General features: G+C 42.1%; 3 protein-coding genes and 1 pseudogene across 8 annotated transcripts; 1 reads left to right on the forward strand and 3 right to left on the reverse strand.

The window, feature by feature from the left end:
- Window positions 1-263: 263 nt before the first annotated feature.
- Window positions 264-38,538, forward strand: LOC147898893 (uncharacterized). Of its 3 annotated transcripts, none has more exons than XM_087379309.1 (7): window positions 264-401; window positions 656-734; window positions 856-894; window positions 974-1,205; window positions 1,291-1,458; window positions 1,616-1,732; window positions 35,887-38,538. In XM_087379309.1, exons 3-7 carry the CDS (start codon window positions 875-877, stop codon window positions 38,332-38,334), a joined length of 2,985 nt encoding a protein of 994 aa, XP_087235435.1. In that variant the 5' UTR covers window positions 264-401; window positions 656-734; window positions 856-874; the 3' UTR covers window positions 38,335-38,538. The 3 variants fall into 3 exon arrangements, with proteins under 3 accessions (XP_087235435.1, XP_087235437.1, XP_087235436.1); XM_087379311.1 differs by having other exon boundaries at window positions 296-511; window positions 656-782; XM_087379310.1 differs by having other exon boundaries at window positions 296-511.
- An 8,266-nt stretch (window positions 38,539-46,804) lies between these two features.
- On the reverse strand, window positions 46,805-48,142 carry LOC147898894 (accumulation of dyads protein 2 pseudogene; annotated as a pseudogene).
- A 4,490-nt stretch (window positions 48,143-52,632) lies between these two features.
- Window positions 52,633-56,933, reverse strand: LOC147898895 (pentatricopeptide repeat-containing protein At1g06140, mitochondrial-like). 4 transcript variants are annotated; one of them, XM_087379760.1, is made up of 4 exons: window positions 56,817-56,933; window positions 56,576-56,724; window positions 56,020-56,157; window positions 52,633-55,924 (listed from the first exon to the last, which is right to left on the reverse strand). In XM_087379760.1, exons 3-4 carry the CDS (start codon window positions 56,116-56,118, stop codon window positions 53,735-53,737), a joined length of 2,289 nt encoding a protein of 762 aa, XP_087235886.1. In that variant the 5' UTR covers window positions 56,119-56,157; window positions 56,576-56,724; window positions 56,817-56,933; the 3' UTR covers window positions 52,633-53,734. The 4 variants fall into 4 exon arrangements, with proteins under 4 accessions (XP_087235886.1, XP_087235887.1, XP_087235888.1 ...); XM_087379761.1 differs by lacking the exons at window positions 56,576-56,724; window positions 56,817-56,933 and adding an exon at window positions 56,433-56,538; XM_087379762.1 differs by lacking the exons at window positions 56,576-56,724; window positions 56,817-56,933 and having other exon boundaries at window positions 52,633-55,898; window positions 56,020-56,379.
- On the reverse strand, window positions 56,469-109,260 carry LOC147898896 (putative pentatricopeptide repeat-containing protein At1g56570). The gene is made up of 9 exons (XM_087379246.1): window positions 108,616-109,260; window positions 107,446-108,483; window positions 106,751-107,146; window positions 106,567-106,637; window positions 105,952-106,051; window positions 57,036-57,114; window positions 56,817-56,885; window positions 56,576-56,701; window positions 56,469-56,485 (listed from the first exon to the last, which is right to left on the reverse strand). Exons 1-9 carry the CDS (start codon window positions 109,258-109,260, stop codon window positions 56,469-56,471), a joined length of 2,541 nt encoding a protein of 846 aa, XP_087235372.1.
- Window positions 109,261-144,179: the final 34,919 nt, after the last annotated feature.

Genomic DNA, 144,179 nt, shown 5'->3' on the forward strand with positions numbered 1-144,179 from the left:
CCTTCTACTACTTCAGTCACTCAGAATTTCCATGCTATTTATGAACGACTAACATATTGAAACCAATTCATATTGAACAACACACATGCATGTGGATATTGCTGGACATCCAAATTCCGATGTGCAAAACTTGGCTCGGAGCCTAACGAAATTAGCTCGTTGTTATACTCCCCTTCGTGTTGTGTGCTCATCAGCATCCAACTAATCCCATGCAAAAATCCATCAAGAGCGAATTTGCCCCCAAATGAAAACTTTGTCAGCCTATTAGAACGTAGGCCAATCATAAATGTGCCAATCATAAATGTGCGGGGACGCCTTCTGCCATCCTCCCGCACTGGTCCACGTCAGACATCCCCCGAGCCATTTTCAAAATTTCACTCAGGATGTAGCTCATGCTCTTGGTAAATGCTAATGCCTGTGGCCAACCAATTGCAGCTCTTTCACCAGTTTGTTCGTTGCAATCTTTCTAAACGATTCCATTACTGAGCCCTGACAGTGGAGCCTTGGAATGGTTCTTATCTAGACTTAATTCGTTTTCGTTCTTCTTCCGGTCCTTTCTTGTTTCACTCTGGCAGCTTGTGCGTGGGTCGACTCTTATGTACGGTTTTCTATACCAAGCCCTAAGTCGCCGTCTTGTGTTGGTTGGTTGTGACAGCCGCAAAAATTCTGACATAAAATGCAAAGTTGAATTCAACTCACTGGTGAAAGTTGTGTAATAACCAGTCCTGAAGGAGGTCGTGCTTTGATCCAGCATTCCCAATGCTCGAATTCTCACTGCTCAGGTGCAATTAGGCTTAAGTAGTGGTTTTGCTTTCCTAGAATATCAAGGAATAACACGCTACGTTATACTCGCAGTTTGCAGCTTGATTGAAGCATGGCCCAACTATTACAAAGGTACACGTGATTCATGTTCAAGTTTGCTAGGAATTGCATATATGAAGTATTAAAATGCAATCCCACTGTCTCGTAGCAGTGACAGCAGCTGTCGGCCCGACACTGGACTTATGCAAGGGTCTCAGGGTCTTTTGCAAACACTATTGGACCTTGGAGAGGCATTTTTGGCTTCAGAAATCGGTGAAGATGACCTACAAGACTTAGAAGCTAAACTTTCAGCGGCAAGAAGCAGGGATTACAACACCATTCGCGATCTTCAAAAAAAAATAGAAGAGCTCTCCGGAATGAATGCTATGGTTAGCAGATTGAAGGTACTATGAGGCAGCAGGCTTTGATGGTTGTGATGTGATAGTGATTTTTTGCGTCTGTATCACTTATTCAACACACTCTTACTAGGATGAACTAAGGGAGGAAAAGGAGAAGGCTAAAGAAGAAGCAGAAGACTTGACACAAGAAATGGCAGAGTTAAGGTACCAGTTGATGGAACGAGTAGAACAGGAGCGCGAACTGCGTGCTCATACAGAACAAGCATCACTAAGAAGAATATCAGAACTTGAGGAGCAGGTTTGAGCTCTTTGACTTATATATATTCTGGTATTGCCATTTAATACCCACATTTCCAGGACACAAGAAACTGCCTGCAGAGAGTGTTAATATGAGGCAGTTGAAGAATGAAGTAAACATCTTTACAAAATTGTGCATTTTTGCATGACTATGGCAGTTGAAGCATGCCCGGCAAAAGATAATGGCTTTACTTCACCGTAAACAGTCAGCTGAAACACATGCACACGTACATGCACAAGGATTGGGATTACAGCTTGTCCAATCAGCTTTTGAGGTGAGAAACACGATGCACATTATCTTTGCAGTCCAATCTGAGAATTACAACTCTGATAGACGATTATTCCATATTGGGTTAGGAGGGTGTCTTGTGCCTCCATTGCTATTTAGTGTCCACTCTGATACATGATTATTCCATTTTTACTTTAGGAATGTGTCGTGTGCCTCCATTGCTATACAGCAACTATGATCATGCTCTTTTGCTTTTCATTCCTATTTGCATCAGAGAACTCAAAAGCATAAATACAGTTGCTGCCTCATACTGTCCAGGGATCAGAAACAAAACAGGAAAAAATGCAAAGTTAAATGTGTTTACTGAGATTTGTTGTGGCCCAACTGTGCGCAATCTACAATGGGCTTGGTATAGAAGTTCAACCAGATGAGGCATGTATGGGGTTCTTGAGTGCTAGCCTTTTTCACGGCTGAGTCTGCCCTTCCCATCGGAGTGCCGTCAGAAACTCCGTAGGAAGTCCTTTGTATAAATGGATGCTCAAGTACATGTGGGTCTGTAGATTTGTATGTGTGAGAGCATATGTTTATACTAGGGTCTACACCCACTTTGGGTGCTGATGACGGCTAGTTGGTTCTCAACCTAATGAGTGACTATCATGAGATTGACACTGCACTATGTGTTGTGTTTTTAGAGAATGAGTTTGGGCATGTTCCTGGATTCATCTAAGATATATGTACAGGTCTAACAAGAGGATTATCCTTCGATTATTTCACACAATGTAACAATGTGCCTCATAGGAAAATTAGCAGATGAGAATATAAGAGGTAATTTCCATCGCTTTTAAGAAAAAATTGGCAACTTCTGATTAAGCGTTTAAAAAGAGATACAATTCAGCTGTCCACTGTGCAAACACCCCCTTGTACAGGGATCCCGGCTCACTAGTGGCCTATAAGAACCCATGAGGAGTCGTGAGGAGCCAGTTGGAGGGACTACACAACCAATGGTATCATTGATCCATGAGTGTAATGAAGGGGCAAAATTAGACTAAGCTAGTGGGGGATGAACGTAGCAATAAAGGAGATTGAGGCTGGAAGGGGAGTCCAGATAGATTGACAATAAGGAGGGCCATCAATACATTTTCTGCAAAAGGGAGAATGTGGGGTGCATATAGCCCTTCCTGAAAACCCCTCTTCATTAGCACTCTAGCTAGCGTTCTCTCTCTCATCCCCCATTCTCACTCCCTCTGTCTTCGCTTCCCGCTACTGTCTGTCTCTTTTTCCCTTCTAGTATCTCTTGGCCTTCCAGTATCCCTTCGCCTGTTCTTTTATCCTGCACGGTTCACCCAACCTATTTCCTCATGTGCGCATCTTTGCCGTATATTGTCATGTAGGCAGGCAATTGTAGTGAACTTAGAAGATTGGCTGCACATTAGGGAAAGGCTTAGATTCACAATGAGCGCTACATGTGAATACAAAGGAAGCGGTATAGGTTGCTGCTCATAACTTTGCTGTACATGTCAAGTTTGTTGTTCAACAGCCACACCTTTGTCAGAGTGGATTGGTTCTCAATTCCAAGCCATTCCATCGCTATTCCAGTCCAAGCACTTCTTAGGCTTATGAGACCCCATTATATACAGGCAGTGGTTTGGCTGTCAATTTGAGGCCATTCCATTGCTATTCCAGTCCAAGAACTTCTTCAGGCGCACGCTGCTCAATTCTATACATGCAGATGCTGTATGCAGCTCTCCCATTTTCTGGGGGTTTTGCGCCATTTATCCAGTGATTTGTCGTACTTCATCAGGTGCTGTGCATTAGCCTGTTCCAGTCCAGCCGTACAGCCCATTCACTGCTCCAGCTATACAGCCCTTTCACCGCTCCAGCTGTGTGTTATTCTGTCCATATGCTTCTTCAGTATGCCTGCAGTCCTGAAGGTTAGCTTAAGACGGTTGTAGTGAACCTAATCTATTACTCCTTTGCAAAGTTGAATTTCCTTTCCATTGAGCCATAGATTGTGATAGTCATAGGCAAAGCTGTGAGAGTGGTGCAATATGGAAGCATACATCAGAGAGGGAGAGAGAATAGACACATGAATGAGGCAATGGCAACTGTATATACAGCAGAGGAAACAACCAAAAGAGGAGTAGTAGAATGCTCCAGAAGAAGTGCCAAACAATGGAGAGGGCAGGGCTATTTATAGCCTGCCTAATAGGCTGACCCAGAAAATAGGACGACCCCAGGGGTTGATTGATGCAGCCCCCCCAATAGCAGATGCCCTCGCTTACTGCATTTGTAACACTTGCTCCGCTTCTTCTTATGCATTTATGAAAGTGCTTCACCTTCAACTAAAGTGCCACCTGGAGTGAGCCTGAGCTTTCCCTGCGAGATAAGAAGAGATTCCTCCTCTAGGAAAAGGGAGCATCAAAGTCCAATTGATATGTTGTGACCTGTCACCTTAATGCTCAGGCAACAATGTCGTAATCCGAAGGTTGGTAAGAATGATCGACGCCAATGGACTGGTAGTCAAAGCAGTACCCACAGCCAATGACTGATCATGTATAATGTTGGCCTGCATCAGAAAAGGTTGCATAGAACTCCCTTTGGGGAGCTTAAGATTGTATAGTTGTCCTTGCAAGGTGAGTCCTTGGCATAGAGGTCCTCTAGTGTAGAACAAACCTCAGATGCACTCTGTAGTGTCTAAAACCTCCTTGGTGATGGTCTTGACCAAAGCTGAACGTGCCTTTGAATCTCGATCCTTGTATTCCTTGAGTTCCACCTGAAACTTGTCCTCCCGGTTAGCATCCCAATTGATTAAACTCTTAGGACGCTCAAGCTTTGCTTCATAGCCCTAGACAAGCTGCCACAAGCCTTTATTGACAAACCATATTTTGATGTTGAGCCTCCAGTGGGCATAATTTATGCCATTGAGTTTGTCCACCTTACTCGTACACGGGGGACCCATGAAGCTATTCCAAACCTCGTACTCCTATTGATGATCGTGGTAGAAACAATAAACAGCTCACCTGGAACTAAATGATTTTGGGCAAGGCACAGGCAATGGTTTTATCCATGCGCGATGCAGGTAAGGGTAGGAGGGGCATGCACTGAAACAATACTCCGCGCCACCTTGCTCTCCACCCCTTTTCCTGTCCACGCCGTGAACCTTTGCCTGAACTCGTACCAGACAGCCTGTGAGAGCCACCTTGAAGCCCTGCTGTAGATCGCGTTTAAAGGATGCTGCAATCGCACCTCAGAAGCCCTTGGTTGCTGTCCTAGACAGCCGCCAACTAATCAAGCCACCTATAGGAGGGTAGCCAACCCTTGTACCAAGCAAAACAGCTGCCTATATGGGCTGCATCAGGTCGATCAGGCCTACAAGGGCTGAACAGCACCTCAATGCCTCTAAAACTATGCTGTAATGCCCTCAAAAAGTGCACTAGAATTCTACCCTCCCTTGGTCCCTGGACGACCTAATCATCTGATACCATGTGAGAGTAGTGCAGTGTGGAAGCATACATCAGAGAGGGAGAGAGAGTAGACACATGGATGAGGCAATGGCAATTGTATATACAGCAGAAGAAACAACCAAAAGAGGAGTATAATGCTCCAGAAGAAGTGCCAAACAATGGAGAGGGCAGGGTCAACAAATGACCGACCCCAGGTCAGTCAATTGACAGCTTGGCCGGGTCGGTTTGATTGGACCAGGGTCAAGGCCAAAAGCGGCTTGACCAGCCAGCCCTAGAGGCTGAGCCATACAGCTCCCCCAATCGCCTAGGAATAGGCCTCCAACCACAGTCCTTGTAGAAAAGAGGGGGGTAGGGGCAGATTTGGAGGAAGAGGATAGACTAGCAGAAGGGGAAGAGAGATGGGGGAAGAAGGGAGGAGAAGGGGTAGGAGAGAGAGAATGAGGTAGGAAAGAGAGGGAGAGATTGAGAGGGAGTAGGGAAGAGAGAGAGAGAGAGAGAGAGAGAGAGAGAGAGAGTAAGTGAGTGTAGGCAGGCAGAAAGGAGGAAGGGAGAGAAGATAGGATTAGATGTCACATAAAAAAAGAACATAGTAGGGGGTGGATGGAGACTTATATAGTCCCTCCACATTTTCCCCCTAAAGGACCGCTAACTTGGCCCTTTTTCCCCTTCATTACAGCCATCCCTTCCCATAGAATTTTGCCCCTCAAAATTTCACAGCATGGCTGTCCAAAAGTGCAGCAAACATTAACTACTAATCAATCTGGTAGAAGATAGGGGTGGTCTTGGACAATGCTTTGTGGCTGCCATGAATTTTCATCCTCAGGGAGTCCCCGCCACTTGATAAGATACTCTATGTAGGCCTTGTTTTGGAGTACATGGTCTCTGAAACCCATGATGCGCTCTAGAACATAAAGGATGTGGCCCTCTTCATCCATAGGTGGCAACTCTGGAAGAACATGGACATGCTGTCCAACATGTGGTTTCGGCAAAGACACATGGAAAACATCATGGATCTTGGAGGTACTGGGTAGCTCCAACTGATATGCTACGTCTCCAACCTTGCAGATGATCCTGTAAGGATGGTAATACCTATGAGCAAGCTTTGTGTTGGTATTACCTTTCAGTGAGGCATAACAGATCTTGGAGGTATTGGGTAGCTCCAACTGATATGCTACCTCTCCAACCTTACGGATGATCCTGTAAGGACCGTAATACCTATGAGCAAGCTCTCTGTTGGTATTACCTTTCAGCGAGGCATAACGGTTCTTATGGAGACGCAAATGCACATAATCTCTCTCTTTGAAAGACAAATATCTCCTGCGTTCATCCGCATATTTCTTCTGTTTGGCTTGGGCATCCTGCATATTCCTTTTTGCCAATTGTAGAAGGGCATCCATCCTCTCCAAGTCATTCCGTGCTTGCTGTTTTTTCACAGCCATGTCACCAATTGAAGAAGGCATCTTGACCTTGCATCCGTACATTGCCTCAAACGGGCTCATGCCAATGGAGAGATGCTTGGTATTGTTGTAGCAAAATTCAGCAAGTGACAACCATTTATCCCAAGACTTCTGAGTATCATGACAAAAATGCCTCAAATATTCCTCCACCCATTTGTTCACCCTTTCTGACTGTCCATCAGTCTTAGGATGGCAAGCAGTGCTAGGTGTGAGTAAAGTACCCATTGCTGTAAATATCTCCTGCCAAAAGTGACCCATAAACTTTGCATCTCTGTCACTGACCTTGCATCCGTACATTGCCTCAAACGGGCTCATGCCAATGGAGAGATGCTTGGTATTGTTGTAGCAAAATTCAGCAAGTGACAACCATTTATCCCAAGACTTCTGAGTATCATGACAAAAATGCCTCAAATATTCCTCCACCCATTTGTTCACCCTTTCTGACTGTCCATCAGTCTTAGGATGGCAAGCAGTGCTAGGTGTGAGTAAAGTACCCATTGCTGTAAATATCTCCTGCCAAAAGTGACCCATAAACTTTGCATCTCTGTCACTGACAATTTCCTGAGGGAAACCATGATGCTTAAAGACATGTTCAATGAATTGCCAAGCAACCTGTGATGCTGAATACTGGGTCTTAGTGGGTATGAAATGGGCCTATTTTGTCATTCTATCCACCACAACAAAGATGCTGTCCCATCCCCTCTTTGTAGAAGGCAATCTTGTGATGAATTCCATTGCTATGTGTGTCCATTTTCCCTCTGGAATGGGTAATGGCTGCAAGAGACCTGCGGGTAATTTGCTGTCCACTTTATTCTGTTGGCAAGGCAAGCATTCAGCCACGTATTTAACCACATCTCTCCACATGCCTTCCCAGATAAAGCTCTGCTTGATTCTTTCATAGCCATGGGAGAGGAGTGCATTTCTTGCAAAACCAATTGGCGGTATTTTGAGTCTGGCACTAAAGAAATCCTGTCTTGGCACCACAACAGCCCATTATGCAATTTGAAATCTGGATGACCCTGACAAGAAGGCTTCTGCAAATCTGAAAATATGGGAGCTGCTTTAGAATTCTGCATATACTCTCCCTGAATGCCATGAATCCACTCCTAATATATGGTAGAGATAGCAGACAAATTGCAAGCCCACATCCTGGACAAGGCATCTGCAACCACATTTTCCTCCCCTTTTCTATACTCAATGTCAAAATCATAGGATTGGACTGCAGCCAACCACCTCTTCTGCTTATATGACAAATTTGGCTTGGTGAGGAAGAATCTGAGTGTCCTATGATCTGTTTTCACATTAATTTTACTTCCGTATAGATAGTTGTGCCATTTCTTGAAAGCGTGCATGATAGCCAGCATCTCCTGATCATAAACATGGAAATTGAGTTCTTTGGCATCAAATTTCCTGCTTTCAAAGGCTATTACCCCGTGTTCCTACCTCAGAACAGCCCCCAATCCTTTGCCACTGGCATCTGCCTCCACAAAGAACGGACGCGAAAAATCAAGACATACCAAGACAGGTGCATGAGTGAGAGCGAATTTCAGGTCTTCAAAGCTGCTAACCTAGCCCAACTAACTGACCCTAAACCCAACCAACCTAACTAAACCCAACCAAAGTAACCCAACCCAACCCAACCCAACCCAACCCAACTCAACCCAACCCAAGGTTAGTCTAGCACAGGGAACCTTAGAGGCTTTGTAGGGCGGGGAGGATGTCGTGTAGGGCGGTGCAACGGGTGCGGATGGGATGATTACGCAGCGGGCACCAGGTTTTGGACGGGGGTAGCATGTAGCAGGAGCAGGACGTGGAGGTCACGAAGTGGGCAGCGGGACGGGAAGATCACGTAGGAGGCGAGGATCGATGGAAAGCAACAAGTAAACGGGCGGAACGGACGGTTCATGGCGAGGTCTTTGCTTGAGTCGATGTTGCTGCCTTGTGGCTAGGCTGTAGTCGTATGGTCGCTACCTTGTGCCAAGTTTGTTGGAGCAGCTTCAATCGTGGGCGTTGTTAATCATAGGTGTTGTGGAGCTGCCCGGTGCGTCTCCTTGTGACAGACGTTGATAAAAGAAAAGGGGGAAAACCGGAGAGCCCCTAAGCAATCTAGAATAGCTCGATGACCTTACCCACTCCTCCCAACCAAAGGAAATGCTCCCTCACTAACAAGACTTTAGATATTTTATCCAAGAGTGAATCATTTAACGGGAAAAAATAAGTGACAGGTTTCCAGATAAAAGACACTTGATTTATTCAAGAGAGGTTCTCTTCATTACAAGATTGAAACACTCCAAAGAACACTTCATGTACTTTAGGACATAACTCAAGGAATAAATATATCACACCACTTTCGAAGTACACCTTGGAATGGATGAACTGAGGCCGGGAACCAAGTAGATTAGAACACCAAGTGAGGCTCTCAAGACTAGAGCACTTACACCACTTCAGAGCAAGGTATCCGGGCACCACTACCACAAGACTCTCTCACAACAAATAATCACAAGACAGCACAGATCTTGTTGTTAATTCATGAAAATAATCCCCTAGAACATAGAGCACTCAATCCACGAATGAATCCCACTCCTACTATCAAAATTCCCAAGACGTCACTTTAGAAAAAAACAGTGAATCCTTTGCAGATTTGAAGGTACTCCAGCCTGTCAACAAGGCTGAATCAACCTATTCGATTCTAGAAACTCAGCAGCTTCACACCAACAAACGATCCTTCTCCTGACTGCCAGGAGTCATAGAACAGCAACAAGTAGATACATGATTCCAAGGCCCAAATGTCTTTTTCAACGCCGAGGTTGATACTGAATCATGGGCTGAAAACTCTGTATAAATGATGCCCACTTGATGTGCCTATCGGATATTAGTGGCTGAGTTAACAAATACTTGATACTTTGTTAATCGGTTTTGATAAGAAACTCAGCTCCCATCAAATAATGTTTCCTCATTCGTAAGGCATGCACAACAACGGTTAATTCTTTATCATATGTACTATAATTGCATTTCGTTGGTTTTAATTTTTGGCGCTCATAGGCTATAGGATGTCCATCTTGCAAGCACGGCTCCAATTCCATGTCCTCTAGCATCGGTTACAACTACAAAGGATGGTTTAGAGAAATCTGGTAGTTGCAACACAGGAGCTTGTGTGAGAGCTTCTTTCAAAGCTGCAAAAGATTTATCTTGACACTCAGTCCATAAGAAATGCTTAGCTTTTCTAAGAAGATCTGTCAATGGATGTGCAATGAATGCGAAATTCTTGACAAACTTCCTATAAAAGCTACAAAATCCCAAGAATGATCTTAATTCGTGTATGTCTCGGGGTTTAGGCCATGTGACTATGCATTCAATCTTCTTTGGATCTACTCGAATCCCATCGGCGGATACTATGTGACCCAAACACTCTTTTTGATTTTGAAAGAAATTACTCTTTTTCAGGATTTATGTACAATTGATTTTCTTTCAAGAGTGAAAAGACTAACTTTAGATGTTTCTTATGCTCCTTAATGTCTTTGCTAAACACTAGAATATCATCGAAGAATACTACCACACAATCTTGATGTTTAAGAAAGATTCGATTCATCATTCTACTGAAAGTAGCTGGAGCATTAGTTAGCCCAAAAGGCATAACTAGGAATTCATAATGTGCCGTTGGATTTCTAAAGGCAGTCTTGTATATATCCTGTTCTACCATACGAACTTGATGATAGCCAGATTTAAGATCAATCTTACTGAAGACCTGGGTCCCTTTTAATTTGTCTAAAAGATCATCAATCCTAGGGATTGGGTATTTGTTCTTTACTGTGATTTTGTTTAGTGCACAGTAGTCTATGCACATTCGATAGGTTCCATTCTTCTTTTTTCCTTTTGCTCTAGTTGGTTGACTCTATAAAGAGCCTTGCAAGGTGGAGTGTTGCCCGGTAGGATTTCTATCCTATGATCTTCAGGTCGAGAACATGGTAATCCGGGTGGTAATTCCTCTAAGAAACAATCAGAAAATTGAGAAAGATAGTTTTGGTGTGTAGGCTTAGTGTTTGGTTGAGTAGCCGTTACCATATTCACCAAAATCAAATATCTTTTCTCACGTTTCCTAATTGCTCTCTTGGCTTGTGTATGGTTGAGTAAAGGACTGATTTCAGCTTTCATAGAACTTTCAGACATATTTATTGTTTGTCCTTCTCACTCCACATCTGATGTGAGTCATAATCTATCTTAGGATTATATTGATGTCTCCATGGCATTCCTAAGATGATCTCAACTCCTTGTAAGGGTGCCACTAGAAAGTCTCGTCTATCCTTGTAAGGTTTGATTGAAATTTCAAGATTCTTGACTTCTCTAGTGCAATTATACTTTGTCTTGGTAAAAGCAGCTTTGACTTTATAGTGACACGGGAATGACTCTAGGATTAGCTTTGCTAAAGCTCTTTCCGAAATGAAATCATGTGTACTATCATCGTCATGTAGAATAACAACCTCTTTATCATTAATGAAATCTTTCATTTTCAGAAGAGCATGACAATAATACTTACCTCCACCTTCGGAGTGGCTTGGTGTCGTGTCTCTCTCTTGCTTGGCCGCTTTGTTCTCGATCATATGCACTTTTGCTGTTTGGGTCTTCTTTCTTTCAAGACATTCAGTTGCTATATGTCCCACCTTGTTGCACGTGAAACACCTTATTTCTTTCTTTGGAAAATTTTCACCGTTCGGCTTCAAAGAAGAATCTGTCTTTTGTGGAACAAAACCAAATTTAGATTTAAAGAAGGGTTTTTTATTAAACCTCCTCTTCTTATGGAAGGGTACAGGCCGTTCCAAGTCTTTCCCTTCCTTTGGGATTTTCTTTCTTCCTCTCACAATTAATTGCAAGAGAAATCATAGAGTTCAGTGAACGAGGATGAAACATGTTAATCTCGGCTCTCAATTTAGATTTTAGACTTGTCACATACTTTCTTCGTTGATCTCGCTTACTTACTTTCTCTAAGGATTGTAATTGGATCAATGCTTGCCAAAACCTATCAGTGTGTGTGGAAATCGTTTCTTTATCGAATTGTCTGAAAGTATCCCATTGTTGTCTGGCTTTTGCTTTGAAGTGTGAGGGAAGGAAATCTCTCTTGATGAGTTTTTGAAAAGACTTCGAAGATTTTGGTCTCCTTTTACTGTGCTTAGTGATGTTCCACCAAAGTGGAGCACTCTCAACTGAATGATTTGCAGAGTTATCTTTTTTAAAGAATTTCTCCCCTGAAAAGTAATCATCTAGCTGACTGGACAGTGCGTGCATCTTTCTTCCCATTGAAAATTTGAAATGAGAAAGCTTTTCTACTTATCTTACTTCCCTTATTCGAATTTTGTGCTCTGAGTGTAGCTTTGACTGTCCTGATAATAGAATCATCTTTGGAATCATCGTCGGATGAATGCCTCTTTCTTTTCTTACCATTGACTTTCTTTTCCAATCTCTCCCTATACTCACGCTCATCGGCCAAGTGTACCTGAAGTGCGTCTAACTGCTCTTGAAGCGTGGGTGGTTGTGGCTGATTTGCCATGATAATGCGATAAATACAAATAAAGCGGAGTAGAGGGAAATAAGGAAACTAAGTGTATGAGAAATAACGGATGAAAAGTGTAATTTGAGTGTATAGTAAGAAACGGATGGCGGTGATACTAAGTGTATGAAATATGAAGCAAAAGAAATCACTTATCTTGCTCTTTGATCGGACGTAGAAAGGACTAGAGTGGGAGATGTGACTAATGATGTCGCTTGAAGTCGTCTTTGTGCTCAAATGCTTTCCAATTAATTGCTCGGTGACTTTGTGATTCGAAGTTGATATGGAAATCTTCCTTCAAAATTCCCTTCTTGTGGACACTCGCTTGGGATCTTCCATCTTTCTAAGGGAGGCTTTTAGTGTTAGAAATGTCACAACCCCTCCTGTGAGCCCCCATTTTGAGGGGACAAGGGGGTAGGAGACTGTAGAGGAAAAAGGGCTGAGGGTACAGAAACCTGCGTGGAGGATTGCACCAGGCCTATACGGAGGCATCTACTGCACATCAGCAGCAACCAACAGCAGCCCAAAAGGCCCTGCATATGGGGCCTTATATAGGCCAAAGGTTGGCCCAGAAAACCGACCAGAAGGCAGCCATCTAGGCCCTTCTGGGGGTCGGTTTTAGAGATTGGAACGACTGGAAAAGTCGGCCAGTTCTAGGGGCTGACTGCCCTCCTATATGAACCCCCTCCCTCCCCACACTTTTCTCATCACCTGCACTTATAGCCTCGCACACAGGCAAGCGCGCAGAGGGAGAGAAGTGGCTCAGCACTTGACAGCATCCTTTGGCTTTTTGTACATGCTCACCCGGTGAGCTTTTGTCTGCCCACGGAGTTTTGGCTCTCTCTTTCTCCGTCTCTCTGAGTGTTGTATGAGCTAGATCGGGAGTGAGGTGTGAGTGATTCTATCCTCTATTTCCAACCTGGTATTAGAGGTAGGTTCACAGCTCTAGATCGGAGTACCTTAGTAAGTAGGCGACTCCTATCGACACTCAGGTTTGCTACGTGGTCAAGTTCTCCGCTGTAAATTCAGTTTACTGTTCTTTATTACAGCAAGGATGGAGGACAAAGATTCTACTGCCCTTCTCTTCCTTCCTCCTCCTCCAGATACCTCTCATTCACAATCCTGAACTTCAGAGAGTTAGTTAAGCTAGATGGGTCGAACTACCCGATCTGGAAGATGAAAATCCGGAGCCATCTAGTAGCCCGGAAGTTGTGGAAGCTAACAACGGGGGTGGAGGCAAAACCGGAAGACTTGCTGGACAGCAAGGGGAAGATGGTCATTCCAGTGGATGGTGAAGAGCTTGAGAATTGGGAAGACTCCGCGGGTCTTTAGAAACCCAGTATAGCTGCTTATGCTTGGGCACTGATGACGACATAAGTGTTGCTTTGCTTGCTAAGTATGTCTTCCTTTTGTTTTTCATAAAAGTTTTTGTTTGCCTCTTTTTTCTTCTCTTTCATTTTCTCTTTTATTTTCTTTGTAGATTTTTGATCTTTAGAACAACAAAAATTCTAAATTTGTATGATTGGACTTATTCTAGTCTTACAAAGGTATATATGAGAATTGGGAAGAGAGTTATGCCCACTCCCTAGCATTAATCATTGGGACCACGACAGACTCTGTTCTTCTGCACATTCAGATAGCCGAGACGTCTGTAGAGGCATGGGATATCCTGAAGGATTTGTATGAAATTGACAATACATCTCGAATTCTGTTGCTTCAATATCAATTGTACAATCTGAACATGACTAAGGTAGACAATGTGCATGACCATCTGACGAAAGTCAAGGTGGTAAGGGACTAGCTCGCGGCTGTTGGTTAGAAGGTAGATTTAAGTCAACAGGCATTGTTGATTTTACACAAGTTATCTCGAAGTTTGAAGAGTTTCGTGACTACCGTCACTGCAGGACAGAGGACCAAGTCGTCTTACCTTTCGAGGAGCTTGGGCCTTTACTATTGCAGGAAGAGGCTCGGGGAAAATTATTTACTCAATCGGGCGAGAAGGCTCTGGTGGCAAGGGACAAGCCCGGCAAGGGTAAGTTTAAAGACTCCAAGAACAAAAGCAAGACCGAAGATGCAGAGATAAAAGAGGCAGATGAAGTGCTTCTACTGTGAGAAGCTTGGTCATTCTGCTAAAGAGTGCCGCAAGAAGAAGGCGGACCTCAAGAAGGAGTCCAAGTCCAAGGAGGAGCGAATCGGAAAATGCCATGACCGGCGCTCTCTTCATCATCACTGGGTACTGCTCTGCTTATGCAGTCAGTGAAGGAGAAGAAGGTTGGTATGTGGATAGTGGAGCTTCAAAGCACATGTCCAACAAGGAGTGGTTCAAAACCATGGAAGGTACGCATCCCGATTCCAAGGTCACTGTTGGGGATAACCGGTCATGCCCTGTGAAGGGTGTCAGCAGTATTCCATTCATCACGACTGCAGGAAACGAGGAGTTGATTTCCGGTGTACTATATGTACCGAATTTGTGCAAGAACCTATTGTCAGTTAGTCAGATGGACAAGCACAATATGTCGGTCTTATTCGACAACGGCAAGGTCACTGTCACATCCAAGGCAAATGGACAGGTGGTGGCTCAAGGTGTCAAGGAGCATAGGCTATATCGGCTCAACGCTCTGTTAGTGCACGGGGACCATGGTTGATTCAGATTATGGCATGAGCGGTTTGGTCACGTCAACTATGGCACTCTTTCCGAGATGTAAAAGACAAAGATGGTGGATGGACTTCCACCGATTGCAGGCAATGATCGTGTCTGCAGGGCTTGCGTGGAAGGCAAGCAACATAGGGACAAGTTCCCACAGGAGGCCTCATCATAGACCAAGAAGCCGCTCGAGTTGGTTCACGCCGACATCTGTGGCCCAATGTCGACAAATCAATTCGCTCTGACAAAGGCCTTTCGAGGCTGCCAAACATGTTCTCGCTTCCAGAGCTGTTTCCGGGGCTACTAGGGCTGTTGCCTACTTAGTTTGCAGCTGACAAAGGCCTTTCGGGGCTGCCAAACAGGTTCTCCTGCAAATTTGCTTCTATTTGGGCTGCTCTAGGGCTACCAGATCAGGATGACTCACTTCCAGCAGGTGTTTGGAGTGCCAAACAACTACCAGGTGCAATCGCCCATCAGGATTGGACTGCTAGAGATTAGAGGAGTGCCAGAGGGAAGGCGAGTTGCTGTTTTCCACCTGTCCAGGGCTGCCCTTGCTGATTTCGCATGCCAGAGTGCTTGAGAACTGCTCCAAATAGATTCGCCTTTTTGCTTCTTGTTGTTTTATATCACGACCAAATGCTACAAGCTCCACCAAGACCTCTCTCTTGAGACGAATACAAATTGATAGGTGATGGCACACTGAATTTCCACCCAGCCATTCTCTGGTTCAGCCTGCTCGTCACAGATCTACACGTGAGAAGTACCTACATGCTGAATACCAAAGCCCACAATTCCCTAGATGGATCTAGTATGCCACATGTCTACATTTGAGGGCATCTCCTAAATGCATCATTTACCCCTCTCTTGGGATATCGTTGAAATAATTTGCCCCTTGGCACATTTAATGCATTTAGACCCCTTAGCCTTAGATCCACCTAGTCTTGTGCCATGTCACCCTCACCAAGGACCTTGACCTTAATTCCTTTTTGACCATTTACTTGAAGCCCAAACAAATATAATACAAACATTGATCCTTTTAAGGAAAACGTCGACTGACCCTTCCGAGGTCATGTTGCCTCAACTTGAGCGTAACATTCCTTCCCTCTTTAGGCATCAGCGTTCTCAATGATAAAGTTTGGAAACACTCTCCGCAACTGGTATACGGATTCCCAGGTAGCTTCTGATAGAGGTAAACCATGTGAAACCGGCCTCTAATCACTCGGAGGGCAGTGGAACTAAACCTTTAATCACTCCAGCACTTATTTACAGCTCACAAAGCATATATCACAACCATTAACCATTGCATGATCACCATTTGGCATTTACCCATTTGTTCACAAACAAAACCACTGAAAAAGGGATGGAGGCTAGAATGCCCCTACTCAACAAACATAGACAAGTGCACTCGATTGGCCCCAAACACCGTGGCGCCCCTTTCGGTATTTCTTTATATTTTACAGCGAAATGATTACAAGTTGCATCTGGGAGACCTTCCTTGCAACTGAGCATGCAGCCCCAATTCACTAAGCCTTCGTAAGGCTTTCAAGCATAGAACACCATCACATAAGTGCACTTAACCTATAGGCTCAATCCAAAGGCATTCTCTTTTCTGAGTGCAATTCCATTGGCTGTCCAGATGCAACCACATTGCACCCCAGCTGCACTCTCTTTGAGTGGTTTCCAGATGGCATTCACAAAGCTTTTCAAAGCTCCAAAATAAAATCAGCAAAGTACCCAACCAAAGAATGACTCATGTAGCACTGCCTGGGCACCTGTGAGCCAAGAAAGAGGCGGCACACGAGGCCAACCAATAGCTTATGGCAAAAAGAAATTGCAGCAGCAAAATCACAACTCACCAAGCCCTGAAAACTCGAACCAAGTCCTCAATCGCCAAGAGGACATAGTAGCCAATGCATAATTGCATTCTCAGCCAAAGAGGAGTGCAAAGGCATGAAGAAAGAGCATTTATAAGAGCCGACCAGCAAGAATTCCACTGAAAAATGCGAAAAGAAGCACTTCTGTCGTGAAGAAATGGGAGTTCTTGGGCTCAAAAGAAGTGTGCTTCAGAGAGGAATGCATTGAGAAGGTTTTGGAGAAGTTTCATCGCCGGAAAGTCCTCCAAAACTGAGAAAAACCAGTCAACCAGCGCACGGGACCACTCGAAATTGAACAGAAAGCTGTAGCTTTGCAAGGGGAGAGGCCCAGGAGGCGGTAGAAGCAAAAAGGTCCAGAAAAAGCCACTTTTGCAAATTCGACCAGCAAAAGAAGTGCTCAGCTCTGCCTGTTCTACCAAACGCACAGAGGGAAAAGCATATCACTACGAAGGGGAGGCAGAGGGGAAGCCATCGGGCCAAACGGAAGTCGAGGAATCCAAATGGGTGAGGAGTTATGAAGAAAAACGGAATTCTGCTGAAGGAGGCTGAAAAACCAGTCCAAAATCTCAACAAAGGGAGAAGATCAGAGAGAAAACCACACATGTGAAGTTTAGAAGGCCCAGGAAGGTCCAGGAATAGCAAAGGAGCATGTAGAAGGCACTAGAGCCACCTGGAACTCTAGGGGGGCCACTGAAGGTACATGGCCCTCTAGGGGGGCCCATTAAAAATGCCACATCATCATTTCCCAACAACCACTCTTTTAATTCCTTGGAATGCCTTTGGGCCTAGGGATTAATTACGCTTATGTGCTAGGCACCATGCCGCGTTTAATTACACATTATTAAGCCCATGCTTGGACTTTTAAAACCAAAGTTGTCACGGTCTTGTAGTACATTAAAGTACTTAGAATTTCACGCCCCCGTGACATACCCCTCTCTTGAAACAGCAAACCACAGTTTGCTGCCCCAAAACACAGGAGTGAGCATGAAATATAGCATAAAAGAGTATACAAGAAAGCCGCAGCTATAGTATATAGAGACAGTGAAAATATGGCTAGGAGAGGCATGCATCCATCCATATACACTGCTCAAAATCGATGTGATCCTCGGCGATCAAGAGTCAAGATGCATCAATATCATGAAGTCTCACAGCATAAATACTGTCAGCTCAGTCCTCGGGAATATCTCCATGATATTGCTTTAATAAGCTCACATGAAAGGCATTATGTATCTTCCAATGCGGAGGCAACTTCAGCTTGTAAGCTACCTCGTTTATCTTTTCAGAAACCTGGAAAGGACCATAGTAACACATGTTTAGCTTTGTGTACAACCTTTACTTGCCTTTCTTAATTTTCAGCCTTGCCTTCTGAAAACGCAGCAAAACCCAATCACCTTCTGTGAATACCAATTCCCTGCGGTGCTTATCTGCTGCTCTTTTCTGCTTGTCCTGACTTCTTTGCAAGGCATATTTGATCTTCTTGTAAGCCTCTTCAAGGCTTTCCACAAAACGATCAGCTTCGAAGATTTTCTCTTTTGTATGCAAAATGGGAGGTATCTTCCTGGCACCTTCCACTATTTCAAAAGGTGCTTTACCTGTGGATGTGTGCACCGTATTATTGTAAGCATATTCCAGTAAAGGCAAATAATGCTCCCATTTGCTTTTGTGGTCTGGGACATAGCATTTAAACATATCCAAGATGGTAGAGTTTTCTTGCTCCGATTGTCCATCAGACTGAGAGTGAAAAGATGACGAAAAATTCAGCGTAGTGCCCATATTTTCAAACAGCCCTCTCCAAAAGAGGCTGGTCATCCTCGGATCTCTATCACTGATTATGGATTCAGGCATCCCATGATACTTGAAGACATGCTGCAGAAACAATTTGGCCATTTGATTTGCTGTAATTTTCTTTCTTACTGGCACAAATTGGGCTTGTTTGCTAAACCTGCAAATTATTGTCCACAATCCATCATGTCCAGTAGGAGTATGTGGAAGATCAAACACAAAATCCATAGCTATGCTTTGCCATGGTCTATCGGGAATTGGCAAAGGGTGTAACAACCCAGGTGCCTTCTGCCTGTCAAACTTTACTTTCTGACAAACCATGCATGTTCTCACATATTCTTCCACATCTTTCCTCAAAGATGGCCAATAAAAGTATTGCTCCACTGCTGTAATTGTTGCTGTAATTCCCCTATGTTCTGCATATGGAGGAGCATGACTTTCCATTATGACTTTCTGTCGCATCTGATCAGTGACACAGAGTCGTCCATGCATCAAAATGAAACCCTCTTTCAACATATAGTGACCATACCTTTAACCATCAAAAAGCTGATCATAAATGGTTGAAAAATCAGCATCATTAACATATTGATCTTTCATCACATCTAACACATTGTTGTAAGCAATGCTCACTGCTGAAACACTGGGTTTCTTGGAGACTGCTTCAGGCTGTGGTTTCCTGGAAAGTGCATCAGCCACGACATTTTTGTTACCCGGCACATGTACAATTTGAAAATGAAACATTGAGAAGAGGTTAGCCCATCTCATGTGCTTTTCAGATAATTTTCTCTGCGTGAGAAAATATCTAAGTGACTGATGATCTGTCTGCACATAAAAATCAGCTCCAAGAAGGTAATGTTTCCATGTGGTCAAAGCATGTATCACTGCTTACATTTCCTTCTCGTATGTTTGCAAGTACAATTCAGCATTTTTGAGAACTCTACTCTCATATGCAACCACTCTGCCATCCTGCATCAAAGTGCCTCCTATGCTATTCCCACATGCATCACAAGTTACAGCAAAGGGTTTTGCAAGATCTGGCAAGATAATAACGGGTTCAGAACACAACTTTTGCTTTAGCTCTTCAAAAGCTGCATTTTCCTTTAGTCCCCACCGAAATGGTGCAGCTTTCTTTTGTAAAGCATGCAAGGGAGAAGCAATTTCTGCAAAGTACTTTATAAACCTCCGATAGTATGGACACAACCCAAGAAAGCTTCTGACTTCATGCAGATTTTTCAAAATTGGCTAACTCCTTATGGCCTCAACTTTTGCAGGATCCATCTTGACTCCATCCTTTGACACTATATGACCGAGAAAATGAATCTCATGCATAAAGAACTCACTTTTCTTGGTGTTTATTAATAGCTTGTGTCTTTTCAACTCTTGAAACACAATAGTGAGGTGTTTCTTGTGCTCCTGCACATTTCTAGAGAACACAATGATGTCATTGAAGAAAGTGCCCACAAACTTTCTGTGTGCTCTAAAAATTCTATCCATCATTCTATTGAAAGTGGCAGGTGCATTAGTCAAACCAAAAGGCATCACAAGGAACTCATATAAGCCAAATGAAGTGCGGAAGGCAGTCTTGTAGACATCTTCAGGCCGTATCCTTATCTGATGGTATCCACTTTTAAGGTCAATACGACTGAACATTGAGGAACCTTCCAACTGATCCAATATATAATCAATGCATGGAATTGGAAAACGGTTCTCAATTGTGACTTTATTCAAAGCCCTATAATCAATACACATTCTCCAACTGCCATCCTTCTTTTGCACAAGCAACACAGGGCAACAATAAGGAGAATTACTTGGGTGTATTAATTCCTTTTCCAAGAGTTCCTTCACTTGTGACATTAAGGAATGTGAGGGCTTTGTACCTGTCCTGTACTCCATTATATGTATCAAACTTGACATGAGAACCACCATCCTTAAATTCTTTATATACATTTGATATTGGCTGTCCCAAAGATGGCTGTATATTTGCAGCATTCCCTTCACTTGGCTGAACATTAGGCATGGGAGCATATGTTGTGGCTTGCATGCCTGGTTGCATTCCCACATTGTCATACATGGCTTGCTTTCTATGCCCAATTGGCGGTGAAACCAACATAGCATCAAAGATAGAATCTGTACCAAAATATTCAGGTTGTTGCCTCAAATATGGCTGAGGTGGTTGAGCCACATTTATGGACTGCACATTATTATTTTGAGGAGTAGAAGTACCCAAACCAAGGCCTTGTGCTGGCTGCTCATACTGTTGCACTGGCTGTACTTTTTGTACCTCTTTCTCAAGTGCTCTTTTGGGTGATTCCTCTCTCTTGGAAGTCACTTTTTGAGTCATTTTTGATGGCTGTCCCTCATGGGAAAGTGATGCATGAGTGTGCGGTCTGCCATGAGAAGCTGATGCATGTGTGTACTCACTCTTTCCGTACTTGTGCTTTCTTGATTTCTTCTTCTTCTTGGCATTTGTTTGCACAATCTGAGCCAAATTTTGAGCCAACTGAGTCAAAGCAGTCACTGCACTTGCAAGCTGTGCATTCAACATAGTAGCATCATCTGACTCACTGCTAGAACTAGTATCACCGTTGAGCTCAGTTGTAGCTTAATGTGTGGCCTGCTCAAAAGGCATTTGTTGTGCTCCCTGCAGCTGTACACTAGCTGGATCATTAAGGCTTTCCTGCCTTCTTCTTTGAGGAGTTGTGGAGCTCTCTTGCTCATGGGTACGCACCATGTTTATGGTTGTAATATTCAGTTGTCAAAAAGTGTAGCAAAGATATCCTTCCACCAAACTACCGAGGCCCACCTCTTGAGAAAGAGTGTGGTATCCCGGCAATGAAACCGGCCTCTAATCACTCAGAGGGCAGTGGAACTAAACCTTTAATCACTTCAGCACTTATTTACAGCTCACAAAGCATATATCACAACCATTAACCATTGCATGATCACCATTTGGGATTTACCCATTTGTTCACAAACAAAACCACTGAAAAAGGGATGGAGGCTAGAATGCCCTTGCTCAACAAACATAGACAAGTGCACCCGATTGGCCCCAAACACCGTGGCGCCCCTTTCGGTATTTCTTTATATTTCACAGTGAAATGATTACAAGTTGCATCTGGGAGACCTTCCCTGCAACTGAGCACGCAGCCCCACTAAGCCTTCGCAAGGCTTTCAAGCATAGAACACCATCACATAAGTGCACTTAACCCATAGGCTCAATCCAAAGGCATTCTCTTTTCCGAGTGCAATTCCATTGGCTGTCCAGATGCAATCACACTGCACCCCAGCTGCACTCTCTTTGAGTGGTTTCCAGATGGCATTCACAAAGCTTTTCAAAGCTCCAAAATAAAATCAGCAAAGTACCCAACCAAAGAATGACTCATGTAGCACTGCCTGGGCACCTGTGAGCCAAGAAATAGGTGGCACACGAGGCCAACCAATAGCTTATGGCAAAAAGAAATTGCAGCAGCAAAATCACAACTCACCAAGCCCTGAAAACTCGAACCAAGTCCTCAATCGCCAAGAGGACATAGTAGCCAATGCCCAATTGCATTCTCAGCCAAAGAGGAGTGCAAAGGCATGAAGAAAGAGCATTTACAAGAGCCGACCAGCAAGAATTCCACTGAAAAATGCGAAAAGAAGCACTTCTGTCGCGAAGAAATGGGAGTTCTTGGGCTCAAAAGAAGCGTGCTTTAGAGAGGAATGCATTGAGAAGGTTTTGGAGAAGTTTCATCGCCGGAAAGTCCTCCAAAACTGAGAAAAACCAGTCAACCAACGCACGGGACCACTCGAAATTGAACAGAAAGCTGTAGCTTTGCAAGGGGAGAGGCCCAGGAGGCGGTAGAAGCAAAAAGGTCCAGAAAAAGCCACTTTTGCAAATTCGACCAGCAAAAGAAGTGCTCAGCTCTGCCTGTTCTACCAAACGCATGGAGGGAAAAGCATATCACTACAAAGGGAGGCAGAGGGGAAGCGATTGGGCCAAACAGAAGTCGAGGAATCCAAATGGGTGAGGAGTTATGAAGAAAAACGGAATTCAGCTGCAGGAGGCTGAAAAACCAGTCCAAAATCTCAACAAAGGGAGAAGATCAGAGAGAAAACTACACATGTGAAGTTTAGAAGGCCCAGGAAGGTCCAGGAATGGCAAAGGAGCATGTAGAAGGCACTAGAGTCACCTGGAACTCTAGGGGGGCCACTGAAGGTACATGGCCCTCTAGGGGGGCCCATTAAAAATGCCACATCATTTCCCAACAACCACTCTTTTAATTCCTTGGAATGCCTTTGGGCCTAGGGATTAATTACGCTTATGTGCTAGGCACCATGCCGCGTTTAATTACACATTATTAAGCCCATGCTTGGACTTTTAAAACCAAAGTTGTCATGGTCTTGTAGTACATTAAAGTACTTAGAATTTCACGCCCCCGTGACACCATGCCATGCAACCAACACCGTGGATATCTTCCGATTGCGTACTTGCATTGTTCCTCGGTCCAGGATTCTTGTTGGTTTGCGTCCTGCATTATCGTCTATCTCCTGAAACAAAACAACACCCTCGATTAGTGAGTCAGGTGTATGCAAAAATTTCGTTAAACGAGAAACATGAAACACTGGGTGCACCTTACAACCCTGTGGTAATTCTAATTTATAGGCCACCTTGCCTATTCTTTTTAGAATCAACCATAGCCCACAATATCGGGGTGATAACTTAGCACACTCTCCTGCAGTCAAAGACTTAGAGTGCGAAGGAACTCAGAGAAAAACTTTTTCTTCTTCCTTAAATTCTCTAACGGATCTATTTTCATTTGCATACGCCTTAGTTCTATCCATAGCTTGGCAGATGTTAGCTCTCGTAGGTGCCTGCATCTGAACCACAATCTGAACCACAAAGTTCGCGGCACTAGGCACTTTCTGAGGTACTCCAACTGTAGTTGGATTTGCTGGTCTATAACCATAGTTCGGCTCAAACGGACTGAACCCTGTAGAGGAATGTTTTCTATCATTGTAGGCAAATTCTAAGAATGGCAACCATTTATCCCACGTATGTTGCCTCAATGAAACATATGCTCTAAGCATATCCTCTAAAATTTGGTTGATTCTTTCTGTCTGACCATCCGTTTTTGAATGATCCCCACTACTCATTTCCAACTCAGTCCTTAGTGTCTCAAATATTGCAGTCCAAAAATGACTGGTAAATTTGACATCCCTGTCTGACACTATGGATTTGGATAATCCATGCAAACGAAATATATGTTTAATAATCAAATCCGCCACTTGCAGGGCACTAATAGACTCTCTAGTTGGAATGAAGTGAGCCATCTTGGTAAGACGATCAACTACCACAAGGATAGAATCATATCCACCTTGTGTCGTAGGCAGACCTACAATAAAATCCATGGAAAAGCTCTCCTACCTACCTAGTGGTATTTCCAAAGGTTGTAAAAGTCCGGGTGGCTTCACCCGCTCTGCCTTACTTACCTAATACGAAAAACAACGTGTCACATATTCATGAATATGTTTCTTCATTTTCGGCCAAAAGAAATCTTGCTTCACGAGATCATACGTTTTCTCGACTCCTGGATGTCCTGCACATGGGCTATCATGGCATTGTTGAATGACTCTCTGCCTGAGATCATTCTTATTAGGTACTACTACCTTGCCATTTCTTTTCAGCATACCATCTCTTATGGTATATCTTGCATAGGTTTGGCCTTTTCTGGATGCCAGGTCACCCTTTTCCCTAGGTTTGAATACATGAGCCTTAGGCCAAAGGCTTTGGACGAACTCGTCCAGTTTTTGAGTTTCTCTAATCTCGGTCATTAGAGTACTTTCTAATATCATGAAACTCATATTATGCATAATGTGTGACAATGCATCAGCAACTTTATTATCCTTACCTCTTCGGTACCGAATTGTCAAGTTAAACTCCTGCATGAGTTCTGCCCACCTAGCTTGGCGGCCTCTCAAGTCTGGTTGTTTACAAAAATGTTTCAGAGTATCATGATCCATCAACATAAAACTTTGATCCATATAAATAATATCTCCATGTTTTCAAAGCATGGACAACAACATACAACTCCAATTCATGAGTTGGCCAATTTCGTTGAGAGGAAGAAAGCTTCTTGCTTTCAAAGGCTACTGGCCTTCCCTCTTGGAGGAGAACTGCTCCTACCGCAATGTCACTTGCATTGGTTTCAAGAAAAAACGGTTTCTGGGGATCAACTATTTTTAACACCGGTCCTGAGACCACAGCTTGTTTTATGGTGTTAAAACTCTCCTGTTGATTCTGTCCCCATATAAAAGATACTTTATATGAGGTCAGATCAGTCAATTGCGATACTATTTCGGAATATTCTTTGATATGCTTTCGATAAAATTGGACAAATCCCAAGAATGATCGCAAAGCAGTCAAACTCTGAGGGATTGCCCAAGTCAGTATTGCAACCACTTTCTTTGGATCCATTTCTACCCCCTTAGGAGTAATAATGAATCCTAAATATTCAAGTCTTACCATACACAGTACAGTTTTCTTTTTATTTACATAAAGACTGGCTTTTCTCAAAGTATTGAACACTATTCTTAAGTGTTCGTGATGCTCTGCAATACTTTTGCTGAACACGAGAATATTGTCAATAAAATGTACTATAAACTTCTCGATATATGGACGTAGTAAATCGTTCATAAGCATGACGAATGTAGCTGGAGCATTGGTAAGTCCAAACGGCATTACTAAAAACTCAAATGTCCAAACTTGCTTCTAAAAGCGGTTTTATGCACATCCTTGGCTCTAATATGGATCTGATGGTAGCCACATTTAAGATCTATCTTAGTGAAAATTACGGCCCCATGTAATGCATCTAGCAAATCATCGATCCGAGCCATTGGATACCTGTGCTTAATAGTGATATTATTCAATGCTTTGTAATCTATACAGAGACGAAAAGTATCATCCTTTCTTTTTTTTAATATCACTGGCAAAGCAAAAGGTGAGAAACTGGGTTGACTCTGTCCTAGCTTGAGGTATTCTTCCAATTGTCTTCGTACCTCTGCTTCTTCAGTAAAACTTAACCTATAGGGAGGTCTATTTATAGGTTCTGCCCTCGGGATTAGTTCAATCTTATGCTGAACATTCCGCTCTGGAGGTAACCCATAAGGTAACTCATCCCTAAAACAATTAGAGAACTCCTCTACTATTTGATTAGCCAGCTTGGCCATCTCTCCATTTTGGGTAACATCAGTGCTAGCTGAAGAACCATCAATCGGCTCTACCGATGCTGTACAAAGAAACAAAAACTCTTCTTGAGCTTTTTGAACTTCCATTACAGAAACCAACGGTCCTTGAGGTATATCTTTTTCATCTCGTAAGACATACAGCACATCATTCATCTTGAATTGATAAATGTGCTTTTTCCAATCTATGGCTGGATTCGTCCTAGAATACCAAGCCTTACCCAGGGCTATGTCTGCGTGCGCAAGCTTTGTTATTTCAAAATCAAGCTTCTCAGCATAGTCCTGAATTCGAGGTTCCAACTGGGTAACCCTTTGATTCCATACTTCAGTTGAACTTCCGTCCGCCATTCTGACTGTATATGCATAGTCAGATGGGCTAGTCTTTAATTTCAGCCTCTTTACAAGCTTGGAGTTAATTACATTGTGAGTTGACGCAGCGTCAAACAACACAATTACGTCATGATTAGCTACTTGTCCCTTCATCTTAATTAACTCCGTATCATTAAAGGCTGTATATCCTGTTGTTGTGGGCTTTGATAGGACATTATCAAGTGCACTGGTTACTAGCTTAGCAACAGACACATAACAAAACATGTACTGACCTTTGAGAAGATCCCTCTAGCTGAATCTGCATCTGTTCTGCTTTGGGACTTTTCTCCATTTCCACGTTGCATTCTGAGATCACCATCTCAGCCATCCGATGATCCTTGTTTCGTGGGACAATCTTTCCACTGATGAGGCTGAAGGCATCCAAAACACAAGCCTTCTCTCCTCGCTTTTTCTCTTTGCTTTGGGTTCAAAGAAGACTTCGACCAAGCCCGGGCTGCCATTGGTGTTACTTTTCTTTTCATTCCAATGGTGATACTTGGTTTAGGAGTCTCAACTGGCTTCGCCTACTTGGCTTGACCACTAGGCTGTGAGACACTCCCTTTGCTAATCCACTTCTTCTTAAACCCAGTTTTCTTCGGGTACTCATACCGAGTCCCAACCTGCACAAATCCACTTGCTCTGTTCCCTTTGGCATTCTCATAGTTCAGGGCTATGGCAATTGCTTGATCTAGCATGTTCGCATACTTAGCCCGAACTTCCATCTTGATCCGATCATTCAGTCCAAAGATAAAATATTTTACCTGGATTGACTGAGGTAGAGGTTCATAAACTTTCATTACACTTTCTTTGAACTTATCAGTGTATTCCGCCACTGATAAATTTCTCTGACGAAGGTTTCGATACTGATCCCAAGCTCGGGATGCTTCGTCAGGAGGTAAGAAGTGTTTTCTAAATTCTTTTTTAAACCCCTCCCAAGTAGTGGATGCCACTTCATCTTTCTGCTGTTTTATCCACCACCGATCCGCTGCCTCATTAAACATATGGGTGGCCTTGCGGATTTTCTTCATATCATTCATGATTTCACAAATGGCGAAGGCCTCGTCCCATTTGTGTAACCAGGTCTCTATGATATCGGAACTATGGTCAGACATCCGACCAGAATACTTTTCTGGCCTATAATTGGCAATATTAGGCACCTTAGCCCTCCTAGGCTCGACCGTATGGACACTGTTTTCAAGCTCCATTGGAGATGTATATTTCTCTTCTCGAGATGGTCTAGCAGACATACTATGAACCATTTTCCTGAGCTCGGATTGCCCTACATTTGCTTGTAACTGTTGCGCTAAAATCTGTTGCAAGGCATTCTCCAATAATGCAATTCTACTAGACAGTGTATGGCTTTCTGGGCGCGACACCTGCGGGGTTGGCCGGACTCTCGACTCTATGGGATCCACCCTAGAAGCTTCTTCTTCTACTTCCATTTAGGTTGATGGGGGGGTGTGTTGTTTTTTTTATATTTTAAACACACCTAAATTGTATTCACAATCGAAAGCCCAACTCCCAAATTTACAGCTAACGAGGCATATATTAAATTGCAACCCAAACTACTTTTCCCTATGCTAGGGAAACTCCTGCAATCTCCAAACCCTCAAATACCGAGGCAAATAAACTAGCATATACCACAATAAAACTTAAAAGGCATAGAAAGCTCCTTGGTCATTCATGCTGCATGGATAGATCAATTTGTCTCTTTCCTCGAGCTCACGCACCAACAAAGCAAAGCAATTCGATCAAGAGAGGGGTGAAATAGGAATGGATGATGTGGCTTTTTTTTTTCCCTCAAGGTCCAAAGACCTTAGATGACGTGGCCTCTACAATGCAAACGTTCAGACGGTTGCCTCACTCCCGGGATCTCCTTCACCCAATTCCACTATGAAAGGCGAATCTGAGAGCCGATCTTTGAAACCAGCAGAATTGCGAAACAAAGAAAAGCACAATGGGCTCCTAGGCCTGAACGGACTTTCCTATACGAGACCATGTCATTATCTTCGAGGGCGCATGTTTCAACGTCGCAATCAGTTTGGGGGCAACTCCGTTTGTCTTTTCATTTTCCGCTTAGTTTCACTCGTCCTACATATGTTGTGTTGGACCAAGTATCTCTTGACGAACAAAGAAGAACGAGATCGTTTGTAATTAGTCAAAAAGCCATGAGCTCGCTTCTTGCCAAAAACTTCCATTGGATGATTTCTTCATTTCCATGACTTTGCTAGCAAAGCCGAGCCCACACACGTATCGTTTCCTTGAATTACAGACTCTTGGCAATTCCCTTACACACATAGCTCGTATGCCAAATTTTTGAATCCCTTTATAATTAAAATGTCGAATGACACTCAGGTCACGCAATCATCATTCGTTTTGACGTCGATTTGGAATATTGATTGGGTACAAAAGCCAACGCGGAGTTTTGAGATGAACCCACGATCTAGCCTGACTGCTCTGATACCAAAATATCATGACCAAACGCTACAAGCTCCACCAAGACCTCTCTCTTGAGACGAATACAAATTGACAGGTGATGGCACACTGAATTTCCACCCAGCCATTCTCTGGTTCAGCCTGCTCGTCACAGATCTACACGTGAGAAGTACCTGCATGCTGAATACCAAAGCCCACAATTCCCTAGATGGATCTAGTATGCCACATGTCTACATTTGAGGGCATCTCCTAAATGCATCATTTACCCCTCTCTTGGGATATCATTGAAATAATTTGCCCCTTGGCACATTTAATGCATTTAGACCCCTTGGCCTTAGATCCACCTAGTCTTGTGCCATGTCACCCTCACCAAGGACCTTGACCTTAATTCCTTTTTGATCATTTATGTGAAGCCCAAACAAATATAATACAAACATTGATCCTTTAAAGGAAAACGTCGATTGACCCTTACGAGGTCATGTTGCCTTAACTTGAGCGTAACATTTTAGGGTTCCCAAAGCTTTCAGATCAGTCGATTGCTTCCCAAAAGCTCTCCTATTGCCTCAAAATCTTCAGATCCTATTGCCTTGTTGCATCTAGCCTTTCTGTGTGCCAGGAACAGCCAGGGTTGGCTGTTTTGCCGGTCTCTGTCTTGCTAGGACTCCCTTGAAGGGCATCAGAGCTGCCAAGACACACTTGGCTGATTTCTCTCCTGCCAGGATTCCCTTGAAGGCTATCAGAGCGCTAGGTTAGAACTATCAGCCAGAATCGAAAGAAAGGCTGCCATGGAATGTTGCACTGGTTTGGGATGCCTTTCTGAAACTGGAACTATTTGCATAGCTGGACGGAAGTACTTGTGACCGGATTATTCAGTTGGCTACTTTTGGTCGGATGCACGAGAGTGCTGTTATTGTATTTTTGATGCCTTTTGAATAAAAGATGAAGAAATATCAAAAGCCGCGCTAAGTTTAGGGCCAATCTGGTGTTTGGGGTGTCGACAGGGGCAATCTAGCTCCTAAATTGAGTGTGGAATTATTTGGTTGTTGTGGATATTTTTCTTTATGGATGAGATTATGGTATTTGTTGGTTATATTAATTCTTCACCACCCTTTGGTGTTCCCGAAGGCTGGTTTCAATACAATTGTAAATACCTAAAAGAATAAGTATAATATGAAGGGGCTAAACCCTTACTAATCCACTGGTGGTACAGAGGTTCCTTTCACTCAGCCTCGCTCTTGCATCGCGGGAAGTGCAGGCAGTGTAGACGCAGTTTCTAGATGCCCTTTCCTCTATGCTCCAGGGTGCTTTCCGCTAGATAGGACGAGTTCAGCCAGCAGCTTACCACTGCCATGGCTATGCAGGATACCGCTCTTGTCTAGATGGGACAGCAGATCACATCTGCCATTGCTATGCAGGATAAGGGTAAGCAGTCCACACCCCAGCAAGGGGACCATTTAGATAGTCAGGATGTTTTGTCTGCTCCAAGGGTTTTATGGCAGATGCCCACCGTGCCTATGAGCATCAGTCTTTTGGACCGTTGCATGTACCCCATAATGGGGATTATGTGGACTTAGATGATGCATTTTCTTTGCCACAGAGCACCTTCTTGCAGGATGTCAGGCCATCTTTTGGCTCACAGCTTTCTGCATCTATGCACGTTGAGCCGTCTCTTTTGGGCCGACCCGTTGGTGTGCATCCAGCTAGTGCTCCTTTCACCACACCAGCGAGTATGCCTGGAGCTAGCTTGGGTTTATATGGCAGCCCACACCCCTGGGAGAGAGGTCAGTCCTCTTCTCAGTCCTTTGGTATGCCATCATTTCGGAGAGATACATTTGGCAGAGAGACCCAGCCCGGAGTTCATGCACCTATCGCTTCGCCAGCTAGCACATATAGCCAGACACAGCCAGTGCATCAGATGGCAACAACTGAGGGGGTTGGTGGTGGGCAACAAGCTACTTTTGACGACATGTTGGGAGATTCTTTGTGTTCATATAAGGCCCTACGTGAGGCTAACAAACTTGAGATGCCCTTCTCCGATTATGTGAACCTCAAGCGTGATGATGCCCGCATTATGGAGGTTACACACACAAGAATTATGTAGGCGTATCAGTTGGAGCTACCCAGGACCTCCAGGATTCATAATGTTTTCCATGTGTCCTTGCTGAAGCCACATGTCGGACAACATGTCCAAGTCCTTGAGCTACCACCTATGGATGAAGAGGGCCACATACTCTATGTTTCGGAGCGCGGACAGAAACTCAGTACGAAGACTTTGTATAGAAGGATGCTCAAGTATGTGTGGGTGTGTGGATTTGTATGTGTGAGAGCATATTTTTATACTATGGTCTACACCCACTGTTGGGCGCTGATGACGTCAGTGGGTATGTCATAGTAGCTAGTCCCTGCTATGCGTGATGGAGTTTATGGTTTTCAATCTTATGAGTGACTATTGTGAGATTGAAACTGCGCTATTTTGTGTTTTTAGAGGATGAGTTTGGGAATGTTCCTGGATTCATCTAGGTATATGCTCTATGTTCCGGAGCGCTTCATGGGTTTCAGGGATCACGTACTCCGAAACAAAGTCTACACCGAGTATCTTATCAAGTGGTAGGGAGTTCCTGAGGATGAGAACTCATGGCAGCTAGAGAGCATTGTCCCGGACAACCCCTATCTCCTATCGGGCTGATTATTATTTGCTGTTTGCTGCACCTATTTAACAGCCCACATATAAAATTTTGAGGGCAAAATTCCTTGGGAAGGGATGGCTGTAATGAAGGTGGGAAATAGCAGGGAATTAGGTGGGAAAAAAGAAGGGAAATTGGTGGTAAGATAGGAGAAAGAAGGGGCAACTATATAAGTCAGCCCCTAATGATTTGTATGGTACCATTTGATGTGACATCTAATCCTATCTACTCCTCCCCTTCCTTCTTCCTACGTGCTGCCTACTCCCTCTCCCAATCTCTCTTTGTCTCTCTCTTCCTCTCTCTCTTCCCCTTCCTCTACCCTTCCCTCACCTTCTTCCCCTTTCTCTCTCTCCCTCCTACCAATTCTACCCCCTTTCTCTAATCTGCCCCTTCCCCCCCTTTCTTACACTGTTGCTGTGTCCGGACTGAACCGAGCCTATAGGTAACCCTGTAGAAGGCGTGGCAGGGGAGTTGGTGTGCTGTCACCCTACCTTGACCTCATCCACTGGAACCTTGCTGTTGGCTGACGCCTACTGCCCTGGACTGGGCTTGGAAGTGGATAAATGAATGGCCAAGGAGGCTGCCTTCTATAGGCCCCCTTGGGCCTGAAATTGACCGACTAGGCCTGCCTATGTGGCCGGATCTGACCGGACCAGACTAGTCGGATTTGTTGCAATCATTGACTGCCATTTGGCGGTCTCCCACGTGGTTGCTGACGTGGTGCATTGTCTATAGCGCTGATTGGCTGTGCTGATGTTGACTGGCTGCACTTACGTGGTTGCTGACGCAGTTGCTGACATGGTAGCCAAGCATTCCACAGGTTGTGGATGCCCATGACAGCTGCTCAATCCAATGTCGCTCTCTCGAAGGAGTCTAAGTGGCTGCCTCCAATTGAAGCCTCGACAACCAATGTGTGTCGTGTACGAGAAGAAGGGCACCTCCACACATCTCTTGGAGTGCGCTAGTTGGATAGCCAAAACCACTTGTCGAGATCCCACCATACCTCATGAAGGGGCTGGCTCCCTACAACGAGAGATGCGACCATGACCCACCCTACCTCGAAGTGACTGGTGCTGGGTTGATGGTCCAAATGGGCCTCCATGAGACTCTGTCTAGAGGACTCACACGGCCCTCTCTATAGTGCCTAGAACGGAAGGATCCTAGGGCGTGGTGCAGATACTGGATCCTCAGGGGCAACCCTGCTTGGAGAACTGGCCATACCAATGCGGGGGAGCTGAGGCTTTATAGAGTACATCCCTTCGGAGTCTATTTCTATCATCCTTGTGCTACCCCCCTCATGTGTGAGAGGGCTCTCGCTCGTACCTTTGTCTCAGGGGGAAGATGACTCCAAGCCTCCAAAGAATTGGCCAGACCACTATCCCAGTGCCCTAGTTTGATCAAACACCTAGGGATGCAAGGGTTGTGGTCATGGAGGTGGCGCAATGTTTAGCTAATCTTAGGCTCGGAGGATGATCCGTTACACTAGATCCATGGCTGGGAGGTGAGCCCACCAGCTTCCCCTTTAATGGTCTTCCTAATCTATGGTTGTTTTGTAGGTCTTGGTGTCAGAGTAGAACCTGGATTACACTTAGTCTTTTGTCTTAGCTAACCTTGCCTTGTGTGCTCATTTGAGTTGGTATCAGAGCAGAACCTGGATTATGTAGAATCACGTGGGATAGAATAGATGCATCTTGGAAGAGGAGTGAGAGCACAAGATGTAACCAAAATGTTGTTCACTATAGATTGTGAGAGAGGTGAATCTCTCTTATAGAAATGGGGAGAAGGTGGCACCTTCCCTACATCAGTGGCAATCAGCCCCTACATCAGTGGGACTGGCCTAAATCAAAGGAACCTCCCATGTGGGGGCCTTTGGCTTACATCATCACTTAGGTCACACACTAGACATATCATAGCACTTGATGTACCTCTACAACACACACACAAACACACATGTGACTCCCCTAGATACACACATGCACCATAGAGCAAGCCCTTGATCACACTTATCCCAACATACCCCCCCTCAAGGGGTTGCCTCTTGCAATGTCAAGGATACATCTAGTCTCGAAAAGCTCTTTGCCAAGTGGTTTGGTAAAGATGTCTATAACATTTTCTTTGCTATCACAATGCTGCAGTGTGATGTCACCAAGGAACACTCTTCTCTGATGAAGTGCTCTCTGACATCAATGTGCTTGGTCTCGGAGTGATATATTGGATTCTTGGCCAATGCTTGAGCCGATTGATTATCACAGTATATTGTTGTTGGCTTTGATTCATCAAAGTAATATGTTTCTGAGCCATATAGCCTCACATGCACCTATTGTGATTGTCCTATATTTTGCTTCAATTGAAGACAATGAAACAGGTGGCTGTTTGTTTGACAAGCATGATATAGCATCTTGACCAAGGAAAAATGCATATCCCTGTGTGGATCTCTGGTCTTATGATCTCCGGCATAGTCACTGTTGTCACAGTACCCATGCAACCTTGGATGACTTCCTCTGTATTCTATTCCAAACTGTCTTGTACCTCTGATGTATCTCAAGACTCTTTTGGCTGCATTTCAGTGAGATTGTTTTGGATTTGCATAAACTGTGCTAGTGAACTTACTGCATAACAAATATATGGCCGTGTGATAGTCAGATATATAAGAGATCCGATGAGCTGTCGATAGTACCTGCCATTGATGGTAGGTTTTTTTGAATTGTTTGTAAGTTTCAAACTCTGTTCCATAGGAGTTGTTGCAATGTTGCAATTTGCCATATGGAACTTCTTTAGGAGAGTGTCAACATATTTTAGCTGACTCATCAAGGTGCTGTTTGAATCTCTCCAGAACTCAATACCAAGACAATAGTGCATAAGTCCAAGATCTTTCATGTCGAACTTTGCAGATAGGTCTTGTTTCAACTTCTTAATGAAGCTATCATTGCTTCCGGTGACAATCAGATCATCTACATACAAAAGTGCAATAGTAATGTCTTCCCCTTAAAATTTGTAGTGGAGAGTATGATCTGCATTTGACTTCATGTATCCCAGATTAGCAAAATACTTGTTGATTCTACTATACTAACTTTTGGGTGCTTGCTTTAAGCTGTAGAGACTTTTCTTGAGATGGCAAACCTGATTCTCTTTCCCTTGTTTAACATAACTTGCTAGTTGTTGCATGTAGACTTCCTCGTCTAGGTAACCATTGAGAAAAGCATTCTTGACATCAAGCTGGTACACATTCCATCTGCTGAGTGTTGCGAGTGATATCAACAACCGTATGGAATCCATCTTTGCTACTAGAGCATAAGTCTCATCATAATCCTTCTATAACTAGTCTGGCTTTGTATCTTTCAATGCTTCCACTTTACTTTGTAAACCCATTTATTTGCTATGGCCTTCTTTCCTAGGTGAAGGTCGCATAATTCCCAAGTATTGTTTTTGTACAAAGCTTTCATTTCTTCATTCATAGCAGATTGCCATTCTGGCTTGTCAACCGCATCTTTGAAGTACACTGGCTCTTTTGTAGCCACCATGATGGTAGTCATAAGAGCATAGTTGGTGATTTCAACCTGAATTGCTTTGCCTTTCTGAGCATATGTCAATTTGTTTGGTGGTTTGCTTTCCCTAGTAGATCGTTTGAGTTGCTGTTGCTCTTCTCGGGTGTCTCTGGCAATTCTTGCTCTTCTTCATCAACCTTTTCTGTAGGTGACTGAGTAATCGGTGTGTTGATAGGTTTCAGCTTATCCGCCTGAGCCGCTGTGGGATTACTTAACAGCTACTTTTTGACTATACTAGGAGATACCTAGGGTACTAAATTGGAATTTGCATTAACCGATAATCCTAAGCAGATGGATGAAGTGAAGCAGCAAACAAGGTTTTACTTGAGAAGTATGTTCATGACCACCAAAATTATTCTTCTCACAGGTTGTTCAGTGTCTCGGGGTCTCTGTGAAGCTGGGCAATGTGATCTGGTTTGGCATTTATCAAAAGGGTTCTCTTGGTATCATAGAATCTGTGATGTGTGATATGGAGCTGTCAGTGTGCCGGTTGTAATGTGAGGGTATGTCAATGTTATGAGTGCACCAGATGGTCACTATTGTAGCTGAAACGTTTTGCCATGAATTGCTTCGTTACAACATTTCACTTCTTAGCTGCCTGGTCAAAGTTTTGACTTTGTTATATGTGAAGTTGTTGACAGAATAGATCAGTGGATGCTTGTATATAAACATTCTTACACATTTATTGGTAGAATGCCTTATACATTCATTTAGTAGGACTCCCAAACCAGGGCAACAAAATACATTCATTTAGTAGGACTCCCAAACCTGGTCAAAGTTTTGACTTTGTTATATGTGAAGTTGTTGACAGAATAGATCAGTGGATGCTTGTATATAAACATTCTTACACATTTATTGGTAGAATGCCTTATACATTCATTTAGTAGGACTCCCAAACCAGGGCAACAAAATACTTGATTTTTAATTTTTTTCTCTTTTGATTTAGTTTAGTTGACAATGAGGCCATTCCTAGGGCACTTGGCAATGTCAAGCTGTGGGTCTATCAACAAACTAAAAAATTTTCCCACTTGATAGTATTATCTTAGATGAGCTGTGCTCTTTAGTTATGGATTATGCCTAGTCTGCGTACTGCTATGCTTTTTTGCATGCAAGTTGCTTGTACCTTGTTGAGATTTTGTTCCTTCATTATTAAGAAGCATACGAAACAAATGTTTGCAGCAATCGGTACCTGCTTATGGTAAAGGTCTTGCCTGCCAGGACAGTTTATCTTCTCATGATATTAAGCTGCAAATTGTGCCTCAATGCTTGCTCAATGAAGATCTTAACTCCGAGCCATATACCAGCTTTTATGAAGCGAATGAAACATCAGAGGTCAGCTTAGAAGTAAATATTGTTGATGTGGAAGAGCTAGTGAAGGAAAATAAGTATTTGCAGTTACAGCTCAGTACTGTGGTTGTTGAGCGTGACATGGCTCTTGAGAAGCTGCAGTCATTATCAGATTCTCTCACCACAAGTGGTTTCTTTTCAACTACGTGTGTTAAGGACCAAGAGCGAGTATGGACTGTGCAAGCAGCAGTTGAAATTGTGGAATCTGTTACTGAGGAACTAACAAAGTTGTTAAGACTCTTGCTGAAGCATCCACTGTCCAGAAAGCCAGATTTTCTTTCATCCTTGGAGTCTCGTTTACAGTTGTGGAGTAACATTCCTCAAAAAATTCTCCCTAGCAAGGTTGTAGAAAATGGGGCCCTTCCAGAGTGGGCAGATTTGGTAGTCGATCTTGTGGGACATGCACGCAGAGAGCTACAGGCCTTACAACAGAAGGTGTTGGACCTTGAGGCTGAGGTCGAGATCAAGGATAAATCTAGAGTTGAGCTTAATACTCTAAGCAAGGAACTCGCATGCACAAAAGAGGAACGCGTTAGGGCAGAGTCTCATTTTACATGTGAAATGGGGCAAAACAAAGATATTGTGCATGCTCTAGAAGGAGAGCTACAGCAAGCACATCTGAATTTGCTTGGAACTCAAAACAGGATGAAAGAGCAAGAGGGTACCATCTGTTCACTACGTGGGCAACTACGGAAGCTTGAATTGGAGGTAGAAAGGTCAAAATCAACATGGGCATCGGAAAAGAGACAATTAGATGAAACCCTAAGGGAGCAGTGTGAAAAGTTACAGAAACAGTGGACAACGGCAAGCAAAGAAGTGGACAAATTGGAGAAAAGGGTGGAGGAGTTGCTAGAACGAGTAGCAAAGAATGACCAAGAGTTGGAAGAGTTGATGCAAGCAAGCAATATTTCGGTAGATGCGGTCGTGGAAGCCAAGCTGAGACGCTTAGAGCAGGACTTGAATGAATATCATTCCATAGAAGCACAAGTACAAGCTGAGCGGGCAGAGCTAGCGTCACAAGTGGTCTGGCTGCAGGCAAAATTGGAAGAAGCAGAACATGAACTTGAAGTTGAAAATGAACAACATGTTGAGGTTCTAATACAATATGAGGAGGAACGGGGTATCATGGAGGCTGAGTTAGAAGCAGCCAAACATAGTTTGCATTTGAATCAGGCTGAGATAGAGCAAGCTTCAATAGAGAAGACAATTTCTTCTTTATGGGACAAGTCTACCAGAACTGGCACCATGCAAGAACGGATGGAAGAAAAGAGCAATATGCATAGGTCCACGAAGGTTGGAGAACTCGCACACTTGGAGCATACAGACATACTTTTAGAAAGGAAGCTTTGGAATGAAGCTGAGCAAAGAGAGAGAGAGCTGCATTGTACACTAGACAAGACTCTTGCTCAGCTTTCTGCTATCCAGAGTGATCTTGAGTCAGAAAGACAGAAAACTGAGCATTTGGAGGAGTCTCTTTGCTTAGGTGCGCATAAGCTATCAAGAGCCACCAGAGAAGGTAAAACAATGCAGGATACCATTGAGGCATTGACTCAAAACATATTAGAGAAAGACAATTTACTGGCTTCTCTGAACGAAGAACTATTTCTTCAAAAAGAAAGCAACAAAAACCTAACAAACCATGCCAGCTATCTTGATACTGAGCTACTTAATGTGAAGCAACAACTGTTATTGTGTGAAGCTGAAGTCAATGAAATGGGCTTGACAATTGTGAATCTACAGGAGGCATTGATGCTTCAAAGGATGAAAACCACCCAAGCTCTAGAGGAGATGAATTTACAGACCAAGAGGCTTAGCAGGCAGGATGAGGAATTCTTGCACCTGAAAATGAAATATAATGCTCTCCTTACGAATCATGAGTCCTTGCAGGCCAACTTGGGGGAAAGTAGAAAAAGAGAGGGAGAAGCTCGTGCTCAAGTGAAGAAACTAGGGCTAGAGCTATCTGTGGCAAAAGAAGAGGTGCTTAAGTCAGAAGTGCGGTTACAAAAGTTTTTGAAACAAAAGGAAGAAAAGCTGGATGCTGAAAGGAGTAAACTTGAAGCTGTAATCAATGCGCAAAACCAGTCGAATTGGCTTCTGCAAAGACAAATAGAACAGCTTAAAAGTTTGGAAGCTGAAAAGATGGAACTGCAAAGACTGTTGAAGCAGGTAAGGGGGAATTGTGAGCAGGTGGAAAGAGAAAGGGATGATTTGAAAGTTGCTTATGCAGAACTGGAAAATCAATTTTCGAGAAGGAGGGCTTCATTTTCAAGTCGAGAATAATTTTGTAGTCACTGGCCATCCTCAGTAACAGATGAAGCCACTTATGTGCATCTTCATCTACATTTCAGTGATCAGATATTGTCTTCTGTGCATGATCCAAGGGTTGGCCTTTGTTTACCTCCCATACAACATGCTACATGCAAATGTATCCACTTTATCTGTAAATACATTATATTGTAATTCAAACCTTGTTTACAATTGAATATAAAACCTCTGTATATTTCTGATGTTTGAAAACTGGTCTTCATGTCCCTTTGTAAACATGTAGAAGCTTTACCAAGATGCCTGTTTTCTCTGTTCCTGGCTATAAAGTGGACTTCTTTTAATTTGCTTTTTCATGGAAGTGCTAGGATTCATGATGATGATTGTTCTCTTTGGAGCTATAACAAAAGTTCTTTAGAAGTGAATGCATATGATCACCCCAGGCATAAATTGAACTAAAACCATGAAATAGAATAATGGATCAGCGACTCAGACAGTAGACTTCTGCAAATGAGGTCATGTCACAATAACTCCGATTGTAACCCAAAGGTAAATTCCAAAGTAGAGTCCTGTAAGAAATCTCTTGGATCCAACAAAGCTCAAAAGTGGATAGATAACCTAGAGAAAGTTAAGCAAATGCAATCTAACTGTTACAGATCTGCATAAGCCAGGAACTACACGAGTTAGAACATGGCTAGGAATGATCTAAGAAGCAAATCGCATACATGTGGGATCTAGTGCTATAACAGAACACATACAAAACACAGGAGAGATGAATCAACCTACCTACAATCAAATTGCTGCAGCCATATAGACATACAGCAATTCTAGACGGGCTTTTGGCACAGGGTGAACCAATATTCTGCTGTGAATTCACCGTAGAAGTAGATTTTTGCAGTGATTTCAATATGCAGGTGTAGGTTTGGCAGAGGAACATGCACTGGCGCTGACTTTTTTTCTTTATGGGACAAAAATGAAAACTAACAAACAGATGAACAGATATGGCCAAAAGGCAAATCAGCCTTGTAGGAGCAGCTTGGAACATACTCAAATAATTGTATAAAAGCAGCAGCCTGTTGACCTATCTATAATGTTAGGGAATTAAGGATTTGGGTTTAAGATTTGCTGACTAATATAACCCTAAGACTTATGACAAAAAGCAGGTTAGTTAATAAATTAAGCTCAAGTTTGAGCTAGTCTTTAACTAATACCACTTTAATCAATACCAAGGAAAAGTCACTGAATGGGTTGACCAAGCTTCTAGGGCTTGAAAATCAAAGCCAGAAATTTTCACATTGTAACCATAGTTTGCATGTGCGTCCCACAAAGCGCACGAGGGTTTGACTAGAGTGAAGTGCATAAAGCTTAACCAACCCTAGGGTATACTACTTTCAGTTTATTTAATTTTAGTGGCCATGCTCAGGTTCCCAAGTCTTGCCTCATACACCAAGGTTCATCCACAAAATGTATTGAAGGTGTTGCTTATGCAAATATGATACACGACGTCTTACAGACATGAATGTACCCCAAGATAGGTATGAGTAATTGATCTGCATGTAGGTGTAGGGTGATTTGGTAACTGTACTTGGCATGCCCCCATAATAGCTCCACAAAAATTCCAATAGATTCTTATTGGTAACTCAACTTCGTGCATTGATTTACGGATGATACAAACAAGAAAACTCCAACTTGGTTCTCAAAACTGTTTGAGGGTTGCTTGCTATCATTATCAACACAATAGACTTGGGATTTACTGATGATACAAGCAAGAAAACTCCAACTTGGCTCTCAAAACTGTTTGAGGGTTGCTTGCTATCAGTATCAACACAATAGACTTGGGAATCCGTAGTATAAATTGAAGTTACTTTTGGAGCCTTCTTATTTAGCCTACATGGCATTGAAGTACTCTAATATTTTTGAATGGCAACAATTAGTTTAGAAGAGGCACATTCAGCGTAGAAGAGGGATTTATAGGTCCAGCTCTCATATGGATATCTCATGAGACTTTAAAAATCGAAAAGGTTTTAGCTAGTCCAAAACCAAGTAGGTATGGTGAGTTGAGCTTAGCCTAGCTTTGATACCATGTAAGAGGGAAGCTTGCTAGATTGCAATGCACTCCAGACACACGGGTAGAATAAATGCATCCAAAGGGATTAGGGTCAAACTAGCTATGTGGCATCAACAACACATGCCCAATCAAAATGAATTAACGCACATGCATGGATTCAATACTCAAACGTGAGTAGAGTGCATGAGGTGCTTTATTTCCTATAACCTATGAATATCCATAGTTTACCATTTTATTTAGTACTATTACAATGGAAAATCACCCTTCACTTCCATATAGCAATGATAAAGTTTACTTGGAGTAGATTATCGATCTTTGCTTTCATACAGTAACATGTGTACACTTGGAATAGTTGATATGCTCGGAATAGTTGGAAACTCTCTTCCATTTGCTATATTCCCATCCAGAGGCATGCATGTACTTCTGGAATAGTTGTTGTATGCATTCCTATGGTAGTTTTGGTGATTTTAGTTTTTCCTATGTGCCTGGCACAATTAGCTCTTTGATAGCTTGACCATGGCTATTTTTCTTTTTTGACTAATTCTACTAATTCTTTGTGTGGGCTATTCGTTTAATTTATTTTCTCCTTCCTCACATTCGGTATAGTAATTTGGAAAATTTTAGTTGTTATTTTTTCGTTCTATTGGCTATCACCACTAGTGCATCTATTGTGGCGTCTAGGACAATGTTCATTGCAAGCAGTTGGTCTTTGGATATTGATTGTGAACTACTATTTTTGGTCTATTATTCTTTGGTAGTCTTCATGCGTTTGTAAAGAGTTATTTTTATCATTTGCAATGTTTCTTTTCCTAGCCATGGATTGCCCTTCCTTTTAGCCGAGGTTTCCCCCCCATTGGGTGGAAGTGATGCTGTTCCATTTTGACTAGTATTAAGCTCAATGTGAAGTACATACCATTGACCTTGATAGATATTCCTTTTAACATGCCTTTTGGTGTTACTAAGAATTCGTAACCCATGAAAATATTGAATGGGAATGCTTGCAAAGTATTCACTTATAAATTTTGTTGTTTAAGGTTTTTGAATAATGTCATTCTTGATCTTATTGACTAATGCTATTCTTATTGTCTGCTACTTATGTGGACATCAATCATTGGCATGTGTTCATTCTCTAAGGCTATTTTAATGATTTCAACTTCTATATAGAGAATATTTATGTTTTTTTAACTCTAACGTTGTTGTTGAAATAATGTAGTATAATGCGGTGTAATTTCTAGCAAGTGACCAATGGAATGATTACCTTTAGTTGTTATTTGTTGAATTTTCTCCTTGGGGCCTTGTAGCTCTTTACTTGACTTTAGTTCATTTTCTTTAGTTGGTATTCTTTACTTTTCTTCTTGATTGCATTTGGTATGGTCCTTATTTTGTTTACATTCCTAGTTGATTTTTAGTAGTGGGGTCTTCTACGTGGGCCTCTTTTGGTATTTTTGATGTTGTTTCTTCTTTATCTTTCATCGATAAGTTGGTTCCTTCATTCTCTGCAACTGCATACATTCAACAATGAGTCTTACACATTTGTGTGTTAACCTCTATCAACACCAAAGTTGATATTGGGGCTTTGCCATCTTTCTCACAAGCTATTTTTTGTTTCTAAAGATGGTATTTTCTCTTCATATGGCCGTCTCTCCCATAAAAGAAATGTCATCTTCGTCACAAGATTTCTATAGTATCTTCATTCACTTCTTCTAAGATGGCATTTCTCCTTCATATGGATTCCTCTCTTACAAAAGGGGCATGTTATTTTCTTTGGTTTTTGATTTTTTTGAGTGTTTTGTTGGAAAACATGATATACTCAGATACCATGTTGGTTAAATATGGTTGGTTAAATATGGTTTATTCTAGAACTTGTAACAAACCATCTGTCCTAGATGAAGCACAATGGAAATTCATTATCACTTTGAGGGATGATTCTTAAGGCAAAATATTCTTAAATTACAACCCTACTTTGATAGGTTACCAAATGCAACAGAAGGATGACACAATGTACATGATTTGCAAATCGAGATCACACCAAAAGATTCTTCTTGATTACACATAGCTAGCTTTAATCCTATTTACCTATTATCAAGCTATTATAGTAGCCGTATGATTGTGAGAATGAAGAGAATGCCTCAAATGAAGGATATAGTGGGATCCTTGTAGTCACTCATCTTGGACCTCATAACTACTCCAACTTGCCTTGCCAGTTGTGAAATTGCTTTGACTCGCTCGTAGCTTGCAGTTCCCTTGCTACTTCCTCCTTGAGTAACTTTGCTTGATAGAGTCCCAAACTTTATTGTGTGCTTGAACACAGACCTAGACGTTATTATGTGGTTGGACTCTCAATCTACAATAAAAAATAAGGGGTGAACACAATTATGGAGGTGTAAGCCAATGGGTGGATCTTTTTTTATGTAGAGTTACAAATATTGGCCTTGCTACCATTTTTAGGGAAAATTTATAAAATAATGAACCACTGGGCTAAAATTTTCCCCCTTGACTCGAAGTTTCAACTAATCATTTGTGACTCCCTAAATTTGCTATGCAAGACACTATGTGAGTGAATCCTTGAGTTCAATGTGAGTGAAAGCTTGAGTTCAATCAATGAATTAAGTCTAAGACTAGTTTCTAGAGTGATTGAGTGTGTGTAAGTGTCTGTGCAAGTCCGTACAAACTATCAAATGTTAGTGACTATACAAAGAGTGAGCTTCCTTTCTTGCCAACCTTAAGTGGTGCAACGGTTTTGCCAATCCATGATTAATGCCACAATTTGCTATGGAGGTCAAGGTGATTCACTATTTATTTTCATCCAAAATACTCAGCTTTCAATGGCTCTTGAGTCAAAAATAGGAATGCATACAAAATCAACCTTTCTTGTGAATTCAATTTGGGACTTTTGCATTTCAAGAATCTTATGGATTTGCTCACCCTCTATTCAATGAAGGCTTGATGGATGCCCCATTTGTTTGAACCCTATTTGATAAACACACCAAATCAATGAAGTGCCACCTAGTGTTTATCGAACTTAGTTTGATGATGCATCAATAGTTACCAAATTGAACCTTATTTGATAATGTAGCGAGCATGTGATAGTCATTTGATCACTCGCAAGTCCAATGGTCAAGTTTGATTGACTTATCAGTCATCATCACTCTAGACGATCAAAATTCACATTTGGGGTAGTGATCTCTAAATCTCCTCTCACTAACACAATGTGGGCCTACATTCACACATCGAGTGAGATGCTCCATGTGTTCTTTAGGAAAATCCTTCATAAAAATATACGTGGCATTGTTTTCCATTGAGCAATAGATCAACTTGATCATGTGTCCTCAATCAACTCTTGAATGAATTGGTATCGAACCTCGATGTGTTTCATCCTTGTGTGGAACAATAGGGTCTTTGCAATCCTATGCAGCTCTTGTTAGATCTCTATAGCTTCATCACTTTACAATACCTTCATGTCTTCTAGAATCCAGTTGAGCCATAAAGAGGTGAATGACACCATACATATTGAGATTGATACTCTGCGTCCGTTAAAGACACAATAGCTATAGGTTACTTCTTGCTAAGCCACAACTCTTAGCTCATTGCATTATCCAAAATTGGATTATTGTGTGCTCACATTGTTACCTACTTTGAATCACAATACCCATGGAAGTGGCTCCGTGCATCCTCCCCTCAACCTTTACCTATCCTCTCTCCTGGCTCATTCTCTACCCCTTTCGTGTCTCCTCTCAACCCCACACCTACCCCTCCCTACCTCTCCTCTTAGTCCCATTTCATTCAGCCTTGCCAGTGATGGATGGAGCTTCATCTGTCTTTGAGTCAATCTCTCACCTTGGATTGATGGATGGATAACCATTCAGCCAATCCTCCATCGGTCACAAGAACCTGCATTTTATAAAAGACGAGTTGCAGTAGCTCAAAATGGCTACAAAGATTGAAAGATCCACCACTCTTTTTGCACACATTCATGGATCCCACCCTTCCAAATCACAAGCCAGGGTCTAGATGCTCAAGGCTAACCCCTTAGTGCTTGGCTATAGCAGAATTTTCCTTATGCTCTTCACATCAAATTTTGATCCTATAGAGGAGGACAAATGGGTCACTTCTATTTATCAGATTTCTCGATCTTCCACAAGTTTACCATCAAATTCTTGGCAATATTGGAGCTACTTTTTGTTTGATCATAGACAAAGTCAATATTTTTTTATTAGATGATTGTGTTGTGAAGAAGGATCACTGTTGGATATGGAGGACCTTTGGACATTTTGCTAGAGATTTCCCAAATACCCAATAAATATTATGGTGTGGCCACTCCTTGTAGTGCTCCTTGGAACCTCTTGGATGTCTAGCACTAGCAGCCGTCTTTGTCGTCCAGAACCAGCACACATCTAGAACTAGTAGTGCATCTAGTGCCTGTTGTTGTCCCTCGTTGGGTTGTGGTTAGACTTGCATCTCCTCAATTGCATTTAGACCATGAGCACCCTTCTCTTGGCTTGAATCCCACAACGGTTGGGGCCTAGCTTAAGGTAATTGTGAATCAACTATGTACAACACATAGGCCATGGAAATTCTAGCTAATGATCCTTATCAATGGAAGGAAGTAGGGTGGAAAACCTTACCCGACCTAGTAACAAAAACAACTCCCTCTTGTGCGGCAAATCTCCTACATAGTGTAGAGGAGGGAAATCTAAAAGGGAAAGATCACCCGCTTCTATGGAAGATGACGCTCTGTCGATAGGAACACCAAGATCTGCGTCATCAAAAGTAGAGAGTATAAATTTTGTCTCCAAAATTGGCCATTAGAGACAACGAATTCCTCTAAGCCAAACGTGACACTAGAGTTTGTAATATCCCCACTTGCAAAAGAGGTGAATAGACAAGAGCCACATCCTTTCCTTCATCCATCATAGAAGATTGAAGAGATGAGGTAGAAGGGGGATGCTTGGACAGTAGTATGGATCTAGGATAGAATCTGAAGGCAAAACATGAGTGTTCTTGTCTAAGGCACGTGTGGGGCGTCCCTGGCAACAGCTTGAGAAGAGTCAAAGCATTAGTCACAACAACTGGAATAACATTACTAGGGGGTCCATTGACATTCTTTCTATTCAAAACACAAATTGAATGCCAGCGATTGTTCAAAGTCAGGTAAATTACTTTCAGGTCATAGTTTTTGGTCTCCTACTTTGGGCACTAGAAGGGAAAGTCAGGTAAATTACTTTCAGGTCATAGTTTTTGGTCTCCTACTTTGGGCACTAGAAGGGAATATGCATTTTAGTTTAGATTCCTTTCTTTTCCTTGTGCTTGAACATGGTATCATAATACCCTCTAGAGCACAGAGGATCATTTTGTCGATTGGGGGATGCTAGGTTGGTCTTCTAAATCAATATTTCCTCAACAATGAAGGGGATTGTGTTCTTTTTTGAAGGAACTTCTCTCTTTGTCACCCATTGTAGATTCATGGATTAGAGAAGGAGACCTCAACATATTGGAGTTGCCTTTGAATAAAAAAGGGAGGTAGATAAGGTAGCATTTGGGAGAGCAGCTTGGGATGCATTCCTATTCCAATTTAGTGGCATAGATGCTTGGATAGATGATGGCTTTCAGACTTTGCCTCATTTTCTCTTGTTCTCATGGTCAAATAGGAGGCTACAGATTCCCATCCATGTGCAGATTGGCAGAATATATTTTGATGATTGGGGATTAGAAGAGGTGGCTCGATATGCATAGCATCAGGGGTCTCCATCTGAGATTACTTTTCAGTGGTCTTGATGATTCTTGATCCTCATGTAAGGCATCTTTCTACAATATTAGGATTCCAAATGCCTTGTGTATAAAGAAAGGCCTCACAAAGGATGTTTTGCAAATTTGGGTATCTCATTTGCAAGGTGGATGTCATGAAGGAAGGGGAGATAAAGGAGAGAGAGAGAGACGAGGGATGTGGGAGAAAAGGTAGAGATCGTGTGTAAGAAGAAGACTTGAGGAGATAAAGAAGGGAAGAGAGAGAGAGGGGGGTGAGAGAAAGTCAACCACTTTAAAGTCTGCATTCAAGTCCAATGAAGAAGAGCCAATAGGAAAAATGAACTTCCAAAAATTCAAGAAATGCCTAATTTTTGCTTTGCCAAAATCTCATGGTTGCTAAGGCTACCCTGAGGGTAGACCAAAAAGGCATATGAGTGAAAGAGAGGAGAGAAAAAAGCTGAAAAAGGTGTGTGTGTGTGTGGGGATGGACCATTCAAGGACTTCACTATTTTGGCAAGAGTAATATAAAGGTGGTGTCATACAAGAGACAAAGAGAGCCTCAATTTTTAGAGTGAAATACCTAACTAAAGACAAAAGCATTTAGAATCTTCACAAGAGGTCTAACAAAAGACAAGAACATTTAGGACCTCCACATGCAAACAAAACCTTTAACTCTTACTAACCTACACTTAAACCTCATACTAACCATAATTTGCATGGTCAAATTCACCAAATGAACTAACTTCAAAACTATGGACCTATTAGCAACTCACTAACCAAGACATCCCTTAGGACCCTTGCAGGGCCAAAAAGTAGACATCACCATATACAAAGCTTTGCAAATCTATTTAGTGATTATGGCCCTCAACCAAGGTAGACATGCACATAAAGTGCTAAACAACAAGTATGAAATCTCATAATGTGTGACAGCATCATCCGCCAATCTTGCCCACAGGCAGTCTGAAATAAGGATGTTCTTGGCTGTGGAGGAGGCCTGCAAGGGCGTTGTACCACGCAATCGCGGCCGTGACGATGCCCAGAAATCCGCCGGCTCTCTTCACCTTCAAATTATCCCGATACTCAGCTATGGTGAGCAGCATGAAGGTGAGCGACAGCGCAGCAAAAAGCGCGATCAGGCCCCCCGTCGTCCGCAGGCTGGCCACAAGCATCAGCACCGTGAAGATCGTCCATGCCAACAAAAATGTTGCCACGGCGTCGGTGAGTATGCTTGGATCTGCATTCGCGTACCCATTCGCCACACCAAAGCCAGGAATGAGAATCGCTGCGTACGACAGCCAAAATCCTGCGTACGATGTGAACGCCGTCGCGCCGAACGTGTTGCCTACGGCAAATTCCCACATACCCGCGAGTCCTTGAGCGACGCCACCGTAGAAGACTGCAAGACCCACAACCACATTGGGGGCACTGCTGGCATGAACGCCGAAGATCCCAGCGTTGTAGCAAGAAAGCACAAAAGTGGTAAGAGCAAAACCGCAAAGGCCTAAGGGGCCTGGGTTCGCAATCGGCATGACGAGCGGAAGATAAAGGGAGGGAGAAGAACTTCTTTCTTGAGCTGAAGCTTCCCTGCTTCTTTCCAGTCAGTGTTCGCTCCTAGCTCATTGGGGGTCTCCAGCGTCCAAGCTGCTTCCAATCACGTGAGCTCTCAAGCTCCAAATCCCTGGGCTCTCAAGCGTTCAGTGTAATCTGCAAGTTCTGGCAGTCTTGAGCAGTCACCTAAAATAAGGAATGAGGCGTCCAGAATCCAGATCCAAGGACTCCAATTGTACACAGACGTCTTTCTAAGGGCTTTAATTCAGTGGATAACACCAAACCGGCCACCGGCCACGGCCACGGGTGAGTCCTGACTGCATCGGCTTTCTTGCAGTCGCTCACTCACTGCTCAGTCTTTGCGTTGCCAGGCTGTGGTTGATTAGTCAAAGCTGGGCCTTAACTGTTCACACATACTGTCCACGCCTTTGCGCTCCTGAGTCCTGAACGTTGAAGTCGTCAAAGAGCAACCCATATCAAGTCAAGTTTGTTACTTACGTCGCAGCCACCTCCTCTGGTTCACAAGGGGCCTGGGGGAGCGTTACAATTTACGTTCTTGGGTGCCACCTGCGTTTCTAACCAACTCTATATAAAAAAAAAGCCTCCCTCTCAACCTTCCACATTTATTCCCTTGGACATTACCTCCTCAAGCATTTATCTCCTTTAACTTGTTTGTACACTAGCTCTCATGAAGTATTCTCAAAGTGAAGAGATAGGTGCCTTAACTTCATTAACTTATACGAAAATTTCGACAAGTCATTTCTTTACGCTTCCAAGCATCTCTCGAAAACCCATGATAGATTGAAATGTGTATCCATTGACTTGTTTTACACACCCGACTAGGAAATTAGATATGTGTGAAGCACTCAACACATCCCAACTTTATCCACATGCCGTCCCAAGCCCAAAAATCCAACGAAGTTCTCTCACATATTACTGTAATCTATGTTATCCTTTAATAAAAGAGCCACGTTCTTCACATTAGATCCAACATATGACCAAATGGTTTACTTGATGCATTTCAAAGGCATAGTTAGTATGGTCGCATGAAGTAGGGAATACTTTCATTTAAAACTCCACCTTATCCATAAACATTATAAAACAAAAACCATGTAAACACTGTGATAGGCTAGGCATGTGCCCATCATAATATTTATCAAGATTCTATGCAATGCTAGGTTTAAGGTAATGTCACTTTCTCTCATTTTATATATTGAGAAGATTTCTTTAGACCTTTTCTCACGTAACCCTACAAAGTCTAATCTCTTTTCAAAAACTGCCCAAGCCCTAAAGCACAAGGGGGAAAAGGGCTCACAATTCTAAGAAAAAGAATACACTCTTGTACTTATCCTATTAGAAGCTAAATAATTTACCAAAGAAATTCTGTTTCGTCCACATACATGTCCTCTCTCATATCACTATGCAAAAAAAGACGTGGTTACATCAAAGAGGATTGGCATGCTATCCATAAAAAATTGTGTATTATGTCATACGAGCAATACATGGCAAGTGGCAAAAAGTTAACTCCTTCTCATTGTGAAAAACCTTGATAAATTACACTTGCAAGGGATGCACAAAAATGATGGTCTATGGGACTCATAATGATTCATTTAAAGAGAAATACTATGTGGAGACATTTGATCATACTTAATATATGCTTGAAATCTACCCTTGAAGGGTGTGATGTATTTAAAAAGGATAGAGGAGGCTAGGGTTTGATAAAGAGCACTTTCTTTTAATCTAGAAAGTTGTGTGGATAGGAAAATACTTCTACACAACTTCTAAAATTGAGATGTCTATATCTCTAAACTATAAAGGTGAAAAATCAAAGAAATATGAATAATTCTTTGTTGATTTTTCTTATGTACATACTCTTATAATAGATTCAAAATAGAATGTCCCTATTGTAAACAACCTTGAGTATGTGTAAGATAATTGAATATAAAAAAAAAAATGAAGACCTAAGTGTGGATTTTCTTAACTTTAACTTAACTTTATTGTTGTTTATTATGTTAACTGTTATCTTGATAAGGGACTGGTAGATTCAATTCTTTAAGAAGTCGGCACTTGCATTTTTTAGATGCAATCCTTGGAGGATATAAATTAATACTATAAGAATCAATGGTGTATGATTTATTCACAAAGAATGTACTTTTCAAGATAGGTATTAGATAATAGAATGTTTTTGTTTGTTTATTCATTTTTTTAAAAGGGGGGGGGGGTGTACGATAGCACAAGATGAATCTGAAATATTTGAACAAAGTTTTACATAGAGAAGGGGTTTTTGGATTGAATTTCCAAAAATTACCCTAAGAGCTGTATAGACTAAGGGCTATGTCTATGAGTGTGGGGGATTCTAACTTTAATGTGGCTTGTATAATTGCCTCCAATGATGTTACAGTGAGAGAGGAGCACTAAAAGGAGTTAAATGAGTTGATCATAGGTAATAAATGGAATTTGGGGACTTATCTTGAGAGTAGTGAGGATCGGTCCCATGCTGAGAGAGGAATTGGGAGGCTTTACATCGAATAACAGACGTAAGGGGGTAGATTTTGGTGCTAGTTGTATTAATGGGTTTTATGTGTCTAAGGAGGGATCGTGGTTGAGTGCTCCCATGGGTGGCATAATTTTAGTGTGCTCAAAGTTGTCTAATTATGCTCCGATTGGATGGAGTTTCTCTATGCTAGGGGACGTTGGAAGGTGTTATGATATTCCATTCAAATTTAATAAGAGACTTCTTAAGAGGGGGAAATTTTGTGAATAGGTTAAGAGAGTTTGGGTAAGGACTGTTGATGGGTTGAGTGACCCGTGCAAGAGAGGAGAAGCTTAGGCTTAATAAGGTACTGATTGATTGCAACTTGAAGTTGAAGAATGCTTTGATTCTAGATCCAACCAATCCTTTTCTGTCTACAATGTTGGTTGAAGTGGAGGATAGCTAGACTCACAAGCAACCACACACTCCAAAGGCAATAGCAAGCTAAGCTACAGTAAAGATTACAGTGGCACAACGAAGCAACGACCTTCCATGACCAACGAGCCAACATCATTCACCAAGTAGCAAAAGGCAAGCTTAGACAACCCAACAAGCAACACGAAAGGCAAAGGCTCCAATGAGCTACGACCGATGCTTCCTTCAATGAGCGACATGCACGGGCACCAACAAGACCAAGGTTGCAGACAAACCATCAACGCATCAAACAATGCTGGCTCCTACAACAAGCAAGAATAGGCAATATCTTCGTGCAAGTTGTCGACTAGTATTGCACGGCTATTGAGTCACTTGCAGCCTTAGGCTTAGTGTAAGGCATGCTTATGAGAGAGATTTGTGCATTCATGCTTTGATTTGTAATTTGTTACAAAGGTCTTAGGCTCAAAAAGCCAATTTTTTTTCCTTTTTGGATCATAGACAAATTTTTCTTGGATTGAAAGTTATGGCTTGTTCAAGTTTTGATCAAGAAGAGGGGTCTAATTGATGATGTGGTAGTGTGCATTCACATGCTACTTACAAGACTGTGCTTAGCAAGGGATTGCGCTTAGGTGGCACATGCTGATGTGGCATGTGATGATGTGGCTATGCCACATGTCTTGTAGACGTGCAATTGTGGATAAGCTGATTTGCCTCGTGGCAAAGATCTGACCCCAATAACCAAACTAAATGTGGGAAAGCTTACCGTAGTCTTAGTCTTGCCATATTTTCCACTCGACCTGACACGTGGCTATTGAGATCTACGCAAAGGTTTGAGCCTTGCAAGAATTTGGGGTGGCGACGATGCGCTTGAGAAAGCTAGCTATGGCAGAAGACAATTCTCTTGTTTGTGTCTTGGTGAGCAGGTCTGTGTGGTATATTTGTTGGCTGTAGGATTTGACAGTGTCACTCTTGTGCCAAATGGCTTCCTGTGTGGTGTCACTGAATCTGTGTTGCTGGCTTCAGTTGCAAAGTAATAGTCTGTTGGCTCTGTTGTTGCAGATGCCTTGAATTGTTGCATCAAATCACTGTCTTCTGATCATTTTCTTGTTTGGGCATTTCGTTCGTAAGAGTTCGTTGGTTTCTGTAGAGTCATTGTATTGCTCACTTGGAGACCTCATGTAGTCCCCTTCCTTCATGGTGAAGTCTGGCACTATGCTGCATTGAAAGTATATTGTGTGGCTGCTATAGAAGGTCGTGTCCCTTTAGAGTGCCAATTTGTTTTCTTCTGGATTCTGCCTTCATGTCTGCGCTTGCGTGTAGTTGCTTGCTGGTTAGCTTTAGCTTTGCAGTCTGGCTTTTGTTGTGTTGATCATGTCCAGACATCTGTTAGTAGTGCTTGAGTTCGGGCTTTGTTGTTGTCGCTGCTTCAACGATAGAAGTCCGTCGTGGTTTCCTGCTTGTTGCTTGTAGATAGTTGGTCATTTGCAGGTCCACAACTAATCCTCTTAGGCTCTTGCTATGCTTGACTATGTAGTCTTGAGTCTTGAGACTTGTCTGGTAGTCTTGAGTCCTGAGACTCCTTTGCTTTGGTTGAATCTCTCTTACTAATAGAATAGACAAAGTTTATAAAAGGTAAGAGACATTAATTACATGCATTGTTGATTGGCTTGGTGGAAAAGTATACATGTCTTGTCCCTCAACATGGTTCAAACCCCACTCAACACCTTTCGTGCAGTTTTTTTTCCGCCGCCCACAAGATGGCCGACATTCACCCCATGGACAACCCACTTTACTTTGAACATTCGGGCCTAGGACTGCGATTGGTCCACGGGTGATGGAGCCCTTGTAAATTGCATTTTGGAACATGTCTGCCGGCCTGGTCTAAACCTGCCCTAAGAGAGCTCTCTCATTTCTCCCTCCCTCTCTCTCTCTCTCTCTCTCTCTCTCATTTTTAGAGTTTACAAAACCCTTTATTTCTCATAAGAAGAATCCAAATAAGCAAAACCTATGAACATAATTTTTCAATGGAAATGAATGGAAACCACTCACTATTAGTCAAGAACTCTCAATCTAAATCTCATCTAGGCTTGCCTTGTTTGTTTAACAAACCTGCTCAATTTTCCTAGGCTACCTGCGGTGGTAAGAGTAGAATGCTTGGTGGCTGATCTGTCCAAGGCATGGTCTTCAACGCTTGGGGACAATAAGGCCTCATAGAGGATCGAGCTTATCCCTGCCAAAATCGACAAACAGGTCTCTTGAAGCCTCTTCTTTCCCACTGCAGTCCCTTTCCAGCGACAGCCCATACTTCTCATCTATATAGCAGGGCTTTATTCCATAAAATCAGATCATGACATATCTCCACAAGAGCTTGAAGTTCCTTGAAATTCACACAGTGATCTTGGTCTGTCAAGATTGGATATTATCTTAGTTGCATAGTGTCAATTGTTTGCTCAGGCTTTAGTCACATATATCTCTCATACATGGTGCATTGATTAGCCCAAAAGATATGGAAAATTTCTCAGCATGCCCACGCAAACCAACTTTGTGCTCATTTGGCACATCCTTCCCCTTCACAAGGGGGCTCCAGATTTCTAGCATTCCTGATACTTCATTGATTTGGTTCTTAACAATGTACACAGTTGTGCACCTTCTTGATTACCTCTTTGAGAAAACTCGAGCTTTTCCTGTACCCCTGCATCTTTCCTCAGCCTCTCTACACATCATCCCATCTAGCAGCACGTGCACACACTTTTTCCCATATGCACATACGGAGAGACAAAGCCTGGATCCATTTGGACAAGCTGTTAACAGCATCTGGGTCTTAAGGACCACTTTCCCATACGTTTTGACTCTTGGTAAAATTGTACACTTTTTGCATAGTTTCAAGAAACCTCTTTGACTCGTACAAGGGTCATCACTGTGCAAGAAGACTGACCAAGCAATTACAAAGATCCGCTGTTAATGCAATGCCATATTCTCAGTCATCACCTTAGATGCTCCTCACCTTTGAGTACTAGGTTGGTATGGCTGCAGCCATAAAAAAGAGATGTGAATGTAAAAGCCGCAGTCCTTGCATACATCTTGTTTATCTCTATCTCAGAGCACTCGCAGGCTTTTCCTGTGCTTGTAAAGATGTTTTCTCAGCCTTTCTATGCATCGTCCCACCTGCCAGCACCTGCATATATGTTTGCCATCAGCACATAGGAAGAGGCAGAGTCTGGATCCAACTGAACTAGATGCTGAAAGCATCTCAGCCCTAAGTCTGCTTCCCCATAAGTTTTGCAGGCACTCAGCAAAGCTGTCCATGTTTCTTCTGACGGAGGACACTGCATAGTTTGAAGAAACCTCTCTGCCTCCCACAAGTGCCCTGATCGTGCTAGAAGATCAACCAAGCAATTATAGTGATCTATTGTCGGTGCAATGCCATATTCTTTTGTCATCACCTTGAAGTACTGCTTGCCTTTAAATACTAGGTTACTATGGCTGCATGCAGAGAAAATAGATGTGAATGTAATGGCATCCGGCTTTACTCCCTGTTCTTGCATATCCTTAAACCATTGTACAGCCATGTCACCCTCATGGTTCATTCCACACCCTTTTATCATTGCACTCCATGGCACAACATCTCGAACTGGCAGCTTGTCAAATACTTCTTGTGCATCTGGAAGTGAGCCACATTTGGCATACATGTCGATCAAAGCACTGCTAAGAAGAGGGTCTCTTTCAAAACCCTTTTGTGTGATCTCAGCATGTATTTTTCGCCCCTTGTCTGTGGCTCCTATGTTGCCACAAGCCTTCAAGGCGCAACCAAAAGTTGCTTCACTTGGACAGATGCCCTCCAGCTTCATCTGTTCAAAATACTTCAGCGCTTCTTGACCAGGTCCGTATTCAGCGTATCCTGCAATCAGTCCAGCCCACGACACGACATCTCTGAGTAGCAGCTTGTCAAAAACTTGCTGTGCCTCTGAAAGTGACCCACATTTAGCATACATGTCCACCAAAGTGTTGCCAACAAGAATCTCTCTCTCATATCCTTTCCGTGTGATCTCTTTGTGTATTTCTCGGCCTTTGGCTATGGCTCCAATACTGCTACAAGCTTTTAAGACAAAGACAAACGTCACAGCATCTGGGATGATGCCCTCACATTGCATCTTTTCAAAACAGTTCAGTGCTTCTTGACCAGGTCCATGTTCAACATATCCTGCAATCAATGCAGTCCATGGCACAACATGCCTAATTGGCAGCTTGTCAAAGACTTCCTGTGCCTCTGCAAGCGAGCCACATTTGGCATACATGTCAACCAACGTGCTGCTAACAAGAAGATCCTTTTCAAATCCTTTTTGTCTGATCTGCATGTGTATTTGTCGGCCTTTGTCTACATCCCCTATGCTACCACAAGTTTTCAATGCACAAACAAACGTGACAGCATTTGGAGAGATGCCCTCCAGCTGCATCTGTTCAAAACATTTAAGCGCTCCCTGAGCAGGTCCATGTTGAGCATATCCAGCAAATAGTGCAGTCCATGACACAACATCCCGAAATGGCAGCTTGTCAAAAACTTCTTCTGCCTCTGCAAGTGAGCCACATTTAGTGTACATGTCAACCAAAGAGTTGGCAACACATATATCATTTTCAAATCCTTTTTGTGCAATCTCAACATGAATCTTTCGTCCCCTCCTCTGGTCTTTCAGCCTAGCACAGGCTTTCAGAAGAGCCATAAGCGTATACCTGCTAGGATGTACACTATCCTCTTGCATTTTTTGGTACAGGTTGAAAACATGCTGCATTTGCCTAAGTTCAATATACCCTAATATGAGAGAAGTCCATGAATGCTCATTCCGATGAATCACCCTGTTAAAAACATGCTGAGCATCGGACACACTGCCACAATCCACAAACATTGGTACAATGTAGTTCCCAACAGATCTATGAGCTTCCAGCCCATTATTGCAGATGTGTGCATATACACGCTTAGCATACGCTAGATTTTTCTTTTTCCTGCAGTTCTGCAAGATGCAGACACAGTCCAGAGTCGAAGGAAGCTCACTTAACTGATTCAAAATATTAAGTGTGTCCTCTAAGCTCAGTATATCCCAATCACTGCTGCCCTGTTGCAGTTGTGCATCCAATTCGACTCCAGACCTTAAGCCGGCCTTGCATATGCGCCCTGACCATTCTAGCTCCTCCGCCAAGCCAGGATTTTGCTTTGCACGCTGACCAGACGCTTGGTCCCAGTTCAATCCCTCTTTTTGAAGCATTTCTTTTGGTTCGTAGAAGTCTTCACTCCACAGCGACTCCTTACTATTTTGGCGCCTGAAATTCGTAAGCATTGGGTTGGTCTGTTAAACTCGCAGAGACTCCGTCAGACTAACAAGATAAGATTATGATCTCCACATACAAATTTTAGCTGTGCAAAAGACCCATTTTCACTTACGTTGTTCTTCTGAGACGGATACAAGAAATGTTCTGTTTGTAACCCTGTCCAGCAGAAACAAGGTCGAACTCCATTCTGTGGGACTAGGGTGGGCATCATTCTCACAGTACCCAATGGCGCCTTTGCCAGATTTCTTAGCTGGCACACACAAATCTCATTAGACGTTGTATTTAACAAGATGAATTTCATTCATGTGGCCTGCCCTAATGGTGAGCGGAAAAGGGGACTAATTGGAAGCTGAGAGGGGGAGAGACAGAAGGAGAAGAAGAAGAGAGAGAGACTGAATGATATTTGAAGCAAACTTGCAAATAATTTCAAGCAATGATTTTGAATTTAGAGCTAAACAAAGTAATTCCTTTACAACACTTCGAGGCAAAGGATGAAAGTCATGATAATTCACTGGCAATCTATACCAAGGAGATGTGTGATTGATATCATTGACAACACTTTCATACAGGAGACAGGCCTGACAAAAACAACACAGAATCTAAACGTTAACAAACGCTACGAATACTAATACAAAGCAAACGTCTGATTAGACGGGAAAAGTACCTACCTATGAAAGCACTGCTCCTTTCACTACAATACACATCTATATCTTCTTTGAGTTTGCCCTTCAGCTTCTCTTCGCTTTTTTTTGAGGAAACGACGTTCGCTTTGAAATTTGATGCGGTTTCTTCAGCTATATAGACAAAGGACTATACCCTACACAACATGCAAACCCGAATTAAACATCATCAGAAAGGAAGATATGCTGGAAAGTATGATATGGCGTTTCTTCATGTCCAGTGTCTTACCTGTCGACGATTCGGAATTACCCTCATACCCTCTTTCGTCAACAGGCGACCCAAATTTCTCTTCCAGAACTAAACATGCAAGTAAACGAATTCAGATGAGGATGTTACAATCGAGAAAACGAAGTATGAAAGAGAAATGAAAGGAAAAGAATTTGAACAACGCCTAATTGTAGACGATGTAATGTTAACAAAACGTATCAAAATTACAAAAAAAAATACAGGTCCTATTCTTAATTGGAAATGCAGGTACAGGGAAAACATACACACTATTACTTCTGGTACAAGGACTACTATGGCACTACAATCATAAACAAATAGATGTTATATAACTTTTGAGAGTATTAATATTAGCATACACAGGAAGAGTAGCATTCAATGTGGGAGGAGCAACAATACACTCGGCTTTACTATTGCCACTATTGACTTCAAATTACACAAGCTTATCGTCAAAAAAACAACAACAACTATCAACACTATACAAAAATGTTGAACTAATAGTGTTCGATGAGGTTTCGCTGATAGTTCTGCTCACTACCATGGGGCTAACCACATTATCTGGGAGGATATCTTATGGCCACACACATTCATCGTTGTGCTAGCCCCTAGCTAGTTTCCTATGAAGCTTAACTTATACAAAGAGCACTACTTACAGATATTACAGGAGAGCTTCATCAACCCACCATGGCATACACGGATCCACATCCATCAGATATTAATCAGACAAATCTATCTCTCATTGCATCGGCTACACAATGAGAGTGGGCAAGGTGAGGCATCTAGAGAAAGTCACATCTGCACTCAATGTGACTGACACGAGATTAAGTTGGAGCATCACTTTTTTTCTATAAACTACGAGATCCAAGGCCGTTACTATTGTGTTTTTGAGGATGAGTTCAAATCCCTCTCTCCTGTCTTACTCGGAATAGAGATGTTTGGTGACTTTCATTCATGAGGCCATCCGACACACATACCATTTGCTGAGTTTACATAGGCAAAATCAATGTGTGCAAAGTTTTTCCAGCTAGATAGCATGGACTAGCAACCCCAAGGAGATAGCATAGCCGAGGTCTGGAGCAAGAGACACAACAGACTCAAAGCTATGTGTCTAATGTCATGGGTGGTGAACAATGCACATGAGGTGGAATGAGGTAGCTGTGAGAGGTCACGTTGGTGAGAAATGCCGTATAATGTGCAAGCATAAGAGTGCCAAAGGGATCGTCACTCAAGAAACTTCCATCAAAAGGCCTTGGAGTTGTTGCTAAACATGAGGTTTATTAACTCCTTGTCCTGGAAAATGAATGCCTACTTATTTTTGCAAAGTAGACAACGATACTAACATATCGTATCCATCTCGATCAGTCAGCCTTGGGTATGGGTAGCCGTTTGGTAGCCTAAACCTTAGCTTTCATTGCATTTGGTTTTTTTGTCTCATAGACGCTTTGGCCTTTCATAGACATAAATAAAATTTCCTTCTTATTTCTCATACTTCTTGATGTAGATAGAAAATTTGCTCTTGAGGGCCGACAATGGGTGTTGAGTCGGTAGCTATAGAGTATAATATCTTCTTTGCTAGAGCCAAGGTTCCAAGAGATTTCAAGGAGCATTTTTTCTCCATATAGGCTGTGGTTCGCACCCCTAATTGAAGCTATGGGTTCAGCCCAAGAGAGATTAAGAAGGGGGGGGGGGGGGGGGGGGCTACTACAAGGGGTTGCATGGGTGGTTGAGCAGCTGGAGAGGATGGAAGCCGTCATGTGGCATCATCTTGTTGTGCGGATGGAGAGGATGTTGGTAGAGGGGTCAAAGCCTAGGAGAGATCTCGGTGATGTATGAGGCTGCGATGGCATAGAACTTATAATAGAGCACTGGTGTTGGCTCTTTCCCATGGCTTCCACAGGAAGAGCAGGGTTATCTGAGTATGCAAGGTTCCAAGGCTTTTTGTCACCTACATATATATTGGGGTTGTCGTTTGTAGTATATATGTAGCTTAGGACCTTGAGTCATATTCCGATGAGAGACGTTGGCTTAAGTGTGGTAAGCAAACATAATAGTGATGGCCTTTGTAGCAATGGCAACAAACCAGCAATAACCCTGAGGGGAGGACTACCCATGAGGCATACATATGCAATGAAAGCATCCGTCCTGAGTGCTATAAACTCGGCATGTGTAGACAGACATAATTTTTCTCATCTTCGGACAAGTCTTGCAAATTATGCGCAGAGTTTTTGTCCCTATGGAACGTTCCCATTTGATTGTTGGATGAGTAGATATGATCTTGATTTGGAGTTGCTTCCATTGGATAAGCACATGTGCATTGAGGTGATCTTCCACTTGTAGAGCAGCCACAAGCTCTTGGTACACCACCGTTGTGCATTGTAGTGGGGCTTAGGACCTTGAGTCATATTCCGATGAGAGACGTTGGCTTAAGTGTGGTAAGCAAACATAATAGTGATGGCCTTTGTAGCAGTGGCAACAAACCAGCAATAACCCTGAGGGGAGGACTACCCATGAGGCATACATATGCAATGAAAGCATCCGTCCTGAGTGCTATAAACTCGGCATGTGTAGACAGACATAATTTTTCTCATCTTCGGACAAGTCTTGCAAATTATGCGCAGAGTTTTGGTCCCTATGGAACGTTCCCATTTGATTGTTGGATGAGTAGATATGATCTTGATTTGGAGTTGCTTCCATTGGATAAGCACATGTGCATTGAGGTGATCTTCCACTTGTAGAGCAGCCACAAGCTCTTGGTACACCACCGTTGTGCATTGTAGTGGGGCTTCATTGGTATTGTCTTCCATTGCCTCATTGTTGTGCACTAGCAATTGGAGTTCAAGCTTGGAGATGACTATCTTTTGGGAGTGCATCTCATTCATTTTTTCTTTGTATTTTTGGTATATGGTTGTATATGCCTCCTTAAGCTTTCTCATTTGCAAGGTAACCTTTGCCTGTTGAGGAATGTCTTTAGTGGTATTGAACCATTGGTCCAAGACTTGTGCTTGTGAAGTGCTAGCCTCTTTAGCGATAGCAAGTTGGTCCTTTAAGATTCTGCATTCCCTTGTAAGCTCGTCAATGCTGAAGGCATGTACTGCCAAAGATTGTTTCATGTCTTCAAGCTTGTCTTTGCAATCATGGAGCTCTTCTTCTTTGTGAATTAGAGTGAGTCGAGCTTGTGCCACTACCTCCGTCTGTTGAGCATGTGCGGAGGTCAAGGAGTTATAGTAGGTCTATAGGATTGCCGTTGCTTGTACTGCTGCTGTCAGCTGTGTTTGAATTTGGTGGAGGTTGGAGGTCACATCCCTCACTGCCTTCTCTTGCGCTTGGAGAGCTTGGTTCATGTGCACTTCTTCTACCTCCTTCTCATCTATCTGTGCCCAAAGTGCCTTGACCTCTGTGGCGATTGCCTAGAATTGGTCTTCAATTTCTGTTGCTGTTTGTTTGTCCAATTCTCTTGCATATTCTTCCTTGGCCAAGCTAGTGAATAGTTATGACATTTGGATCATTTAGCTAGCTTGATGTTGGAGAATGACAAACGGTGATGAGGACTGGTGATACTGCTGATACAAGTGGTGCCCATGTAGCCATCCTGATGATTCTGTAGTACTTGTGGGAGGTTGTTTCAATTGTATTTTAGTCACTTGTGTACAATAGTCATATTGTTGATCTAGCACTAGCTCCCCTTGTGGCTCATTGACTGGCATGGCGTCGATGGGCAGTTCTAGTGCTGATGTAGCCTGAGGCTTTGGTGCCGATCTTTCCTCAGGCTTTGGTGCCGATCTTGCCTCAGGCTCTGGTTGTTGCTGTTGTTGGAGATATATTGGATGCAGTTGTGCACCAAGCTGTAGCATCTCGTGGGGAAATTCCTCAATTCTGACCTCCAGAATAGGTATTTCTTCTAAGGCATCTGCACTTGCCAATGTGATAGTAGGAGAAGTTGGTGACGGCTCCCAAACTGGTGAGAAGGGTATGTCCAACTCCTGAATTGGTTTTGGTGACTGGGGCAGAGTCATTTCTCGTTCTTGTAGCTCTTTTTTGATGACTATAGCCAATAAGTGTGGAAATTTACATTTTTGGTCTGATGAACCATCTAGTTTTTTTGTAAAGAAGATGACTAAGTGCTTGCTTTAGCTTCCTACTCAGCAAAACAAATGTGCGGAGTGGAAGGGATCGATTCTTGCCGCACTTAACCCCTAGGATTGTGGATAGGAATTGTGCTGCTTCCTTGAGGCGAGGTTTAAGGATGGTGCGAAGTAATATGCCATCCTTATGGAACAGTGTGCCCTTGGTGAGGAAAGGTGGCACTTCAAGAAATTTTGCATCGGCAGGCCTACACAATGTTGCATTAGCAGGCTGTGTAGGGTATTTGGCACCTTGTGTTGGGAGTGAGAAAGCCCTTTGAATGACTGTACTATCAAGGATAATGCTGAGTGGGCTCTGATGTACAGCGATGGTACCGTACTTGCCAACCTGTGCATTGCTGGAGTGGTAAGAATGGAGAAAGTCCCTGATGTATGTGGTCATTGTAGGACTGTCCTCCAAGGATTTTAGGCTCTCATGCAAACTGCCTAGACCCCTTTGCTCTAAGTAAGATGTTGCTTCTTGGGAAAGAGCATAAGTCGATGTAGGTGGCCAAACAAGTTCCAGTGACTGGGCCCCATTAATGGTTGTATAGGCCGGTGGTGACTGGGGTGGCATTCGTTCTTCTTGGTCATGCACTGAATCCTCCTTAAAGCTATCGCTCTGGACCACAAATGCCTATGGTCGCTGTGATTAAGAGGATGTAGATGGCTGCGAACTCTGAAGGGGGTCTCGTGGTTGAGGCGGTGGACTCTTTCTGCGCATCCTCTTTAGTGGCGGCATTTTTTTTGAACCTGCATTTATGTGCATGTGGTGTACCATTTATCATTAGATTAGTTGGCATGCATGTATGACCTTTGTGTGTGTTTGTGAGAGATCTTATTTTTATACATGCTTTGAGAGTGTGGAATGAAAGTGTGGGGCACAATTATTCATGCAATTATCTGTGTCTAAGTGAAATCATGTGAATGCACGTGACCTAGTAGCTAGGTAGGGACTAACTATATGCTTTTTTTTTTTTTTGGCTAGGATTTCATAGGGCAGCTAGAACTCAGGCATCACTTCTGAGCGATGCTACTTATATGTGCAAAGGTGTACTATGCAAGTGAGTGCTCGTTATACAATCTAATCCTAACTAAGGAAGACTTGGTTTCCCAAATCTTCGTTTTTGTTGAGGATGGCTTGCATGTTAAAGTAGTAGCACTTTAGTTGACTCCCGTTTATTGTTGTGTTGAATTGGACTCCATCCAATGTTTCTAGTAGCACAGCTCCGATGGGATTCATCTTTCTTACTCGGTAGGGTCCTTGACCTAGATACTTCAGTTTCCCCTTGTGTACTTTGGCATTGTATAACAAGTCCAAGTCACCTTTCTTGATGTCTTTAGCTTTAATATTTCTGTCAAACCATGCCTTTCTTCGTTTTTCTATTGTCATGGCATGGTAGGCGACTAGTCTTGTCTCTGTATGCTTCTCCAATTGATAGAGTCTTTCTTTCAAGGATTCATGGTCTCCCATGCATTTCTACACTGCTATGTGTAGACTTGGTATTACAAATTCTAGTGGGACCACAACTTCAAGGCCGTATACCAATTGAAAAGGTGTGTTCCCTGTACTAACCCTGAGTGTGGTTCTATATGCCCATAAGGCTGCATTCAGTTTCTTTGCCCAATCAGAACACTGTGGTTCTACTACCTTGGTGAGGATAATGCATAATATTTTGTTGGTGGATTCGGCCTGTCCATTCCCTTGGGGGTAGTAGGGTGTGCTTTTTCTATGGATTACCATAAAGCCAGACAAGAGTTCTTGGATTACCTCATTGACAAAATGTGTGCCTCTATCCGACACAATTTCAATGGGGCATCCGAATCGGGTGATCACATTTTCGTATAAGAATCTTGCTGTGCTTCAAACATCTACCTTTCTGACTGCTTTAGCTTTAGTCCATTTTGTAAAGTAATTAGTGGCCACAATGATGTAGCGTACCTGTGTTCCTTTTGCTGTTGGATGGATGGGACCCACATAGTTAATCCCCTATTTTTCAAATGGTTTTTGTGCAACAATTGCTATTAGGGGATTGAAGTCTTTGTGTTGTGGTTTAGTAGTCCGTTGGCATACATCACAGCCTTTTACATATTCATAGGCATCTGCCCATAGTGTTGGCCACCAATAGCTTGCGAGGAGGACTTTTCTTGCTGTGGCTTCCCCTTGGAAGTGTCCTCTTGCAATGCCTTCATGGACTTCACTCAGGATTGGCATGATCTCATGAGGCATTACACATCTTCTTAATACTTGGTACAGTTGTCCTGTAATGAGTTGATAGGATGCAGCCTTTAGAATCAATTTTTTGGCATCTACTGCTTTCATTTCAGGGGGTGGTCTTCCTGCCATTAAGTACCCAATGAAATCTCCACACCACTCTAGAACAACATCTATTTGAAATAGTGTGGCATCTGGTAAGTTGTCTTCAATTCCAGTGGCTTCTTCTCCCGACTTGACACGAGACATGTGATCGGCAATGTAGTGTTGGGCACCTTTGCGGACCACTATTTTGAAGTTGAATTCTTGTAGTGTTGAATTATGGTTATTCTTCCTTTTGTACATGGATGGTTCACAAGATAGAGCAATGCTCGATGGTCGGTGTAGAAGACAAAATCATTTTCCAGTAGATAGTGCCGAAATTTCTTAACACTATACACCATTGCTAGGGCTTCTCTTTCTGTGGTGGTATATCATTGAATTGTCGATTGGGCAAAGTAGAATGGGTAGTCTTTTTTATGCTCACCAGGTTGACAAAGCACACTCCCAATCTCGCATACTTGGATGCATCACTATGAACATGAAAATCAATATCCCAATTGGGAGATATAAGGATGGGTGCTATGATTAGGCGCCACTTTAAAAGCTCAAAGGCTTGGTTGCACTCTTCTGTCCATAAGAATTTCACTAATAATTTGTAAAGTGGTCTAGCTATCATGGCATACCGCAATATAAATCTTCTATAATAGCCGGCATGTCCCATAAAGACCTGTATACCTTTGGAATTTGTAGGAGGAGGCAATTCCATGATAATTTATTTTGTCCATGTCAGTTGTTGCAATCCCATTTTGAGAGATGATGTGTCCCAAAACAACTTCGTGGGTGACCATGAACTGGCATTTTGTTGGATTTAGGGAGATGCCATACTCCTTGCATTTGATTAATACTGCTTCAAGACATTTGAAGTGGTCTTTTTTGTTTGAATGGATGCACAAATCATCCAAGAACACTTGTAAAAACTTATTCAGAAATGACTTGAAAGCTATGAACATGACTCACTGGAATGTGGTCGGGGTATTAGGCCGAATGGCATGACTCTGCAAAAATACCCCATTCTGTAGCAAATGCTATTTTTGATTGGTCTTTAGGAGAATGTGCACTTGGTTATAGCCATTGAAGCCATCCAAGAAGCTATATATTTCGGAGCCTACCACCTTTTCCAACACTATTTCTATTAAGGGTAGGGGATAGTGATCCCTAATTGTGGCAGCATTCACATTCTTTAAGTTTATGCATATTCTAAGCTTCTTGTTGTGTTTAGGCACAATGACGATGGGTGAAACCCAATCAGTGTACTCTATCTCATAGATGAATCCGACATCTAGGAGTCTTTCCAACTCGTCATAAACCATGGTGCCATACTTAGGATTTGTGCGATAAGGTCCACATACCTTAGGGTGGGCACCTTCCCTTATAGGTATTGTGTGTACTGCCACATCTGGTGAAATTCCTTTCATCTCTTTGTATGACCATGCTAAGCAGTCATGGTATTCCATTAGGAGTGCTTTGAGTTTGGTTTCATCTTCCTGTCAAAGCTGTTTCCCAATGAAAACTAGTTTTTCTTCCTTCCCTTCAAGGGCGAGGTTTATTGTGCGTGCTTTTGTCAGTCCCTCATAGATTGGAGTTTCTCCAATGCTATCAGTTTCTTAAACTTCAGACTCTCGTAGTAGTCTTGGCATTGCTATTGGGGCACTGCCACTTGTGTAATTCTTGAAGTACTCCGACACTTCTCGAAGATCAGCCTCTGATGGTGTTGAACTAGCCTGACATGTGCCATGTGTATAGGGTGACATAGTTTCATTTACCAATTTGTTAGGCTCTTTTTGAATTTCTTTTTTTGAAGTCTCTTGATTGAGCTTCATCCACACATGTGGCTTATATTTCCGAAACTTCTTACGTTGGGAACTGTGGGGTAACTTTTCCACTGGTGAGGTGTTTCCAAGTAAGGGTTCATTTGCTGCACTTACTCGTTCCGGTCCCTCAGGGGACCATTCAAGAGGTGGTGGTTCTAATTTTGAGGGAGCTGGCTTTGCAAGATACAACTCGACGATCCTTGTTTGGACTCATTCGAATTCATTGAAGTGTGCAGCCTTGGCTTTTCTGTGATTTCCTCCTCTAGCTTTCTTGCGGGATCTTCTGCTGTTATTCAACTTTGGAGGTCCAATTTTTGGGAGCTCAACTGCCATTAGGGCATGCAGAATAGCTAAGTCATTATCAAAGATTTGATCTTCAATTTCAGCATTCTTAGCCTCAGTTTCAAGGTCCTAAGGAAAATCTGAGTCGTCATTGGTATGGGTACCTTCTTCAGGTTCATTATCCCTCAGCCATAAAGAATGGCATCTCTAAATCGATTGGTTCTTCATGTGTGAGTGGAGGATCTACCTGTAGCACCTTAGCATCTATCTGTGAGAAGATGGGGTCTAATGAGTGGCAGTTGTCAATGGTTGCCAATGTTTGTATCAAGTTATTGACATTGCTTTGTGAATCGCCTGCTATGGCATGCTATTACAGGGGAGCTGATCTGCTTGAGATTGTCGTTGAAGATGTGTCATCCAATGCTCTAGGCACAATTGGTTTTATAGCTACTGTCCCCACATTCACCCTGACTGCGGTGTCGCGATTCTGGATTGTTAGTCTATCAGTTTCCCAGTCATGGAGGACTGATGCTTCCCGTAACCAAGGACGTCCTAGTAAGATTTGATAGGATTTTTTGGGAAGATCCAAGATTGTGAATTGAAGGGAAAAGCGGACTCCTGTGACCTTTGTGGACATGCCATTTACTATTCCCAAGGGTTTAGCCCGTGAATCATCGGCAAGGCGTATGTTGAAATTAGCCTTTTGCATTGGTGGGAGACCCCATTCTTCGTAGAGCTCCTTTGATAGGACATTTACACCTGCTCCACTATCCACTATGGCTTGGACTTCATTATATGCCTCGTGGATCAAAGGCACAGTAATGTTGTGTATGTCATCTCTCTCACCCATCCGCATAGGGATATCTTTGATGTCGTTCATAGGTGGAGATGGATTTGTGGGTTCAATCCATCCTTTGAAACTCTCCTAGAGATTGGGACAATTCCATAGGAGGATTCCGATGGGAATTGACACATGGCAACTTGGGATGCTAGAGAGTGCGGCTCCTTTAAGTTGACATGGTGGTACATTATGTTGTGGAGTCTGTTGTTGGAATAGAGGCTCAAGTATAGTATTAATACTTTGTGGGGCCAAGTCATGGATTGGATCTTGAGCTTATTTCTCAGCCTCAAATTGAGCTTGTTCCTTTTGTACCCATTGTTGAAGTGCCTGAAAACGAGCCTTCTCCACTTTTGCATTTGGGTATGGAGCTTCTTTTATTTGAGGCTCGGGAGCTGATGTGGATGAGCTTGGTTGCTCATTGCTTGGTGGAGGTGGAGGCACTTGTGCTTTCTTTTTAAGAAGTCGCTTTGGTTGGATTGGAATACCAGACATTTTCTCGCCGTGGATATGTTTGAGTTGGCGACTGAGAAAAGTGAAGTTTTTGTTCCATTGCTTGCATCATGTCTTCTTTCAGCTTATGGTCATGGCCTCTAGGTGATCTTCGTTTGATGTTTTGGCGGTGGACTTGAATTTGTCCTTTTTAGAGCACTTATCTCGTGCACTAGATCTGCCATCATCACTGTTGGCATTAGAGTCGGTCATGCCATCCTCGATGTCAATGGCTGTCGCATGAGTAGTACTGAACGTTTCATAGCTGCTAATCTTTTTCATATCCTTCCAGATTTTCTTCCTTAGTCCCACAATGAACGAGATCGTGAGGTACTTTGCATCGAGGCATGGGTCACATTTGGCGATTAATCTTTTCATCTTGCCCAGGTACGTGCATACATCTTCTCGACAGCCTTGTTTAGTTGGAGAGCGAGATCATCTTGTAGCCTATCTATTTGAAAGTGCCTTTTGAGTTCTGTTTGAAGCAGGTCCCATGTGGCTCTCTTCCACTAGAAGGTTTAGGTACCATTCAAACGGTTCATTAGTTAAGGCCATGGGAAACCAAGCCACCTTGGTTTCATGGGATTGATCTCCACCTCCTCGGCATGCGGCATCAAAATGCTAGAGGAAACGGGCTAGATCTCCCCTACCATTATATTTGGGAAGTTTCAGTTTTCCTAGGGGGCGCTTGCCTTGATTGTCATTCTTTCTGCGATTAAAGAAATTGTCAGCCTCTGCATCGAGGTCAATATCCCCATCATCGTCGCGACGGTGTCCAGCCATGTTGTGGCATGGAATTAAAGGGATTTCTTGAATTTTCGGGGGGGAATCGGGGTAGAGGATTGTCGAAGGCGGTGGTTGCAGTAGATTTGTATGTAGATTTGGTGAGCGTTGGAGTCGAAGGCAATGGTCGAGCATAGTTGCATCCAGATTGGGTGAGAGTTGCAAAGGGTGTCTCTGCCGCGCAAGTGCGGGTGTTGATGTTGTTTTGTTTGGAAGGTTAGAGTAGTGTCAGTGTTGTAGGGACCATCATGTTAATAATGTGCCTAAGATTTTCCCACATGTGTAGGGAAATGTGTCAGTGCAGACGGATTGTCAATCGGAGGTCACGGCATAAAGATATGAGCGAATTAGTGCGAAACGAGGCCCACACAGGGGCGTGAATGAGTGAGTGCTAGGGATGCCGAATTGGTGTACAATTCATTGGAGAAATGCCCTGTAGTGTGGGTTTCCGTGTGTGAAATTTTGGTTCAAACGGGGTCTAGTTTGGGTCCCAAATGGGCGCGATACGTGGTAATGAAGTAGGGGTAAAATTGGCCTTTTGGCGGGGGGGGGGCTTGGTCTTAAGGTTGGTGTGAATGGACTTTAAGTCCAACCGAGGGGCTTGAACCAAGTTAATTCCAAATAGTCTAACTAGCCTATAACCTAACTGTGGGTTAAAACTGCATACAAATAACTAATCTAACCACAGTTAGTTGAACTAACTTTAGTATAGTTAGACTAATCTAACTGTCTAGTTAGTCTAACTAGCTAATAGTTAAACTAACCTAGCTGTAAGTAACTAACCTAGAGTCAGACTAACTAACCTACGTTAAACTAACCTAACCTAGGTTAACCTAACTAGGGTTAGATATAAGATTAGGTTAGGGTGTTTTTTTTGTCTGATTTAAAAACTTAAAAAAAAAAATTTTTGGGAGGCGTCGCGCGGGTAGTGGCGTCAGAGAGGGGGGGTTTTGCGAACGGATGCAAGGGGGTGAAGGATTGGCGCTAGAAGGAGCACTGGGAGGTTTGGTAGAGAGAGGAGTAGGGAGGGTGGAGGAGTTGGTGTCAAGGAGGAGGCTGCGGGTGGAGGGTGGAGGGGGAGAGTGCTGTTGGCGCACCGCCGTAAGCTGCGCCACCCTGGGGGGGCGCCGCCTTACTGGCGGGCACCTTGGCCCTAAGCAGCAAGGGATTAAGCCCTTGCTAATAGGTAAGGGCTAAAGCCCTTTAGGTAAATGTAGGGAGAGGAGCGGCCGGCGAGGGGGGGTTAGAGAGAGAGGAGAGAGAGGAGGAGAAGAGAGAGAGAGAGAGAGAGAGAGAGAGAGAGAGAGAAGAGGGAGGGGGAGGGAAAGAGAGAGAGAGAGGGGGGAAAAGAGAGAGAGAGAGAGAGAGAGAGAGAGAGAGAGAGAGAGAGAGAGAGAGAGGGGGGGGGCGGGGGGGGGGGGAATGGGGGTGGTGAAGGGGGTGAGGGAGTGGTGGAGGGGGTGGTGGAGAGGGAGGCGGGGGGGGGGAAAGGTAGGGGTGGAGATGGGAGGGGGGGTGGTGGAGGGTGGAGGGGGTGGTGGAGATGGAGGGGGGGGGGGGAAAGGGTGGTGGTGAGGGGGGGAGGTGCAGATGGAGGAGGGGGGGTGGAGATGGAGGAGGGGGGGAGGTGGAGATGGTAGGGGGGTGTTAGAGGGTGGACGGGGTGGTGGAGATGGAGGGGGGAAGGTGGAGATGGAAGGGGGGGTGTTGGAGGGTGGAGGGGGTGGTGGAGATGAAGGGGGGAGGTGGAGATGGAGGGGGGGTGGAGATGGGAGGGGGGGAAGGGAAGAATGGAGGGAGGGGGGGGGGAGGGGTGGTGGAGATGGAAGGGGGTGGTGGAGATGGAGGGGAGGGTGGTAGAGAGGGGGGTGGTGGTGGTGGAGAGGGGGGGTGGTGGTGGCGGGGCGGGGGGTAATGGAGGGAGGGGGGGGGGAGTGGAGGGGATGGTGGTGGAGGGGGGAATGGTGGAGGGGGAGGGGAAAAAAGAAAAGGGAATGGTGGAGGGGGAGGGGAAAAAAGAAAAAAGAAAACACTTGACAGACGGGAAACTTTGATGGGAATCCAAAGGGAGGAAGAGATGGTCACCTAAACACTGTCCAAGTCTTTCTCGATGTAATAGGATTGTTGAGGACCAATGGACGGTGGGTGAATGGCTAGTTTATCGTTGCGAGATGGGCTCGAAGTAACTCACCATGTGAGGGTGGGAGTAGGATGGTGGTTGATGGAGAGGGAGGAGTGTCTTGCATAGGGCTCGAAATGGGAAAGAGGATGGAGGCAAGATGTGAAAGAAAAAGTATGAGAGGGATGGGTGCACTTTTATAGGGAAGGAGGGGAAGCTGTGGATTTAGTCAAACACATGTGCACCTTTAAATTTGTCCACATTTGAGTAGTCAAATACATGTGCAGCTTTGAATTTGTTCACACTTGACTAGGGAGGTGGTTTTAATTCTTCTTTTGGGTTATGGCATTTAGAATCTTTAATCATTGATTGCCCCTAACTTTTGGTGGTTGTGTCAGAATGTGCTTCCATAAAAAGGAGAAATGTTTAGAATTTCAAGCTCTACACTCAAACAATCATCACATGGTTTGATTTATTCCTTAAGGTGCTGTTTTTCCAGAAAACACGCATTTTCCTAAATCGGTAATGAAGAGTTTTTGCTAGGATTTAAAAAAAAAAATTTTTTGAGTTGGAAAAATTTTAGCTCTTTTAGCTCTTGAGTGATATGTTCGTGAAAGTTCGAATTAGTTTGTTTTTTACACATATCTGTGTATGTTTACTTGTTACTTGAGATGCTAGTCTCCCTGACACCGGTGCCAAATGTTGGCTCTTTCCCACGGCTTCCGTAGGAAGAGCAGGGTTATCTCAGTATATAGGGTTTCGAGGCTTTTGTCACCTACAGATATATCAGGGTTGTCGTTTGTAGTATACGTGTAGCTTAGGACCTCGAGTCATATTTCGGTAAGAGACATAGGCTTAAGTGTGGTAAGAAAACATAGTGCATGCAGGTGTGAATTGAACGTGCATCATCATGGTTGAGGTAATGAAGGATTTTGCCTTCATTAGGGGTTGAGGGGTTTAGGAGGAGTTTAAGGGTTAGAGGGAAGTTCAGGGTTTATAAGGAGGTTCCAAGGTTTAGAAGGAGGTCCAAGGTTTAGAAGGAGGTTCCAAGGTTTAGAAGGAGGTCCAAGGTTTAGAAGGAGGTTCAAGGGTTAGAAGGAGATTCTAAGGTTTAGGGTAGATTACATGGTGGAGAACTCGTCTCCCTCGTAGATCATGGAGGTTAAGGGTTGAGGAACTAAGGGTTTAGGGGGAGCATAGGAGTGGAAGAGGAAGAAGGTGTAAGACCATGGGGGAAAGAGGAGAGAGGAGGGAGGAGGAGGAGGAGGAGGAGGAGGGAGAAGGAGGAGAAGGAGGAGGAGGAAGAGGAGGGAGGAGGAGAAGGGAGGAGGAGGAGGGATTAATCTACCATACTGTCCTTCTTCATCTGGCACAATGAACATTGAGTCACAGAAGAAGATCCCGTCCATTTTTAATTCTGATGGAGTGCGACCTTGATAATGAAGACTCCTGATCTCAACATGGAGGACATGCAACATCTGAGTTACACATGCTGCAAGCTCCCACTCTTTGTAAGTAGAGGGATATAAATCTGTAAAACAAATACAAGGCATAAGACAGTTGTGTCAAATTTCCCAAATAAATGCAAATAATCTAAAATGCAAATGAAGTACTAGTACACTTTGAAAAACTTACAATTGGACCTACGATATAGAAGTCCTACATTCGGATGCACGTATATGTTTGCATGGGTAAAGACATGCTAAATATATACCTGTGTCACTGTGTTACTGCCAGGAGAAAGTAAGCTCTTAAATGCTAAATGTGCGTGTTGCTTCCTTAGAGTCGAGGGTTAATGATGGTGCAAAGTAATATCCCTTCCCTATGGAACTTGGTGCCTTTGGCGAGGAGGGGCTGTATTTCAAGAAATTTAGCATCGGTAGGTCTTGTGGGTATTTTGCACCTTGAGTTGGGAGTGAGAAGGCCCTTTCAATTACTATACTATCGAGGATACTGTTGAGTTGGCTTTGATGTACAGTGACGGTGCCATACTTGCCAACCTGTGTATCGCTGCAGTGGTGAGAATGGAGAAAGTCCCTGATATACATGGTCATTATAGGACTATCTTCCAAGGATTTTAGGCTCTCATACAAACTGCCCAGACCCCTTTGCTCTAAGAAAGATGGTTGTGTTGGAAAGAGCATAAGTCAATGGAGGTGGCCACACAAGCTCTAAGGACTGGGCCCCGTCAATGGTTGTGTAGGCCGGTGGTGACTGGGGTGGCATTTGTACTTCTTGTGTTTCCATTTCATGCACATAATACTCATCAGAGCTATCGCTCTGAACCACAAATGCATGTGGTTGCCTTGGTTGAGAGGAGGTAGATGGCTGTGAACTTTGGAGAGAGGGTCTCGTGGTGGTTGAGGCAATGGGCTCTTTCTTGTCTTGTGGCTGAGGTAGTGGGATCTTTCTTCGCATCCTCTTTAGTGGGCATTGTTTCTAAACATGTATCCATGTTCATATGGTACACCATTGATCATTTAGATTAGTTGGTATGCAGGTATGACACGTGTGTGTATTGTGAGAGATCTTATTTTTACACATGCTTTGAGAGTGTGGAATGAAAGTGTGTGGCACAATTATTCATGCAATCGACTATGTGTCTAAGCGAAAGAGTGTGAGTGCATGTGATCTACTAACTAGAGGTAGGGACTAACTATATGCTTCTTTTGTTTTTGCTGGGATTTCATAGGGCAGCTAAGACTCAGGCATCACTTCTGAGCCCTAAGTTGAAATTAGTTGATGCTACCTATATGTGCAAAGATGTACATATGCAAGTGAGTGCTCGTGATACAATCTAATACTAACTAAGGAAGACTTGGGGTTCCAAATATTCATTTTCATCAGGGATGGCTTACGTGTTGATGTAGTAGCACTTCACTTGGCTCTTGTTTATGGTTGTGTTGAATTGGACTCCATCCAATGTTTCTAGTAGCACGGCTGTGATGGGATTCATTTTTCTTACTCGATAGGGTCCTTGACCTAGATACTTGAGTTTTCCCTTGTGTACTTTGGTATTGTATAACAAGATTAGGTCACCTTCCTTGATGTCTTTGGCTTTAAGATTTTTATTAAACCATGCCTTTCTTCTACGTTTTTCTGTTGTCATGGCATGGTAGGCTACTAATCTAGTCTCTGTATGCTTCTCTAATTGATAGAGTCTTTCCTTTAGGGATGCATGATCTCCATGTGTACTTGTATGCATAGGCTTAGTATTACAAATTCGAGTGGGACCACAGTTTCAAGGCCGTACACCAATTAAAAATGTGTATTCCTTGTACTGTGACCTTGAGTGTGGTTTGATATGCCCATAAGGATACATTTAGTTTCTTTGCCCAATCACAACATTGTGGTTCTACTACCTTGGTGAGGATATTGCATAATATTTTGTTAGTGGATTGAACCATGGATATTTTTATCGAAGCTACACTTATATATTAATATAAAATCTTAGCAAAAGTTTATGGACCTGGTTTTCTTATCTAGCTGAGCGTGTGTGAATGCTTGAAGCTCAGCAGCTCTGTGGGAGGAAGGAGAAGCTTTGTGGAAAGCTTTGTGGGTGGTTTCTGGTTTCAACTGGGTGAGGCAGGTCGGGGATCGAGCAGGGCAGCTCAACGAGAAGAATTCGAAGAGCAATAAAAGAGGGGATGAGAATGGACCTGGAGGTTGAGGCTGGTGCTGGCGGGGGGCGAAGTCGATGTCCATGGGAGGCATGTTGGAGGAAACGGATTGATGGATTGATTTAGGGGAGGAGGGGAGGCAAGCAGGGCGAGGAGGGGGAGGCAAATGGAAGAAGAAGGGAATGAGAGGGTGCCATGGACAGTCCCTCCTGTTTTCTTGGTCGAACAGGAGGCAGCAGATGCCTATTCATGCACGCATTGACAGATTCTATGTAGATGACTGGGCACTAGAAAGAGGTGGATCGGTATGCATTGTTGCTGGGGTTTCCACTTCAAACCACTTTCCTGTTGTGCTGGCTATCTTAGAGCCTCACTTGAGAGGCCGGTCTGCCAGCATCAGGATTCCAGATGCCTTTTACACAGAGGCAGCCCTACAAATATGGTTTGCTAATGTCCAGGGTGGGCAGCCACATCCATCACATGTAGCCACTACCCTCTCTGGTATTAGCGACTTTTACTGCTTAGTTGCTTGTACCAGGAGACGAGATATTCTCAGACATGAGATTGGTGTTCGCCAGCAGTTGGCAGCTTTGCAGAGGGAAGAGCAGAAACGGCCTTCAGATGCTTGGATTCAGGAGCGCCTTGCTGCAGCAAGGGCTCATCTGCAGTTATTGCTTGATCAGAGAGCAGAGTATGCCTTTCATGCACGGGAGTCCTTCTGGATTCAGATGGGTGGTAGAGTCAATAAACACTTTTTCTCTACTCTTGGCCCTAGACATAGTAGAGAGAGTGTATCCCAGCTTATTGACTCACATGGGGTTTTACAGACAGAGCCTGATGACGTCTTACGCATAGCTTCAGATTTCTATGCCACCTTCCTTATTGCTGATCCTGAGACACACGATAGAGAGGATGCTAGGCAGGCTATTTGGCAGAGTATCCCTGTGTTGCATCCGAGTGTGTAGAGACCTTGCAGGAACCTTTGGAAAAGTCACTTTGGCTTTACGAAGTGGTTTTGAGAGCCTGTTAAGTCATTTGAAAGAAAAAGTCGTTTTTTGAGCTTTTCCCTGTTCCGTTCGATGATAGAGACTCCGTATTGACTTGTAGAGGCAACTATTGCTTGCTTTTAGTGTCCACATTACTTTAGGAGCTTGGAAACACCTTCATTCTTGAATCTGGGATCATTTCATTGGATTTCTGACTCACTGTGTCAGTTTCTGCGTTTTTTGCCCGGGTGTTGGAACTCAAGTTTGGAGCAACCATTTGCAGATCTGTCAGTTCCAGTGGACTCAGGAGGTCCTAAAACTTCTATGTTGCTCATCATTCGCACTCCGGTGGAGTTTACAATCAGCTCTGTTTCCAAAAACGTTTTTCAGTCCGTGTATTGGACCCAGTGATTGAGATCACGGTTTCTAAAACCGTCTGTCCCATTGTGTTCCGGACGCCCAAAAACCCCTACCTATCAGTTCTTAGCGAATCCACTTCCAATGTTGTGGTGGCATATCTATGTCATCAGCGGCCATGATGAAAATAGTTGCATCTTCAACATGTGCAATAACCCGCCTCGACCTCAACAATACCAAGCGGCATCCATGCCACTGTATAGGCAACCGGCACTTACACAAGCGCCCCTAGCTCTGAGGCTAAATCCTTTTCCTGTTCGGACACAAGTCCCACAATTACTCAGGAATCCAAATCCACAACCATATCCAAGAGCACCAAATCCATCTCCTCAGGTAGTTCCAATACATCAATTACAAGCTGAAGAAGTAGACTCGCCATTTGAGTATGAAGCAGAGTACCCAGTGTACTATGTAGAAGGCGCAAAGGAACTAATACCAATCTATGCAAATCAAGTACGTCCCAACACATATCAAGTGCCAATCAAGTGCTACGGTTGTGGAGAAAATCACCGGATCACAGAGTGTCCTCATCGTGGTAGCCCCGCTACTTTCCAACCACTCTGCAGAGATTGTGGCATAGGACATGCCTGTATGGATTGCCCCATGAAAAATAAAGTCCCACAACAAACAGAGGTTAAGCCTGACGTCCCAATCGGCATCATTGGGGTGGACCATCAAAGTCTGGGTTCGGCAAGTGTAATATCACAACCTGTGAATGTAATTACACACCAATAGAAAGAGGCCATCAAGGACCCTAACTGAAACCTTAGATTTATGCCACATGGCAGTGGATAAGTGTTGACTCCCATTTCTCACTCATCGGTTGGGATTTTGGAGATCTGGCAGAAGAGAGAAATTTGCAGATTTTCTTGCTGAGTCCGATTATGCAATGGCGCCCATGTTTTGAGGCATCTCAGGTTCTATTTTCAGTAGCGGTCATTACCGTGGGACTATGATTTCTTGAGCATACCTTATGCAGATCACTCTGGTTGCAGTTTGAGCAGTGTGTGCTCATTCGTGGTATGCATTGGGTTGCAGTGGATGATTTATAGGCCATTTGGATGCATTGCGGTCCTTGTTGGATGCGCTGATAGGCCCAAATTGCCTTGTGGGATGCTATTTTTTATGGACGCTTTGCACATCGATGCTATTTTATGCTGAGGGACAGCTTTGACACATTGCAGGTGATGCACTGATAGTGCTATGCTCTCTTGGATGAGATATTATTGATGCATATGCCAGTGGACGGTGTTTATGCTTGAGTTATTTGGCACTTATTGGCATTTTCTTTTGGGCCAGATTTGCTCATATGGATGCATAGTATATGCACATGAGTCAGATGCTTTGAGCTTTGAGTTTTGGTGATATTTCACTCTATTGTGGCATACACATTTGGGTGTACCTAGTATTTGGTGTGATTCTCTCTTGCAGGCACTAGCATTTGGGATTTTGTTTCATTTGCATCATGGCATCCTCTTCCATGTCTGAAAAGGAGTTTTTCAACATTAAAAAGTTTGATGGGACAAACTTTTCTTTGTGGAAAGAACAAATAAGGGATGTGCTTATTCAAAAGAAGCAGATTAAACCCTTGGCAGGGATTGAAGCTAAGCCTGCAAATATGTCTGAGGATGATTGGAATGAGTTGGATGCATTAGCAAAGTCTACTATTAGACTTCATCTTGCAGAGTCAGTTTATTTCACAGTAGTAAATGAGCAGACTACAGAAGATTTGTGGAAGAAACTGTGTGCCACTTATGAGAAGGAAACTGCCTCCAATAAAGTTTACCTCATGAAGAGGTTATTTGAGCTGCAGATGAAGGAAGGGGTCTCCATTGCTTCTCACTTAAATGAATTCAATATTATTTTCAGCCAACTTCAGGCTCAGAAAATGAATTTTGATGCGGAGACTAAGGCAATATTTCTCTTATGTTCATTGCCATCCTCATGGGATACCTTCCGTACAGCTGTCAGTAACTCTGCACCTGGTGGAGTACTGAAATTTGATGATGTTGTAGGTAGCTTGTTGGCCGAGGAGATTAGACGGAAGTCTATGGATGGCAACAAGTAGGATGCAGCCTTAAATGTGCAAAGGGGCAGATCACAGTTCAGGGGGAAGTCCCAAGAAAGAGGGAAGTCTCGTAGCAAATCCAGGGCACGGAACATTGAGTGTTACCATTGTGGCAAGAAGGGCCATATGAAAAAGGATTGCTACAAGCTGAAAAGAGAGCAAAAGTATAAAAAAAAGAATGCAAATTGGGGTGCAAATCAAAAGGAAGAGAGTCCAAGGGAGGACAAAGGAAAAGTGAAGATCGAGGAGATCAATGCAGTCACACATGATGGTGACAATGACATTCTCTTCATGTCTAATTTATCTGCAGAGTTGCTTACCACTTCAGATGATGCATATTCCCAGGATTGGATTTTGGATTCTGGTGCTTCATTCCATGTTACTCCCCATAGGGAATGGTTCTCCACTTATGACAGTGGAAAGACAGGTTGTGTGCATCTTGGAAATGACTATGCATGTGACATAGTGGGAGCAGGTGACATAAAGTTTTCTTTTGCAAATGGGTCTGCATTTGTTTTGAAACATGTGAGACATGTGCCTAAGCTGACCAAGAGTCTTATTTCAGTGGGTCAGCTAGATGATGCTGGTTTTCACACCACTTTTGGCTTTCAAAGTTGGAAAATTCAGAAGGGTTCTATGCCTTACATGTATCCCTTACATGTATCAGGGGTATTTGATCATGTTGTTGCAATAACCGAGCAACCAAGCACTTCTTTGTGGCATTGCAGGTTGGGGCACATGAGCTAGAATGGAATGAAACTCTTATGCCATTTGGGTTATGTACCGCATTTGAGTTTCTCTGATTTTGAATTTTGTGAGCATTGTCTCTATGGGAAGCAAACTAAATCAACCCATAAAAGAAGGGGAAAGAAAGAGTTTGAAATGCTTGATTTGGTGCATTCAGACGTATGTGGTCCCATGCCTACACGGTCATTAGGCAGGGCTGAATACTATGTGACATTCATTGATGATGCAACTAGGAAAGTGTGGGCTTATGCTATAGCTCGGAAGAGTGATGTGTTCCAGGTATTTCAGAAATGGCTGGCCTTGGTTGAGAATCAATCAGGTAGAACGCTTAAATGCCTACGGACTGATAATGGTGGAGAGTATCTCTCCCATGACTTTCAGCATTTCAATGATACACGTGGGATTAAGAGGGAGCTCACATCCCCTCGTACTCCAGAGCAAAATCCAGTTGCAGAAAAGATGAACCGTACCATTCAAGAAAGGTTGCAATGCATGCTTTCCAATGCAAGTCTTTCTGGTGGTTTTTGGGCTGAGGCAATGAAGACTGTAGTGCATGTGATCAATAGATCACCTAGTAAGAGTTTGGATGGTGGCATTCCTGAAGAGGCATGGAGTGGCAAGAAGCCCTCTTACTCTCATTTGCGTATATTTGGGTGTGAGGCATATGCACATGTGCCAAAAGAGCTTCGAAAGAAGCTAGATCCTAAGTCTAGGAAATGCATCTTTCTCGGTTATGGTGAAAGTGGAGAGATGGGCTATCGTCTCTGGGATCCAGAAGCAAAGAAGATCATACGCAGCCATGATGTGGTCTTCAATGAGAAGAAGATGCATAAGGCACCCATGAGGGATGTGGAAATGAGGAGAATCACTTTCCAGGATGTGAATCCACCTGCATATGTTGATAGACAGCAAGATATCCATGCACCAAATGTGCAAGAAATGGTACCACCAAGTACTCCCACAGGTATACAATCAAGGGTAGATGATGGATCATCTATTGGTGGAAATGATGAGCCAAATGTGGCTGATATGCAGGTGGGACAGCAAGCTAAAATGCCCTTGAGAAGATCATCTAGAGTGTCTAGACCGCCTGATAGGTTTGTTCCAGGGGTAGACTATGTGATGCTTACTGATTGCGGGGAGCCTTCTTGCTACAGAGAGGCTATGATGCGTGAGGATCAACGCAAGTGGGAGTATGCTATGCAATCAGATATGAGTTCACTTATGAAGAATAAGACTTGGGACTTGGTTTCTTTGCCACATGGAAAGAAAGCATTGCCATGTAAATGGGTCTACAAGATGAAGGTCACAGGTGATGATGTGCCTAGGTACAAGGCCCGTTTGGTCGCTAAAGGGTTCAAGCAAGAGAAGGGTGTGGACTTTGATGAGATATTCTCTCCGGTTGTGAAGATGACCACACTTAGATGCATGCTTGGACTAGTGGCATCAGAGGATATGGAGCTTATGCAGATGGATGTCAAGACAGCTTTCTTGCATGGGGATTTGCATGAGGAAATTTACATGGTGCAGCCGGAAGGCTTTGAAGAAAAGGGCAAAGAGCATTTAGTTTGCAAGCTGAAGAAGAGTCTCTATGGTCTTAAGCAAGCACCTAGAGAATGGTATCAAAAGTTTGATGCTTTCATTCGGTCGCAGGGTTTTAGAAGGAGTGAAATTGATCACTGCCTCTACACTAAAAGGGCTAAGGATAATAGCTTGATAATCTTGGCACTATATGTGGATGATATGCTATTGGCTAGCAAGAATACTTATGAGCTAGATGCATGAAAGGCCAAGTTGCATGAGGCCTTTGATATAAAGGATTTGGGATTTGCAGGTCATATTCTTGGTATGCGCATCACGCGTGATCGGAGTAGGAAACTCCTTTGGCTTTCACAAAAAGAGTATGTTACAAAAGTATTGCAGCGTTTCAATATGGAGGGGGGGAAGGCAGTGAGTACTCCATTGCCTCCATATGTGAAACTGAGTCATACAGATAGTCCCAAATCAGATGAGGAGAGAGCCATGATGGCCAAGGTTCCTTATGCATCAGCAGTTGGGAGTCTTATGTATGCTATGATAGCTACTAGACCAGACATTGCACTTGCAGTGGGAGTTGTTAGCCGGTATATGGCTAATCCAGGAAAGAGGCATTGGGAGGTAGTTAAGTGCATCATGAGGTACATGAAGGGTACCAAGGAGATGTGCATCTGCTTTGGTAAAGGAGACATGCGTGTACTTGGGTACACAGATTTAGACTATGCAGGGCATGTGGATAGTAGGAGATCCACTTCTGGTTATGTGTTCACCTTTGCAGGTGGTGCAGTGTCGTGGATGTCTCGTGCACAGAAGTGTGTTTCCTTGTCTACCACAGAGGCTGAGTATGTTGCAGCCATAGAGGGTTGCAAGGAGGCTATATGGCTTGATCGCCTAGTGGGAGGTTTGGGGATTCATACAGGTGTACCGACATTGCATAGTGATTCCATGAGTGCTATTCAGCTAGCACGGAATCCGGTCTTTCATGCAAAGACCAAACACATTGAGGTCAGGTACCATTTCATCAGGGAGGTACTTGAGGACAAGCGCATAGAGCTTATCAAGGTTCATACAGATGATAACCCTGCAGATATGCTGACGAAGAGTCTACCTAGTCAGCGGTTTGAGTATTGTCGTGTATTGATGGGCATTGGATAGTATGCTCACTAGTTGTTCTCCCTTAAAGGCACATTATCCTTTAAGTGGGAGGTTGTGGGGGTTAAAGGTCATTGTGCCTTTACCCCGGTTACGTACAATACTCAAACACATATATAAATGAATGAAAAATAAGATTAGGGTGGTTCTGCACCCACTAAAACTTGTGTGGCTCTTTGTCTCTCTCTCTCCCTCTTTCGTTCTTGCTTCCGTTGAGTGCACTCTCAAGAACCTGGTTTCTATTGGTCAAATGGTTGAGCAGGGCTTGCAGGTCAGATTTAATCCTCATGGATGCTTTGTTGAGGATATGAAAAATAAAGGTCGCTTGATAGTAAAAGAGAAGAAGAAGGGCAGGATGTTTACGTTGGATGTGGACATGCCTGAATTGAGTGCAGCAATGTTTGCACATGGGACTAGTGTAGTTGCAGATATTGGTATCTGGCATAAATGCATTGGTCATGTTAATGTACAATGACTTAAATTAATGCAAGCCCAAAATATTGTTGCAGGATTGCCTAAGTTCAAGGTTGCACAAATGCATAAGGTATGTGAAGCCTGTCAATTTGGAAAACAGGCAAGGAAACCATTTCCTAAACATGTTCAAGAGAGTAAGAGGCCATTGGAATCAATCCACTCTGATGTGTGGACCACTAAAGCTGCATCTATTGGAGGCTGTTAATATTTTATCACTTTTATTGATGACTACAGCAGAAAAGTTTGGGTGTATTTTATGAAAAAGAAAAGTGAAGTGTTTGGGCATGTCAAAGCTTTTAAAGCTATGGTTGAGAAAGAAACAGGCTTGCAAATAAAATGCCTAAGGTCAGATGGAGGGAGAGAGTACCTCTCAAATGAGTTTGCAAGGTTCCTGCAAGAGCATGGCATAAAGCAGCAATATTCATGTAGTCATTTCCCACAGCAAAATGGACTTGCACAAAGGAAAAACAGGCATATTGGAGAGGTATCTCGTGCCATGCTCAACGAAAAAGACCTACCAGATTATTATTGGGCTGAAGCAGTTGCTATAGCAGTCTACATAATGAACAGGACTCCCACTGCAACAATACATGGCATGACACCAGAGGAGAGGTATACTGGTAGGAAACCAAATATTTCTCATTTGAAAGTTTTTGGTTGCATTGCCTATGTTCATGTGCCAGATGAGTTGAGATCCAAGTTGGATCCAGAAGCTGAGAAGTGCATCTTTATTGGTTATTCTCTATAACAGAAAGGGTATAGATGCTATAACCCTTCTACTCGTAAGTTTACAGTAAGCAGAGATGTTTTTGATGAGATGAGTAGCTGGTATAAACTAGTAAATGTGATTGATGATGTAGATGCACAAAATGGTAATGCTGCACATAATTCACAACAGTAATCACAAAATATTAGTGGACTTGTAGTGTCCTGTAGCAGTGGTTCACATACTTTGCCATGGGCAGGCAGATTGAGATCAGGAGGATCTCCTCAAAACAATGCAGATAGTGGTATGCAAGTATCAAAAAAAGGAAAAGAGAAAGTAGATCATCCCATGTTTGATGTGAATGCAGGTCACTCTTATGTGGATGGTGAATCCAATGGCTCAAAACAGAGCCTTGATGATGAGTTGGGTATTCCTTTTGTTGTTACACCTAGAGTAAGGTAGACAAGGGATGTTTTGAGAGCAGCCTATTTTGCGCAGGTCTACCAGAGCTAGGTATCCTGTGGATAGGCTGAAATATGATGGATTTATAGCCATTCACTATGCCTATATGGCCAAAGTGATACATGAACCAAAACCCACTTCTTTTGAGCAAGCCATGGGAAAAGAAAAATGGGAGAAAGCCATGGATGAAGAAATGGATGCCTTGGAAGCAAATGCTACATGGAAATTGGTGCCTTTGCCTAAAGACAAGAATGCAATTGGCTGCAAGTGGGTTTATAAGGTGAAGCACAATGCAGATGGTTCTATGAACAGATACAAGGCAAGATTAGTTGTCAAGGGGTATGCACAGACATATGGCATTGATTATGAAGAAACATTCATGCCAATTGCAAGGATGGCGACCGTAAGAGCAATCATTGCTATGGCTACATCAAAGGCATGGTCTTTACATCAGATGGATGTAAAGAATGCCTTCTTGCATGGTGATTTGCAAGAAGAGGTCTATATGGAGCAGCCACCAGGTTATGTGCATGTTGTTCATCCTGAGTTTGTTTACAGGTTGAAGAAAGCCTTGTATGGCTTGAAGCAAGCACCCAGAGCATGGTCTGACAAGATAGGACAGTATCTTGTCACTATTGGCTTTCAGATTTCCAAGGTAGATTTCTCACTTTATGTGAGAAAAATAGAGAAAGGCATTATGCTGCTTGTCATTTATGTTGATGATTTGATCATCACAGGTGATAGTGATAAAGATATCCTTCATGTGAAAATGCTATTGAAGCAGAAGTTTGAGATGAAGGATTTGGGAGGGCTGCGTTACCTCCTGGGCATTGAGGTGATTAGATCCACAAGTGGGATATGGCTCTTGCAGAGGTAGTATGGATTGGACATGCTGTCCAAATATGGGATGACAGGTTGTAAGCCTATTTCAGTTCCTTTAGAGCAGAATGTGAAGTTGAGCATAGATGCATGTGAGCTTCTGGAAGACCCTACTATGTACAAAAGCATAGTAGGAAGTTTGATTTATATGACTATTACCAGGCCAGATTTGAGCTATGCTGTTGGGTTGGTAAGTCAATTTATGCAGGCTCCAAGGAAACCGCATTTAGATGCGGCTAGATGCATATTGAGGTATGTGAATTCCACATTGCAGTATGGACTATTTTATGAGGCTGGGGTTCAGATACAGTTGCATGGATACACTGATACTGATTGGGCTGGTAGTATTTTTGATAGATGATCTACCAGTGGATATGTGTTCTCTTTTGGGAGTGCTACAATCACTTGGAGCAGCAAGAAACAGCCTACAATTGCCTTATTGAGCACAAAGGCTGAGTATGGGGGTGCAGCAATGGCTACATGTGAGGTAGCTTGCTTGCGTAAGCTACTTTATGATATGCATCAGTCTATAGATGGGCCAGTTGTCATTTATTGTGACAATGAGCAGTATACACTTGGCAAATAACCCAGTCTATCATGCTAGAACAAAGCACATTGAGGTGCATTATCACTATGTGTGGGAGAAGGTTCTAGTAGGCTTTATTGATCTAGTTTATGTCAGCACAGAGGATGAGGTAGCTGACATATTCACAAAGGCATTGGGCGCAGAGAAGCTGTGCAAGATCAGAGACCTACTTGGTGTGCAAGAATTGGGATTGAGCTCGAGGGGGAGTGTTGAGATATCGAGCTCCACTCATGATATGCCAGGGTGACCGTTGTGCATTTATGTCACTGACTTATTAGCTACAGATGCGGTTGGTACACCGCCCATGAATAATAGCTGGATGATAGCTATCTTTATGTACTGTAGTTAGTGGCTTAGTTAGTATGCCACCTAGGTTAGCTGTGTTTGGTTTGAGACCCACATATAGGGTTCACTTATTCCTTTTGTACTTAGAGAGAGTTCTTTTGGCTTTCACAACAAAAGAAGAGGAAAACTGTTTTTAGCCTCCACTTTTTTGTGTATTCCCCCATTGTGTATGTGAGAAAGCTGCAAGTGAGACTCCTTAGTTCTCTCCCACTCTCTTCACAACTTGGAGAATCTGAAAACAAAAGTGATAGAGTATATGACAAGGCTCTTTTTCTAGATTCAAAATGATTACTTTCTCTTGACAAAGCACCCTTACAAGAATGGGAGCATCAAAACGAGGGTATCTCTGATTTTTTGTTACAAAAGCAGGTTCATGAGTTGTAGAAGGAGGTCTAGTTGCTGCAATGAAAAACTCTGATTGTAGAGAGCTCAAAGAAGATGACCTAAGAGGATGCACAATAGCCTAGACATGAGACAAACAAGAAACATCTTGAGCAAATCGCATGTTTTGGCATTTGCATCCAAGATTACAAAGGTAATAGGAAAAATAGACACAAAGGAAACATTACACACACAAATAAAGATGCTGCAAAAGCTTTAATTATGGCATCCAATGCCATTGTGGTAGATGAAGTTAAGAAACATCATGATAAATATGGAGATTCAAGATGAGACAATGCAGTGAGTAGATGCATTAATTATAGGATCAATGAAAAAGTCCAAGTCCCTCTGTCTATTGATGATGGAACCACAGAGATAGAGTAAAACTAGTTGTAAACTAGTGGACTATTCATATTCTAATGTTCAAGAAAAGGATGCCTCCAAATTTCACGATGACTCTGAAGAGGATGACACCATAGAATTGGAGTCTAGTTAGGATCTTAGGACACCTTAATTTGTTTACTTAGTTTTTAATCATCTAGTTTTGTAAGCCCGGTATAACTTTTATAAAATTTCCTACTTTGGGGTGTAGGAGACAAATATTTCTGGGAATTGTTAGTATCTTGGTATTGCACCAAGCTCTATTGATAGTTAGCTACATAGTTCTCGAAAAGTGAGATGTTGTACTGGGAAGGGGATCGTATGTATTCTAAACTATGAGATGAAATTCACTGATCATGCTCTCATGGGTTCAAGTCAACAATTTTGTTCCAAATTCCTAGCCATCGGGATGTGCCAAGTGTTAGTTGGCCATATTGTTACATCGATTAGAACTTAGTAATATGTTTGGCATAAGATACTTTTTAGATCCAAATATGTGAAATGTTGTGACTACCAGGAACTACTTTTGGCTTACAGGATATCCACATATGGTGTGTTGCCTGTGAAACTAGTATTTCTCCTTATAATTACAAGTAATGTTTAATAGCAAGAAAAGGGATGTTCCATTCCTCATTTTGCATTAGCCCAACTTTTCATTGTTCCCCCCTCCACCCCTCCCCCAACAATTGTTACGTATGCAATAGCTTCTTTTTTTTTTGGGGGGGGGGGATAATCCGCCCCTCCCAACTTGCTGCATATGAAACAACTTTTTGTTGGGGGGGGGGGGGGGCAAGGAATGGTATCCCCCTCCCTCCTCTTAGGGGGGTGGGTGGGAGGAGGGGAAATCCCCCCCAACCTATTGTGCATGCAATAGGTCTGGGGGAGGGGGTGGGGTAATCCCCTCCACCCCCTCCCTCTCTACCTCCTCACAGGCTCCTCATGTCTAGCTCCCTAGAAAAGAACAACACCCTACGAGCTCCCCACGAGCGTTGAAGAGAGAGAGAGAGAGAGAGAGAGAGAGAGAGAGAGAAGGTGGTTGGGGAGTGGGGAAGGAGAGGGAGCAGGATGAGGGATTACCTTTGTTTCTGCAATGTATTGAATCATGAAGTTGTTTTTGTTGATTATACACCAATTTGTGACTTATTACTTAAGTGGCATTTACTCATGATATTTATTTCATTATTTCATTCATATAATTTTATGATATGAATGTGTGATGATGTGATTATTTGGAAATATTAAATGTGTGATGAGAATTATGATATGAATGTGTGATGATGTGATTATTTGGAAATAAATGTGTGATGAGAAGAACATAATAATTGTTTGTAATCTTTCACTTCAAAGTATCAATTCCTAATGCTCTACTCACTTAAAGTACAACATTCCCAATGCTCCACTTATTTTATTCCAAACCTTTCATTTCACACTATTGGTGGTTAAAGTGTCAGTTGGACCATCTCCACTCACTTAGAGTAGAGCATTCCCAATGCTCCACTCACTTTATTCCAAACCTTATCCTTATCATAGGGAACACACCTTTCTCTCATTATTGCTCTATTTATTTTCTTTACAATAAGGGCCTCACAAAGAAATTATCAAGAAACAATGTGCGACTGCTTAAATTTCTTATATGGGAATAGAATTGGTCAAGTGAAAGGGCTTTTCATGTAAAAACTTCAGTTAACAGCATCATCTTTGGAGCTGTGTCTTGTTTCTTTGTGAATTTGATGTTGCCAAGGGCTCAAGGTGAAGAACATGCATGCATCACTTATATGCAAGAAATTGGTTTGTAGTAGATAAGACAATTATTGAGGAGCATCAGATAAAAAATTTGAACCAATAATGTAGGTTAATAGAAAGGGGTCTTTAGTGAGGTTGCCAATTGAGATCACTTCTCAATGCAGGTGTTGTAGGAAAGAAAGATTTGGCTAAGATTTTTTATCTTTTTGTGCTAGTTCACCTTGCCTCGTCTCCTAATTCTCCATGAGCAAAGTGTCAAAGGTAGAAGCAGGCACAACTTACAAATAACTGCGGCTTTAGTTAGAACAACTGTAATGGGAATGCTAAGACTAAAAAGCCTCTAGGAGTTGAATAAGGGTTGTGACACATGGGTGTGTGTGTGTGCGTGTGTGATAGAGATAGAGATAGAGATAGAGATAGAGACACAGATAGAGATAGACATATATATATATATATATATAGAGAGAGAGAGAGAGAGAGAGAGAGAGAGAGAGACAAATCTATAAGGAAGCATGGTAGTATTCTTGCATCACTCATTCTCTCATGAGGTTCATAGCGGGATTTCAAGTGTTTGATTCTAGCAATAAAATCCCAAAGAGACTTGGTCCCTTTTTGCTTGACCTCATAGAGCTAGTTGAGTGGAGTCCACTTGGGTCCACTAGGGGCAAAACCACTATGAAGGACTTTTGCAACATGTCCCAATTAGGTAAAGCCATTGACTACATGGTGGAGCAATGCATACTTGCCCAATGAAGCTAGCGTAACCAAGGAACTTGTACACTCATTTTGGGAGGCTAAGAAACTTGTTTCTCCCAACAAGAATGATGTTTGCCAAAAAAGAGATGGCAAAAATAATTGCATCAAGTACCTCGTGTTGTCTCTGTGCCAACATGGACTTAGGTAGAACAGAATGTCGTGACATTTTTCTAGCCCATTGCACACCATTTTGGCATCCCTAGCACTCGCTCATTCACACCCCCGTGCGGGCCTTGTTTCGCACAAATTCACTTGTATCTTTACGCCGTGACCTCCGATTGATGATCCGTCTACATCAACGCATTTCCCTACACGTAGGTCAATCTTAGGCACATTATTAACATGACGGTCCCCACATCACTAACATAGCTCTAACCCTCCAAACAAAACAACATCAACACTTGCACTTGCGACAGAGACACCCTTTGCAAATCTCACCCAATCCGCATGCAGCTACGTTCTGGCCAACGCCTCCAACTCCAACGCTCGCCAAATCCACATACAACTCTGCTGCAACCACCACCCCCGACAATCCTCTACCTCAAATCCCCCCTTGAAATTCAAGCAATCCTTTTAACTCCTCCATGCCACAACATGGCTGGACGCCATCGCGTGACAATGATGGGGATATCGACCTCGATGTAGAGGCTAACAATTTCTTTAATCGAAGAAATATTAACAATCAAGGCAAGCGCCCCTTGGGAAAACTAGAACTTCCCAAATATAATGGTATGGGAGATCCAACGCGATTCCTCCAGCATTTTGATGCCGCATACTGAGCAAGTGGAGATCAATCCCATGAAACCAAGGTGGCTTGGTTTCCCATGGCTTTAACTGATGAAGCGTCTGAATGGTACGTAGCCCTTCTAGTGGAAGAGCGAGCCACATGGGACCTACTTCAAACATAATTTAAAAGATTCTTTCAAATAGAGAGGCTACAAGGTGATCCCACTCTCCAACTAAGCAAGATCTAACAAGGCCGTCGAGAAGATGTACGCATGTACCTAGGCAAGATGAAATGATTAATCGCCAAATGTGACCCACGTTCCAATGCAAAGTACCTCACGGCCTGATTCATTGCAAGACTAAGAAGAAAATCCAAAAGGATATGAAAAAGATTAGCAGGCATCTATGAAATGTTCAGTGCTGCTCATGCGGTAGCCATTGACATTGAGGATGGCATGACTGACTCTGACACTAGCAATGATGATGGCAGATCTAGTGCACAAGATAAGCGCTCGAAAAAGGGCAAATCCACGTCCACTACCGAAACATCAAATGAAGATCGCCTAGAGACCATGACCATGAAGCTGAAAGAAGACATGATGTAGGCCATGGAACAAAAACTTCACTTGTCTCAGTCGCCAACTCAAACATACCCATGGTGAGAAAATGTCTGGTGTCCACACTACATGGCCAATCATACAGCAAAAGAGTGCCTGGTCCTAAGAGCCAGGATCACTGCACAAGCAAATCCATTGCCAAGGTTGTGGTGCCATATTTGTGTCATCGGCGGCCATGATGAAAATAGTTGCATCTTCAACATGCGCAACAACCCACCTCGACCTCAACAATACCAAGCGGCATCCATGCCAGTGTACAGGCAACCGACACTTGCACAAGTGCCCCCAACTCCAAGGCTAAATCCAAGTGCTACGGTTGTGGAGAAAATCATCGGATTGCAAAGTGCCCTCATCATGGTAGCCCTGCTACTTTCCAACCACTCTATAGAGATTGTGGCATAGGACATGCCTATATGGATTGTCCCATGAAAAATAAAGTCCCACAACAAATAGAGATTAAGCCTGACGTCCCAATCGGCATCATTGGCGTGGACCATCAAAGTCTGGGTCCCAACAAGTGTAATATCACAACCTGTAAATATAATTACATGCCAACAGAAAGAGGCCACCAAGGACCCTAACATTCCAATCCAACCAAAGCAAATTCTTAAAGAGAAAGCACAAGTGCCTCCACCTCTGCCAAGCAATGAGCAGCCGAGCCCGTCCACATCAACTCCGGAGCCTCAAATAAAAGAAGCTCCATACCCAAATGCAGAGGTGGAGAAGGCTTGTTTTTAGGCACTTCAACAATGGGTACAAAAGGAACAAGCTCAATTTGAGGCTGAGAAGCAAGCTCAATTTGAGGCTAAGAAACAAGCTCAAGACCCAATCCATGACTTGGCCTCATAAAGTATTGATACTGTACTCGAGCCTCTGTTCCAACAACAGACTCCATAACATAATGTATCGCCACGTCAACTTAAAGGAGCCACACTCTCTAGCATCCTAAGTTGCCCTATGTCAATTCCCATCAAAATCCTCCTATGGAATTGTCCCAATCTCTGGGAGAGTTTCAAAGGATGGATTGAACTTGCAAATCCCTCTCCACCTATGAACAACATCGAAGATATCCCTGTGTGGATGGGTGAGAGAGATGACATACACAACATTACTGTGCCTTTGATCCACAAGGCATATAATGAAGTCCAAGCCATAGTGGATGGTGGAGCAGGTGTAAATGTCCTATCAAAGGAGCTCTATGAAGAATGGGGTCTCCCACCAATGCAAAAGGCTAATTTCAACATACGCCTTGCCGATGATTCACCCTTGGGAATAGTGAATAGCGTGTCCACAAAGGTCGCAGGAGTTCGCTTTTCCCTTCAATTCACAATCTTGGATCTCCCCAAAAAATCCTATCAAGTCTTACTGGGACGTCCTTGGTTACGGGAAGCATTAGTCCTCCATGACTGGGGAATTGCTAGACTGACAATCCATAATCGCAACACCGTAGTCAAGGCAAATGTGGGGACACGAGCTATAAAACCAATTGTGCCTATAGCATTGGATGACACATCTTCAACGACAATCTGAAGCAAATCAGCTTCCTTGCAACAGCATGCCATAGCGGGCGATTCACAAAGCAATGTAAAGAATTGGATACAAACATTGGCAACCATTGACAACTGCCATTCATTAGACCCCATCTTCTCGCAGATGCTAAGGTACTACAGGTAGATCCTCCAATCACACATGAAGAACCAATCAATCTAGAGGTGCCATTCTTTATGGCTAACCTCGAGTGGGATAATGAACCTGAGGAAGGTACTCATACCAATGATGACTCCGATTTTCCTTGGGACCTTGAAACAAAGGCTAAGAATGCTGAAATTGAAGATAAGATATTTGATAATGACTTAGCCATTCTGCATTCCCTAATGGCAGTCGAACTTCCAAAAATTGAACCTCCAAAGTTGAATAACAGCAGAAGATCCCGCAAGAAAGCTGGAGGAAATCGCAGAAAAGCCAAGGTCGCACACTTCAATGAATTCGAACGAGTCCAAACAAGGATCGTTGAATTGTATCTTGCAAAGCTAGCTCCATCAAAATCAGAACCACCACCTCTTGAATGGTCCCCTAAGGGACTGGAAGGAGTATGTGCAGCAAATGAACCCTTACTTGGAAACACCTTACCAATGGAAAAGTTATCCCACAGTTCCCAACGTAAGAAGTTTTGGAAATATAAGCCACATGTGCGGATGAAGCTCAATCAAGAGACTTTAGAAAAAGAAAGTAAAAAAGAGCCTAACAAATTGGTAAATGAAACTATGCCACCCAATAAACATGGCACATGTCAGGTTAGTTCAACACCATCAGAGGCCGATCTTCGAGAAGTGCCGGAGTACTTCAAGAATTACACAAGTGGCAGTGTGCCAATAGCAATGCCAAGACCACTAAGAGAATCTGAAGTTCAAGAAATTGATAGCATTGGAGAAACTCCAATCTATGAGGGACTAGCAAAAACATGCACAATAAACCTCGCCCTTGAAGGGGAGGAAGAAAACTGGTTTTCATTGGGAAACAGCTTCGACAGGAAGATGAAACCAAACTCAAAGCACTCCTAATGGAATACCGTGATTGCCTAGCATGGTCATACAAAGAGATGAAAGGAATTTCACCAAACATTACCGTAGTACACACGATACCTATAAGGGAAGGTGCTCACCCTAAGGTATGTGGACCTTATTGCACAAATCCTAAGTATGGCACCATGGTTTATGACGAGCTGGAAAAACTCCTAGATGCCAGATTCATCTATGAGATAGAGCACTCTAATTTCACCCATTGTCATTGTACCTAAGCGCAATAAGAAGCTCAGAATATGTGTAAACTTAAAGAATGTGAATGCCGCCACAATTAGGGATCACTATCCCCTACCCTTAACAAAAACAATGTTGGAAAAGGTGCCAGGTTCTGAAATATATAGCTTCTTGGATGGCTTCAGTGGCTATAACCTAGTGCAAATTGCTCCTAGAGACAAATCAAAAACAATATTTGCTACGGAACGGGGTATTTTTACATATAGACTCATGCCATTTGGCCTTTGTAATGCCCCGGCCACATTCCAGCGAGTCATGTTCACAGCTTTCAAGTCATTTCTGAATAAGTTTTTACAGGTGTTCTTGGATGATTTGTGCATCCATTCAAACAAAAAAGACCACTTCAAATGTCTTGAAGTAGTACTAATCAAATGAAGGGAGTATGGCATCTCCCTAAATCCAACAAAATGCTAGTTCATGGTCACCCACGGAGTTGTTTTGGGACACATCATTTCTCAACATGGGATTGCAAAACTGACATGGACAAAATCAAAACCATCATGGAATTGCCTCCTCCTACAAATTCCAAAGGTGTACAGGTCTTTATGGGACATGCTGGCTATTATAGAAGATTTATATTGCGGTATGCCATGATAGCTAGACCACTTTACAATTATTAGTGGAATTATTATGGACAGAAGAGTGCAACCAAGCCTTTGATCTTTTAAATAAAGTGGCACCTAATCAAAGCACCCATCCTTATATCTCCCAATTGGGATATTGATTTTCATGTTCATACTGATGGATCCAAGTATGCAATTGGGAGTGTGCTTTGTCAACCTGGTGAACATAAGAAAGACTACCCATTCTACTTCGCCAGTTGACAACTCAATGATGTAGAGATCAACTATATCACCACAGAAAGAGAAGCCCTCGCAATGGTGTATAGTGTTAAGAAATTTCGGCACTATCTACTGGCAAATGATTTTGTCTTCTACACCGACCATCAATCATTGCTTTATCTTGTGAACCTTTCGTGTACAACAGGAAGAATAACCAGATGGCTCCTCTTGCTTCAAGAATTCAACTTCAAAATAGTGGTCCGCAAAGGTGCTCAACACTACATTGCCGATCACATGTCTCGTGTCAAGAAGCCACTGGAGTAGAAGACGACTTACCAGATGCCACACTATTTCAAATAGATGCTGTTCTAGAGTGGTGTGGAGATATCATTGGGTACTTAATGACATGAAGACCACCCCTTGAAATGAAAGCTGTAGATGCCAGAAAACTAATTCTAAAGGCTGCACCCTATCAACTCATTGCATGACAATTGTACAAGATGGGCAAGGACCAGGTATTAAGAAGATGTGTAATGCCTCATGAGATCATGCCAATCCTGAGTGAAGTCCATGAAGGCATTGTAGGAGGACACTTCCAAGGGGAAGCCACAACAAGAAAAGTCCTCCTCGTAGGCTGTTAGTGGCCAACACTGTGGACAGATGCCTATGAATATGTAAAAGGCTGTGATGTATGCCAATGGACTACTAAACCACAACACAAAGACTTCAATCCCCTAACAACAATTGTTGCACAAAAACCATTTGAAAAATGGGGGATTGACTATGTGGGTCCCATACATCCAATAGCAAAAGGAACACAGGCACGCTACATCATTGTGGTGGCCACTGATTACTTTACAAAATGGGATGAAGCTAAAGTAGTCAGAAAGGTAGATGCCAGAAGCACAACAAGATTCTTATACGAAGATGTGATCACCCGATTCGGATGCCCCATTGAAATTATGTCAGATAGAGGCACACATTTTGTCAATGCATATGTCTCCGTCTCCTTCTCCTTCTCTTATACAATGCCAAAGTACACAAGGGAAAACTGAAATATCTAGGTCAAGGACCCTACCAAGTAAGAACGATGAATCCCATCGGAGCTGTGCTGCTAGAAACATTGGATGAAGTCCAATTCAACACAACAATAAACGGGAGCCGACTGAAGCGCTACTACTTCGACACACAAGCCATCCTCGACAAAAATGAAGATTTGGGGAACCAAGTCTTCCTTAGTTAGGATTAGATTGTTACACGCGGACTCACTAGCATATGCACGTTTTTGCACATATAGTTTGCACTAGATTGTTACACGTACACTCACTAGCATATGCACGTTTTTGCACATTTAGGAAGACCTAATCAATTTTATATTGGGATGATTGAGTCTTAGTTTCCATATTAAATCCCACAAATAAGCATATAGTTAGTCCCTACCTAATCAACACATCACATGCATTCACACGATTTTGCATAGGCACATAATAGATTGCATCAATAATAGTATCACACACTTTTGTTCCATACTGTCAAAGCATGTAATGAATTCACAAGCAGGACAAGAAGCTATGCCAAAACTCAAGATGAATTGGCAAAAGAGTCTAAAGCCTCAGCAAACGAGACCCCCGCCAAACATCATAGCCGTCTCCTAAATGTAAAAATATCAGACTTGCATACAAACTACAAGCTCAATGATACAGGTGCAATCGCATCCAACATCTATGCAAGATAGCAAGAAATGCCAGCCTCAACAATGAGATACATGCCAAACCTCTTCCCAAGAAGATTTGATGGCAGAGTCTGTAGCCTCAGCAACGAGATCCCCTCTGAAACTCACAGTCGTCTACCCCTTCTCAAGAGGAGATAAGCTTCCTGACTAGAGACCATAAATTGTATGGTGCAAAAGCATTACAACAGGAACAACTCGCATGCCACAAGCTCAATAGCCACCACTAGGTTACGCACATGGAATCCCAACTCTGAAATCAAAATAAGCCATAACCCGAGGATGGGTAATAAAATGGATCCGGGAGTATGTTGTCTCTATGCCAACATGGACTTAGGTAGAATAGAATGTTGAGAGTTGTGGTGCCATGAGCACATATAGAGCAAAGGTATGAGCAAAGGGCAAGCTGCCACATGGCATGGAGGAGATATCCCACATGTGAGTAAGCAAATGGATGTAAGTACCCTCACCTATAAAAGGGAGGTTCATTTGAAGTAATATGAAAATCAAGCACTTTGCACTATCTCAAGATTCTCTTTATGAGTCCAAGCTAATCTATCTTGGAACCTAATTGACTTGAGATACATGTCATGAGCACTCTCTTCGTCATGTTTCCACATAGGTTCCATCCACCTTAGAGTGCTCCATAGATCCTGAGGCACACATGTTTTGTCATGGTATCAGAGCTTAGGTCTAGTCTCCTAGATTAGGTGTAGGCTTGCCTTAGGAGCACATGTTTTCTCCTAGGTTAGTTTTTTAGGATTTAGATTGAGAGAATTCCGTCCATTGAATGAAAATTCCGTTCATTGCTATAAAAGATTTTTGTCATTCCATTAGGGAGAGATTCTTCCATTGCAAAAGGAATTCAGTCCATCAAAAGATTATGAGTTGAGAGAGAAAGGTTTGCATTGAGAGTAAGAGCTAGTTCTCAAAGAGAAAGGGATCATGAAGTCTCTATTAAGTGACAGTCGAGAGAGATTTCTGTATCAAGAGAGTTTTCGTGAGGAAGAGAGAGATCTTTAGAGCCTACAACCCATGAGGCACCTCCTGCAAGCAACGACATGCAAGCACAAAGGCCACGAGCTCATCTCAACAAGCTGACTCCTACACGGCTCCTTCAATAAGCTGCAGCAATCCTTCACAGCCTAAGGGACTGATGCTTCAAAGAGCCTCTTCTAGCACCTCAAAAGACGACTCTACAGCCCACGCACGGCTCATTCAGTGATGCCTTTAGCCTGCTGGATTTCCAATCCTTGCGACTTAACATGACCGGCACACAGCGCCATTCTAGCCGCTCCACTTTGCTTTGCACTGGTAGAACATCACCCGCATGCAAACTGGCTCTTCCACAATGTGGCTCACTGCGTAGCTCTACAACTAAGCTCTCCAAAGCTCCAACTGGCTGCTCCTGCTCCAAGCTTTCAAAAAGCCCAATGGCCGCTCCACTGCACTGCATCTCCTACGGCTCACCTACGACCAGCGTGCCATCTACGACTCTCACGGCCGACCAGCGACTCCATCAACGAACACAGATACGGCCTCCATAGTTCCCAGTGACCCAGCCTTCACGGATAGAGCAGCCAGCGCTCCTGCATCGATCGACCTTCACGGAAGCTTCTCCAAGATGAGCTAGCGCTCTCGCTCCAACAACTACCTACACACCAGCGACTCACGGTAGCTCCTGGCGATTGGACGACCATGGCTCTTCAACGACCAGCCTGCAACCGACAGCTCTTCAACAGCGCTCGCACCTCCATCGCATCGCTGGTTGCAAGAAGCTTCAAAGCTTCCTCATGTTCTAAGGTCCTAACCTTAGGACACGTGGCAGCCTAAGGTAGAGACACGTGGCAGATAAGCCACTCACCTTGGGTTAGTCTACAAAGGGCCACGTGGCAGATAAGGTGTCAAAGCTAACTATGGTTAGGTTCAGCTACTTGGGTTAGCTCAACCATGGTAAGATTTGTGTAAACCTTGGGTTAACCTAGTGGGTTTAAAGGTTGCCACATGGCACAGTGCCACCTAAGCATAGAGCCCCTGCTAAGCACAGTATGGAATTCAGCATGTGAATCCCTGTGCCACATCATCAAAGGCCCTCTTCTTCACAAAAGCTTCAACAAGCCATAACTTGCAATCCAAGAGGAATTTGTACAAGCTCCAAAAAGGAAAAGTGATCGTCTTTTCGAGCTCTACGCGCCTGTCAAATCAGAATCATTGTATGCAATTAGACACTGCCAATATTGAAAGAAATCAATTGGTAAGACCTTTGCAACAAATGACAAATCAAAGCATGAATGCACACATCGCTATCATAAGCATGCCAAAAGCACAAGTGCATGAGATGACCATAGCAAAAAGCATGGCATCCACACATAAAGCATTAAGGCACATGGAAGAACAAAGCATCATGCATGAAGCAATGTCAAGAGAAGAAGCAAACGCATCGTCATCAAGCCATGAGCCAAAAGGTGACATCAATGGAAAGTATTGAGAAACAAAAACCTTGCCAACCTTGCCTATATTTTGTAAATCAAGCCTGACCACCTGAGAGTAGCCATGTAGGCACCCAGGGGAGGTATTGACATGTAAACCGCACTTTACCACCTTAAGTAGCAATGCATGCACTAAGGGGAGGTGATGGAATGTAACTCACATCTGACCACCTTGCAGTAGCCAAAGGATCATGGCACCAAGGGGAGGTGTTGAGAGTTGTGGTGCCATGAGCACATATAGAGCAAAGGTATGAGCAAAGGGCAAGCTGCCACATGGCATGGAGGAGATATCCCACATGTGAGTAAGCAAATGGATGTAAGTACCCTCACCTATAAAAGGGAGGTTCATTTGAAGTAATATGAAAATCAAGCACTTTGCACTATCTCAAGATTCTCTTTATGAGTCCAAGCTAATCTATCTTGGAACCTAATTGACTTGAGATACATGTCATGAGCACTCTCTTCATCATGTTTCCACATAGGTTCCATCCACCTTAGAGTGCTCCATAGATCCTGAGGCACACATGTTTTGTCATAGAATGTGTGTGTAGAGTAGCGGGGCAAAGCTTCGCTTATACTTGCATAAGGCTAGAAATAGTCCCTCTTAGAAATCCAACTTGCATGTTCTACATGTAAGTTCTACATACGATTCCTACATGCAACTCCTACATGCGAGTTCTACATGCAAGTTCTACATGTGTATCTAACATGCAACTCCAACATGCGAGTTCTACATGCAACTCCTACATGCGAGTTCTACTTACAACTCCTACTTGCAACTAAGAAGAGGAAAACTCTGTTTTCAGCCTCCACCTTTGTGTGTATTCCCACATTGTGTATGTGAGAAAGCTACATGCAAGCTCTATCCCTCTTCGAAATCCAACTTGCATGTTCTACATGCAAGTTCTACATACGATTCCTACATGCAACTCCTACATACAAGTTCTACATACGATTCCAACATGCAACTCCTACATGCGAGTTCTACATGTAACTCCTACATGCGAGTTCTACATGCAACTCCTACATGCAACTCCTACATGCGAGTTCTACTTGTTGCAACTTTTACTTGCAACTCCTACATGCAAGTTCTACATGCAAGTCCTACATGCAACTCCTACATGCAATTCCTACATGCATGTTCTACATGTGAGTTCTACATGCAACTCCTACATGCAACTTCTATATGCAAGTTCTATATGTAGAGAGAGAATGTCTTACAATTCCTACATGCAGAGAGAGAAACTCTCCAACTTGTATAAATACCCCATAATAGAATGAAGCCCACACTCTTTGGGGCATTGTGTTGAGTTCTACTTTGGTATTCCAAGCCATTGTCTCAAGTGTCCATGCTTCCTTGCACTCCACGTCCAAAACATGTCCTAACCTTACAACTCCTCCTCCCCTCTCCTCCAACCTTGCAACCCATCCTCTCCCTCTCCTCCTCCCTCCTCCTCCTCTTTCTTCCTCCTCCTCCTCCCTCCTCATCCCTTCTCCTCCTCCCTCCTTCTCCTCCTCCCTCTTCCTTCTCCTCCTTCCTCCTCCTCCTCCTCCTCCCTCCTCCTTCCTCCTTCCTCCTCTCTCTTCTTTCCCCCATGCTCTTATACCTTCTTCCTCTCCTACTCCTATGCTCCCCCTAAACCCTTAGTTCCTCAACCCTTAACCTCCATGATCTACAAGGGAGACGAGTTCTCCACCATGTACTCTACCTTGAACCTTGGAACCTCTTCTAAACTCTGGAACCTCTCTCTAAACCTTGGAACCTTCTTCTAAACCTTGGACCTCCTTCTAACCCTTCAACTTCTTCTAAACCCTGGAACCTCCTTCTAATCCTTAAACTCCTCCTAAACCCCTCAACCCCCAATGAAAGCAAAAGCCTTCATTACCTCAACCATGATGATACACATTCCTTTTACACATGCATGCACTATGTTTGCTTACCACACTTAAGCCTACGTCTCTCACTGGAATACGACTCGAGGTCTTAAGCTACACGTATACTACAAACGACAACCCCGATATATCTGTAGGTGACAAAAAGCCTCGGAACCCTGCATAATGAGAAAACCCTGCTCTTCCTATGAAAGCCGTGGGAAAGAGCCGACACCTGGTTGCACCTACTAATCGAGCCCTAGGTACAATCCAGCAAAGTGCATCATACATGAGCACCTACAATTTTGGGAGGTTAAGACAGTTGTTTCCCCTTACAAGAAGGATGTTTGCCAAAAAAAAGATGGCAAAAATAATTACATCGAGTACCTAGTTGCCCTAGATACAATCTATCAAAGTGCATAATACATGAGCACCTACAATTTTGATTGCCACTATCATACCACTATATAATTCTAGTTAACACTTGTAGTGGTTCATAGTAATTATTTTGCTAGTCACCACTAAAATATGCTAGTTACCAATGTCATATGTTGGCTATGATTGTCATATGCTATTTACAACTATCATATGGTGTTTACCACTCTCATATGTGAGCAAGGATCATCAATGCTAGTCATAGACTGTCATATGCTAGTTAGCTTATGTAGCATGCTTGTTAGCACCTTGTCATATGCTAGTTATCACATGTAACATGCTTGTTAGCACTTGTAATTCTAGCTACCATTTTCACGCTCAATTTTGCATTAATAGTGCTAGCTACCACCTATATTTCTAGTTACCACTATCATATGCTAGATAGCATAGGCAATGCTGGTCAACACATGTGATGCTTGTTAACATAGATAATGCTAGCTACCACTGCCACACTCAAGCTAGCACCTAAAATGCTAGTTAGCACCTAGTGCTAGGTAGCATTGCAATGCTAGTTAGAATGTGCAATGTTAGCTAGCACCTGCAATGATAGTTAGCATCCATAATGTTGGTGACCACTATCATATGCTGGCTAGCACCTGTGATTGCTGTTGGTAACCACTTTCTATGCTAGTTAGTACCTGCAATGCTAGTTAGCAACTGCAATGAAAGTTGGCACTATCATATGCTAGGCATCACTTTCATATGCTTGTTTTTAGTTTCTCCAAGCCCTCCCCCTTAAATGACACGCTATCCTTTCTAGCATCTTCATTATCACTCTCCTGAGGCCTTTGAATAAGGTTCACCAATGTTGGCATCTCAATCTTCATCACCTTTATCTTGGGCTTTCTCCCTATTTTCCTTCAATTCTTTGATCCTTTTGCATTGCCTTTCTTGGATAGAAACAATGACGTTGTGCTTCTTTGTTAGTGTTTGGAGCAATCCCTCGGCTTTTTCATGGTTATTCCACATTCATTAATCATCTTGGTGGTCTAATCCTAGCACATGAAAAGAAACCCCAAACCTAGCCACTACAGCGAAGCAAGTTAGCCTTTGATGAAATTATATATATCTCCCAATACACTAATGCCATGTCCAATGGAGCAAGATCAAGATGAAAACATGTTTACAAAGAAGATTGTTGTCTCAAAATTATAATGGGTGATATTTAGAACTCCATCAAATGCTAATGAAATCCAAGAAATTTAATATTGATGCTATTTACCACTATCATATGCTGGTTACCACTCTCATATGTGAGCAAGAATTGTCAATGTTGGTCACTATTGTCATATGCTAGTTATCACATGTAACGTGCTTGTTATCACCTGCAATGCTAGTTATGCTAGTTACCATTGTCACACTCAATTTCGCATTAGTAGTGCGAGCTAGCACCTTCATTTCTAGTTACCACTATCATATGCTAGATAGCATAGGCAATGCTAGTTACCATGGGCATATGCTAGAGTCAACATATGCTTGTTATCACCTGCAATGCTAGTTACCATTGTCACACTCAATTTAGCATTAGCAGTGCGAGCTAGCTACACATGCTAACTAGCACCTGGAAAAATAGTTGGCATCTATAATTTTGGTGACCACTATCATATGCTAGTTAGCACCTATGATTTCTAGTAACCACTTTCATATGCACATGCTAACTAGCACCTGCAATGATAGTTGGCATCTATAATTTTGGTGACCACTATCATATGCTAGTTAGCACCTATGATTTCTAGTAACCACTTTCATATGCTAGTTACCACCTGCAATGCTAGTTGGTACTATCATATGCTAGGTACCACTCTCATATGCTTGTTTCCAATTTCTCCAAGCCCTCACCCTTACATGAAACACTATCCTTCTAGCATCATCCATTACCACTCCCTTGAAGCCTTTAAATGAGGTTTACTATGTTGGCATGTCAATCTTCATCAACTTTATCTTGGGCTTTCTCCCTATTCTCTTTCAGCTCTTTGATGCTTTTTCCTTTACCCTTGCCTTTGATACTTTTGCCTTTACCCTTGCCTTTCTTGGATAGAAACAATGATGTTGTGCTTCTTTGTTAGTGTTTGGAGCAATCCCTTGGCCTCGTTCATGGTTATTCCTCATTCATTAATGGACTTGGTGGTTTAAAGGCGCAATCTTAGCACATGAAAAGAAACCCCAAACCTAGCCACTATGGCGAATCTCTTGTGTTGCAAGTTAGCCATTGATGAAATTAAAGATATCTCCCAATATACTAATGCCATGTACAATGGAGCAAGATCAAGATGAAAACATGTTTACAAAGAAAATTGTTGTCTCCAAACTATATAATGGGTGATATTTAGAAATCCATCAAATGCCAATGAAATCCAAGAAATTTAATATTGAGTCTAGGTTGAGTGTTTCTAGTATAGGGACAAAATATGTAAGTTAATGTTTGAATTCTAATTCAAAATATAAGTTTGAGATAGTTATGGATATAAGGAGACAGTTTTGTTTCATTTGCCTTAGATTTTGAGGATTCTCCTCTCTTGATAATAGACTGCTGAGTCTACTTGGGCATTTCTACTACTGGAGCTTTTCCTTTGAACTCGCTTGCATTTTTTTGTAAAAAATATTTCTATTATATATTGATCAAAAGATATACATTCATAGCCAAGTATACAGTCTTAGTAAGACTTTTCCAAATCATGACAAAAAGCCAGGTAGCAAACAGATAAGACTCCATTCTAGGGCTGACTCTGATTTGTAGTAGATGCTCCCTTTGAATCGGTATTCTTCATTTAAAACTTTTAAATGTTCCTACTCATGATCACGTATCTCCGAGAAGAATCGGTCTTAATCATAGTCATAATTTTGAGATGCCTACTAACCAATCAGCAAAAAGATGATCTGTGTTAGTAACATTCTAATTGAATTGACTAAACTCTAAGGAGTAATTTAGAACTACCCCCCCTTTCCATTGGATGTCCCCATCCCAAAGAGTTAATCTATCAGTGTGACAAAATGAGCTTCGTGGTTCGTAAGTCTGAATTCCATCTTGTTTTGAAGCAAAGTCTTCCATCTGAAGTGTTCACTAAGCCGCAGTTTCCCCCACGATTGCAAACCCTTGTTAAAAAGCTAACATGCCCTAATGAAATCTTCATTGTCTAGTACATCATTCTTGTGTATTGAAGAGGACTAGATGGAGTCAAGTTGCATAAATGAACCTTTCCTAGAGCACTTGAGTTGTGTCTTAATTGACTCAAGAGCATCCCATAGGGATTTCCACAAGGGACTTCCATTTGTAGAATAAGGTTCAGGGCCAAAAACTGCAGAAAGAATTGAATACCTCTTCCATCCCTTGGCTCCGATAGGTCTGACGTGTTTGAAGTTTCCTGCTAATAGCATTGCCCAGTCAAGATCAGGATTTAGAAGGGCTTTTACTATCCATATTGGCAGCAAGGTTAGTTACAGCCTATTTGATGTCCACTACCCCAAGGCCCCCTTCACGATTAGGTCTGGAGTAGAAGTTCCATCTGACTTTTGCAATCTTGTTTGAGCCTCCCCAAAGGAAGGACCTACATTTGGAAATCATCTTATCAAGACCAGCTTGGATTGGGTGCCAACATGAGAGGTAAAAGATAGTTAGAAGGGCCTACATGAGATCAAGATTTAGAAGGGCTTTTACTATCCATGTTGGCAGCAAGGTTAGTTACAGCCTATTTGATGTCCACTACCCCAAGGCCCCCTTCACGATTAGGTCTGGAGTAGAAGTTCCATTTGAATTTTGCAATCTTGTTTGAGCCTCCCCAAAGGAAGGACCTACATTTGGAAATCATCTTATCAAGACCAGCTTGGATTGGGTGCCAACATGAGAGGTAAAAGATAGTGATTAGGTAGAGGCAATGGTTGAGCACCATTCGTCTCTTGCAAGGTTGGCTTGAAAACCTCTCCACTTCTCTAGTTTGGAGCTGAACCTGTTTAGGACCCATTCCCACCAATCCTTCATGGACAAGTGTCATACCAAAATATGTCAATCAAGACAATGGACTTAATTCTATGAGCCCTACAGAGTTGTTTCCTTGATGAGGGGGATAGAGTGGATCACAGTTGTGACAGTGGAGCATATTTCATTTTGTATACATGTGACAGACTATTTGATCATGATCATGATGATAGTGATGATGGAGATGGCTATTACTTTGATATGACGATGTAGCATGTATCTTTGTTTTTCTGCATGGGTCTTGATGCTCGTAGCTCCACCCTTTCAGCTTGCTTGTATTAGGTTTTCTCACAGTCTCATAGACCCATTGGTCTTCCAAAGACTTTAATAAAAGCTGGTGCTCTCTATGGTGCTTAAGAGCTCTATTGATTTTAGCTACATGTGAAAACACATAGAAATAACCAAACATTTAGAGACTCAATTTGTATAGATAATATGATTGATACCTCATTCCCTTGATGATGATGCCCTTTCTCGTTGACTCTTGAGGTTTGTGGATATACTACATACTCCCATTCTTACTTTCCAGGTCTCCTCACACTCTTAAAGAAGTTCCTCCACAATCTGCTAAAATGATTATAGCTAACAAAAATTTCACCAATTTTTGGCATCTCATCCCTATATAGTGTGTAAACCTCAAATCTTGTGTAATTATTTATCAAGAGTATACGTACTTCTAACTTTTTACAACGATGCCCTAAAGTAGGAGATGAACGTAAATCATATAAGATCTTAGGAAACGTATTTGGAAAATGAGCAACAAAGACCTTAACTCTTGTCATAAAGCAATACATTACCTTTTTTATTGTACCTAAGATGCTCCAAATAATGTGATCTTGCAAATCCTCTCAAATCCATTGCAGTGCGAAGTCCTCCGTACATTCAGTTTCCAAAGCTGATATTCAATCAGCCCTTAATGTTGACATTGCGTTATCATTCACAAAGTATCCACTTTGATTGAGAATCATCTCATGAGCCATAGTGGTGTTCATAACACATTAATAGCTTTGAAGTTTCCATTAATCTTGAGACTCGCTTTGTTGTGAGCATTTTCATTTGAAAATCTCCAAAGCTGTATAAATCTTGCATACTCATGTGACTTGCCATCATTTTGTGACCCTTTCTGTTGTTCATATGGTGCTCATAAAGCCCATCAAAAAAAGGCAGTCGTGTGCATTACTTGAGTCCTCTCATCCTTAGGGTAAGGTTTATACAAATAATCAGCTTCATAATCTTCTTGAGCAAATATATAATTTTCCATAGAACCAGTAGTGTCATCCATTTGAAGAGGCCATGACCTTGAGATGATCTACAGCAGCATTTTCTTCAACCATAAGGTATTCAATACTGAAAATCAAATGTTTTGCCTGTCATATGACTGCCTTTGAGCAAGGAAATACTTCTTAATTTAAAATTTAGACCCAAAAAGATTGTCTCTCCATTTCACTAGTGCATGTAGAATTACAAGCATCTCTTTTATCACAATTGGCATATGAACTCTCTTCTCATAAGCAATGACCCCATGGTTTCAACTCAAAATAGCTCCCAATCCATGGCCACTTGCATCCATGGTCACCCTAAAAGGTATGCTAAAAGGAGCTGCCATTTTAGGTTTCTCAAAAGCACATTGGGCAGGATGATTTCTGACCAGCACACCAACAGGGATGATTGGCTACATCTTGCAGAATTCAGTTATAAGCCTACTCTAAATATGACATCTGTCTTTCCTCTTTATGGTTATGAACCACTCCAGCCTTCCAATATGGTTCTCAGGGACATAATTGTACCAGCAGTCCAAGTATGCAGGATATTTTAAAGGCCAACAAGGATCGTATGAAAACAGATGAAGTATCACGCTGATAATTAGGGTCCAATTCATGGTTGTCCACAAGACTTGAGGGACGAAATTTGGGTTACGAGCTGAATCTGTCCTCCAATTCTTAAGGTGCACAGGGTATTTCATGTTTGTATGCTGAAAAGGTGTGTTGGCCAAAACAATCATACTTATCCAACCTTACCTGCATTTGATGATGATGTTTAGGAATCAAAGTTTTTTCTTTGGAATATCAAGGAGTTGAGGAATGTCAAGAAGATCGTTGATTTCTTGGACAAGTGGAAAGGGCCACCTGAATATGACAACACATGGATACAAGTAGCATCCCTTCAACAAAGGACAGATTTGGAAGTAGGGCCCAATTGCTTCAGGAGGGGGGTTGTCATGGACTTGGAACAGATGGCCTAGTTATGAAGAACTTACAGCAAATTTCAGATTTGGATTTGGATATTCCTATGGTAAGTTTAGTACATACACTTTTAGAGGACTTACTACTAACCAAGCAAAATACCTAGTGGGTCTCTCATATGGCTAACCCTAGACTTTTGTGCATATTATAAGGGTAGGCCATTATATTTACATCTTTTGGCTATTCGTTTAGATTTAGCTTGGACATTCCAGCCCTTTCCCAAGCCTTGGGATCTCCGTTGATGTGCCACCCTGACATGAGTCATACCATACTCTAGTTACAGGATTTATCCTTGAATGGCACTCCATGTTCTTTCTCTGCTGTCTACAATTTTGTTTTATGCACATGACAAAGGATTGCCAGACTTTTACTCTTAATTCTCTTCTATGTTTGAAGCTGGTTTCCCAAGCTTGGAGAGGAAGCCTATCCACAGGCATGTCTTTAATATACCTGATGATTCTATCCATCTCAAGCAATTCTTCGGGCAAATGCGGCAGGGTGCGATTTCTTTTTACCCCAAGAAACTAGTAAAAAACTGCTTCTGACTGTTGTCCAGCACATTCTAAGTGACATGTGAAAGGGTAAGCCCCCACAGCTCAACCACATTTAGCAGAACTGACATGACGTGTATAAGTACGTACTTCATTTGCCAAATCCAAATATCCGTTGATCTGCATGTGTCCTTAAAAGCATAGTGCCATCTTACTTCATTCTCTTCTCCACTGTGCCATCCATCTGTGATTACAAGAGATCTGCACTCCAAGGTATTTGAACATGTCCACAACTTAGAAAAATACTGGCGGGATATCTTGCCAACATTCATTGTGAACCACTATGCTGACACACAAATTCCAAGGCAGGCGTTAACCTTTATTCCTGTCCTTAAGATCATGAGAACAGAATCATATAATCTGTCTAGAGTAGAGATATGATCATTGTCTACCCAACCATGGGCTGAAAGATCCCCTCCTACTGTGAATAATCCATCAACATTTGTTCCTGCTGGTCCCTGCATAGGCCAAACAAGGTGAGAGAGAGTGAGCATCCCTGCTCGACTCCAATTCACTAGCAAACACGTCTGACACCCGTCTTTCAACCTGACCCTGCAATGAGCACACTCCTATGTTTTGGCCAAAGCCATCATATGCTACAGAGGTTGAGTCTGGAGATTGTATCAAAAGCCTTCCTGCATATCAACAAAGCAACAGTTAGACACCACCCCCCAATAATTGGCTCTAGCTAATTTTCCCTTGCCCCTGTTTAGTTGTCTCCAAACATTTGCTGATTTTTGCCCCTAAACTTGGCCGTCACCAAGATAACCATGGTGGTCCTATAGTTGCTCAATCAGTTCTTGCCACCATCTTATAAAGGAGCTCGAATCAGTTCTCTATCCATTCTGCTGAAAACCCCTTATGCATGGCTAAATTGAACATATCACAGATCCATAGAACTACCTGCTCATTTAAGCATCTCCGCACAGAATTGCTGCAAATCAACAGCCTTGCAGTTCCCCAAATATCCGAGTCTTGATTGTTATCATCAACTGAAAAGCACCTACATAAAAGAAAAACCTTCCATGGTAGATATTGAGTTTGGGTACGCTGATGGGGAAGAACATTCCATCATCCTCTGGGCAGAGGCAGTCATGACAGCTCTCCACATTCTAAACTAGACTATGACATAAATGGTTGAAGCTAAAACTCTATTTGAGGCCTATTGCTGTTAAAAACCCGTCATTGCTCATTTGAGAGTTTTCAATCTTGAGGCCTATGTGTGTGTCAACAAGAAAGTCGAGACGACATTCAATCCTAAGAGTGAAAAATGCATCTTTGTCAGGTATAGCAAAGTTCCACATCTTATCCATATGTAGAGTCCTTCACCAATCTTAGTTTCCAAATATGTTCTACAATTGGCCAACCCCCTCTCCACTAACATACAGAACTGTAACCCAGAGATCTGAATAATACTGCCAGCTAATACTCCAGAATTACACACTGCTCTGCCCAACACATAGGTGCACCCTTGGGACTAGGGCTTAACCTCTCACTGTGTCTACATTGTGCATTTACCTTTTCATCTTTCCAGGTATATGTTTCTTCTCCACTTTGAACCAAAGATATTTCAGCTTTGTAAATACAGTCTGCTTTCAAGATGGCTCCTAGCCCCCACCACAAATGTAGGCACCATTCCATTAAGGTCAGTCCACCAGCTTTGTCCTGGCTTCTTCCATGCTTGAGCAAATGTTCTCATTACCTGGATCTTGTCACAGTCCTCCCACATCCGAGCATCAGCATATATGTTTGCCATCAGGACATATGCTGCAGGAAGTTTTGCATCTAGTCTCACCACATTATCAAAGGCATGCCTTCCAACTTCTACGTTCTTCCACTTTTGGCAAGCGGCCAACACAGTGAACCATACAACAACAGTAGGTTGGAAGGGCATGTTCTCCACCATTTCCATAACCTCCTCCACTCGGCCTGCTCGACCGAGGATATCAACGATGCAACTATAGTGCTCTATAGTTGGGGTGATGCCATGTTGTTTGCTCATAGCCTGAAAGTACTCCTGCCCCTTCTCCACTAGGCCTACATGACTACATGCATTGAGAACACTAAGAAATGTTACCCTGTCTGGTTTTATGCATTCCTGTTTCATTCTCTCAAACAAATGAAACACAGGTTCACTGTCTCCCTAGCGGGCATGTCCTGCAATCATTGCACTCCATGCTACAACATCTCTTGTGGGCCATTGCATCAAACAGGCGTTGAGCATCGACCATGCCCCCACATTTAGCATACATGTCAATAAGACTGGTTGCAACAATTGAGATGACCTCAAAACCAATCCTGCTCATTTGAGAATGCAATTTCCTTCCAGTTTCTAGAGCTGCTGTGTTGCCACATGCCTTAGTATTGCAACATAGCTAACGCTACTGGAGGGGACACCTTGCTCTTGCATTTGTGCATAAGTCTAAAAGCCTCTTCGTTGTCTTCTTGCTCAGCATACCACAAGATCATGGTATTCCATGCAACCACACCACGGTGAGTCAATTCATCAAAGACACGTTGTGTGTCCTCCATGCTCCCACATTTTGCATAGATATCCACCAACGTGGTTCCCACAAATAACTCTGACTCAAGGCCACTCTTTACTACTTGGGAGTGGATGGCTCTACTGTTTGTCAGACATCCCATTTCCACAAATTTCCCGCCAACTTGCTTCCCATCTTCAAGTGCAGCCAGGCTACTGCAGGCCTTCATGCACCGACAAATGTTCCAGTATCTGGTTTGTTTGAGACCTTCTTCGTGCCCCCGTGCATACAATTCCAAAGCTAGAGCACTGTCTTCTCGCTCTGCATATCCCAAGATCATTGTATTCCATGTGACAACATTACGATGAGGCAATTTGTCAAATATGCACCATGCATCCTCCATACTTCCACATTTTGCATACATATCAACCAGTGTGGTTCCCACAAACACATCCGACTCAAATCCAATCTTTACTACTTGGGATTGGATGGCTCTACCCTTTGCGCGGCACCCTACTTTCCGAGGCCTCCACTCAGCTTGCTTCTCCTCTTCTATCACTGCCAGCTTTCCCTCTTCTAGCGCTGCCAGGCAACTACAAGCCTTCAATGCACCAACAAAGGTTCGAGCATCAGGTTGGACAGCTTCCTTCTGCATCCGTGCATACAAGTGTAAAGCCTGTGCACCGTCCTCTTGTTCAGCATACCCCAGAATCATGGTATTCCACCTGACTACATCAGAATGAGAACATTCGCCAAATACCCACGTTGCATCCTCCATGCTCCCAGCCTTCGCATACATATTCATCAAGACATTTACCACGAATGCATCTGACTCAAACCCACTCTTTACTACTTGAGAGTGAATCGCTCTACCATGAGCCAAGCACCCTAACTTTGCAAATTTCCAGTCACTTTCCTTTCCCTGTTCCCATGCTGCCAGGCTACTGCAAGCCTTCAATGTACCAACAAAGGTTCGATCATTCGGTTGGACACCTTCCTCGTGCATCCGTCTATACAATTCCAAGCCTGGTACACTGTTTTCTTGCTCAGCATACCCCCAAATCATGGTATTCCACGTAATTACATTACGATGAGGTAATTCGTCGAAGACACAACGTGCATTCTCCATGCTCCCACATTTTGCGTACATATTCCCCAAGGTGTTTGCCACGAATATATCCACCTCAAATCCAGTCTTTATTGCCTGGGAGTGGATGGCTCTACCTTGAGCTAGGCATCCTACTTTAAGTTTCCCACCAACTTGCTTCACCTCTTCCAACGCTGCCAGGCTACTGCAAGCCTTCAATACGCCAACTAAGGTTCGATCATCTGGTTGGACACCCTGATGGCACATCCGTGCATATAACTCTAAAGCCCGGGCACCCTCTTCGTGATTGACATACCCCTGGATCAAAATGTTCCACGATACCACATTACGCTTTGGCATGCTGTCAAACACATGGCAAGTATGCAGCATGCTGCCCCGCTTTGCATACCTTTGCATCAAATTGTTTCTTCTAAACACTGAAAGCTCATCCATACGTTCCTCCGTAAGGATATGAAGTGCCTCAACCTTTTCCGTAGGAATCTTAACCACCGTAGGAATTGCCGTGGCCTCCTTGAGCTGAGACCATCTCTTGGGAAGATGCATCTCCGCAAGAGGTGGAGGAAGTGCCTTAGCCTCCTTGAGCTGAGACCACCTCTTCTGGAGATGCATCTCCGTCTCCATCTCAGAGCGATGACTCCTCAGCTGGGAGCGTCATTGCTGCGATTCTAACCTCATCATTCTCAAGTGTGACCACTTTTTGGCACACTTTTTCAGCGGCCCTTCCCAATAAGGGGGACCTTTAAACAACTACTTAAGGAAATAGGAGGAACGCATCACATTTGTCATAAGTTGAAAATTTCACGTTGAATTCCATGAGAGTCATAATGGCTCCGCTTCATTCAAAAATTTGTAACTTGTGCTCCATAATTTGGATCAAAATGATTTCAAAACAAACATTTCTTTTTTAATGCAAAGAACAGAGCACAATTGCACATACGCATTGGCTTTTGTTTAATAGGAAAACTATGATAATTCCTCATCTAGTTACTTCATTCGAAAATAGTTTATGGTTTTTTCCTTGATATTATCTCAGATTTGCAACATCTATGAAATACAAATTTGGCTCGAGGCCACACTCCGCGCACTTTGCGAGATCTCAATTTGTCTTGGCATTAATTCCAATCCCTTGTACTAGTTCCATCGCTTTTACTTTACTCACTAAATTACGTTAGTTGTTAACGATCAACTGAACGAACACAAAGCACAATAATCAAGCATAAGGCCAATAACACTAACCACATCAATAGTAACATGAAATTACTAAGAATACTCGCCATTAGTATGGCAAATCATATGCTACTAGGTCCCTTCAACCAAATCACACAAAGCGTTCCCTAGGACTCTTGTTGCATTTGATGTGCTCCCATGGTCAGACTTGACTAAGTAATGACATTTGCACTTTGCGAGATCTCAATTGGTACCATTTCATCAATTCCAATCCCTTGTACTAGTTCTATAACTTGCACTTTAGTTGTCAATTACGTTAGTTGTTAATGGGCAATTGAATGAATCACAAAGCACAATAATCAAGCCTCAATCAAGCGTAAGACCAATAACACTAACAACATCAATATTAACATGAAATTACCAAGAATATTGGCCATGCAGTATGGCAAATCATATGCTTTACTCAGTTACGTGTTTGATCATAGGAAATGATGAGCTTTGGAAAAGCTAGAGAAAACTGCTTAGGCATCCATTGTTCCAAAGTAATTGTTGATAATCGATGCATTTGTCTAGATATGGTGGATTTCAGGTGTATAGATTGTTCTCTGTGATAGAAGTGTGCTGTGACCATTTCAAGTTCAGGTACTTAAGCATGCAATTCTAAGGTGTCGTAAATAGTGGCAGGTGTGCTGAAAATTGATACGCAATGTAAACAAGACTATGGTTAGTCCAGTATGCTTGAGTTGTTCCAATGTTATTGTTGGTAATCTATGCGTTTGTCCATATATGATCAATTTTAGATCTGTACATAATTGTTTGAGCTTTGTTTACTAAGTGTAGATGATGTTGTTCCATGAGATTTGCTAGTTGTATTTGCTTTTGAGAATGTTCAAGCATGTTGATATTGAAAGCTCCTAAAGCAAAACTTGGATAACTAGATGGTTTTGTAAGCAATGTTTGTCCTAGGTGCTGTAAGAAAGTGTGAAGGCGACATACCTCGGTCCAATATATTGAAATAATAAACATTGATTACCTTGAATTTGATTGGAAATGTGTTGTAATCATTTCAAGTCTAGGGATTGTATACATTTTATGCGAGGATAAGGAAAGTCTTCGTTTATATAGGAGTGATGTACACATTCCTTGAAATGTCATGATTGTAGAAAATTTTTGTTTGTTTATATATTCTGTTGGATGTGCAGTTCTAGTTTCATTGAGGTAAAGTAAGTCAAATGCTTGCATATTATAATCTACAATTAAATCAATTACATGTAGTTGCAATGAACGTGTGCAAAATAATATGTGTTTTACTCCAATCTTTGAGGGGAGGTACATCAAATTGCCAAGCTGCAATTGTAAGAAGTCTTTGCATTTCTATAACAACAACTGAGTCTAAATGGAGGCAAATACTGTTGGTAATCAATGCATTTGTCTGAGATTCTTTGGTTGCATTTGCTTTTGAAAATGTTCAAGTATGTTGTCGTTGAAATGTCCCAACCCAAAAGTTGGGTAACTAGATGGTCATAGCAACTGATGCTGTCTACAAATATCGAGAAAAACTACTTGAGCATCCATTGTTCCAAAGTAATTATTGGTACTCAATGCATTTGTCTAGATATAGTGGATTTCAAGTGTTTAGATTGTTCTGTGATAGAAGTGTGTTGTGATCATTTCAAGTTCAGGCACATAAGCACTGACTTCTAATGTGTTGTGAATAATGGCAGGCGTGCTAGAAATTGATACGCATTGTAAACAGGATTATGGTTAGTCCAATATCATTGAGTTGTTCCAATGTAATTGTTGGTAATTGGTGCATTTGTCCATATATGATCAATTTGGGATCCATAGATTGTTGTTGGGTCTTTGTTTTACTAATTGCAGATGATGTTGCTCCATGAGATTTGCTAGTTTCATTTGCTTTTGAGAATGTTTAAGTGTGTTGATGTTGAAATCTCCTAAAGCAAAAGTTGGTTAATATATGGTTTTGTAAGTAATAATTTTGCTAGGTGCTCTAAGAAAGTGTGAAGGTGACATGCCTCAGCTCGATATATTGAAATAATAAACATTGATTGCCTTGAATTTGGTTGGAAATGTACTGTTTTCAAGTCTAGGGATTGTAAACATTTTATGTGAGGATAAGGAAAACCTACATTTGTATAGTAGTGATGTACCCATTCCTTGAAATGCATGATTGTAGCAAATTTTTATTTGTTATATATTCTACTAGATGTGTAGTTCTAGTTTTAGTGAGATAGAGTAAGTTAGATGGTTGGAGATTACAATCTACTTTTAAATTAGCTGCATATAATTGCAGCGAACATGTGTTCAATGCATGCAAGATAATATGTGTTTTACTCCAATTTTCAAGATGAGGTACATCGAATTGCTAAGCTGCAGTTGTAAGAAGTCTTTGCATTTCTATAGCAACAGCTGAGTCTACATGGAAGTGAGTATTGTTTAAGGGTCTTATGAGATAAAGTTTTTCTTTAGCTTGTATTCTTGAAAGTGCCTTGTATGTGATGCTGTGTTGTAGTCTACTTCTGGGGTCAAACCATAGTGATTCTAATGTTGAACCTTGTGCACAATGCATTGTTCTTGTTGAGTTGATGTTGGTTGGATTGGATACTATGTTCGTGTGATAACACAATTTGTATTATTTCCTACTTGGATTTCTTTTGTAATTGGAAGTATTGTAGTCCAATGTTGCTCGATATGATCCTTACATAAGTATCGGGTTTGTTGTCATGTTTATGCTCCAATGTTGGGGTTTGAAAATTGTATCCAAATGATTACAAGTGAATTATAATTTGTCATTGCTTTAAATTGGCCATTGGCACCATTTATAAGACCATCGGATGTGTTGTAGTTTCCAACATATAGCTCAACAACCATGCCTATTTTTAGTCTTATTTCTCTGTGGAGCCCAACAATTTATTAGGATCATCAAAGAGGGACAATGAATCAGGACAATTGTTGTTTTTTCTATCTATAGTTGGAAAAACATAAGCATCACCGTCTGTATGTTGAAATATGTATTCGTTGTATGCGTGTACTGGTTTGTTTGTACAGAATAAGTAAGGCAATGTCAAGTCTAGTGGCAACTTACGGCAACACATAGAATTGATTGGGTTGATGTCTTATGGTTGCCGCATATTTGTTTTGAATTTGTTTAGGATGCTTGTGAAGAAGAAATCGCCTTGACGCATAATGGTGTTGAGTTGGTAACATTTGGCGTTTTTTTCCCAAAAACTTTTCTTTAAGGGTTTTGTTCTTGGAATACCCATTTGTCACGTACAAGAGGCAATTCGTATAGGTCACCTATTACTATGATATCCAAGTCACTGAATGGTAAATATGAATGTGTTTGATGGCACATAGTCTTCTATCGATAAACATTCTCTCACCAATTAGTGATATTTCATCTAAAATTGTTGTTTGAACTTCCACTTATTATTTTGTGAGTTTGTATAATTTTTCGGCAGTTAACTCAAGCATGTCTTTGCAATTTACTGGTATACCTAATGTTGAATGTAGGGTTGCACCATTTGTGTCGTATGCAGCTCTCCCTGTATATGCTATTTTCAATATTTTGGCCTTCGATGGATCAAAATTAGGTTTTGTTATACCAATGCAGTAGTTCTAGATTGAGGGTATGTATGACGGTTGTTTTACCGGTTCTAGCTCCTCTTGTTAGGAATATGTAGATGGCTTGTTAGGGTGGTTCTTTTTTTTTTACATTATTTTATCAAATATATGTTGTTGCTTTGGGTTTAGTAATTGTATTTGTGACTAGTGCTCTATATTTGTGACCAGTGTTCTTCTTCTAGTATTAGCTTTTCTGCAGGTTGTAGAAATTGAAAGTAAGTAGGAGTTTCTTTTTCCTGTCTATTTCGAGTTTGAGATAATGAAATGCCTATTGATTGCTTTTCTGTGTAGTTGTGGTGTGTCACATCAACTACGCCATATGAATCTAATAAAATAACATTATTAAATGTTTCAGCAATTGTAGCCATTTCATCTATTTGGTTCTCGAAGTTTTGCCAAGCTTTAGCATTTGAGTTTACAAGGAAGTTGAATTTTTCTTTCGTCTTAGGAATTTGGTTTGCAGATCTATAGTAAGCATCTTGCCAAGCTTTGTTTGATTGTATTAGAGTTTCTTCTGAGTTACAGTAAGGAGTACAAAGCATGAGTTGTTCTCTGTAGTAATTGTCAAGGTCTCGATGTTGGTCATAATGTGTGAATCTAATTATTTGTGGTCTTTTTATTAAAAAAAGGTTTTCTTATTATATTCTGGAAAAAAATCTGCGAGGCATATTGAGCCAAGTGTTTTTGGTCTTGTTACGTATCGGTCACTATAACTGAAGTGCACATTATATTAGTTGAGTTCTCTGGTAGTGTTTGCGATACTTTATCAGGTTTGAAGAAAGCAACACGTTGCTGTATTTGTAAACTGTGTTGTCTAAGAAGCATGGTGCAATGGTAATAAAACTATTTTGTATAGTGCTTATTGTGCTAACATTTTTTGTAAGTTCAAGAATGCGGCTCCCCTTTTTTTAATGTGATCAACTGCATAATTGTTTTCATCATTGGCCTTTTTTATTGTGTCATGGAATGCTTTAGTTATTGTGTTGTCTACTTTTGTAAGGTATGATGTACAGTATGAGCTGCTGCATATGGATCTAATATAAATTGAGCATCAGTATTTGCAACACATAATGGCACTAGTAATTTGGGAAATGGGTTCGTCCAAGCATCAAATCATTTTCTTTTTGGAAACAATGTTGGTCATTTTAAGTTGGCCCTTAACGATAAGATGTATTCATATTTTGTAAGTTGCAAATTTACTAAAAATTTCTCTAATCTTTACAATGGACTCAAAATTGCATCATCTAGCTCGTTATATACTTTAGTAAGGGTCATGTTATTGTGGAAGAGTTTTTGCCCTAGAGGTTGTAGGATAGTTGTTTTGTCCATTGGCGAACAACAGAAAGTGGAACTTGCATATTGCTTTTCCCTTTTTCCTACATGTACATGTGTGTTTGTGGCATTGTGCTACTTGTAATGGTTCAAGAAGCAATGTGAGGTCACAAGATATGTATTGGTCAACAAAATTAGTAACGACTTCATCTAGTTCTCTATTATAAACAAGCTCATGGGCTGGAATGTTGTTGTCAGTAGTGTTGTGCTAGGCCAGGCATAGATTTTTAAATGCATTTGTTAATGCCACCCAATTGCTTTCTCCGCTTGTGAATGTTATGACAAACGTTGGAGGGCCTAGTTGGTGAATCATTGCGACTAGTTGGTGATGTTGGTGGACTGAAAGGACAACATGGAGTGAACACAAACTAAGAATTCTTGTTTATGGAATGAAGAAAGGTGAGGTCCTTAAGTAGGCACCTCTTACATGATCATTGACATCACTGATGACCTTTGTGTTGAGAGTTCACGCTCAACATCATGTGATCATGTGTGCATAGCACCATCACGTGATCATATGTGCATAGCACTAACCTTATAGAGTGCTATAAAGGAAAGGGTTAGATCCCCTAACCCTAACCCTAAAAGGTTTTGTATATATTCTATTTTTTCAACTAAATCTAGTGTACAGTTAGTCATTTGTGGTGTGCTCTCTAGCTGTGCCCTCTCTCCTCATCTCCACTCTTCTCCTCTCCCCTCTTCATATTTTGTCATGATATCAGAGCATGGTTCTGCCTTTTGTTGAGGCACCATCCTTCTTGTGAGAGAGATTGTGAGATTGAGAGTTCTCTTGAGTGATTGTGAGATCCTTCCCTTCACTTCCGTTGAGACAAATTTCTGTTCATGTGAAAATTTCCGTCCATGAGAGATTTTCGTTAATCTCCTTCCATTTGATTCATTGTTTGTGAGAGAGTACATTTGAGTGGTTCTTCATAGTGTGAGAGATTTCTGAGAGTGGTTTCCACCTATGAGAGCGAACGAGAGAGATTTATTTTCTTGAGAGCTTCAAGAGAGACATTTCTGAGTTTTGTAAGGTACTCTGATTGTGAGAGAGACAGGGAGAGATCTTCAATTTGTTGAGAGCTTCCAAAGCTCGGGATCTAGTCCCTCCTCTATCCAAGAAAAGTAATAGAGTCCCTTTATGCTCTCAGCCTCGACAAGGATGTATGTTAATCTCATGGCTCCTTAGCCTTAGCTCATCGAACAACAGCACCTTGAGGAAGCCAACCAGCTGCAACTACAAGGCAGCTCCTCCTACGACCCTCAATGCGAGCAGCGGCTCCTTCTACAGCCAGTCGACCTTCTTCAAACGGCTTTCATTACCTAGCCATCGTGCACCTTCTGCAAGTGTGAAGACCTATCTACAATGTTCACGAGCCAACGCGGCTCTTCTATCAACTACGACGACCGGCCACCTCTCCAAGTAGCCACCAAATGCGTGACCTCCAAAGCCTTCAGGCTCTCAACACCCGACGCTCCTTCAACAGCCATCACCATTGAAGCGACTCCACGGGCCTCCTATCTCCAAACAAAGCTTCACAAGAAGCAACAACATCGACGGAAATCCACACGCGGATGGAATCTTCTTAGATTCTGTCAGAATCTTCCAAAGATTCTGGTGCCCAGCAGTCAGACACGTGGCAGATAGGATAGAACCAGGGTCCGATGAAGATGACCTTGGGTTAACTGGTTGATCCACAGTTGGACACGTGGCACCTTATCTCCAAGTGCCACGTCATCTTATCTGACATGTCAGCAACGTTGCCACATCATCGATTGCCACATCATCAGTGCCACGTAGGTAGACACATCATCTACCACGTCACCAGTGCCACATCATCAGGCCACGTCACTAGGCCATGTCACTAGGCCACGTCATTAGGCCACATCATCACTGCCACATCACCTCTGCCACCTCAGCAGTAGTGCCACCTCAGCTATCCAGTCAGCATTGACCCCTGCCAGGCATACACAGTGCTCCATAGGCACTTCATGTGATCACTCCTGCCACCTCAGCACAGGGCTTCACTGGCACACCTCTTGCTAGGCACAGTGCCACACCATCACTGCATGTGACTCACAGTGACACATCATCATTGAGCACAATTTGCACTCCTTTTGCCCCTCCACCTAGATCAAGTCATATCTCTTGATCCAGGAAGAATTTGAGGGCGCTCCAAAAAGGAAAGTCGCTCGTTTTTTCATGCTCTACGCACTCGTCACATCATACGCACATTTCAGCGCAAGTTACACTCACATTTGAGCCTCGCCAACAAAACCACTTTCTTCACACACATTTGCCTCTACATCGACACATCTGACCCAGCACTTAAAAAGAGCAAAAGAAAAGGAATTATTTGCTGTTCTTTCATCGATGGATGGTTGGTTTAGATCTAGATCAAAGTAGACTAGATCGCCATAGAGGGGACGCTTTGAATTTCCCCAAGTTGCCAATCTAAGCCATGCCCGAAATTCCCGACTAGTACCTACTCGGAGTCAGTCCATACGCTCACATACGGTTTCACATCATTACATTACCTGAAACCTTACGTTCATCAGTTCAGTGAGCAGACTTCAGAGTTCAGAGGCATTGCAGATTGATTCAGTGGGCAGATAGCACTTGATTTCACACACACATGCCACCATTGTAAAGCCTATTAGGCTATCTCATAGCATCGTGCACATCATTTTAGCCTTGTAAAGCCTCTTGGCTATTTTCGGCATCATTGCCACAAGCCTTGTAATTCAGATCAGATTTTATATACTGTAGTTCTATCTTCCTTGACGGTACAGAGATTTCACTTGGCATATTCAGTGTATTTGTAGTTGATTCATACAGAGATCTTCATGACACTTTTGAGTACATTTCTTGCACCATGTCAACTAGCAACCTCAATCTGGAGCATCTGCTAAGTTAGACAACTCCAATTACGGTACATGGAAATACCGAATGGAGACCATTCTTGTACTTCAGGACAAATGGGAGTATGTCGATGGGTCTACACCTAGACCATTGGCCGATTCAGCTACCACTAGCTCTACTCCATCTGTTGTCACAACACCAGCAACGGGATCTACATCTACATAAACAGTTTTCGCACCAATAGCAGATCCTGCCATTGCCCGAGCTCAAGCAGAATGGGATAAGAAAGACAAGTATGCCTATCACCTAATCAAGAGAATATGCAAGATGTCAGTCTAGGACAGCTCAACACAGTCAAGACATCAAAAGAAGCATGGGATATGTTCGCAGCTCTTTAGGAGTCCAAGAACACATCCAGGATTCTCACCCCGAGAAACCAAATCAACCAGAGTTTCTGCAACAGTAGTGAAACCGGTCATGCTTATGTACTTCGCATTAAAGACTACAACAATCAACTTGCAGCAGTACGAGAGACTATGAACCCCACAGAAACGGTTCAAGTCATTCTGAATGGACTAGGAGAGGGATACGAGAATCTAGTCCAGAGTATTGCCATCCAACAGCAAATTCTGACACTGGAAGAACTTCAGTCTCAGGACTCAGGCCATTCAAGCACGTAAAGGTCATTCTAATGATCAGGTATTCACAGCTTCAAACAGAAGCAGAGGCAAAGGCAGAAGCAGAGGTAGATCATACCAGAAAAGTGGTCATCATCAACAAAATCAAAGTCAGAGTCAGCATCAGCATCAGCAACATCAGAATCAGCAAAGAGGAAATAATTCCAATCGCGGAAGATTTCAAGGATGAGGGAATGCATCCACCAATGTGTCAAACATTCAGTGCAACTACTATCACATGCTTGGACACTATGAAAGAGATTGCCGCAAGAAGCAGTACAACCAAGGCGGTCAATCCAGCAGTAATCGAGGGAATTCCCGAGGAAGAGGAAATCATCGTGGTGGACATTCTAGTCACAATCATTTTGCAAATGAACATGGAAATATGTTTCTTGCAAGCGAGGAATTGCATCAGTTTGATACAGTGCACCTAGACACTGATTTCAATCCTAAAGAGGATTACAGTTATCAAGTCGACCAAGTGGAACAGGATCCTTGGTACATCGACAGCGGTGCATCATCTCATATGACAAATCATCAGGAATGGTTCACAGAAATGAAGCCATTAGAAGGACAGAAAAATGTCATCTACACAGCAGATAATACACCGAATCCAGTTCAAGGGACAGGTGTTATCCCTATGAACAATTTCATTGGTACAAAAGGATTAGTCAAAGATGTGCTCTATGTTCCGAAGCTTAGTAAGAACCTTTTGTCAGTAGGTCAAATGATGGAACACAACTACAAAGTCATCTTCGACGGTGATGAATGCATTATCAGAGACAAATCCAAAAGATGTCAGCTAGTAGCAAAAGGTGTCAAGGAAGGATGCTTATATAGAATGCGAGCTACAGTATCAGATAAGCATGCCATGTCAGCTCAAATGCAACAGATGCCACTATCTGCAAAATGGCACAAGAGATATGGTCATGTCAACTTCAAGTACTTGTTAGATCTCGAGAATCAGAATATGGCAATTGGGATTCTGAAGCTACAGTTTCTTGGAAAGGTTTGCAAAGCATGCTGCTTCGGCAAACAAAAGTGAACCAACTTTGTCAGAAGTACCTCTCGTGCACGAGGTATTCTTGATTTGATACATACAGATGTATGGGGTTATGCCCAGACCTGCAACATCAATGGTTCACTTTACTACTTGACCTTCATTGATGACTACAGCAGATATTGTTGGGTCTACTTTCTGAAAGAGAAATCTGAAGTGTTTTCCAGATTTCAAGAATTCAAAGCCATGGTAGAAAACCAAACAGGCAGAAAGATCAAGGTCATGAGATCAGATAGAGGAGGTGAATACATGTCTTCAGCATTCATGAACTTTTGCAGAAACCACGGCATTTGAAGACAATTCACATGTGCAGATACTCCTCAGCAGAATGCAAGAGTTGAAAGGAAGAATGGGACTTTAGCAGACAGTGCTAGAGCAATGCTTAGTGAAAAGCATCTTCTGAATCAGTATTGGGCAGAAGCAATAGCTACAGCAAACTACTTGCTTAATCACGGCTTCCTACCAAACCGATACAAGGTATGACTCCTTATGAAGCATTCATTGGACACAAGCCACGCATTGTACATCTCCGCATATTTGGTTGCATAGCATATGCCCACATACATGATGATCATCACAGGAAATTGGATGCGGTCACGCAAATGCATCATGGTTGGCTACAGTGAAGAAAGCAAAGCATACAAATTGTATGATCCCATCAACCGCAAAGACATTATCTCCAGAGATGTAATCTTTGATGAGGAATCAGAATGGAAAACCTCACCTACACAGGAGATAAAAGCATCGACTTCACAGTCATCTATAAAACAAGTTGATGAAGAAGAGCAAGAATTGCCAGCAACACCTCAAGCAGAGCCACAGCAGCTCAGACGGTCTACTAGGGAAAGCAAACCACCAGCCAGATTGACATATGCTCAGAAAGGCAAAGCAATTCAGGTGGAAACCACCAACTATGCTCTTATGACTACCATCATGGTTACAGAAGAGCCAGTGTACTTCGAAGACGCAGTAGACAAGCCAGAATGGCAAACTACTATGAATGAAGAAATGGATGCTTTGTATAAGAATAACACTTGGGAATTATGCGACCTTCCACCAGGAAAGAAGGCCATAGCAAACAAATGGGTATACAAAGTGAAGTACAATCCAGATGGTAGTATTCAGAGATACAAAGCTAGATTAGTTGCAAAAGGATTTGCACAACAATATGGTCAAGACTATGATGAGACTTATGCTCCAGTAGCAAACATGGATTCCATACGGTTCTTGATATCACTAGCAACACTCAGCAAATGGAATGTGTATCAGCTTGATGTCAAGAATGCATTTCTCAATGGTTATCTAGACGAGGAAGTCTACATGCAACAACCAGCAGGTTATGTTGAACCAAGAAAGGAGAATAAGGTTTGCCATCTCAAGAAGAGTCTCTACGGCTTAAAGCAAGCACCCAGAAGTTGGTACAGCAGAATTGACAAGTATTTTGCTGATCTAGGATACATGAAGTCCAATGTAGATCATACTCTCTACTACAAAGTTCAAGGGGAAGACATTACTATTGCACTTTTGTATGTAGATGATCTGATTGTGACAGGAAGCAAGGATAGCTTCATCAAAAAATTAAAACAAGACTTATCTGCAGAGTTCGACATGAAAGATCTTGGACTTATGCACTATTGTCTTGAAATTGAGTTCTGGAGAGATTTAGATAGCACATTCATGAGTCAGCTCAAGTATGTTGACAGTCTCCTGAAGAAGTTTTATATGGCAGATTGCAGGATTGCAGCCACTCCCATGGAACAGAGTTTGAAACTTACTAAAGATTTAGAAAAGCTTACAGTCAATGACAGATACTACAGGCAGCTCATCAGATCTCTTATATATCTGACAATCACATGGCCAGATATTTGTTATGCAGTAAGCTCACTAGCACAGTTTATGGCAAATCCAAAACAGTCTCATTGGAATGCAGCCAAAAGAGTCTTGAGATACATCAGAGGTACAAGACAGTTTGGGACAGAATACAGAGGAAGTCATCCACGGTTGCATGGATACTGTGACAGTGACTATGCCGAAGATCATGAGACTAGGAGATCGACAGAGGGATATGCATTTTTCCTTGATCAAGGTGCTATATCATGGTTGTCAAACAAACAGCCAACTGTTTCTTTGTCTTCGACTGAAGCAGAATATAGAGCACTCACTACAGGTGCATGTGAGGCTATATGGCTCAGAAGACTATTGTCAGAAACAGATTACTTTGATGAGTGAAAGCCAACAACAATATACTGTGATAATCAATCGGCTCAAGCATTGGCCAAAAATCCAGTATATCACTCTAGGACAAAGCACATTGATGTCAGAGAGCACTTCATCAGAGAAAGAGTGTTACTTGGTGACATCACACTGCAGCATTGTGATAGCAAAGAAAATGTTGCAGACATCTTTACCAAACCACTCGGTAAAGAGCTATTCGAGAAACACCGACTAGCTCTTGGTTTGATGCAGAGGAAGGACATTCCCATTAAAGGGGTGTGATGGAATGTAATGCTCAGTCCTTCTTCGATTCCCCAGAATCATCATCTTGAGGGAAGGCCTACTTCATGATGTTGATCTTGAGGGAAGGTGTTGAGAGTTCATGCTCAACATCATGTGATCATGTGTGCATAGCACCATCACGTGATCATATGTGCATAGCACTAACCTTATAGAGTGCTATAAAGGAAAGGGTTAGATCCCCTAACCCTAATCCTAAAAGGGTTTGTATATATTCTATTTTTTCAACTAAATCTAGTGTATAGTTAGTCATTTGTGGTGTGCTCTCTAGCTGTGCCCTCTCTCCTCATCTCCACTCTTCTCCTCTCCCCTCTTCATATTTTGTCAGTCTGAGCTCCACAATCATCTCCTCAATCTGCTCCTAGATTCTCTCAATCATCCTATGTGGCTTCTACCACCACCTAACTGTGCTTATGGACACCTAACTGTGCCTCTAGCACACACACATAGAAACCAAAGTGTGCCTAGGGCATCATACCCTCCCTCAAGGGAATGCCTCAGGCTATGTCAAGGATACATCTAGTCTCATAGTTTCTCATGCCATCTCATGGTGGTCAAGGATAAATCTATGGCTAGGTTCTCATGCTAGCAAGGGGTTCCCAAGGGTGTGAAGTAAACAAAAGGGATACAAAAGACCTTCCAATGGTTATCTCCCCTGCATGTACATGCACACAATGTCTGTAGGAGGTACCATGGAGCAAAACACATACACATGGCCTACATCATATGGTGACCAGAGGTGTTTACAAAACACAATAGTTTATTTCATTCATTTTGGAGGACTATCCAGGCTGAGTAACTTGACTCAACATAAAAAACGGAGATCTGGAGCATATATGGAGATGATTCAAAAAGCATAATCTTCATAGGATGCCTCATCTTGTGGAGGCACATCAACTGAAAGTAGATTGGCAGTTTCCGACTTTGTAGTTGCTTCCTTTTTGGCTCTACAAAACTTTTCATGGTGATGGTTTTTGCCACAGTGTTTGCATGGATTGATCTTGAAGCAGTCTTTTGAGAGGTGATTAGTCTTCCCACAATGTTTGCAAGGTGAAAACTTGCCCTTCTGGATTTTTATGGCATAGGCTGTGTCATTGCCTCTCCGGAGTTCCATGTGCCTTTCTTCTTCTTGAAGAGCAGAAATAAGACCTTCAAGATTAGGATTAAGAAGATTTTTCAAAGTGGTAACAACATGATCATAATCTTCAGGCATACTCTTGAGCAACACCATTGCATCATCTGTAGTGATTGGAGAGTTGATAGAAGCAAGTTGAGTCATGAGACTCCTCATGTAATTGACATGGGTAGCCAAAGGAGTGCCACTAACCATCTTCAATTCAAAGAAAGCAATCTTAAGTGACAATTTTGAGATGTGAGAGCTAGCACCAAAAATAATGTCAATCTTCTGCCAAGCTTCTGAAGGAGACTCCAAATCAGAGATGTGATGAATATAGTCATCTCCTAAGGCAAGAGCAATGATGCCATAGGCTTTTTCCTCTCCAGCAGGATCTCTTGCCGGGCAGAGCTGAGGATTCTCCAACATTGGAGGTTGTTGAAGAAGAAGTTGAAGCCGGTTTGACAAGCCCCCGGAGGTTTTCCCTCATCAATGCAAACTTAACCTTCATCTGCCATGTGTGAAAGCCCTTACGACCTTATCCATATTCAAGATGGTAGCCATGAGAGGGTCTAACCTAGAATGGGCAGTGTCTACTCTCTTACAAGGCTAGAAAGAGTTGAAGAGCTTCAAAATACAAGCATTTAGAGTAGCAAAGGCTTGCAACCAAAATCCATACTACAAATCAATGATGCTTTCACTTGCATGCTTCATAGAGGTGACTAAATGAAAGTATTCCAAGCAAATCCAGGTATAGCAACTTAAAAGAAAGTTGTAGCCACAGTTGTACTGATGCTTTTCAATACTTTAAAACCTCAAAAATGCTAGAGTAGCATCTAATGTAGCATCAAACTCACAACCTTGTCAAAACTATCCAAAACAGAGGCCTGAACTTGGAGGGCTTGTATCTCACTCTTCAATGCAAAGAAAACAGGGCTTTTTGAAGCAAAAGAAAGCTCATATACCAGAGAAGATCCAACACAGAGGTTGGGCGAAATGGCGCACTGTTTTGCCCGGGGGAGTTACTGCAGGCTGAACTTGTGTTTTGACGTGTTCTCCTTCGTTACTAAACCAAATGGGCTGCAAAGTGACTCAAAATGTTTGTCTTGAAGTCGTCCATCTACTCCTATGAGGGCTCGAGCAATGGTGCAGCAGGCAGGGAGTATTCTGCAATAGAAAAATGACAAAAAAATGTGCTATTTGGGGAATGGCGACCAACAGAGATGTCTTTTCTTTAATTGCTTGCAGGTGGAAGTTTGCCCAAACAAGGGGTATCTCCAGCAGGAAGGGCTTGGAGAATGGCAAAGAACTGAGGGAGAACAAGCTTTAGCAAGATTTGGGAGAAAAGGGAAGAAATGGTGAAGATGAAGAAGAAGATGGAGAAGAAGAAGATGATGTGGCACAAATGGGCTCAAGGAGGATCAAAGGGCTCTGATACCATGTTGGTGAACTGAAAGGAAAACATGGAGTGAACACAAACTGAGAATTCTTGCTTATGGAATGAAGAAAGGTGAGGTCCTTAAGTAGGCACCACTTACATGATCACTGACATCACTGATGACCTCTGAGCTCCACAATCATCTCCTCAATCTACTCCTAGATTCTCTCAATCATCCTATGTGGCTTCTACCACCACCTAACTGTGCTTATGGGCACCTAACTGTGCCTCTAGCACACACACATAGAAACCAAGGTGTGCCTGGGGCATACACCTTGAGATATCCCATCAGGTGAATCATTGCAAGTAACTGTTTACATTGGCATTGCAATTAGTGTGGAGATGTTTTGATGCTTTCAAGTTCACCTAAACCGACATTTGATTGTAAAAGAAAATTCAAATTGGGTTTAGTTTTAACATCCATGGTAGTTATAGCTCTACTGTGTAATTGTGCTTTTGGCATCTAGATCCATACTGAGCTAGCAATGAAATGTATTAAATATTTTTGTTGCTTCGAAGAAAAGATTTTGAATATGTGTTGCAAAGCGCCAATATTTGTGCATTAATTGCACACATATGAATTGTTTTTTTCCTAGTGCATACATTTATGGGTGAATAAAGCTACAAATATCAGCATGTAGTAGCTCCATAAGTGTGGAGTGCTTTTTTTCAGGAAGTTTGCCTTTTGAGCGTGTCATCAAATTATGGAGTAACCAAAGTTGTAGAAACAGGTTTTACATTTTGCATTTCAAACCTTTCCAATACCTTTTCAATGTATTGACTCTAAGATAATGTCAATTTCCAATTTTTCTTGTCTATTGTTATTCTCATGCCAATGATTTTCCTTGTAGCACCCAAATCCTTCATCATTTGTCTTAAAGTACAAGAATGGTCTCCATTGGGTATTTTCATGTGCTATACTTGGAGATTTTTGCCTTAGCAAATGCCTCCAAATTGAGGTTGCTAGTCATAGACATGGTGCAAGACATGGTACTCAAGGTGCCTATGAAACACTGTCTATATCAACTACAATTTGAACTATCAGTGAAGATAGAACTGTAGTATATATAAATATATTAAAAGGCTTGTATGGTAAATGATGCCGGGAATAGCCAACAGGTTTTACAAGGCTCAAATAAAGTACATAATGCCAGAAATATAGCCGTCAGGCTTTACAATGGTGGCATGTGTGTGAAAAAAAGAACAAATGTGCAATTTGCCCTTTGAACAATCTGCCAAAGGCTCTGAAAACTCTGAAGTTTGCTCATTGAACTATGGAAGATCGGCTTTTAGGACATGTGATGATGTGAAACTGCATGTGATCATTGGGACTAACTCCGAGTAGAAACTATTTGGGAATTGGGCATGGCTTCAATTTGCTGGTTTGGAGTTCTCTCCTCTATGGATAATCTAATCTACTCTGATCTAGATCTAGACCAACTGTCAAGCGATGAAAAAGCAGTAAATAATTCATTTTCTTTTTTTTCTTTTAGGTGTTGGGTCAGATGCAATGATGTAGAGGTTGAAATGTGCGCAAGAAGTGCAAGAAGTGGATTTGATGCCGAGTCTAAAAAGTGACAACCATGTAGAGCACAAAAAATTGAGCATTTTTCCTTTTTAGAGCACCCTCAAAATTCTTCCTGGATCAAGAGATTCGGCTAGGTGAAGGGGTAAAAAGGAGAAATTGATGATGTGGCATTGTGATCTGGTAGCTGGGTGCACATGGAAGATGCAAAGTGTGCCTAGAAAGAGATTAAAGTACCTATGGAGCACTACTGAGGTGGCACTATCTAAGTGCACATGCAGTGTGCTGGTAGAGGGGTGACTGTGCCTGTGTGGGATAAATGCCACATGGCACTGGTGAGGTGACACATTGATAAGGGACCTGATGACATGGCGGTCAATGCTTACATGGTAGTTAATGATGACTTGGTAGTCTACTAACTAGATTGCTGACATGGCACTTGAGGTAGCAGTGCCTACAAGGAAAGTGATGTGGCATGCTGAGTTGGCAGGCTATCTAGACCGGTATGTTGACATAGCAGGAGAGCCTTGATGATGTGGATCAATGATGCACCGTGCTAATGCAGCGGATGATGTGGTAGGTGGCTACCACATGGTAGATAAGGCTGACGGTGATGATGTGTAACTCTTTTTGAGGTGGTAGATAAGCGATAAGGTTGCTTACGGTGGTGATTTCCACATGGCTTCTTTCTAGGTTACCACATGTCACGATGATGGCCAACCCTAGCCGTGGAGATAAAGTGCTCCAGAATCTTCAAGATTCCATCAAAATCTTTAAAGATTTTGTTGACTGAGGAGCCATTTGCATCGTTGCTGGAGAGCTTCATCCGTCATTGCAGTAGCTGTGCTGATTGGCCATGCTATAGTGTGCTTAACTGTTGTGGTTGAGTTGCTTAGTCATGCCCGTGTAGCTGCTAGAGCATGTTGTGGTGCTTAAGTTCATTGGAGGCACCATGAGGTTGAAGTCTGCCTTGCCCATGCTGCAGTCTGATTAGTTGTTGCAAGGTCGTTTCTGCATTGGAGGCCTTTGTGAGTCAATCGTCTTTAGTGAGTCAGCCGTTTGAGGCTAGCTCGAGGTTGTAGGTGCACTCTGGTCATTTGTGAATATGCACTGCGCTCGGCTTTGCTCGTAGATCATTTGTGTAGATGAAGCTCATTGAAACTTGGCTCTATGTTATAGGAGTCGGTTGTATTGCATGCAGAAGCGCTTGTTGTAAAGAGCTTGTAAGACTGCCTTGTAGAAGGCATTTCGTTATGTCATGCTGCTAGTTAGCTTGCGGGAGGTCATTTACTTGCTAGTTGATGGAGGCTCAGCTACGCTCTGGTTGAAGAAGTCCAAAGTTGTGGGTATTGGCACACCTTATCAGAATTGGAGGCTTTTTTCACAGAGAGGAAGATGAAGTAGGAGTAGAACAAAATCTCTCTCTCAATCAAACTAGAAGTTATACTTCGATCTTTCTCTCTCACATAAGTACACAATGGAAATTCTCGAGGATTACCAAAAAGCGAGCGAGGAAAGTGAGCAAACAAAAAAAAACTAGCAAGATAAAGCGAGCAAGCCAAAAAAAACAACCAAAACAAAACATTAATAAATTGACAAGACCCCTATTTTAGTAGCAAATATATCTAAATTCTTCAAAATTCTATGAGAGAGTTGGTCCTATGTCAATGGCCAAGGCATCATTAGTAAGGATACACCCTACCTTTGCTCCCTTTTCCTCGCTTTCTTTTTTGAAATCCTCCATAATCAAGTTCAATCTCTCTACCAACTCAATTGAGATCACCAATGAAACCTTCCACACAAGTCAAAAGTCTCCTATGACTTCTTGAATGGAGTAGTCCACATTACATGCATGTGCAAATGCTTGGTCTTTGAAACTCTATTTACTCTTAGGACCAAACCCATGTTTTTGTGTTCTTGCAAAAATATCCTTCCAAGTGACTCACTCAAAATCTAAAGAGTAGATACATCTCTTTTTGTAAATGAATTAGATTCCAAAACAAATCAATCTTTTGCTTATAGAAATCAATAGTAGAAGCCAAAATAGACAACATATTGCATGATCCCCATAATTAAACTTTCCTCTAGATCTAATGCAATAAATCAACCAAATTTTTATTAAATTTAGATTTTGATGCAGAATATTTTACCAAATCGTGCATAATGGCATGATAATCATGTAAAGTATGCCTTGCCATTTGATTTGATATATAACATGACCCCATTTGGTTTTGTAAATCAAAAGATAAAGGACATTAAAATTCTCAAGTTTTGGGCCAAAAGAGGGAGTGCCTTAACGCACTCCCTGTTTTGGCCTAAAACATGAGAATATAGACATCTTAAATTCTCATGTTTTAGGCCAAAACAGGGAGCGCGTTAATGCACTCCCTTTTTTGGCCCAAAAGATGATAATTTTAACGCCCTATATCTTTTGATTTACAAATCCAAATAGGGTCATGTTATATATCAAATCAAATGGCAAGGCATGATTTAAATGATTATCATGCCATTTTGTACAATTTTGTAAAATTGCATGTATTAAAATATGAATTTAATGGAATTTTTACCAATTTCTTGCACCAAATTTAGAGCAAGGCTTCTCGTAATAGGAAGCATGTTAGAGCTCTATCTATATTGGCAAAAAATAATCAAATCTTTTCTATACAAGTTCATCTAATTGAAATGTATTTAACACTTTCACCAAGGTAGACTTTCAATATTATGTTATGATCATGTTCAATGTTGAAGTTTTTATTGAATAGAGTGCACTTCATCTATATACTAGTTGTTGGTAGCCAAACCATTTCTATACAAGTTCATCTCATGTGAATAAATAACACTATCAATAATGTAGCCTTGCAAGATTATGTTATAATCATCTTGAAAATTGTGGTGATAATATGAATCTTTATCAACAATGAGTACCTACATATAGTGAGGTTATGTTTTCATCAAATGATGCACTTCGACTATATAGTAGCTCTTGATAGCCAAACCATTTCTATTCAACTTTATCTCATGAGAATATAGAACACTATCACCAATGTACACGTGCAATATTATGTTATAACCATGTTATAATCATGTTCAATGTTGAGGAAGTAATATATCTCTTTTTTAATGGTGAGTACATACATATAGTGAGATTATGTGTTGGTAGCCCAACCATTTCTACTTTGCTCACTTTTTTTCTCGCTAGTTTGGTCCTGATCGCTCGACATTGCTCGCTTGATTGACTACCTTGAAATTCTCACAAGCATCAGTCTCTCTTCAAGGAAACCTCTCAAAGAAGAATGCCTTAGTCTTTCTCATTCAAACATCAAAGTAATATGAATCAAATGAATACCTCTCATGGAAGGAAGATCTCTCAATGAACAGAAATGAATGACGGAAATTTCTCTAAGAAATGAGTGGAAATTTTCTCTTAGCAAAAAGTGAGCTCACTTAGAAAACACTCAAGAGAACCTCCCAATCTCTCGATCTCTCACACTCTTACAATGATCGCGATGGCTCAGTGGAAGGCAAGGGACCTTTGATACCATGAACCAATATGGAGAGAGGAGAGGAGAAGAGTAGAGATGAGGAGAGAGGGTGTGCAGCTAGAGAGCACACCATAAATGACTGACTATACACTAGGATGAGTTGAAAATGATGAAAATATACAAATCTTTTTAAGGTTAGGGTTAGGGTTACCTACGTTGATTGGTGCAACCGGTATAGATGGGAAGGAATGGACTCCCAAAGGTGGGAGGTCCTTGGGTATGGTAACATTGATCCCATGCTATAGGTGGTAGGGTGGAAACTGCGGTGCCCCAAAGTTGGCAAAGGTTGGTGGGGCCGGGGCAGTTAGAGGGTCGTAAGGCATTCCACCTTGGAAGTTCCTAGCATCCAGTCGACTCGGGTCTTGTCTACAGAGTTCTCTCATCCATGGATCTTCATCATCCATGTTCTCCCACTGGGGGGGCATGGCATAAGTAAAAGAACTTGGATTGGCAAAAGTAGTTTCTGTCCCGGTCTGTGGCTCGAGAACTGTATATTGCTAGCCTTCCCTTTCTACGGACATGCCAGCAAAGGGGTTCTCCATGTCTGTCGACTTTGTTCGTCCTAAGTGACCAAACATTTTAGAGAACGTACCTCTAAGCCTAGATGCAACCAAAGGTGCAGGAGAGTTGGGAGAGGCTACACTCCTGAAGGGGGCTTTCGAGGCCCTTGGACCCATGGGGTCTTGCATCACTCCTTCAAGACTCTTTGTTTCGTTTGAACTAGATGGAGTTTTTGGACGGGGTCCTACGAATGAGTGGAGGCTCGGAATCGAACTATCAGACCCCCAACTAGGACGGAGGGTGGAGCTCAAAGTGCTCTCTTCTAGCACTGGACCTTTTGGCAAAATACTTACGGACCTCAAGTGCATGTGGGATGCCTCTGGCTGGGGACACCCAAGCTGAACTGAGGTTTTGGAATTTTCTTTTAATTCCTTAGCTACCCAGAGGTATCGCACTAGTCGACGAGATAACTCTGCAGCACCGGTCGGTGGAATAAGAAAATAGCAATGGGAGGTGTAGTGCGGTTTTGGCAACGGGCAATGGCGTAACCTTTCAATAGTGTGATGATCAATGGAATGAGGAAATAGCACTTGTTGGTGTGATGAATGTATCACGATGATCGGTGGGAAATTAATTGCCACATGGTCAGTGCGATCAGTCAAACGGGATATCTCCACGAGCATAGGGATATGATATGACATCGGTCGGCGGGATAGTATAGCAACGCCGATGGGGTAACTAGACAACACCAGACAGTGGGATTTCACAGTGATGGGCAATGCGATGGAGTAACGTGATGGCGGAGGGGAACGATTATGACTACAGACGGAGGGGTAGGTTCACCGTGCTGGTGGTGGGATAGTAAAATAGCAATGGTTGATGGGGAACCACTCCAACACCGATCAACGACTTGTCAGATTGGTGCAAAAGTAACTCTAACAAGCATTAACTTCGTGCGGTGGGGTAAACCGTAGTCAAAGGTTAGGTCAGTGGGGATGCATTATAGCACTGGGTCAACGGAGTTTGACTGGCGAGATCTGGCTAATGCACCTATCAGCGAGGAAATTGGTCGGTGCAATATGGCTACAGCACCAACTTGGCGGGATAGTCAGACAGTTTTGCCGATTGAGATTTGGTGGTTTTTGCAGTTTCTATTCATGACTTTATATGATGGGGGGGTGCTACACTACCTATTCTACCTACTCCATGAAAAAAAACTTGAAAACAAACACTTTTCAAAAGTCAAAATGCAAAAACTCAGAAAAGGGAAGTTCTAGAACATGAAACTACTTCAAAACTTGACAAAAATCCTTAGTTTTGTTGTTTTTTGAGGCGATTAGATCACACACACACCTTAGCAATCAAGCCTACTAAGTTCCTATCAACTTGAAACACCAAAAGGCATCCAAAACAAGCTTCCCATGCTCACAAATGGCATTCCTACATGAAAAAACAGATTTCCATCCTCTCTCTCTCCCTCTCTCTCTCTCTCTTTCCACCTCTCTTCTCTGCTACAACTCCACTAACAAGCTCCAATGTAAGCTTGAAAACTTGTGCAATGAGAATATATCGAAGGGAGACAAGTGCAAATGCAAAAGCATACCTTTTCTCCCCGGCAATGGTGCCAAAAATGTAGTGTGGTCTCAGTGTGGTGACTCACATGTCGTGGGGTAGTTAAAGATATGCCGATGGAGATTCCACTCTCGGCTACTCCTTGTGGGAGCAATGCATAGCACGAGCCATCTACAAGTGTCACTTAAGTGGCCTCCAGATTGGAAATGTGGTTTCACGTGAGGAAGAGGGAAGAGGAAGAGGGGAGGGGAGAGGAAGAGGAGGGAGAAGGGAGGAGGAGGAAGGGAAGAAGGACAAGGCAGTGAAAAGGGATAGAGTGACAACCACAAAGACACTACAATGGAAACAAGGGAACACCCAAAAAACTCTCTTGGAAGAGAAGAGGGAGCTTGTATTCAAAATTGTGCAGACAACAATGAAGACCAAAGTCAAACATTTGGCCTTTTATACAAGTCACCTTTTGAAGGGAGGGCCAACCCTTTTCCTTTTTAGCACTCTACCTCACTTTACAACCATGGGCTCTTGGGCTCGTAAGGTGCCAAGGCCTATTGCTATTCTTACCGACTCTCCCTACTAGCGAAAATAGTGCTTGTGTTAACCATATTAAAGCGCTTGGGACAAACGTAGAATTAGGAGGTGGTCCTAACCGGTTCCCAAATAGCGCTTGTGTTAGCCTCGCCACTCCTAGGCTCGGGTGATTTGGGGCTCAAACTCCCTGAGCACCCTCACACCTTCACTTGGTTGGTGTTCGAACCTTATGAACATGGCTTAAAACTTGGAGTGATGAGACTAGGCTTCCGCGAGACACTCAAAGGTAATCCTGGATGTTGCTAGGAAGCCTTTTCTTTGGAATATTTGGGGAACAGACTCCCTGAATTTGAACTGTACTTCTTTCGGGGCTATTTTCATTGGTGTCACTAGTTCCTGTGGATGTGGAGCTGAACAGTGCAAGGTGCATGCACTCTTCATGGCCCAGAAGTGTGCATCTCCTTGTTCTCGCACCTCCTTGTTCTAGGCAGGGGTAGCTAGAACATACAGCCTGTGCACGTTGCCTGGAATCTTTGGACTTTGGGGTTGGATTTGGGTATTTGGGGATCAAACTCCCTAAGTTTGAGCTATACTCCCTCCATGTGCACATTGATCATTGAACTTGGTGTATTTGGGTATGAAACTCCCTTGAGCTTATCCTATTGAAGTATATCATTCGGCTTGGTCACCTTTACATGATTGATTACCTTGCATTTGGTGGTTGTACTCTGTGGATGTTAACACCACCACAGCCTAGTATAGCCATGTAGGAATAGCTTTGATATTACGCAATATCTACTTTTTTGTAAATATGTACATACCAATCAAATGCTTTATGTATAATGTTTAGGGTCTCTATAATATAAATAAATGGAGGCTACTTTGGGATCACATTACTACTCATAATCTATATATTATCTATTTGCAAGAACCCAATCATCGATGACTCTCTTGTGGGCCATTAAGATTTTCTTTGCGAGATTTCACATCTTCTATGTTGGCCATGCATCCTCTTTAGGGGTTGCTATCTTGATTTGTCATGCTTTATAGTTATAGTATGCATATAATCGTCCACATGATCGTTACCTCATTGTTAGATGCATGACAAATGGGGATACTTATTAATTTAATTCAATCTATGCCTCTTCTACTTCTATGGTTTGGGTTGAAATGTGGCATCACCTGGTAGGTTATCCTTAGAGGGGTAATGCTTTCATTCGTGGAGATTTTACCAATAATCTTGATAGAAATGATAGTACTACCCATTGATCTCAAACGTTGTGCAGCAAAAGGGATTCTTGGACATTTATGTGTCACACTTTACATGTTTGAGATTTATGGCACCATCTTATGCCTTCTACTATCAGATTTACTTTCCATCATAATGCCCTCCCTCAATATTGGGCTCAATTGGATAGATGGTATATGCTCCATGTGGCACAATTTGATGAATTTATTTGTGATATGGATTTGGATTATACTTTGTACTTCTTTGATCACTTCCCATTATATATGACCTTGCATTTTGGTGTGCTAGTGCATGATGTGTAACTACCTCACAAGAGTCTTTTATTGGTCAATAATTCTTATTTGAAGTACCATGCCTTTAAAGTTATGGTTGAGGGTCTCATTAGTAGACTTGTACTACATGTTCCAATTGATGTAGACTAGGGATAGGACCATTTTGCATTGGCCATATAAGATTTGATCAAATATTATGGTAAATGCTATCTAGGTGATGTGCATCATGAAATGGTTGATGCAAAGGCCTCAGTTCAACACTATACTTCTACATTTTAGGCTAGCGTTCATTGCTTGGCTAAGTAAGAATGATCAATAGAAGTTAAGAAAATGGCAACTTTGTTCTCATCAAATAGCCATGTAGGATATAGGTTGCTACTAGAAGGTTCTCTTCAAGATCCTTCAAAACTCTTGTTGTATGCATTCTTTGCATTAGATAGTATGTTAAAATGGATCATGGACAATGAATAGACAATGGCTTGATGTGGTGGTGTAGAAATTTTACTCTCACTTATTTGTAGCCGCTCCCCCTATTTTACGTATTGAGGCTGATGCTTGGAATGTTTTTCTTCAAAATGTTTGAACCATATCTTTCTCAAGAGGAAACACATCTACCTTTTATTGCACAAAAATTGAAAGCAATTTTAACGAAATTAGGGCACTCTAATCCCCAGGTTGGAATGGACTCATTGTTGAGTACTTTGTTGAATTTTGGGATCAACTAAGCCTTGCTCTATTGCACATGATTGATGATGTTTGGCTCTCTGGCACTATGCCTCCTTCATGGAAAAAGGAATTGTGGTGTTTGATTCCAAAAAAGCCCATATGTCAATATTTATTAGATTGGTGGCCAATTACACCAATGCCCTTGGTGTATATGGTGATTTTTCCTACTCTTGCACACATCGCATTTATTATATATGGGTTTGGATCCTACATAGTATGGTTTTGTGCCTTGAAGGTAGACCATAGACAATATTAAAAATGCTTACATTGGCATTGAATATGCCAAATACACCTATTTTAATGTTTTGATTATGGAGGTGGATATTGAAAAATCATTTGATACTGCTAGATGGGATTTTAATGCAACGGTTGGTGGGCTTTGATCTCACAAGATGGAAAATGTGGCTTTTGCTGGACTTATAATAAAGAGGGCACTTCGTGTTGCCTCTTATCTTATGCCATTTCTTCTTCTTGGACCTTGGGCTACTCTTTCATCAAGGCTATCTTCTTAGTGCCCTGCCTTTTGAAATCACTCCCATCCATTGTTGTTATACGTGGATGATTTGGTTTTGCAATCGCTCCCATCCATTATTGTTACATGTGTATGATTTGGTTTTGCAATGGTGTCTACATGGCATTAATTTTCCTGGAGGCACACCTTTACTAAGCCATGCCTATGCTTTTTCTTTCTATGCCTTTGTAGGCCATGCCTATGCTTTTTCTTTCTATGGAACTCAAAAGTAGATGTTAGGCATCTTATGTAGGCTCTTGATTTTATTTGGTATGGTGGTTTGTTTGAAAGTTAATTTCAATCAATCCAAACTTTTTCCTCTGTGTCAGTGTGATTGGAATCACCTTTCGTACTCTAGACTCTTGCTCTCTCATGATCAAGTCTTGCATCATTTGGGTTGCCCTATTGTGTTAGTGTGATTGACATGACCTTTTGTAGCTTTCTGGATCAAGTGGTGCATCATTTGGGTTACCCTATTGGGTGGCACATATATTTGCTGCAAGAGAGACTTTGGATCTTATAAAAGCCTTTTCATAAGCTGAAATTTTGGAAATTTTCTATATGGCCATGCCTTTGGATAGTGTAGTCCATTCTCTTGGCATATGTGCAGTTTCATTTGCCTCTTATTCCCTAGTCTTCTCTATACATTCAAAAAATTATTACCAAGGTTATGGAAGGGTTGTGGAATGCCTTTGGTTCACCAATTTGATCATAAGGCACTCCACCTTCTTAAATACAATTATGTTTGTTTGCCTAGGATGCATGGGGATTTGAACATTCTAAATCTTTACACTCATATGTTAGCTCACCAAGCCACTCTCTTGATCTCCTTTTTAGAGCAAGATCATAGCCCATGGAATATTATGCTTTATTGATACGGTTGGCTCTCTTTTGTACAAATACTTTGGGCCATGGATTTCTATAGTTTTTAATGTTATTTTTGGGCACTTACATTATTGTAATCTAGGCTATCCCTTTTCTACTCATTTGATTCATAATTGGTAGCAACTTTTGACCCATTTGCATTGGTTGGGCCATCCTCCCAATCTAGACAACACTATGCCTACAGAGGTAGTGAGGATACACCAAATAGACTTGTGATGTAACCCCACACAAAACTATCTCTTGGCCCTCTATGCCTACAGAGGTAGTGAGGATACACCAAATAGACCTCTGATGTAACCCCACACAAAACTATCTCCTGGCCCAAGGGAAAGAGAGTGTGACCACATAATCCACGATAGACACACCCAATCGATGTAGAAAATATGCCTTTCTAGGATGAAGAAGGGCTAAAGGGGGAGTTAACACATGGCTCCAATGGGTGCTCAACCCATCTCCCATCTTTTTACTACTCTTCCTTTGCCAGATTGGACATTTGATAAAGGATTTCTAGGCTATTGTCCTTTCCCTTTTGCCGATCTTTTTGCCAATAAATTTTTGCTTCAGTAGCAGACATGCAACTAGGAGCATGGGAATCATGCTGGTTTAAGGCAATCACATAACTCTTGTTTGACTTGATCTAGCTTGGTGATGTATTGCATGATGTTCCAACCATCGAGCTAGTTTACGACACTCATATTGAGACCAAGCCAGCCCGTTCTAAAATTTAACTGGTATGTGACACAAACTAGCTCAGAAATTAAACTTAACTAATATTTAACTACTAGGAAACACAACAGTTTCAACCACCGGGCTGCTCATCAATCAAACAATAACAATATATTATTGTTTCTTTCTATTGCAAAGCATATTGCTATTCAACCATGCTGGATTAGGACAATCACATAGCTGGTGTTTGACCTAAACTAGCACAGTGATATATTGTGTGATGTTCCAACACTAGGCTGGTTTAAGAAAATCACATTAAGTCCGAGCCATCCCAGATTAGAAATTAAATTTAATAATTAAACTATTGCAAAATTCATTCACAAACAACCATCGAGCTATTTTAAGCAACCCACTAACCTATGTTGTATTAAGCATGTGTATGATGTGCTCATCCACTACTTGTATCCTGTCGGCTATTGCAGATGTCATTATTATTTGGAGAAAATCTCGTATTATTGTGCCAAAATGTTATCACTTGATCAATAACTTTCGCACTTAGGATGTGTCTCTGTTTCTTGTGTTTTGTTGAAGCCCATATACTTCTTATATTGGGACTAACTTGCATTACTTCCGCTCTGCGTCTGATCGCTAGAGCCATGTTGGTCCTTCTAATTGACAACATCTTCGACATCATGCACCCAACCCATTTTTCCTTTGTTCCAAAGGATACCAACATAGCTAATGTCACTCTCTTTGTAGCTAGCTGATCTAAGTTGTGCACTCCTTTTACTTTCTATAAGCCATTTCTCAGGTTAGAGAGCATCATCTCTTGGGCGTGCATCCCCCAAGGTGTTGGTAGGGTTATCACTCTACAAATATTAGGGTGTAGGATAAAGCTTGTAAAGACTCAAGACTGGTATTCACCAAATGGGTTACTTCCTCTCTCTATTTTGACGAAGGTTGGATGTTGAATTTTTTTAATGTTGTTCTATCAACATTTCCTTGTTGGCTCTTTGCCCAAGATTTGAAATTGGACACTTGTCTAGAATAGATGATTATTCTCAAGATCTGGGATCTAGGATCAAGAATCTAAGATTGAATTTGCCTAAGATTTCTAGACTTGAGTTGTCTAAATGTTTTTCAAGATTTGGAATCTAAGCTATAAATGAATTGTTAACTCATTGTGAGTTGTCTCGAAAAACAAACACATCTATGTGCCAAAGAATTTGATGTCGATGATCATAATAACTATATTATTCAGAAATAATCACATCTCAACATATTTTTTTGCTTGCAAGGATCCTAAAAATTGTATAATTTAATGTTTTTGAGTATCTAATAAGATTGAATTAGTGGAAGTCTTACCATGCTCCTCTTTAGATTTATGGAAGTTTTAAGGAAAATGACCCAAAAATCCCAACATGACTTATTTGGGTTGATGCTCATAAATGTTTCTTCTTTTGTGACATTGTCTTGAAAGGACTATAATGGGATTTTGACTATGAGATAAAACCAATGTGTTACATGCTTCTATGAAAAATCCATTTGAAAGATTTTTCTTATACAACATGCACTTTACAAATTTTAGCAATAACTCAATTTTTGCTTTTTGCTACTCTATTTTGCATCTCATTTTGCCCTGGACTATATCTACAGGTAACATGCCTCTTGATGCCACAGTTAGCACAAAGATCTCAAACTTTGTAAAAAAGTGTACTCACTACCATTGTTGGATTTGAGTATCTTGATTCATTTGCTAAATTGGTTGTCAACTTCAAATTTGAATATCCAAAAATATTTGAGTGACATGGATTTCTAACGCATACAGTAAATCCAGTTTCTTTTTTGAAATGTTAGTATAGCCTTAATTTAATACCATGAGCTACCATTTGCCATAGTTTTTTCACTCCATACATCTAAGTGTACCCGCTAAGGCATATATGCTATATTCTTGAATCTGAGTTGTGAAAAGGAGGTCCAATGTGCTTGCCCATATACAAGCTTCACAAGCATTCTATCCATGTTGAAGAGGTGGTAGTCCAATAACCATATTATCTATATTCCATGAAAGAAGATATATGCGATTTAAATGACCATACCTTTTATGCCATAGTTGGCTTACTTATTTTTTATGTTGGACACAAATTTCATTCCAAATTAAAGATTCTAGTTGTTTTGAAATCACAGTAAGGGATTTATGGCCTATTGCTGTGGAAGTTATCTTGAATAAAGTTCCTTCCTTGATTCCAAAATCAACGCTTTTCTTAGGATCTTTATTAGCCTTGATGAACGATTTTTCGAGGATCTTGATTAGCCTTGATGAGATGAATCTATTTTTGTTGAACATTATATTAAAATATTTCTTAATTATGTGTGCCGACGATCAACATTAGCCTTTGAGAAACTTCGGGCACATAAAGTACATCTACCAAATCTCTTTGTTCACCATGTGGGGATTACAATAGAACAATGCCACTTGCTTTGATTTGATGTGGAGCATTGCCACCCAAAATTACATAAAAATCAACTGATCTTGTGTTGGAGAACAAGACTTACCCAAGGAGTAGTCATACGAGAATCAAATATGTGTGTAGTTCAAGTTGTATTTTAGAGAGGTATATGTTTTTAGTCAGTGACACATCAAGTGATCTTTCAATATGGATAGATTCAAGATTATGTGTGTGAGTATAACAACTTGTATATGGCTCTATTGAAATAAAAAGTCTTTCTCATTGTGTGGTTGAACTCTCTGTGTGTGTGTGTGTCTCTCTCTCTCTCTCTCTCTCTCTCTCTCTCTCTCTCTCTCTCTTTCTCTCTCTCTCTCTCTCTCTCTCTCTCTCTCTCTCTCTTATGGATCACTTCCATCCTCTTTGATTGAATCTCATTTCAGCATCTTCACCATGTTCTTCTACATCGTGTCATAGCAATATCCTCTCCATGTTGTGACATGCCTTCCCATATTGTCACACACTACTTGATAGCTCCCTGAACACTATATCTCCTACCTCTCAGATATGCAAAGTTGACTATCGGTGGTTGTTGTACAAAGTAACATTGATTCTTGAATCACATTGCCTCCGCATATTGTTTGGCATCCAAACATCCCTAGAGGAACACAACTACTCTTGGGGCAACACATTGGATGCAAGTTTACTTAGAAACAAGACTGACCATGCAAGCGCATACTGAAGGTTGAAAAACTCTTTAGGAACAAGAGTTGGAAATGGACTTGCAACTTAATACAAGATTACCGAAATCCAGGATCAATATCCATGTTGATTTTTTCTCCAATGTGTCCATTTTAAATCAACGACCACACTGTGTTGCATATTTCCTATTTTGATTTTATTATCCTCAGGCTACCCAAATGATCCAATGTCATCATGTTGAGATTGGGGCCCATTTCACTACTATTCGTCCCTCCAATTGGCTTCTAATTTGATGTTGGATAGTCGGTTTGCACCTTGATAAACTTTGTCTATTTATTCCGTCCATGCTTTATTGAGTGAGGAACAACTTCGCTATCCAAGCTAGTGAGCACGTTGTGCTAAGTGATGCCCACATGTTGCATTCTTCCTTGCTTGGTTGTGCAATGTGTGCCTTCAAAATTTTATCCAATTCTTTTGTTTGGTTGCATATTTGCATCTGCAAATGTCCATCCAAAATTCCTTTAACATTTGTTGATATGTAATTGTGGACATTCCAAAAATCCTTTAACCTTCTGTTCTTGGCATATTATCATGTGTTGAATTCAAGATCTCTTAGTGAAGGTCCAAAATCTTCACCAGTCAGGTAAAATTATCTCCTTAAAGAGGTGCAAAGTATAGAACCAAGGATTTTACCCATCACACCCCTTTGGTAACGTCCGTGGGCAACATAGAATGGAAAACATTGTTGTGTAACAAGCTAGTATATAATGGTGTGAGTGCTACATTCCATGGTCACCTTGCTTCTCAATTGACCATTCAAAAAATTAATAAGATTCCGTTAATCTTTATGCTCACCCCAATGTTAGGATTTCAATAACAAAAACATTTAGAGGGACATTATCATGTAGCAATGCATATAAAGCAAATCACCAAGTATGGTTTTTGAGTTCTGTGGTGACTCACAAATTTATTTAAATTTGGCAAGGATTTGTACCTCAATACCCCAATGATGCAGTACCTTGGCACTTTTCAACATAGCCACTAACAATGGGAAACTGTGGAGGCCAAGACTTCATGCGTGAAGCATTAATATGCTTGCTTACATATTGAGCTTTCCTAGAGCTCTCTTCAGATCTCAGATACATGACCCATTCCTTGAGCCAGCAAGCTAGAAGGTAGCAATGTATCCTGCCTGGAAGGAGGGAGCTATGATGCTCATCACCATCTCATACTTGTACATGTGATTGTGGGGATGGATCTCCAGTAATCTCTCATCGGCACTCCCTAGGGATAGATGGCCGACAGCGTGGATGTGTTGGATGCACCCGGGCTATTGAGGGAAGCCTTGGATCAGGGTAGTGGTGGAGGCGATGGACGGAGCCCATGTGTGTATGCCTAAGAAGTCACTTGTGAGCTACTAGACGGTGTGTAAGGGGGAGGTGATGGTCCATTGGAGGCACGCCAAGAAAGCATGGACTCCACCATTGTCTCCTCGCTCAGACTCACGCATGCCATAATAAATGATAACAAGTGTTTTAGGCCATAATAATGTGTCATGTTCTCCCCTTGCAACATCCTCGCCACAATAGTGATTGAAGTGATGTTTTCTTAGCAGCGACATTTCATGTGCAAACCACGAACTCCTTTAATTTTCTCACAATTCTCCTTTGCACTTCATGGAACATTCTTTGTACTACACTATTCTTAAGGCTTTGTTTATTGTATGTTGAATGTGTGCTTATGGAGTTGGCTGTAAGGCATGTTACAACATCATGGGCATCATTGAGCTTTTCTTGATGGCATGTTAATTGGTGTTTTATTAATAGCAGCATATCCATCATGTTCACCCTTGCCATGGCCTAAACTCCTCTGAGTCACCAAGCAGATTGGCATCAATCGTGTTGTAGAAGAATCAAGCAAATGATTGTACGTGATATGCATAAGAATTGTAATTTGCTTGCTATACCAGTGAGCACTTTATATCTCATCTTGTTCTTGAAATGAATAACTTTTTGCAAAATCTATGACAGAGGCAATATTATCATGGGGAAGATTGCCAAGGCACGTCCTGAACTGCTTATCCTACTAGTAGTAGCTGGCCATGAAATTGTGAAACACATATTTTGGGATGGATTGAACCTAGTGACCTATAAGCTCCCTCAGCTGAGTGCTCTTATACGATAGTAGCCATCTCTTTTTATCATATCCTTCAACATTTACATTTTCAAATCTCCTCCATTTTAGAGCAACATGGTTGTCTTTCCTATTTCATTTGGACAAACATGAAATGTCTTCTTCTTCAACTTTAGACTACAATTCTTGCATGTGCCATGAATGCATTCAATGTAGTGCCACTCACGGTCTCCCTTTAGACAAAACCAATCACTCCCACAAAGACCTTAGGCTACAAAACCCAGTCTCCCTTGCAGCACATGAAGAGGATGTAGGTGGCCTACAGACTGGGCATTCATTGGGAGACATGGGCATCGATCCCCATGGAGCAATGCTCCAACATGACCAGATCTCACGTCATTCATAGATTGCCAAGCCAGGTCAAAGTCTATGTGTGTTTTGCAACAACAAACATTCCTATCTTTGAGTTTCCTGACGTATCAGGAATTACAATGCTCAAAGCTCCTCTGCCTAATTGAAATTTCAAGATTCTAATACATAAACTTGAGACATGCGCGAACAATAGTACACTGAGCCCTTTTTGCACTACTATGAGGAAAACAATACAAAACACAGTACATGCAAAAAAGCAATCTAATTATGGTGGGGAGTAAGCCCACCATCTAGAACTCACTCCCCACCTAATCGAATGCTAAATGACTTATGTACAATAGAAATGGATAAGTATGATAAGTGTGAAAAGTCTTTTTATAAGCAGTTGCATACTCAAAATTCACAAGATGTTGGATCTAGTGTCTTAGCACAAGAAACCAATAGTTAGAAATCAAAGAAAAGAGTAGCAATTACTAAACTAAAAAACAATTATATGGTACTAGCTTGCTAGTTGGGAGATCAATGTGTGTGTTTCGATTCAATAATCCCATCAATAATCTAACCATATAATCGATTCAATCATAATAGCTTAACAACATTAGCTAGAAATATTTAACTATGGAGAATAAATACTTGAAGAACTCAAATTATGTTTAATTTCAAATGTACTACCACAACCAAACCCTAATATGGTTACAAAAAATGAGTAAATAATTATCAAATCCATCAGGTAGTCTAGGCTCCAAGGTCAGGGTCCATTTACCAGCCACCATCCAAATAAACCATATGTTAGAACAATATAGATTAATTTTGATAGATAGGTAATGCACGTTTCCCATGGCTTGTTATTGCTTTACCTATGAACAAGGACATCCCTCCAAATGTAGTGTATAACAATATAATGGTTTGACAAAGGAAAGCACTAATAAATAAAGCATTAACTCAGTTTTAGAGGAAACATGTGTGTGTGTGTGTGTGTGTGTGTGTGTGATTGCTTCAGTAGATTTGGACACTCTTGAGGCTTTGTTTCCCTAACTCAACTTTTGGGAAACTTTTATGGCTATTTGGTAGATGTCCTGCTCCATCGACTGAATATTCTTTGCTCCTTTTTTGGATTAGATATTGGGCTCTTTGGACTTTGTGGATTGAACATAACATGGCGTATCTAGACAAATAGTTTACTCAGCCATATTAAGCCTTCAAAGCCTCCTTGAGGCAATCTGTTTATGGTGCCTGTCAGGAGGGTGCTCTTGCATGGAGATTGTTTTCTTGTGTTTTTGATGTGCATGAGATTCTACTCTTTAGAGAATCTCTTTGTAAAATATTGAAAATTCAATATTATGATTGTGGAATTACCCCAAAAAAAAGTATGTCACACGTGTACATGCGTGCGTGCATGTGTGTGTGTGTGTAGATTTAATAATCCCATCAATAAATGAACCATACAATTAATTCAATCATTTGGATAATTATAAAAAGATGCATATGAGAAATGGATTGAAATTCATCAAGAAAACTAAATTGAAGTAACTTTTGACAATATTGTAAACCAAAAATTTGGTACAAAAAGCTAGAGGATTGGCAATGGAATTTTTCTTTATATAGAGTTTGCAAACTTAAGCAAAGAATCAGTACAACAATGTTGAATCCCTCAGGTAGTCCAGGCTCCAAGGTCAGGGTCTACTTACCTGCCACCATCCAAGAAAAACTAGGTGTTAGAACATCATAGTCTCAATTAGGTAGACAGGTAATGTCTATATTCCTTGGTGTGTTATTGCTGTACATATGACGTGTTATGAAAATACCATGCCATATGTACAATTGGTGTCACAAATCTAGCATAAAAGAGATACATCTGCGACTCAAGTGTGTGAGACAACAAGGGGGGTACTCCCCACCCTTACAAGAAAACAATCAAATGGGGGGTAATCCACACCTTTAGGTTAGACGATCTCAACATTTAAATTGGGTGATGATAAACCAAAGAGGAATTAAAAGAACTAAACGACTGTCTAAAATAATTAATAAAAAATTGATAATAGAATGAATTGGATAAAGCATTTAAATAAAGACAAATGCAAGTTAGATTAAATTGAATA

The sequence above is a fragment of the Dipteris shenzhenensis genome, chromosome 9 (genome assembly GCF_047967505.1).
Source record: "Dipteris shenzhenensis isolate YYH24624 ecotype China chromosome 9, Dip_SZ_1.0, whole genome shotgun sequence".
NCBI lineage: Eukaryota > Viridiplantae > Streptophyta > Polypodiopsida > Gleicheniales > Dipteridaceae > Dipteris > Dipteris shenzhenensis.

What these genes read in the sequence shown, in the direction of transcription:
- LOC147898893 (XM_087379309.1), top strand. Translation starts at nt 875, where the DNA reads ATGGCCCAACTATTACAAAG. An exon ending in ATGGCCCAACTATTACAAAG is followed by an intron (nt 895 to 973) that starts GTACACGTGATT and finishes GTCTCGTAGCAG; the next exon opens with TGACAGCAGCTGTCGGCCCG. An exon ending in CTATGGTTAGCAGATTGAAG is followed by an intron (nt 1,206 to 1,290) that starts GTACTATGAGGC and finishes CACTCTTACTAG; the next exon opens with GATGAACTAAGGGAGGAAAA.
- LOC147898895 (XM_087379759.1), bottom strand. Translation starts at nt 56,208, where the DNA reads ATGAAATTCATCTTGTTAAATACAACGTCTAATGAGATTTGTGTGTGC. An exon ending in ATCCGTCTCAGAAGAACAAC is followed by an intron (nt 55,925 to 56,019) that starts GTAAGTGAAAAT and finishes CGAGTTTAACAG; the next exon opens with ACCAACCCAATGCTTACGAA.
- LOC147898896 (XM_087379246.1), bottom strand. Translation starts at nt 109,260, where the DNA reads ATGGAGACGGAGATGCATCTCCAGAAGAGGTGGTCTCAGCTCAAGGAG. An exon ending in TGCACAAATGCAAGAGCAAG is followed by an intron (nt 107,147 to 107,445) that starts GTGTCCCCTCCA and finishes AGAATGAAACAG; the next exon opens with GAATGCATAAAACCAGACAG. An exon ending in GGAGATGCTTAAATGAGCAG is followed by an intron (nt 57,115 to 105,951) that starts GTAGTTCTATGG and finishes TTATGATTGTAG; the next exon opens with TGCCATAGTAGTCCTTGTAC.